The sequence below is a fragment of the Anabas testudineus genome, chromosome 11, assembly GCF_900324465.2.
Source record: "Anabas testudineus chromosome 11, fAnaTes1.2, whole genome shotgun sequence".
NCBI lineage: Eukaryota > Metazoa > Chordata > Actinopteri > Anabantiformes > Anabantidae > Anabas > Anabas testudineus.
In genome coordinates, this window is record NC_046620.1 from 11,823,494 (window position 1) to 11,932,449 (window position 108,956).

Consider the following 108,956-nt stretch of genomic DNA (forward strand, 5'->3'; position numbering starts at 1 on the left):
GTGACCCCATCCCCTCCCATCTTTATCTCTCCGTTGAACCACTTCAGAGTTGATAAAGCTCAGGGATGAGTTGGACTGCTGAGATTTTCCTGCCACATTCTTCTACATAAAGTTCATTGTGACTATGGACTCTTTTCTTCTCCCCCTCATCTCCCTCTTTCTCTTCCCCTGTCTTTTCTCACTCTCTCTTATCAAGCCAGGCAGAAGCAGACAGCGACTTGAATTAAGCGCTGGTCGGGGGGGAGCTGCTTGGAGCCGATAACAATACAAAATGGATTTTCTCAAACAGAGAAAAACAGCTGTCTCCATTATTTGAATGCTTCACCTTTCCCCGCTCCATTAATTGGCTCTTTGATCATAGGCAGAGGTGCATGGTGACTGATAAGAATAGGTTATTAGTAAAGTAGCCTGGAGGACCAAGAGGCAGCCGGCCGTGCCGGGCTGCAGGAGATGAGATAAAGGCGTGGTAATACTGGTGTGAGAGAGTGCCGGTGAGCGATAGGGCCATGCCGTCTGCCCCTCTTGCTCCTGCTTGGCTCACAGGCGGCGGGAAAAAGAGCAGCAGCAGGACGAAGCGTGATATAACAGCTAATGCAGGATTGTTATTCAGCTTGTGGGGCTAGAGCGTGGGATTTGATTCCATGACGGCTTGCTCCTTTAAGTAGTAGATCTCTTTCTCCCTCTTCCAGTCTGCCCCTGCCTGCCTCACACACAAAATCAAACTGTGTGACAGGAAATGTCCTTTGCTTTTTCATATTGGCCTGATAAGTGATAAAAATGCTATGATAGCCCACAAGGGGAAAAAAATCTAGGAGGGGGAAATGACATTACCCTATCTAGGACTTCTTGAAAGATGGGCGTCTACTTTGATGTTGTGCTGAGCTAAATTCACTGCATTAAATCTGATGGAATTTTCAATATAAGCCTGTTTATGTATTTTTGCACAAGGGCCGATTTGCCACACTTCTCAACAGAGGAAAGAAATCTTCAAGAAGTCACTATCTTGTAATCCCCACTCTCTCCTTCTCTCTCTCTCCCTCTCTTCAAGAAATAGGACCGGAGGGGACAAGCAGGGTATTTGTGTGTTGTAAAGCATGGTAAGAAAAGAGGGAAAGTGTTGATATTAAATTACCGAACACAAGGTTATCTAGTTCCTGCACATGGCTAGGCTGCCCTGAGCCAAGGGTAATCTGCTAATAGCGTTCACACCGAATGACATTATTAAGGGACCGGGCCGATGTGTCAGGCCTCTCCCTCTATTTCTCTCTCTATCCATCTCTCTCTCTCTCTCTCTCTCTCTCTGTCTGAGACACACTGAACGTCAGAAAGGGAAAATAGCAAAAGAGACAGTCAAGGTACCAACTGAGAGGGAGACAGAGAAAGAAAGAGAGGAAGCCCAGAGTAAAGGATATGGGGCTGAAATGCTTTCTTTTTTATCAGTGGCATTTGTTAAAATGCCCTGCAAATATCAAAGTTCAAAATGATTTATGACTCAGTGAAAGCAAATGACAAAACAGTTGTATGTAGGGAATTGTGACCCACTAAACCAGTTTGATTCCCTCCTGATCTGAGGAAGGTCATGCAACACAGTCCCATCGTGTGTAGCTAGTTAGGGCATTCAGTGGAATAATATGGAAGGACACCGTGCATTCATTGACAAAAGTCAGTTACAAGCTTGTAATTACACTACAAAAATAATTCTTTACCATACTGTGTGAGGGAATGCGCTAACCTTACATTTCTCCAGCACTACAGATTGTCTTCAGAGTGGCATATACAGGCCAAGGACAAAAGCTCATACAGCTATCAGTGTCAAGTAATGGCCTCCATACACTGCCCAGCAGGTGAGTGGAGAGAAAAATACACAATGCTTCCTTACTCCCCTGAGGGATAGTGAAAACTCAACAAGAAGATTCAATGAAAAAAAATCTTTCTCCTTGTCTTTACTCTCCACTCCCTTCATCCATCCCTTCCTCCCACCTCCTCATCTCACCCTTAGATACAAAGGCATCCTGTAATCTACAGTACAGTTGTTCTACTTGAAACAGCTGCAGCTGTTTCACAGAAACAGAAATGCACATTCAAGAATACATTGTCACAGATATATATGGGTTTTTTTTTTCTTGTATCGTGGAGAAGAAAGGCATATAGGTTGTTAAACATGCTGTTAGATGTAACTGCTTTGATCCCACTTCCACGTGGAGTTTAAAACATGCTGTACCATACCATCAGTGGAAAACTTTGCCACAGCCCAACTAGAAAATAATGAAAGTGCAAACAATCAGTCGTGCACAAAATCAGGAGACAATCCAAAGTTTTCATTACGTTTATACACCTAGCGCCAGTGACTAGCACTATAACTATACAGGATAAACAAGCTATTTAACAGACCAACAAATCAAACATAACCAGCACTACATTTTCACAGTGACTGTCCTCTCACTAAGTAAATTTGACATTGACTTCATCGGGTAAGCGATAATATATTCTCACTCCTGTATATACTGTATGTGTATGTGGGAATGGGGTGAGTGTGTGTGTTTGTGGGTGGGTGGGTTTAAGTGCCAAAGTGAGCATCTTGCTCGGACGTGAAGTCAGGAGGTCTCTTCCCGTGCAGGCAGCCGGTAGAGAGCAGGTGATTGATGGCTAATGAGGGCTGAATGAGCAGCCGAGGCCAAACACACTGTATACTACCTACTGTGGCCTTACCATATGATGGATGACATGCTGAGATACAGTACTCACACTCACAGTACTCTGTAAAGTGTGTATAGATATGCTTATATGTGTGGTCTACATTAAAGTATTGATGAGAGATGTGCATGTTGATGCAGGATAGGTTTTTAATATGTGTGTCAGAGTTTGTCATTTACTGGTTGATCCACCATCTTTATGGTCTCTCTGGCAACTTTGGAGCACTTATCTCGTGTTGCATTTCTGTCCACAAGCTATTCTGATCCACTGAGCCAAATCACATTTAAAAACAGTTTACCATGAAACACAGTGGGGCATCACACTCCATCCGTCATCTTGAACCCCACTGTTTCCTTCTCAGTGGATCCATCCCATACCATCCAAACACCACACAGATTTCTTCTATAGACACCACATGGGGCCTCATATAAACCCTGCAACATATGGATAGTTAGGAAATCATTTTTTTATTATTCAGGTTTGTTTGATCAGTAATGAATTGGTCCATACATGGAGTCTTAACCTTGACATTAACATACAAGTAATTGTATGTTAATGTCAATTAACATGTGTTAACACTGACTTTGCATACTCATTAAAGTATATACACTGTACATTATTTTAACATTATGAGATTATTTTTCTCAAGGGATGACGTAAACTGGAGGATATGATAAATATAAATAAATGAACACTATTATCAGCATGTAGAAAATATTAACTGTACAAGGTATAGGGAAGTTCAGTCGGCTGTTTTCTCTGCGTGCGACCTCTAGCCCCATTTTTCTTTAACTCTTGACAGCATACTTAATCTTGCTGCCTGCATTTTGAATGGCAATAAATAAACCTGTCCATTAACAAAATAAACACTGAATGATACAAACAGGTCAGTTGAGTCTATGATGCTTTTTCCCCAGCTTTAGAGGCACACATAATTTTCTATTAAACATTAGTTACATAGCTTTGACTAAATCAAGCACCTGGGTCATATATCAGATTGTGAAGGTGACCAACTGTTGGCTACACCGAACATTTAGAGAGTATATAACTATTGAGTGCCTGTGATTTATCTTTCACAATCCTAAATGAAGCACCAAAGCAGGGCCATAAATAAGCTGACAGGTTTTTTTTTCTTCTCTCATTCCCTCATACCTTTTTCCTATTTTTTTAATTCTTTCCCCTGCTTTCTCCTTTGAAGCTCATATAGATCTACTCCCGCCTATCAAGGGGGCAGTGGAGAATAACGACTACAGGCTATGTTGAGATATTTTTTTAATAAACCGTGACTAAGTGTGCCTGATGAAACTTGGCTCACCACTACAGCAACACCATAGATTAGCACTGCTGTCCAGACAGACAAGGTGATGCCATAAACACCCGGCGTGCTCCTGAGGAAATTTATAGCTTATTCCAGAGCATCCTTCACACCCTCTGGTTCCACTTCCATCCACACATCCCTGGTCCTCTGTCTCCCCCATCCCTCCTTACCCAGCATCCTCCCCCTGGCTTCCCCAGCTGTTGTGCACCTGGATACTGGCCTAGGTGAGGAATGGGAATGCACGCCATCCATCTCTCTGAGGGGGCATGTGAGATATGTGGATGTGTGTGTGTGTGTGTGTGTATTTGTGTGTTAGGGGCCTGTAGTCGCTTCTAGGAAGCAAAGGAACTTCACAGTGATAGTGGAAAAATTATTTGAACCCATGGAATTAATAACTTGATGTCTCTTGGGGTTGTTTCTTTACCTCATTGATGAGTGTTTGTTGTGCTCCTGGGGTCATTTTTTTGGGGGGGTCATTATTCTAAGGGTTCACATTCTATTTCTACTAGCACAATGAGCTTTTTGTGATTGTTCTCAATAAAGACATAAAAGATCAGATTATTTTCTCAGGGTTCACATACTTTTTCTTGCCACGGTAATTGTAGACATCTCAGACACTGCACATTAGATCAGATGCATTTTCACAGATTAAACTGCTAAGTTTTTGCTGTTAAAGTTTAGACTTTGTTTCTTTAATTCAATTTAGTTTATTGGTCTGTCTTTCTAGTTTTTAACGGATTAATTTATAGTTAATATTTTGAGGGGTAGGTTGGTTTAAACTGATGAGAAGCAGAAACCGCAGAGATTAACAATATAACAATAAACATGAAAACACTAAAATACATGGCGTTCAAAATAAAATTAAAAATCCATAAAAGTAATTTGTGTAATTTTTTACATAAGTTTGCCTTATTAGTTGTATTAACTAAAACTACATGACTGAGTTCTAAACATTTCTCTAGTGTGCTATTTTACTTGTTATGTTTGTTCTGGTTGTCATAAAAAAAGTTTTCATATTAATGTGTTGATGAAAGTTGAAGAAAGCACGACAGGGCCAATGGAATATTTATGGTGGCGCACTTCATGAGGTCGTCCCTGTGGACAATATAAAATGAATTTATTCCAATGCTATGTATTAATAAAAACTTTAAAATGTTAAAGAAACACCACAGGCACATCAAGCCATCATCTTGATTAAAAGCTATTTATTGGTGAGTGGTTTGTTTGTGAAATCAATTTTTTATTCTAAATGTCACATTCCTCTGAGTTTGCAATGCAGATTGGCTGAGATATTTACTTGAAATATACATGGGACTTCTTCGTTGTCCCATGGCACACAAATTTGATTGGTGCGAGAGGGGGGAAGATGGATGAGGACTGCGTGAGGTCGGTTGTCAGGGGACCATGGGAGGTTTCAACGTTGTTCTATATCTGTGTGAAATAGGAAATGATCGAAAATGGCAGACCCCATATGGATTCGAATTCAGACACAACTAGCATACTAATAAACAAACCACACATAGACAGAGACACACACAGAATAAATAACACTGTTGTTGTTATGTCTATTTGATCATTACAGGATTTCACAAACCAACACTTAGTCCAAAATCATTATATAGAGCATAGTAACAATATTCAAGCCTACATTCCATGTAGTAAGTATGTATATAATTATGAAATGTCAACATCTCACTTACATCTCACGTACTGTTTATATTATGGTATGGAACAGAATAACAGGTCTCTAGAAGAGGCTTCTCTGTGTAGATAAATAACTTTAAGGACAAATTAAAATATAAATCTAGTGAATAATCACAGTTTGTTGCAGCTTGTTTAGAGTCACTGGCAAAATAAACCCTAACAGGGTTATGTTATAGTGACAAAATATTTTAGATAGACTTTTGTTGTCTTGTGTGATGAAAATTTTCAGGACTAAAAGTAGACAGATTTTTATTCTAGTGGCACATTTTTAGAGGCTGAGTCTGACATAATGTAACTAAGGAGGCAAATTAGAGTCACGCAGTTTCTCTTCTGTATGGGAACTGCAGAACGTTTCTGTTATTAGCAACCAAAGACCACAGACATGCAGTATCTAATGTCCTAAAATAGGAAAGTTAATATGAGCCTAATCTGTCTGGCTTCCCCAGCTGCTCACTTACTCTCTGTACCACTCATGCAGCTATACTGTAAATTGCTAAACTTTGTTAGCCTGCACTTCAACTTCCTTTAGACTTACAAAATATCCCTGCCAAGTTTCATCATCATTTGAGATAACATTAATTTGCAACTTTAACTTTACTCCAAATGGTAAAATCCAGACAATGACAGATAGAATCCACTGAATCTTGGAGAGAGAGGGTCTTAACAGAAAGTTGGGATTCTATCAGTGTTGGGCTATAGGTCATTTACAGTAGCGTCTCTTAGACCATCATCAAACTATTTTCTCGGACATCTTGGATTCTCATTTCATTGCTGCTCATCTTTCTCACCATTCTCTCCTGCACCGTCTTGTATTTATCATTTCATCTGTTTGTTTTGATTGATTCACTTTTTCTATCACTCTTTGTCAAACTGTTAAATCTCACAGTTATCAATCCATCCTCTACTATTCTAACATATTAGACCCATCTACCCTTCATCACTTCATTGATGTCTCTATGTCTGTCTCTGTCTCACAGTTTCGCTCCCAGATCTACAACAAATGTTTGACCAAGCTGTTCCACACTGTATTATTCAGTGCTGTGTGTGAGCCGGCGTCATCAGACATGTATGCCTCACATGATGCATTGGCACTGTTTAATTATAGAGATGCTGAATAAATATTTACACATGGCCGATCCGTCTTCTCTCAGCCTGGCCCACAAGTGCAATTTTCAGTTTTTTGCGTCATTTAAAGCTGAATAAATACCTTCCCGGCTGGATATTCTATGTTACACATACAGTATTAGAACCTGCTACATTATACAGTATTTTAGGTCCTAGATGTTGTGTTAATCCTCGCAGCTGTTATTATGAGATGGACTTCGTTCTGAGTTTAAGCATGTTCTCAAGACTGTATTGAAGTGTAAAAATAATGCAGTGGTAGTCTAATTGTATTCTATTGTATTCTAACTATTCCAATCCAACTTCAAAAGCTGTCATATTAGATCTAGTGCAGATTCTGTTTTAATCTGAACTGAGCTGAACTAAACTTCATTACTACAATGCCCATAGAGTTATGTTGTTAGTGAGATAAAAGCTATTTGTTGTGTAGTAAGTATATGTTCTAGACTGCTGATCAATATGGTGATTACAGGCAAGAGCTATAATGTGGCCACATCCAAAATATATTTATTATTACTATTTATTCCCAATTCAAACAGACAAATAAGTATTGCATCAATTTAGGGTGGGGAATGATGAACAATATTAAATCTGACCTAATTCCAGCCAAAGGGAATTAGCTCCTGAACCAAGCCAAACCCAAAGAGTCAGGCTAATCGGATCTGGGCTGAGATTCAAAGCTCAAGATTAACAACCCCTGGATCCAAAGGAGTCTATTATCAGCGTGGGCGACTGTGTGAAAAAAAAAAAAAAAAGAAGCTGCAAGGCTAGTTAAGATAAACTACCAGTTCGTATATACTGGGTCTTTACAGACAGTATGTTTAAAGAAGTTTCATACTGTGTTTAACATGACTTGTGGCTAGTGAGTGGATAACTCTTACACCAGTGACTTTTTACAAGCAGATGGGTGAGTGTATGCGGTAAAGATAATAATATAACAACTTGAAGAAAATACATTTTTCATATAAATCTTGGTACTGCAAAGCTAAAAAAAAACTCAACCTATATTAGATCCTGCTTCACACCATATGTGATGGTTAGACCTCCATTGTTAACTGATTTATGTTTTAATAAAATTGTCATTTCTTTTTTGGTAGTGACTGTGGAGTGACGTTTATAAGCATGTGAGCTCTGAGGTAGAATATATTGTATTTTCCTGTGTGCATGGGTTCTACCTCAGTGACTGGAAGTCAGGTACAGTAAAAACATATTAAGCATTTCACTACAAAACTCACTGGAGGGCTGCGGTGTTTCCAAATGCTCTCCTTTTTACTGCACACAAGTGGCCCTGCATATGTGTGTGTGTGTGTGTGTGTGTACACTGCGTATATCAAGTCCGCTTGGAAGTAGCTGTGTGTGTTCCTGTGTGTGCTGCTGTACTAGCCTGCCTGCTGGTGCTCCACAGCCATCTGGTATCTGGTCAGTCTAGCAAGCCTCTGGAGGGCACCTGGCCAGCAGCTTGCTCACCTGGCTCTGCTAGCCCCTGCCAACCACCACACCTGGCACAGCCAGCACACAGAGAAAGGGAACAGATTGCACAGTGCAGTCAAAAACTGTCCTGTATGGAAGGATGACATAATGCACTGATACAGGGCAGATTTATTGTTCAGTCTATAATGTCACACACACACACACATACATATATATATATATATATGCATTTTTAGTGTACTATGAAAAATTTTTTTCATGCTTTGTTATGAAAAGAGATGTTCGACATACTCACATACAGTAAGATTCCATAATCAGTCATTTAAACTTCGACTGCATCTGTCCCAATGGTTTGTGCCAGTCTGTGCCAGCCCATTCATTTAGCATATGATGGCACTTCCTTCCTGCAGGTTGTGGTTGTCCTCTGCTATCAATTACACTCTCCTCTCCCTGCAAGAAAGATGCTCTTTGTCCCCTGTCACACACACAAACACAAACGCATGCACAAGCCGTGGACGCAGAGGGACAGACACCTGCAGAGTGTTTGTCACCTCTTCTGTTGGCATCTGCGACCGCGAGGCATTGTGGGAGAGACGGCCATCTGTTGTCGGCAAGGCTGGATTGGAAGGGGGCAAGCGGGTGCAATGCATCATGCTGCTCTTTTCTGTTGGTCTGAGCTGTGTGAAGTGTGCTGTTATTTTGTTTGTGCTGCTTTCACTGCTATTGGTGTTACTCAGCTAAAATAATCTAAATAATATAGCAACAGGAAAAAAGTTTTGCATTAACGAACAAATGGAATAGAGTAGTTGTTAGCGCAATGTTTAAAGTAATTGTAGCTTCTTTTGAAAGCAGGAAATTCAAACTGAGTTCTCTCCTAATTATCTTGGAAATGTTTACCCCTCTTCTCAGTGTTTGATTGGCATGACAGTGGCTCCAAGTTTCTTCAATTATCCTGGCAAGGTTACGACTGCTGACTCCTGATTCACAGCAGGTCCTTGTCATTCCAAACACAGAAGTAATAAACTTTTTTCTCAGCCTACATTAGTGTAACCTGTGTTAAATCTTCTGATATTGTGGGAAATAAAATTTTGCTTTGTTTCTTTGTTTCATTTGTGGTCTCCAGCGGGTGAATCCTACTGACCGTGGTGAACACCTAACTCTTCCTCTACTGTTACATCATCATTGTGTCAAAATTTCAAGGGTTTATTTTCAAATACATGCAAAAGTGAAGCTGTACTTGTAATACTAATAGGACAATGCAAAATAAATTGGTGAACATGCTTATGTGTCATCTGTTAAACAGGTCATTCTTGCTGACAGCCATACATACAAATACATTACAAACACATCTTCACAACACTCAGATATGTATACATGCAGAGCACGTGTCCATATTGTTGTGCTGAGTAAACTCATGCTTGTCATGTTGCTTTATAAAACCAGTCGTGCTGTAAATGGCAAACATTGGCTAGTTAGTTAGAAAGAACTTGCTTGTTTATAGTGTGACAGCATTCAACATGACAGACTAAAACATATAGAACTGTACATTGTATCTTACATAAGAACAAAGAAAAATATGCAGTTGATATAGACACAAAATGTAATTCTCAGTTTTGTCTCTGCTGCTTTGCCAATTGTGTGATGTTGGAGACAATATTTGCTTTGCAAGATATGAAGCAATAATAAACCTGGAAGTTTAGAGAATGTGTTTTTATCTAGAGAAATTACTGAAGAATGGATGAGAGATAAGAGCAGCTTTGGAAAAAAAATTTAGCCAAGAAAGAGTCAGATTGAGATAACAGAGACATTAACCCACATATTCCTGAAGGACATTCGTGTGCGTAGGACGTTCATTTGGCTGGTTGCTTGCGTTGTGGGTCTGCTCATCCAGTCGGCCTGCACATCACAGACAGATGTTCAGCCAGCCAAGCCTGCAGTGCCACAGGCACTGTGTGTTCTAGAAAAACCCGGAGACCAGATGCTGCTACCTGGTGTCCCACGCGCCTGCTGCACCGGCATACTGAGCATGCTCCAATAGCCATCACATGACCTCAAACTGCGATTTCAGACTGTGTGCCGTCAATCATAATGATGATAGAGTAGAGTGGAGCTGGAAGTGAAAGATTTCATAGGGTCGACTCAGCAGGTTTGCCACTGTGTCCATGACAGGCTGAATTCATATGTCAGATTGTTTTGAATAATTAATCAAATCAGTATATAGCTATAGGAAAGTGTGAAATACTCATACGCATGTGAATAAGGGGATATGTATTTGCTAATTAAGGTCAACTACTGTTAGAAATAATATCAAAACATAGCTAAACAGAAAGGAATATTGCATATTAAAGCACTATTATGGGAAAATGGGAGCATCAAAACACACAAAAACCACATGGTATCCTGCTAAGTGAACCATCTGAGGTGACATCAAAAGATATAGCATCTACATCTCTTTCAGACTCATTTTCCCTCCAGTTTTGTTCCCTAAATAAGTACTCACTCTCTTCCAAACAAACAGAAACACAGATCCTTCATCCCTCTCCTCAGTTTCTGTTATTACCAAACCCTAGAAAACTTTTGAAAAGATTCAAAGACATTCAAGATTAAAGATTTATTTGTTCTTTTGAAGTTCCAGCACTGTTTTTGCCTTATTTCTTCGACAAATGCAGCATGGTAATGGTGTTTTCACATTGTGGTTGTTGCTGACCTAGAACTGCCAGAGAGAGGTTGCTGGCCTGATAGCTCGGCTCTTGTCTCAGAACTCCTCCTAATGAGGAATGGCTCAGTAATGGCATCACTTCTCTGTATCCTCAAAGGATAGACAGCTCACTTGCTTGTATTCAGACTGTGATTTTTCTATTATATTGTGATGTGGAAAAACAGAAAAGATTAAGAGGAAGCAGCGTTATTACACCGTCACATTTGAGTGGCTTTGTTTTGTAGCATCTTTTTATAGTCTAATGCACTACAAGTCTAGCTTGTCTTGATTTTTTTTTTTTTTTTTTTTTTTTTTTTTTGCCTTCTAATCTATATCAAGGAATCTCTTTTGTTGAATTTGATGAAGAGAAAGCACAGTTATTGTCTTGTACATCAGGTGTCTTTGTCATCCCTGTTTCTATTGATATGCATCAATGGGTGCAAGGAAAATGTTCACCTTTTCACATATCTGGCTGCACTTATTAGCTTTAATAGGAACACAATGCACTGATCTGATGCTTAGATTTCAATTACGCTTTGAATTCCAATAACAGCTCATTGTTCTTGACTTTATTAGCTGCTCTATCTCTTAGATTCATCAGGCATATCTTAGTGCTCTGTACATCAGTGCATCTCTCTTCACATCTGCTAATACACCAGCAGAGAATCATACTGCCCCCTAGTGTCCACGTTCATTAGAAACCCAACAGAATTGATTGTGCAGCCATCAAGCATACAATACCCTGGTACTCTGCCAATGGCTCGATACCAAGATCTGTCATGGGCAGCCATGCACGAACAATAGATTCTACTGATTGGAGTGGTGCACACTCCTGGCTATGACACTGGCCTACCGCTCATTATCGAATGGCTGTTTTTCTCTCTCTCCAGTCACAAGGCCCCTAATTCAGCAATCAATGCTACTCATTTTAATAGCACCTCTGCTGTAGTCCCAAGGAGAGAAGAGGAGAAATCAGGGTAAGGCAGTGTCAAATCATTGTTCTGAGGTGATGACTGCAATCATGGCACGGATAGATCTAAACACGCTACAGTGATGTAGCACAGATATCATGCTGAACAGTGTTTGTTACTGAAACCAGTTGCAGGCACTTATTTAGGCATGCTATAAAGCTTAAAGGTGTGGATTCAAATATTACCACAGATGATGCAAATTATGTAGTTTTCTTTAACATAAAATCCACAGACCTATATTCTGTTCAGCCAACATTTTACTTGGCTTTTCTTGCCCTAAGATAAATTGCAAGCCCAAGCAGCCACAGGCTCCTCTAAACACATCCCAAGTAAATGCTCCAAATGGCAAGACAAGCTAAATACATCCTAACAAACGATACAAGACTCAAGAAAGCGCTTTAACAAAGGATGTATGTAATGAACCCAACATGACTTCTTCCCAATACATCATCCTGAGTGAATTTGCCAACATCTCTCTCTTTACCTCCACGCATGGCAAATGAGAATTTATGCACCCGCTACTTTATCATTCTTTACTTTATTCGCCCCCATGAGGTAGCCATGCCATGCGAGACAGAAATTTTACACCAAAGGCAATATCCCCTCACAATAATTATATCAGAGCAAGAGAATGGCTCATTAACATATGCTAGGCATGTCAGGAATTTACAAGCGCCTTTTGTAGATGCCTCTCCCATCCGTATGGTGTCTCCTTTGAGGATGCAACCTCCTCATTTCCATAGATGCCAATCAGGCTGCGCATGGCTTTTAGAAACATTCTGTACAAAAACACCAGGCTCTCTGAATATAGCAATAATAAGGGACAGCTCAGTGATATGGAATAAAGTGTCTGCACACATGTGGGGGTGCGACTATGTGCTTTCTGAGATGACATGATGAAAACAAAGCAATGGGGGCAAAATTATCTTGATGATATGCCATCAGTGCAAAGTAGGTGGAGGGGTTGTGTTTGCTTTTCTGTAGTGTGTTAAAGAGGCATGTCTGTACGTCTGAATACACACAGAAAGCTTGACAACAGACACCAGACTGACTAACAAAAACATCCTGAGGCCAGTGAGCTAGTGGCACTGCTGCTGCTGGTTCACTGCTTCAGGACCCAACATCTGTAGCCTGCAAGAAGGAATCGCACTGCTGGCCTTTCACCCATTAGTATGGTGCCAGCAGAATGAAATGACCTACTTATCAATCATGTTCATATAAACCCCTTAAGAACCAATTCTGAATTTTCACTGTAAGATTATTATGTAAATCTAGCAAATATTAAGTGAAGCCATGTGCTGTATTTATGGTAAACCTTATTCCGGAACAAAACGGGTGTCTGTGTAAGCTTAGTAATGGTAATTAAGTCTTTTTAATAGTTTGAATCTCGAATTGTGAGCATAAAGATATCTTCCACTCCTGGAGGCTGGAGATATAAAGTCTGAAGTGATATAATCATGAAAAATTTCCCTGTGAAGTGCTGTGCATTTGTAGTAACTACAAATAGTAGTGAACTTAATGGGCAAATCATGGCATCCAGTGTGGCTATTCAGACACAATATATTGCATACCCACTCTGCTGGACCTGCTGATAAAAAATGTTCATACATGTTGCTCATGTGACTAACTTAAATCAATATTATAGAGGGCAAGTGTATAAAGTTCAGATTGTGCTGTGCCCAAGTGGCCCTGTCTGTTTGTCTGACATTCTGGTTTCGTTCAATTCAGGCAGATGAAGTCAAGACAGCTAATACTGGTTGACATCGCCAAATGCCCTTATAGTAACTGAAAGACTATTAAAGCTCACAGCAGAAGAATGTGTGCATGCAGGCAGATGACCAGCTTACTCTTCTGTGTTGTAAGTGTACTATGGTTTTCTAAATATTAGTTTATAAAAATGGCTAAGGTGAGTGAAAATGAAACAAATGAACATTTTTAAAAAGATATGTATCAACTGGCTTGGAGTAAAACGTGACCTAACAATGGCTAAACAGGAGTTTGACAGGAAACCTACAAAGGTCATTGGAGACAGACAGAAAAGCCATTTTGTGTTTGAATGAGTCCGGACCCAGCAAATGTCACTGCAATGACGGAAGACCCAGTGTCCATTTTCAACGCCGACCGCTCTCTCTATCGCTCTCTTTCTTTCTCATTCGTTGTCATTGCCTTTTCCCTTTAAGTGCACTTTCGCCCACACCACTTGGAAATTGATTGAAACAAAATGTCACAATTATGCCCTGTAGCTTGCCGCTTCAATTATTCATCAATTAGGGGCTAGGCTCCTTTTTTTCTCTCCTCTGAGCTGATTTTTCATTCATTTTGCTTGAGATGTATGGCTCCCCTGCTGTTAACCAGTCCAAAGTCATTAGTTTCTGGGTTTGCAATTAAACCTGATGCATTATGCATGAGGCTCCGACTCAGTAGACACACGCAGCAGCGGCCGCAGCAGCTAGCAAATGAGCTAGCAAGCTCTGGAGGCGTGGATGGGAAATTAATTTGCTAGAAATGAAGTTCTCTCTTTCTCCCCACTCTCTTTCTCTCTCCCTCTCTCTCTCTGTATCTAATCTCTTGTCTGGCAGGTTGGAACAGATGCCACTGGGTGAAGATGGAGATAGAGATTGGGAAGCCATTGAGTCTTAGTGCAGCTTCATCAGCACTGACAAGGGAACAGGATCCCACTAGATTTATCGTTCTTATATTACTAGAATACTGAGGTTCTAGGCCTTGTTGAACAAATCTGGTAAAATACTCTTGAGCAGAGTGACCAGTTATTTACCTGCTACCAAACAAACCAATAAAAAAAAAAGGTGAAGAAAATCTGGGTATTCCCACACGATGATTTTGAGTAAATCACATTACAGCAATGTGTGTCTGTGTTAAGCAATATAATAGGGTCCAAATAAATTAGTGTTCACTTGCTGCCACCTAGTGACCACAGAGTTAATGTCATGTATGAGATGTGAGAAAAAGTTCAAAATGTGACCTGAAAATTAACACATCTAACTGTTTGAAATGTGAGGTCTATTGTTAAATATGGTTAATAGAGCTGTGTCCACAGTTTCAGAACAAACATTAGTGGGCATGATGATAAAATTATAAATAGTACCTTTTTAATGACCTTATATTTATCTAGTCGCAACACCATAGTAGACTTGTCCCTTCCTATTGAAGCATGTGTATGAACAAAGAAGGGCACGCACTGGAATAGTCAATGAACGCCTCATTTTCATGTCCTGTAACACATATAAGCATGACAAAGAACATTCGGTTTTATGAGCCTCTACAGATCCTTTTATGTGAGCAATAATAGCCAAGTCATATGTAACCTCTTTCACACAATGCAATATCATAATGCAATCACAGGGAGTAAAAAAACTTTTGCCCAACCTTCCTCAGATTGACAAAATGCACACACTCCAGCCAGGTGGTGAGGAAAGGGCCCAGGCAGACTGCACAACAGCTGCCACTGGCCAACAGGGCAGACAGGCTTGGGTAGTGTGGAAGCATCCTGTGAACCAGAGAGGACCTGTTTCTGTCCTCACTCAAGACAAATCTGGCAACCAGTTCCTGTGAAACAAAGAGAATAATGTGGTAAAATGTACAACAAAACAACCATACTAAACAAACTGTACATACTGCATTGTGAAATACATTATATAGAGTATGATACAGATGATAAGTGCAGTTCTGACAGTTACCTTTAAAGTGAGAACCTCCACATTCTGCACTGATGACACTGGCTCACATCGCACAAATCTGTTGCCTTCACAGTAGAGCTCTTTCAGGGGCAGCAGATGAAACTAGAAATGGTAAATATTTCCATATTAATTAGATTTCTCTAAAATGTGGTAAATCCAAAATAAGACAATATCACTGTACCTCAATGGGGAACATAGACAACTTGTTCCCAGCCACATCCACAACCTGGAGTTTTGTCAGTGCCCTAATTCCCTGGGATAAATACAAGGATATTGTTTAGTTATCTACCCAACTGTACTGCGTTTAGCATGGCTACAAAAGTTGATATGAGCATTGCTTAATAATTTCAGGCTCTTTAATTTAAACACGAACAACAACCCTGTGTGCTTTGTATGTTTAAAAAAGAAGTGGCATAACTTGAAATAGTCAACCAATTTAGCGACTATATTAGCACTTCAAAATGTAATTAGTGTTCAAATTCAGCAGTACTGAGTACAAACTGAGAATAGCAATAACACATAATACATGAAAAACTAATAAAACTGCTGTTTAGTTAAGGTGAACCTTAGGATCCTCACATCACAGACCTACCTCTGGCAGACTGGTTAGCTTGTTTCTGGCTACATGGAGCTTGGTTAGGTCTTTACACTGGTACAACTGCTTAGGCAGAAAAGACAGCTGGTTGGAAGTCAGGTTTATCTCAGACAACTCAGTGAGAAGACCCAGCTCATCGGGGACTTCCTCCAGCTTATTGTCCAGCACGCTCAGGTGTCGAAGCTTCCTCAGACTGAAGGGGACACAGAAATGTGTTCTTTATAATTCCATCCATTTATCAGCCTCATAAGGTATGAAGACACGTCTTGGATACCATAGGGCCTTAAATGTACCTTTTAATCTCTGGCGGAAGTCTTTGAATTTGGTTGTGGTTCAGATTGAGCACAACGAGGTTTTGTAACCCATCTGTAAGATAAATGATCAGAATAGAGTTATGTTCTTTGGCATTGTATTAAAAAAATTAAATTAAAACACATTAAACAAGTTGTTAATGGTGAAGAATAGGAGGAACTACCTAACACTTCAGGGGGCACCAGTGTAATCTGGTTGCTGTACAGATACAGTTTCTTCAACGACTCCAGGTGGCCTAAAACAGCAGGAACCTCCTTCAAGGCATTATTTCCCAAATTCAGCTCTTCCAACTTGCAGGCGTTGCGAAAAATGAAAACGTAATTAAAAACGTGTCTAAAACGTTAAACGTGGTATTTCTGTGTGGCTTTGCGTGAGCTGGAGGACTCACTTGTTGGAGAGAGAGCAGCTCGACGGGCAGCGCGGTGATGCAGTTGTTGTTCAACAGGAGAACCGACAGGTTGCTTAATCTGCTAACACACTGAGGAACCTCGCGGACTTTCTTTGAACTTAAATTTAAAGACGTGGACCCGCCATATAGAGCTCTAACCACCGCCTCGGCCATTAGCGTTAGCGTTAGCGTTAGCTAAACCAAAAAGGGATGCGCGGTTACCATGGCGACGAGACGCTTTTTTATCCACGAGGCTGAAATTAGCTTCCGGTCGGCAGTTAAGGGGAAATTTAAGGGAATAGTAGATAGTATTATTCCCTTAAAGATTATTATTAAGGATATTATTAAATTCTTATTATTATTCTGTGTGTGGAAACCTAATAAAGGACCACTATTTAGGTCAGGTCTTGATCCAGAACCTGCCTGAAGTTGGACATATTCATCTTATTCTGCTGCAGTGTGGCTGAAGGGATTTAATATTAATAGTAAATTAATTGTTCTGTGGCATCTAAACATGCAATCAGCAACATGAAAGTCGTTAAACTCTCAGATTTGAATAAGTTCAATTAAAATAAAGAGCCATAATGTTTTTTAACATTTACATGTGATTATACACTGCACATAGAAGAGTTTTGTATTTCGGTCTCAGAAACATAAATTGGGAATTTAATTCAGCAATGTTTTGTGGGTCTATCTCAAGATAGATAGAAAATTGTATATAGGCTTGACGTCCAAGTGCGTTGATGAGGCAGTTCACTTATATATTAATCTAGACGAGCTTTGTGGTTTTATTGGAGCTGCCAGAGGTGTACACACTGAACTTAAAAGTAACTGTCTTGACGCCACAAATTCACTTCTGCGCCAAATTTAGTTTTCCCCCCATAGCACAGTAGTATTCAGTAAAATTCTAGGCATGATGCATGTAGTCCTCCAGTGTGTACAGTTTAGCAAAACCAGACAGATAAAAAAGTTTTACTGCATAGAAACGTGACCTGGCAAATTTCATTTGGACCTAGGGAGAAGTATTTGTGGATGAGATGTTGTCATGCTTTTGTAGAATAAATTAAAAATCTGAAAGGAGACAGACCGTATTGTACACGAGTAATTGTTAGCTTGTATTTATTTGAGATTTATGGACTCGTTCACCTTGCGATGACCACTCATGTGGAACACAATACCACTTCAAATACAATCAATATTGGCTAATCTGAAATACATACAATCGAGCAGTGAAACAAACCCAAATCATCAGTATCGTGTGTGTTTATGTAACATTAACGAGATTAACAGGTTCAACAACTTAGTTTATTCCGCGAACGCTGCTAAAGTTCAACAGCCACTCAGTTACTCTGCTGACATTTAGTTCAGTGACACACATGATCAACAGCGATTACATCCACTCCAGCTCAAGTGAATTTGCTTAAAAAGTATATGTCACACCACTGCTTCCCTAAATGGGCTGTAGAAGTGTCCCCTGGACGTCACTGGTTGTAACAAGTGTGTTCAGTGTAAGATCATTAACAGATTAATTTCCTTTCTATGCTATTCTTTATTAGCACAATCCACCCTTCAAATACAAGAGTACTTAGGGGGCATTGGTGAGTGGTGTTAACACTCTCTGCATTACCCAAATTGGTTTATGTCACTTCAATGCTGAGCTCACTTTCAGCTTTCCTCTGCATTAGCTGGGTCCTTTAGCTGCTCCACAGAGTTGTAGTGCTCTCCTAGTCCATAGGCATGATGCATATAGCTGTGAACAATACAGAAATATATTATATATATATTACAAACCTCTTACAAATTTTCACAAGTTAGATTAAAATAATTTAACATAGTTTATGCATAGATTAGAGTTATAAAAGTGTCTCTATGTACCACTGCTTTGTGTAGTAGCCATCATGTTATCAGTAACATTTACATGTGATTACATGCACATGCAGAATTGTCATATTATGGCCCTCAAGAACACGAACACATGGCAAATGTTTCTGCTGAGTACAAAAGCAAGTGGCATAGGTAAAATAATTATTTAAATTATTTTTTCATATCATTACAGACTATACTTATAGTAGGCAGAACCTGCAATACCTGCCTTGGTTGCTTGCTTGCTTTACATCCAAAAACATATTATAACACATTTTGCCATGTATTTAAATACAACATAATATATACAACATACACAAGGGTGATGGGTTCACCGTCATATTCTTCTCCAATTTTTATAGTTGGAGAATCAGCCTGGATCACTTCTATTGGCAAATTGAGAACTTGGGTCAAGGCTTTCAGCTGTTGGTTAAAAGACAAGAAAAATATTGTTATAAAGCAAAAACATTAATAACACACTGTATCTGTGACTAAACTTCAACAACTCACTTCCAGTTGCCCACCCCAAGCTGCTGTGTGCTCCACATCACTGCAGTATTTCTCAAACTCACCTGAAACCAACATAGCCACAAACAATTGTCTAAATACATATGTATATGTATATTCACATAACTACTTTTCAAAAACACGGTGTATTATAATACATTTAGATTTCTTTTACTATTTTTGGCCTACTATGCCAGACATTAACACTGTCACCTGTGGTGTACATGTCCCCAGTGTTCGGGTTGGTGAGGAAAGGCAGGAAGTCATCAGCATGATTTCTCATGTGGTCAGCAGTGCGAGACCGAAGTTCTTTCATACTCATGGATAACTCAGGCTAGGATAAAACAGAACAGAACATATACCCTCTGTATATACTGCAGTCATAGCACAACAGTAGCAACTCTACATAGGCGAGTAGCAAGGGGTGTAGATAACACACTTTTGCATACCACATTTTTGATAATGTAGTCAAACAACCCTGAATAATATGTACCTTTGATCGCTGTGCCAGCTGATCTTCGATGGCACGGTACATGCAGTGGCCATCAGAGGAAATCTCCTTGATTTGAAGCTGCTGCTGCGCGAGTTTCTGAGCTAGCTTCAAACCCTCCTGGTGCCTCACTCCCAGCAGGTTCTGCACCTCTGCTTCAGCTATCCTGGTCTCCCTTTCCTTCTCCTGGGCAGCTTTCTTGTCCTAAAGAATGATTGTTAGTAATTTGTACATGTATTTCATTAGTAATAAAGACAGCAAAACCCTTGAGATGCATTAAGCAATATATTAAAAATATACTGTTAAGTCCTGGCCCATAGCCACTCTGCTAAGGTGCTGATATTTGTATTTTAGTCAGAATTCTAGACTAGCATGAAGTGTGCTTCTTTCATTGTACACTAACTGTGTCAACAGATTACAGTTTACTGTTGTGGGCAAAAACAAGCAGCACTTGAAACTGCTCTATTTAACAAGGAACCTGTTTCTCACCCTTCTCTTCTGGGCCTTGGTTACTCGCGGCTGTTTGACTTCTTCTTGTTCTCCATCCTCTACCTTCAAGGTCTCAACTCTATTAATCATCTCTTCTACCTTGAAAAATTAAGTAACAAGTAATTTGATTATGTCTTATAACAAACAGTCTTCATGTGAGAATGTATAATGATGCAAATCTGTGGAAAATTCATACTGTGCAATGCACAACTATGCTATTTGTCAATCACTTGGATGTAAGCTCTTACTTTTGTGTCAGCCGTAGATTTCAGTTGTCTTAATTCCTCCTCGTGTTTCTGGTTGAGGTCTGCCTCCAACTTAGCAATCTCCTCTGTCAACTGCTTCCTCCTTTTCTTGTCATTTTTGGGGACTGCATTTTTCATGCTCTGGATTTTAGCTAAAATTAAGCACAAAAGCCCTGTCTGACAAAACAATAATTCAATAATATCAAGAATGCAATAGCGCAACACGCAGAATTAACAATGAATGAGCTATGATTACTTTTTATTCAAGAAACAGGTGTAGAACAGGGTTTAAATACAGTATATTACGACAACTAGAAGATTTGTTTTTCTTCTGGTGACACTCCAATGTGTGGGGGTCACATTTGGTATTTTCTTAATTATTAGAAAGTCACTGAGATTTATGAAGCAGCACTTTCCTCTCACCTGTAATTCTGTACCTACTTTGTTATTATAATATTGGGTCTTGTTTGCTCAGACTTGTCTGTTTATACTGCTGGTGCTTGTGGCTAAATTAGGAGCCAGTGATGAAACAATAAATGATAAGAAAGCCAACTTACAACAAATGTTGTGATTTGATCACATAGTTACGTCGAAGGAAAACAGATTAGGCTGGCTACCTTGCAGATCTTTCTTTTCCTTGCGGTGCTGCTTTGCAAGCAGCTCCTCTGGTGTCTCCACTGTGCCCTCCTCCATGACAGGATGCTGCTCCTCACTAGTTTATTCAATAGGAATCTTTCCGTGCTACATAAAACTAACAACTGTTAAATAAACTAACTGTTATTTTGTCCCAAAGTTATAAAATATGGCATATTACAGACGCGCGATTAAGGATATATATATATTCCACAATAAATAAAACGTGCTAATGTGGCCTTATGCGGAAGAGACATGAGAGCGACACGCTTTCTTCTTCTTTGCCTACACTCGAAAACTCATGTTGCTATTCCGCCACCTCCTGGTGTGTTTCTGTATTACACTGTCCTCTCATTGTAGTAATGTGTAATTTAAGTGTAACCTAGACTCCAGTCATAATAAGAAATGACATAATGATTTACTCGGCCCTTATCTGGGTTAACCTTCTAGGGCAAAAATTAGTTTGACACTATCAACAGTTTTGATAACAGCAGGAAAATAATCGGCTTTAGGCATGACCACTTTTCTATATTTCAACATTTTATACACTAAATTAGTCATTATTTAAAAATAGTTTCCAGATGCACTGATAATGAAATAGATTATAGGTTACAGCCTCCAGACGACCTTGCTCAAAGTTATTTGTGGTAATTACTTGACAGACAAAGAACAAGCTACAGGACAGAGGACGATGAAGTAAATATTCTACATTTTGCAAATTATGTGGAACCATGTAATGTGGAATTAACTTAAGGCTTTTGGGACAAAGGAGTGGGTGGAAGGATTACCCTTTTCTCTATGTTGTTTAAATCTTTGGTTCCTAACCTCAATTACATACACCCTAAGGGATAAAATTGGAAAATAACAAATAGCCTATTTAAATATGTTGTGTTAATTTTAGTTTTTCCTTATGTATATTTTCTCATGTAAAGAGTTAGCAGTGTATGGTATGGAGCCAGAGAAGGAAAATCACTCTTTGATTCAACTCTCGTCCACACCAAACGTATGTGAAACATGTGTAAAAGGGGTTAAATAGATTTCATTTTATTGAGTTTGCTGGGAAAAGGTGAGTCTGAACTGCTGATATAAACAGCAAATGCATGTTTATAATTAACAGCAGTGACACATTTAGCTATTTCTACATTTTGATATTGATTAACACAGTGTTCAGTTTTATTTCTTTCTTCTTTCTACTTTCTACTTTATACTAATGACACACAAGCAGGTGTATTGTTGTTATTCACGTTTACACATTTAAATTGAACTGTTATTAGACCGGTTATAATTCACATACAAAGCAGACTCATAAACTGTAGAAATTATGTGATAGGACGATGTTATTACATAAACTACTACAATTAAAACGTTTTTAGATTTTACAGGTGGTCAGTCTCCAGCGGGTTTCAGATGTTCGGACGTGCTGTGTGACGTGGCACGGGGGGCGGAAGAGCTTGTTTGTGTTTTGGTTCTAAGGGGAAGTTGCGAGAAGAAAGAAAGGAGGAGACGTGACGGGATTGTTGAATTTATTTTTTGGTTCCCCAACACCAATTCACCATAGTGTCCCGGGTTCCGTGTGTAAATACTACAGCGGCTGTATTTAAAGTTCAAACCATCGCCTGACTCTCAGGTAGCGTACTTGGCATGAATCGACAAGTTGTGGTTTCCAGCTGTCTGAGTGGCTAAAGCTAACGTTTTCCCAGTTGTCATCGCTGTCGTTAGCTGACTCCAGCTAATGTCGGCGATGTTTGATAGCCGAGAGAATGGAGACAAACAGAAACATGCTGCCACGTCTTGTCGAGTCAACCTGTTCTTCCTCTGTGTCGATGTGTGGCCGTTAGCAAGAGGCTAGTAATGTTAGTAACAAGCAGTGTAGCACGTCAGACTTTGTGCTAGCTAACAGCTAGCAAGATGGGTGGAATCAGTTCAGTGGGTGGAATGCTAACAGTGATAGCAAGCAAACGTTCGTGTTATTAAATATTAGAAAGCCTGGCTGCTCCAGGTGAAAAATGCACAGTTTAGCCACCCTGCAACCCGCTTTATATTAATAACGTCGTATTTCTTCAGTTTTATTTAGCAGAGGGTGTTGTCTCAGTGTGCTTTCATTAGAGTGGTTGGGAGGCTAACATCACTGGGCAGCTGGAAAGCTAACAGCAGGTAAGCTAACTAGCAAGACAACAAAAACAATTTGGAAAATGGCGTCTCCCTCTCAAATCAAAATAGATTAGTGGTCACCGCTACCATTAGCAGGTGTGTTTACAGTCAACTAACGACAGACTAATCCACATATTTGTGAGCATTGCAGTTCGGGCAGTGCGCAGCGTTTGTTGACAGTCCTGTCATGTGTCTTAAACGCAGTTGCTGCTTTCTCGCTGCAGTTTCTCATGCGTGTTTGTTTTCTTCCTGGTCAAAACCTCTCGACAAATATTCAGCATATTGTTAATGGAACGACCTCATATTCATGTGCAGGGTGTAAAAAATGTCCCCTCCCTCTTACCAATGTGCTTTGTGTTTTAAGAAATTGATATGCAAGGTGCATTCATGTTTTTGAGTAAGCTTATTTACTAGTTCTTCATTCATTGAGTAAAGTGGTTTACACTGATGTGAACTATCTACATGCACTTGTTGTAATTGTAATGGGAGTTTGTCTCATTTATTGGCTTTTTAAACTAAAACCACCATGGTATTCTCTTAGTATGAGAGCTAAAGATTAAAAATAGATGTTTGGTTTAAGTAGATTTATGAATAACTCATGCAACTTCACAACAGCAGTTGTGATGTCAACACTTGAGAGACTGACCACACGTTCCCTGTGGCCAGTCTTGTAGCCTTGTTTCACATATAAATATAACTGTATAGAGTCAATAGTTTTGCAGTTAAGCATATATAATGTGTGTATGTGTATATTCTACTGCAGTTTTATTCTCCAGGTATTTAACACAGTGGCCTTCAAGCGTGTCAGAAAGTCAGCAGAAATGTAACATGTGCCACAAATGTTTTTGTAGTTTTTGTGCTTGATTGCATTGGAAAGCATATGTAAGGTATATGGATTTAATCTGTAGATTTAACATCTGTATCCTGGATAAGGAAGTTTGGTGGGAGGTGGATAGTGAAAAATATTTTAGTCATGTTTGTGGTAAGCTATAAGAAATCATGCACAAGAAGAATTCTCCCTGCAAAATCAGCAATAGACTCGTCATCTCTTGTAAACCAATTAGTCAGCAGTTCATTCTTAAATAAGTTAGTAAGCAATCTATGGTATGTATTCATTCAGAGGTTCTCCTGTTATCACATGGTCGAGTAATGTGAGTGGGTGAAACTCACCAAATTCGCTGTAAAAAATATTCTGACACTGTTATGGTCCTTGACAAGGCTTTCGCTTTGCTTGTTGTTACTTCATGGTTGCGGTTGCAGTCTTTGTCTATGATATATTATAAGGGCCTGTTGGTAGTATATGTCTACTTGCCTTTAAATTGTTACATTTAAATAAAGACATGCCAAATGACTGTAGGTAAACAGAAACATAAAAGGTGTGATGCTACTTACACTCTCAACTTCAAATTGACATGTGGAAATGCATCACTTTTAATCTACTTATTATCAACATATTTAACTGTGTAGATATGTCACAAAATTGAATTACTGTCAGTCACTTTTATGAACAGGATAGTATGTTATATTGGAAGTTGGAATGATTTTGTTCTATTTTGAACTATGTAGACTACCTTAATAAACAAAACAAAGGGAAAACAGAAAAAAACATATTTAAGTAAATGTTGTGCAACAGTTATGCAACAAAACATCTGTGGTACGCTTTTTCTCAGTGTTGGAGAATTTCTTTATGCTTATTCTGATCTGGGATGTGTGATACATTTTTAATATTCTGTGTCTCACAGTAATATTTTGTCTCTTACAGCAGAAGTCCTGATAGTGAGGTTTGGCACACATCACACCGGGGGATCTCACTAGGTCATGGCCAATAGAGGAGGTGCTACAAGACCCAATGGTCCCAATGCAGGAAACAAGATCTGTCAGTTTAAGTTGGTGCTATTGGGGGAGTCAGCTGTTGGGAAATCCAGCTTAGTGCTCCGCTTTGTCAAAGGCCAGTTTCATGAATTCCAGGAGAGCACAATAGGAGGTGAGCCTCATATCAATTGATTCTATTTCTCACAAGATGGACCAACCATTATAAATTGGAGTTGAATTACAAAATCATAAACAAATCTCAAATCAAACACAAATCTTTTCCACTTTTACTTACTACTTTTTTTATACCAACTTACTGTTACTTATCTGCTGTATTTACATGATAACAAACTACTGACACAACCTTCACCTTATCATGTCCCTTCAGCGGCCTTCCTTACCCAGACAGTCTGTCTAGATGACACAACAGTGAAGTTTGAAATCTGGGACACTGCAGGTCAGGAGCGTTACCACAGTTTGGCACCTATGTATTACAGAGGAGCACAGGCTGCCATTGTGGTCTACGACATCACAAATGAGGCACGTTTATCTACCCCCAAATTCTTTGTGCAATTTCAAACATTATGATATTAGCCATGTCAGGTGCAGCCCTAGTATTTGTCCAACAAGTTAAAGCAGTGCTACTGTAATGGCTGCGGATGGCATAAAGGTAATGACAAATGACACAGTTTCTTCTATTTGCAGGAGTCCTTTGCACGGGCAAAGAACTGGGTGAAGGAACTCCAAAGACAAGCTAGCCCAAATATAGTCATTGCGCTTTCAGGCAACAAAGCTGACTTGGCCAACAAAAGAGCTGTCGACTTCCAGGTCAGATCAAACAACAACTCCTGGGAATATGCATGTCTTACTCTAAATATCTCTGGGCTTGTTTAATGTGGTTACATCCAAGACAAACATTACAGATGATTAGTCCTTTAATGTCTACTGCAGAGACTTTTAACTTCTTATTGTGTTTTTCTTACGACTGATGTGAGGATGAAAACTCAGGGTTATTATCTTATGTTGACAGGATGCCCAGTCCTATGCAGATGACAACAGCTTACTTTTCATGGAGACGTCGGCCAAGACGTCTATGAATGTGAATGAGATATTCATGGCTATCGGTAAGGAAATCTTGACACTTTGTTTCTAGATGTTGACTTTGGATTTATAGAGTGGTAAACAGAGTAAACTCAGTTAATGTTACTGATGTTGTGTAAAAGGTTTATCCTGTTTAGCTGGATCAGTCTGAGGTCAGACAGGGTATTGTTTTGCTTTGTTTTTCATTTGTATCTCATGTTCACTGCAAATAAGAAGTTGCAGATTTTTTTTGCTGTTGTTTAGTTTGGTTTCATTTTGCCTTTCAGCAAAGAGATTGCCGAAGAGTGAGCCTCAGGCTGCAGGAGCCAACACTGGGAGGAACCGGGGAGTGGACCTGACAGAAGCTGCTCAGCCGGCCAAGGCTCCATGCTGCAGTAACTAACATGAAGAACACCTTCCGTCTAACCAACCCGTATAGCAGTAACTAATGTGGCCGATGACCCAAATGCAACTGCAGTTCTAATGTAATGTGTTGTACTAGTATCTCCAGTTCTCTGATCTGCAAAACAACATGTCCTCTGCCCCCGTTCTTTTTGCAGTCGCAAAGTCAATGCCACTACACTGGCTCTGCCTTTTTTCCCCATTATCATGGTTCTGCTGTTACCTGGTGAAGCCTCCTTATTTCTTACTTTCTGCCATCCAGTTTGTCATATCTATCAATTATTATTGATAGATTAATGATGGCAGATCTTAGAGACATTAGTGCACCCTGCCTTCCATCATCAGATTTGAGTTTCATTTAGAGGAAGTGGTCACTTCCCTTTTCTGGGAAGACTTTACTACTGCATTGCTAACAACAGTCTTCAGGTTTGTTCATTTGCTTTGATAATTTTGTTAATTTTGGTTAAGTTTGTCAGACTTACGGATGCACATACCTGTATACTTACATGGCCAAGAATAGAAAAACAACAAGTGTTTTAGGAATGCAGAAACAAGTGTCGGTTAGAGAAGAGAGGTGTATTCTTGTGAGTTTGACACAGAGGAAAGGTGGGGGGTAGATAGAGAAGAAGAGGAACTATAAGCTTCATGACTCGCTTGTTATTGGGACCTTTTTTATCTGAAAGTCTAAAAGCATTTGTGAACTGTAGTCCTTTTAGATTCTCTCTCTTTCATTCCCTCCATCTGTTCACTGTTATCAGTGCCCTTTCCCCCACTAATCCTAAAGTAGCACTAGTGTAAATTTTCCTCTACCACCCTAAGGCTCCATTCTGGGGTCATGCCTGCTTCTAGCTGTCCCTAGTGGCATTGTGCAATGTTTCACAGTATTTACTCTGTGACTTGAGTGTCTTCAACGACCAATGCAGCACAGCAAACCCCCCTGCTCAACCCACCTTTCTCTACAACATGGTTCAGGGGCCTCTAAGGTGTCTCTGTCTCACCATCCCTGTATGCATTGTCCTTCCGAAGTCTTCTGTAATTCACCCTTTTTTGGTTATGCTGGGGTCTTTTGGGTTTCTGCCTTTGGTGGATTTAGTTTATGCAGATTATCTTTTCCATTGTGTTACTGTTGCTGGATCACTGCCGGGCTTGCTCCTGGTAAAAAGCAACAGTTGATGGTAGTGAGTGGGAAGTAGCAATATGTAAGTCCACGTCATAACCACCTTTAAATCATAATTGTCATCTCTTGATTTGGAAGTGCTTTAGACACGGTTGTTGTGTCAGTGTGTACAAACTGGGCCTGGGTTGGCTGGCTGGTTGGCTGCTGACAGATTTCAACCATAAGCTCACTCACACGTGCCCATTTATCTGTCTGTATGTTAACACATATTTGCACATGAACACAAACACATTACATTGTCTTCTTCCCTCAAAACTCTGTCAGACCTTAACATTGTACATAAGCACACTCAGTCTGTTACACCACTCCCTCACCTATGTTGAGCACACACCTGTGTTATTTTCTTGTCCCCCGCCCTCACTGTACATTGTTACACACACACACACACACACGGACACATTTACACATGCACGCATATATTCAACGAGTACATCTGGTCAATAACTCTTTCTACAGGTCTGTCTTACTCATGCCTTGCACTAATGATGCTCATGAATATATCTTGTCATAATTACAACCAGTGTGATATAAATATATATAAATATAAATATATAAATAATATACTGTAAATAGCGTGTTGCAGTGTAGTCTACCTTTTTTCAATTTACCAGTGACAGGACTAATGCTTGCTAGGGAGTTGTCTAGAAAATCATTGAAAAACTGTACAGTTAGCAGGAAAAAAAAAGCAGCTACCGTCTGGGTTCGGAGTTTTGTTGCTGTTCTTTTTTTCACACAAATGGTTAAATTATAATCAGTGGTGGTCTTTATAAATGTATGTAGTGTTATTAACAAAAAATGAAATTGCATTTATTTAGCCGTCTGTCTTGTACCTTTTTTCTCAAAAGAAAAAAATAATATCCAAACATTCTGGTTTCTGTTTTTTAACATCATCTTTCTTTCGGTATGGTTATTTTTTTCAGTAGTATCAGTCTACAATGCATCATCCAGTACTCTTCCTGTTGGTAGAGCTGAATTTCCAGAGACATTGGTTGTAGAAGCTCCAGAGGAGTCAGACACAATGAAAACAGTTAAATTAACCAACTGTCTGCACCTTCATAACATGTTAGTATCATATTGTAGGAGCTGTGTGACAACTATCAGCTGGCACAATGGTGATCCACAAATAAATTACTTAACACAAATAGGAATGGTAATTGTATTGTTTGTTTTTGTTTTGTTTTTGCCGTGAACACTTAATTACAGCCGAAAACATATAAATGCAAGCATTTTACAGTACTGTTATGTAATGACCAAATAAATAATGAAATAAATTTGATCATTTATTATTGTAACCACACTGTGTATATGTGTGTGTGTGTGTGTGTGTGTGTGTGTGTGTGTACATGGATTTGGTGACATTTTCTCAAGGACTTTCCACAGTTTAACAATCAAGTTTCTCTAGATTACTTTTGTCCTCATGACACAGATAAAAGGAAAAAGCTTTTTAGATTCATCGCTTCTGACCTCTAACCTGGAGCAATATTAGTTTGAACGTGATGGATGTGTGTGTGCTTTCTTTTCTAGGTTTCCACTATTTTTTCTGTTGTATAGAAATGTTTGATCAAAGTGTGCCTACATCTTACATGTTATTTTATGACATTCATTTTAATGGAGCCTGCAACATTTTGGTTATTGGTACTAACTCCATTAATTCCTTTTTGTTACGTGAAACAGCCACGATTCCTCAAACAGTGTGCATCTCTGCATTACGATCCACATTGTTTTCATTATATCTGACCTTGAAATTTTCCTACAAATGGTTGCATTTTGCGACCTCTCCTCTGTGGATTGTGGTGGAGTCGGCCTATCCCGCTCGGGTCCCCTAGCGGAGGAAAATGGGGCTGCACCGAGAAAGTGAAAATAAGGATGAGCGCCATGTCTGATCCTCCGCTTGTGGAATAGAGCGGACAGCAGAGCAAATATCTCCCGGGCCGGGGGTCCGGACGGGGTTCGGTGTGAATCATGGCCGACAGTGCTGGAATTCAGCAAGGGTCGCCGGCCATCGGGGCTGCGGGCCTGGTTCCGGCCGCTCCTGGAGCCGGGGGGACGGAGGGCTCTGGCGCCGCTGGAGGATCCGCACGTATCGCTGTGAAGAAGGCGCAACTCCGCTCCTCACCTCGGCCGAAGAAGCTGGAAAAACTCGGAGTGTATTCGTCCTGCAAAGTATGCAATGTCTGCACACAGTGGGCTTTATAGAGACGACAGCTTTGGGGCTTTTCCTAAATAAAACGCATTTCCTGTGCTTGGTTGCAATAGTTTGCAAAATGCAAGCGCAGCAAAGGAAGCCATTGCTGCACTTCATTTTTTTTTTTTTTCCTTTTACATGAGACCGCGGGCCAATTATTGGAAAGACGATATTAAAAAATGCAGTCATCGCGGGGCTGTTCTCACTGCAGGACTTTTAGGCAGCGATCTTCCAGCTGCAAAGCTGGACGCGGTTTTATGGTGTTACTATGTTTCTGTCAAGGTGGGGGGTTGGTGAACGTAAACATTGGCTGGGCGCTCGGTCTGGGGAGTAGCTGGCTGTGTGCGCGCAAGAGCGCTGCGTGCCACCGTGCGTGTTCGTGCGCGGACCAATGCGTTGACGCGACATATCGCAGTGTGTCAGCGCACGGTGGCACATACAGAGGATTATCGGGATGTATGCAGACTATGATCCGCACGGAGGGACGGGGTCTTTGTTGTGACAGGGTGACAGCTGCTGGAGGGGCGGAGTGTGTTGTTGTTCCAGTGCGCATGCTCAGTGCGGCCCCGCCAGCTGATGGTGACAGGCCTGCTCTGCCCACCTCCTGATGCTGTGCACAGTTAGTCATGATATCTGTGTTGGCCTGAGTGGCTCTAGTGTGGTCCAGCACAGGTCTGCATGCCTGTCAAGGACCATCACGACCAACTTTACAAATATAATATAATTACACTTTCAGGAATGAGGCTGGTTTTACCCTAATTATCAATGTGTGCATCAAACTCATGATTTGTGATTACAGTATGTTTGTCTTCTACTAATATAATCTGCTTTTCACAGGCGGAAGGCGCCTGTAAGTGTAACGGCTGGAAAAGTCAGAACCCCCCTCCTACACCCCCTCGAACCGACCAGCAGTCCAACACGGTCAACCTGCAGGAGCCCTGTCGCAGCTGCTCACACACTTTGGGTATGTGTGTACGTCTAGCACGGAAGAAACATAACTAAAACATGTAGCGTTACATGTATCTGAAGTGTAGAAGTGTGTTACATCCCGCTCTCTCTCTCTTCCAGGTGATCATGTCACCCATCTAGAAAATATATCAGAGGAGGAAATGAACAGACTTCTAGGTATCGTCCTGGATGTGGAGTATCTCTACACATGTGTTCACAAAGAAGAAGATGCTGACACTAAACAGGTCTACTTTTCCCTCTTCAAAGTAAGCTCCTTCTTTTGCACTCAAAATGTGACATATTTTCCAACCAGCACTGCGAACAAACATTCATATCCTTGTTTCTGTTCTTCTTTCAGCTGCTTAGGAAATCCATCCTACAGATGGGTAAACCGACGTTAGAAGCCCAGGAGAGCCCTCCGTTTGAAAAACCCAGCATTGAGCAGGTTACTACATGTCTGTGGATCAAAAACAACTCATCCACACCGATCAGTGTTTTAGTGTGTTCTCATCTTTCTTTCTCTGTGTTCCCGAAATAGGGGGTGAACAACTTTGTCCAGTACAAGTTCAGCCACCTACCATCTAAGGAACGTCAAACAATAATGGAGCTCGCAAAGATGTTTCTCAACCAGATCAACTACTGGCAGCTGGAGACACCCTCCCAGAGACGCCAGCGGGTGCCCAATGATGACGCCGCTGGATACAAAGCCAACTACACCAGGTAGCAGCACTAGCAGCTGGCATACGTTACACTGGTTTAAAGTAGATTAAGTTAAATTAACTTAATTTTTTGACTAATTTGTATTATTTTATTATTATAGATGGCTCTGCTACTGCAATGTGCCTCAGTTCTGCGACAGTCTACCCCGGTACGAGACTACTCAGATCTTTGGCCGGACACTGTTGCGGTCAGTGTTCACTGTGATGAGGAAACAGCTGCTGGAGCAGGCCAGACAGGAGAAGGACAAACTACCACCTGAGAAACGAACACTCATCCTCACACACTTCCCCAAGTAAGACAAACAAACAACTCTAATTTCTAATTTCCCTTTACATACACTTTCTCAGTATCAAGCCACAGAGTAGTCCCATATCCATACCTGACCAACTTTTAATATAGTAAAGCTGTGAGTGTTTTCTTTGGATCAGGTTCTTGTCTATGCTGGAAGAGGAGGTGTACAGTCACAGTTCTCCAATCTGGAGCCAAGACTACTTGGCAGGAGTGTCAGGAGGACAGATTCCTATCCACACAGGTAGTACACACCCTCACAAGCTTACGTGCAGATCCTCCAGATTCACACCCTTGCAGACACACCCATCAAGCCGACTGCTGACCTAGAATATTATAAAATAAAAGCATGTTTATTAAGTAGTATTGTCCTCTCTGTTGCTGTGCAGTTATCAGTGCACCCCCTGTGGCTAGACCATTGTACTACAGCACCAGTCCTGTGTCTGTCGACCCATCCACCTGTGGCAGTGTCAGTCCTGCCAGGAAAGCAGCTTCTATACTGGAGCCAAACCCAGGTACTACAGTCAACACCTGTAATTACTCTCACAATAATATATAACACCTCACGTCTGACAGTAGACAGTGAGCTCTATAAGCCTTGTGTTAAATCTGTAACATCAAACTGAAGTGAAATACACACTGGAACTGCTCTTAAAATACTCTTAATAGGATGTACAGTAAGTCAGTTTTGAAAATGATGCATACACAACAGCTGGAGTTGACGACATATCAAGCTGACCTTTAATGCTGCTGATTTAGATGTGATACGTAATGATGATGGGTACTTGCCTCTACTCTTTGTCTATGAAATCTCATAGTTGGAGAGAAGCGTAAACCCTCAGAGCCCCTTCCTTATGAGGAAAACAAAAGACCTAGGGTGGTGGGCGACATCCCTATGGACCTTATCAATGAAGTTATGGCAACCATCGCTGACCCTGCCGCCATCCCTGAGGTAACTTGTAACAGCAGAAAACATCAAAACCGATTGAGAAAATGATGTTTTTCATTTTTATATGTATATATATTTTTTGAAGGTGCTAATAGAAGTAAAAGTGATCGTCTTGTCATGTCGTACTTTTCTTCCTGTGCAGACCAGTCTACTGTCAGCCCACTCCGCACGTGACGAAGCTGCCCGTCTAGAGGAGCGCAGAGGAGTGATTGAATTCCACGTCATCGGTAACTCCTTAAACCAGAAGCCCAATAAGAGGATCCTGATGTGGCTGGTTGGCCTTCAAAACGTCTTCTCTCACCAGCTTCCCCGTATGCCCAAGGAGTACATCACGCGACTGGTCTTTGATCCGTGAGTTTAACTGCACTTTATAATCGCTCATCATATGTGCAGGTGTAGGAAGGGCACAAAAAGTCCTTAAGGTTTTGGGTTTTTTTGACAGGAAACACAAGACGCTGTCACTCATCAAAGATGGCCGCGTGATCGGGGGGATCTGTTTCCGAATGTTTCCCTCGCAGGGCTTTACAGAAATCGTCTTCTGTGCTGTCACTTCCAACGAACAGGTCAAGGTGAGAGCGCTCCCTTCTCCTCAGTTTAGTGCATCATTAAATATTCTATGCTTGTTCCATTTTTATTTATTTAGTTATTTATTTTGCTTTTGTGATGCCAGGGCTATGGTACCCATTTGATGAACCACCTAAAAGAATACCACATTAAGCATGAAATCCTCAACTTCCTGACGTATGCGGATGAGTACGCCATAGGCTACTTCAAAAAACAGGTAAGAGCTTCATTATTGTGCAGGTTACATACTTATAACCTTGTAAGTGGTTGCGATGTTGCAAGAAAACACCTCTTTACTCCTCGCTCGCAGGGTTTCTCAAAAGACATCAAAGTTCCCAAGGCCAAGTATGTGGGCTACATCAAGGACTACGAGGGAGCCACACTTATGGGCTGTGAGCTCAACCCCAGCATCCCCTACACAGAGTTCTCTGTTATCATTAAGAAGCAGAAGGAGGTGTGTGGTTTTTTTTAAAGTGCTGCCTTCTTTCTGTGTCCCTGCACTCACTGCCTTCTAATCAGGTCTCATGTGTCTCTCACAGATTATCAAGAAGTTGATTGAGAGGAAGCAGGCTCAGATCAGGAAAGTCTATCCAGGACTTTCCTGCTTTAAGGAAGGAGTCCGGCAGATTCCCATAGAAAGCATTCCTGGCATACGTACGTTACTTCAACTACTGACTTTACAGTATGCAGCACATCTGTATCGTACAGTCTCTCAAATTCATATTTAGCTTTTTTTCCACAATTTTAGTAAGATGTGAGACTAATCTTGGTTTCATTATGTTAACAGGTGAAACTGGCTGGAAACCTGTAGGTAAAGGGTAAGTGTGCAAGAATTAAACCTGAATTAAGCATGACAAGAAGCAAGGTTAGGATGATAAAAATAATACATCTCTGCAATGATACAAACCTGAATATCCTAGATGACGCACCTTGATACTACAGATATCAAATATCACTTCATATATTTTCAATCCTGTTATCTTTACTTTATACCATTATTTGCCATTACAACAGTTGATGGTTTGTATTCTGTATTAATTCTACTCCAGGAAGGAATTAAAGGATCCAGATCAGCTGTACAGCACTCTAAAGACCATTCTTCAACATGTAAAGGTGACGACACACACAAACACACTTAATGCTGTACATGCAGAGTACCTGTCAAACCTTCTTCTTTCTAATGACTTGTCTTTATGTTGTAGAGTCACCCGAACGCCTGGCCCTTCATGGAGCCTGTGAAGAAAACAGAGGCACCCGGGTATTACCAGGTCATTCGCTTCCCCATGGGTATGTATACCAAAACAAGTGTGTGTTTCTTGTGGATAAAGAGAAGAGTTTGAAGATACAGAGTTTACTAATGTATTGAACCACTGATTTCACATTTTGCCTTTCACAGACCTCAAGACAATGAGTGAGCGTCTGAAGAGCAGGTACTACACGACACGCAAGTTGTTCATGGCCGACATGCAGCGCATCTTCACTAACTGTCGAGAATACAACCCTCCAGAAAGCGAGTACTATAAGTGTGCCAACTTGCTGGAGAAATTCTTTTACACCAAGATCAAAGAAGCGGGCCTCATCGAGAAGTAGACGAGAGGAAGAAGAGGGTTCTCCTTAACGAGGGACGAGACCATGAAACATTTGGGTATAAATAATGCAAAAGAGACCAAGCTGTGTGCATGGACAGCCTCAGTGTTGGAATACTGATTCTGGAGCGATTAGGTCTCGGGAAACATATTTGAACGTAAAAGGTGCGCATTGGTCTCAGATCAGCGCTCTTTTAATGGTTGATGCATGTCGGTCTGGACCCAGAGTCAGTAGCTGCACTAATAAATGCACTGAAGTGTAAACAGCAAGATAAGGCGCCTGAAGACCTGTGAGACTGCCGCTGACGTGAAGCAAAAGAATGAGGTCTGCATATTTCATCATATATCCCAGGGTCCCATGGAAAGAAAGGACGGTGGAAGGTTTATTATGTATTAAACAGGGCAAGAAGCTTCCGTTATTTTCGTGTTAGACAGCTGATTGGAGATTCACCGCACACCTTACTTTGTCTCTCATCTCATCTCCTGACATACTTTCTACCCCTGCCTTTTCGAGTGTCTGCCTCCTCTAAGTTGACTCAGGTAGAGATGTCATGGGCCGTCATCTGCTGTGTGTTAGGTCAAGTGTTACTTGTGAGGAATGTGACTGAGAGATCAGTTTGTCCCGTCTGTTAATAAGGTCAAAGTTTGTCTGTGATGAGTTCACCCTGCCAAAAGAGGAATACACACTTTCAATTTGTACAGATTCGAATTATTTTAAAGCACTTATACCAACTCTCTATTTTCCATGTTTATATAACATATATTTTCTGTTTCAGAACTAAAAACAATCTTTTTTGTTTCAATAAGCCACCTAGGGCAGTTTGACTATCGAAATGCACTTTTATTTTTCCAAGTATCAGTAAGCATAAATTCTTTCTTCAGAGTTTGTTTTACATATAAATTATCACTGTTGACTAAGGACTAATTTAATTGTCTAGAGTTTATTCTTATTTATGTGCTGTAATTTAAAAGAATTATGCTTAAGACAAGGTCTTAATTTATTCTTTCTTATTTTTGTTCTGCAGATGGAGATTAATAACTTTATACTTTGGAGATAAATGAAAAGATTGTGCAATACTGTGTAGTTTTGCTGTTTTGTAAAAAGGTGTTTGTACTTTTCAAACTTTAGGAAAAAATACGTTTTGTATGTATGAAATTTCATGCTCTTTGTACAATTGGTTTTAATGATATAGTACTAGCCTATTTTATAGACTGAATAAAATGCAAGTGAGGCTATATTGGAGTCCACAGTTTATCAACTCAAGGCCATCACTGGTTTTTGGAATCACTTAATAGTTTTTAGCGGCACAACACAACAGGACACAGATTTAGTGTTTTGTTTTTTTCAGAGAATTTCAGATCCAATAAAAGAAACACTAAAATAATGACAATTATGCTGAAAATTATGGAAGTTAAGCTGCACTTGCCAAGGTTAATTTACAAAATATTTAAAATTAACCAACAATTCAAAATTGATATGAACACTAAGTTCTATCTGAACTTTTTATTGTCAAGATGCAAGTCTTATTGTCATTATATTGTATGAAATAATAGAGCAAATGAGAACTAACGTTTATTGTCATACGCTACAAGAAATAATTAAAGAAAACAGAATGAAATTCATTCGATGACAATAATGTGCTCATATTGAGGACCTTATAATAAAAACATACACAATGAATACATAAGAGGATGACATATAGATCTGGAAAATGTCGAGAAAGCAGCCACTGCTAAAGAGGAGAAACTGAAGACAGACAAAAGACTGAAGCTTTGCCAAATCACAGTCGAGCTTTACCACGAAGATTTTGTGTCATTGAGAATGAAAACATCTTAAAAAAAAAAAAAAAAACTGTGCAAAGCCAGCCACCAGTCAGAGTTCAGATAGGACAAACAGGGTAGCTGCTTTCAGCGACATCCAACAAATGACTCATTGTATTTCTCAAATGGTTTCTGGCTGCTCACAGAATTCCTTGATTTTGTCACAGACCTCCTGTCAGGCTTCTGTTTGAAAATGGGAGAGCTTAGGAACTGCAAGTCTGTGAACTTGTCTCCACGACGAAGTTTCCTGTTAAGATAACAATAGATTGTTGAGCATTCATGTAGTGACACAGAGTAGACCCCAGTCAAATCCATACAGTTCAAACCAATATTTATTATAAAACAACACAGATCAACACAGAGTACACCTTTCCTTCCCAATTGGACAAGAAGCAGTGCAGAGTCCGCTGTGTCTCCCTCAGCAACTTTATAATCGTCCATCTCTCACCTCTCCTTTCCCTTATCTGGCAATTTACCGAATCAGCTCTCAGATCTGCATCATCTGGTCTAAGATTTGGTAATTCTTGTTCCCAGTTATTTATGTTGGCTGCTCCTCCATTTCTTCCCGTATTATCAACCACTTTTTAAGCATTCATACAGCCAAAAATAATGGACCACTTGCAAAGGGTGCAGCGTTAACATATGAACTCACCCGTTAAGAGAGGGCTCCTTGTAGTCCACTGCCATGGTGCAGCGCCGCTTGCGAGCAGGAACAGGAGTGGAGCATCGGGCATCAGAGGAAAACTTGCGATAGGCTGCAGGGGACAGATTGGTCACATCACAAAGACTCAACCCCCGCCCTGCTGTCCTTACACCAAGCCCACCTGTAGATATGTGAAGCATGATGTGATCCACAAAGAAGAAAAGGGAAGTTAGGACAGTGTATTCCTCTGCATGCACCAGTGAATAGCCAAGACACTGCGAAGTGCAAAAGACAGTGCAAAGAAATAAATGCACAAAAGTGCTTATAAGGGAAAAATATATATATAAATAAATAAATAAACAAATAAATAAATAAATAAATAAATATATCTCACACACACACACACACACACACACACACACACACACACACACCCTGTGACCTGACCAAGCCTCCCAAGTGCTCACGTGTTTTGTGATGAAGCCACATTGTGAGATTTCATTACAAGCAGTTTTAGAAGTGACAAAAAAAAACCTACGTTTCTTGCAAGTCTTGACTCTGTGAGGTGTTTGGTGGTGTAAAACAGGTGGAGCGTCGCAGGAGGAATCTCCAAAATTTGACAGGACGTTGTCAATTCTCATCATCTCAGCTTCAACCAGGGGGCTGACAGGGAGCAGACAGTCCTCTTCCATTGCCTCCCTGTGAGGAACTAACGAAGAAGGACGAGGCTGATGGTTTGTAATTAATATCTCTACACTGAAGTTTTGAGAAATGCAGCCTTAATAAACCCTCAGTAACATTGTATACTACCGTCTAAATATTCCTGATGCACCTAATGCAGCCATATTCTGAATCTATTTCAGCACAGTGTTTCTTTGACAGTTTTTTATGTAGCATTAAAATGTGAAAACAGACACAGTAAAAAAGTTCCTCAACATTTACTCACCTTGGTAATTTTCCTGTCCCAGTTGTGCAGGGTCAGGACTGTTAGAGAAGCTAGAATCTGGAGAGTGATGAGGAGCATCTTCCTTTACAGGTTCTGCAATCTTAGGGCTTGATTCTTTATCTCTAAAAACTATAGACACGCAACAGTAAAATACGTTGTTAAATTACTTCTCCTACAAAGCTTTAAGATAAATTTAGAATTTAGAATTTTAATGGTCAGTCTAAAATCTCACCAGACAGCTCCTGTCTTGGAGGGATATTTTCTTTCTTTCTCGAGGGCCGGCCTCTACGAGTGGTGATCACCTTCTTGATATCAGGTGAAGCCTGTCTCTTTCTGGTCTTCTGAGGAACATATAGGCTGTCTTCTGATTCAGAGGACGGTGATGACGAGCCAGACTTACTGCGTTTGGAAACAACAGGTGAAGCTGCAGCTTGAACCTGTTCTTTTTGTGGCGCCTCTACAGTGATAGGTATGGCCGGCTGATTGTCCTCTGCCTTGGCCTTGAACGGTGTAACATGAACCGCCTCTTCACAGTCAAAGTCAAACGTGTCATTAAATCCCAGTGAGGTGTTGAGCTTGTTTCCCTGTGGTGGAGGTGCCGTTTTGGCACGGGTGGCTGAACGATCCCGACTCTTGGAGCGGGCTCTGGGTTTGGGATTCTCCCAAGGTTTTTTTAACGGCGCACGTTCTGCTTTGCGGCCTCTTTCAGGTTTACGTGCAGCTGGATCTGGTTTTGCACGGGGTTGCTGCTGGGTTTGTTTCTTGCTCGGCTGCTGTTGGTGGGCGTTTTTGCGTGGAACAGGTTCAGGAGTGGAGTTCTGAAACTCCTCCCTCTCAGTACGGTCTGCAAAATCTGGTTCTGCTCTTTGTTGTGGCTGATTCCCACTCTCGCTGTGAATTGGACTTTCTATTAAAGCCTCCAGGCCTGCAACACCATCATCCTCACTCAGTGCCTTTTGTTCTCGCACATGCTCAGATCTCCTCCTGCTTCTATCTGCATTCCGACGCCTCACACCAACTGTAGATGGTAAGGTAGGAGGCTGAGGGTCTGTAAAGAAAAAAAAGTATAATTAAAATTAAATTTGGCTGTGGCTCAGTCTGAAAATAGTTTTACTGGCTTTTAGAGGTCTGGTAAGACAGCCGATCAATAATTTCGTAAATTATTAAACAAAATTAGTAATTCGATTTCCATTTTGTTCATTCTTCTTCTAACGATAACTTATTTAAATTAGCCGATTATGAATTGTGAAGCAGTTACATTTATATTCTGAAAGATATACTCAACTGATAATAGGTGAACTATTATTGATAATCCCTAACATCGAATTTTGACAATAATACCTGCACAAACTGGGGAGGCTTTGGCCTCATCAGGGTTGTTGGTGGTCGGATATTTCCTGTAAATTGAAAGATTAAAAATCTTTATAAAACTTGGTACAAAATGTGATAACATGTTTTGGGATCAATGTTTGATTTTTAAAAAGGTACCTTGCTAAATCCATATGGTGCTGAGGTTCAACAAGAACAGCTGTAGCTGTAGCCTAAACACAAAAATGTTCTTTTACAATGACACTGTACTTTAAAAGCACTGATATTAAAACATATGGATAATAGTGCAGGACAAGAACAGCCTGATGTACCTCTGAAACACTCGCTGCCAGAGTTTCCTGCTCTTTTAGCTTCTTCTTGAGGAGCAGCAGGTGAAGGAAAAGGGCCTGTTGTTCCCTTTTCAGCTGCAGGATAACTGCATTGGCCTGCCTCAACTTCTCCTTTTCAGCTTGCAGGGCTACAGCCAGTGCCTTGTTGTTCTGCTGGACACCCTTCAGGATGGTGTTTGCTGAGTTAGTGCCTGGCAGAAAACATAATCAACCGATGTTAGATGCTAAAGATAAAACCTCATCTTCACATAAACACCATCTGTTGGGTGATCAATAGCCATATAACGTTAATTCGATTTAACGTATGCTGAATGTAGGAAAATCAATCCTGAATTCAATATATTTCCTTACCACTGCTTTTGTTTATCATTCGGGATCGGCCTCTGTTGGGAGCTGAGGCACTGGCCAGCCGTTTGTTCCTCTTCTCCTTCATTTTCTCCTTTATGTCCTCCAGACTCTGCTGGAAGGACTTCTTCTGGGCCCGTTCTTTCACCATGACTCAGGATTTCTGATCAGTCCACAGTTGTTTTTTCGTATTAAACCGATCAACAGCGTAGCATGATGAACCTCAGCTAGCAAAACAAATGACACTGCTAAATGCTATTTACGTTAGCACGCTATTTAACGTTAACTTAAGAAAGCTATCAAACTAAAGGCAGCTAAACTTACCAACATGCGTGTATCAAAAAAAGCTATTTAATGTATATTTTACCGATTTAACAAAAGTTGAAGTAACTTTAATTAAAAGATAAATCCATCTCTTGCAGCATATCCGACTCTCAGCCAGTTGACTTTCGAATTTGGAGACGTGAAAGCTGATTGGTCGGCATTTGAGACACGTCACTTCCTGTAAATGAAATGGCCGTTCGCTAGATGGCGCTAATGTGCCGCAAAAATCAAACACGTCCACAAAGAGGAGAGAGGCTGATTTTAAATTCATCTTGTTCCTCTGAGACTAAACAACAAATTACCACACAGAAAACCAAACATCTAATTATAATTCTTGGCCTTTCGATCAACATCTTCTCACATTTTTCCTATTTATTTTAACTTTGTAGAAAACAAATAAAGCTAAGTGGAGAACATGCACCGCTGTCAAATGGATTTACGATGCATTTCTTAAAAAATGCAAATTAGATTAATTCTCATCTGAGGTCAGGCTGATTCAGCCCTTCCAAAATGTCTAATTGAGCATTTATAATTGACTGCTGGAGATAAGAGCTTGAGCAGCGCTCTGGTAAAGTGCTCTGCTGCATGTGGATGGAGCTGATAATTGTGTTAATCTAAAAGCCCACTGACAGGCAGTGTTTGAGTTATATTCCTTGAGGTTTTTCTGAAATTCCCTTGGCTGTTTCAAACTTAAATTATGCAGTGGCTCAGAAAGCAAGTCAATTACCAGATGAATGTAAAATTTAATTTGAACTAGTAAGTCCCATGACATTATGCCTCTGTGTCCAGCCTCCCATTTTCTTGTCTAGCCAACACGCGCATATTTTGTGCAAGCACACAAGTGTCTTACTTAAAGCCACCCAGCTTCCATACCTTTCTCTACCCTTCTGAGGTTTACATTTTCCATAAATATTGGATTACAATGAATACCTACTCATGATGTCATTTACGTTCCCAAGTCAGCTGTGTCTTATTTGGCAGAGTGCAGAGAAGAAACCTGCACCTTTGTCTGCATGGCACTGTAGCTTATATAACACCCATTTGGGCCTTCTGTCAGTGAAGATCCAAGAAAGTGTCCGTGACAGCCAACTGACTGGCATATTGAGGCTATAGATGGGGTTTGGTAAAACTTGGGTGTTGTCAGTGTCACCCTCAGAAAACAAATGAGTTCAACAGGATGCCTGCAGACGAGACCCTGGAGTAACAAATACAGACAGTTCTTGATTTAGCTGACTTTTTTCAGAAATATTTGATCCTCTCTGTGTTCTCAGTTGGGATATTTCCATATTTCTTATGTGAAGCTATCTGGCAGTTAAGCGTTATTACAAACAAAATAAAGAAAGAAAATCATTAGAGTTGAAAATACCAATACTGCTAGTAATGGGCATGCACTTTTAGTATAGGTTCGGGGTTTGGTAAAGTATGGGCGCTCTGTTACTAAGTAAGCCATGCAGACCTGTAATGACTCAGTGTTTTTCTAATAAGATCCCTAAATGTGTATTATTCCTGCTAAGATAAAGTAAATGGTACAGCTCTTCTCTCTCAGTGAAAGTGAAATAGTGAGTGGTGTGTTTTGGGAGAGAAGTAGTGAGGGAAACATAAAAAGTCATACAAAAAGACAGCCAAGAGGCACTCCACAGATTTTAACTCAGCCTTCTTTAATGGACAGATCCATCACACATTCATTTCATGCCACCTCGGACTATCCATGTGTCAGATGCCTGGAGAGAAACTTATTATCACAGGTACAGGAAAATGACAGAACAGGGGAACTGATTAAAATAAAAATGCAGTGAGTGTTGTAGCAACCGGGGAAATTAAGGCACAATAGACAGATGACTATAGACATCAACACAAATGAAGACATTGCCTTTTTTAGTGTAACAGTAGCTGGCACGAATCTACTTATCTGCCGATGCGATGTACTTATAAATACAAACATCTCTGTTCAGTCAGATCTCTCGCTCAGCTATCCCTGTCCAGACAGACTGACTGGCCAATGAAAAGATCATCTGCTTTTCTACCAAATGAAAAGTATTAGCTCTAATCTGGGGACTCGCCTCAGCTGGGGCCAAAAATACACAGCTCTGCTTTTTAATATGGAAAATGTGCATTTGGTGCCATGTTCACAATTTATGATAATGAAATCATAACATAGTTGGTGCAGTCAGCCCTGAAAGCAAAACGTCAAACTTAAAGACAGAAAGTGAACTTGTTTTTTCACGGATCTGTGCGACATATTACCAGGTAAGCTTCATCTTTCCATTACGAGCATCAACTTAATTACATTTATGAAAAATCTCACACAGATTCAAGGGCAAAGATGAGCCCAGACCAATCAACACTATACTATTAACAAACCAGCAGAAGTGATGTCTACACCTTTAAAACAGAAAGTGGAACACCCCACATGTATTTTAATATTACAAAAGCGTTCTAGTTTTTCCCTATTTGGATATGAAGAAGACCAGTGTCTGATTGCACTGATAACAAACCAAACTGGAACTCCTTCACTATCACATCCCTTTGAACCCAGACGACAGCAGCACTGAGCCCCTGACACACAATTGGCTCACTGTGGGTTGCAGTCTGGTCATTATGCCTTACAGCCTGCTCTCGAACACCCCGCTGAGCCATTTACCTCACAGCCAACATCCCCTCCATTTACTGTTCTGTTTCTTTTTTAGTTTAGCCATAAACAGTACGGCCATGCCGCTGCACCGATTCTGCAGGAGTGGAAAGCCTCAGAGGCCCTAAACAAATCCTGTCTGGTGCTGCAAAAGCAGCAACAGCTACTTCGGAGACAACTGGATTTGACAACTGTGGCTGAACTTTCAACTTCGGCTCAGAGGACTGCTGTGAAGCTCGCTGGCCGCAACAGATGGTGCCCGTACCGCAGCTCCCTCCTCTCTCACTCACCTTTCTTGTGCCCACCAGAGCTGGGGAAACACAGCTCCAACAGGGCAGCTTGCACACGTCCTGTGGTACAGTAGTGCCAACCTCTAGATATACGGTTGAACAGGTTTGAGATGCACAAATTACTGTTTACTGCAAAGTCAAAGGCAACAAGGTCACTGAATGGATCATGTGTGGTGAAAGTACTAACTTGGTTCGATTTTAACTTTGGCTTTGGAATAAATTGACATTATTGGGAAAATGATGATCTTTTGACTCCAGTTTGAAACTAGTCTCTGGTCCTGGTTGGTTAGTTTGGCTTGTGTCCATGATCCCATTAGACAACAAATGACCAGCTATTCCTCCTTCTATTTAATGTACAAATATTAAACGGCCTTATGTCAAACCAATTAAAAAGGCAAAACTACTGTTTAAGTCAACTCTGTAATGTTTTCTACTGTCTTAAATGTACTAGTATTTCAGGAGGACAACTATATGGTTCACACACTCAATGTTTCCCCCATTATATATTTCCATTTAATGTTATTTGTAAAGCGCTCAATTGAAAGCAGCTCTAAGCAGCAACTATAAAACATTTTGAGTTGAGAATACAAATAGCATTTTAATACGTTTTATTTTCCATTAGAGTTCCATAAAATGTTCTTTTCCGTTCTTCATTTCTGTTGGTTGTAGTCTCATTGCAATTACCCATGACCACTTTTGTTTTATGATTTGAAATAAAGTGCAACGTCTAGAAGTCAAAATGCTGCATCCTCCTGAAACTTATTATGGTCTTAGCTTTTCTTCACACACAGCTCAGCTTTGTACCTCTGTACTCTCTCCAGTGCAGCAGACAATAAATTTAAAAACAGGTGCCAGGTCCGGCTTTTGTGTTGCTGACTTAAGTTTATGTGTGCATGTGCGTGTGCATGCCGCAAAATCAACAGAGGAGTGAGAGACAAGAAAGCCAGTGGAGTGAACGTAACTGTGAGATAACTGAAGAAAGATGACAAAAAGTGAAGGAGAAACGGCAGCGACGTCTGGCAGGGGAATGAGCCAGTGAGTTAAGGGGCCAGAGGAGGTCTGAGTTCAGAATTTCGACAGCCTGTGTAAAACAGAGCATCCCACACACAGATGTTCATAATCACTACCCCAGACGATTAATAATAATAATAATAATAATGATGACTGCTGTAACTACTGGGAGGATCAGGAGCCAGTGGTTGATTGGATGACAATTCTGTGAATTGGCTAAAAGGCTTATTTGCTTTGGCGAGGCTACAGGAGACAGAAGCAGAAAATATTTAACTAATTAATCCAGTTCGGTGTCACTTGGGTGATTTAAAACCACAATAAGAAGATAGTCTGAGAGGTTGAAAAAGCAGCAGTCACGCAGCCTCTGACCCGATGAAGCGAGTCTGGCCTCTGAGAAAGGTTAAAATGACAATCAGTCAGATAACGTCTGCATGGAATTTCACCGGTGATCATTTACATCTACAGTTGTGCCACATAAGTCAGCCTTACGCAGACACAGTGTGGAAAAAACAACCCTTAGACCAAATCTAAAGCCTGCTTGGCGCGTATTTCAACTGTAAATTTGCTCTACAGATCCTCAGATCAGTACACGTACTGAAGCGGCAGTACACATTCTGTCTATACCTCCAGGCTTTTAAAATTACCTTTCTCAAAAATATAAATTTACCAAAATGGGATACACATTGCTTGGGGCGGAATTGTAGTAGACCTCATCAAAAAAAACAGACATTAAAGTCAGACAGAAAATTCCTGCTTTGATCTATCTCAGACAATGAAGCTGGAGGGGATGCAGGGGGCGGAGGAGGCAGGAGGACAGGTTTATCTGTACTTCTAAGTAATAAAGAGCTGGAAAGAAAATCCTTAAACTCTCAAAGCCAAATAAAGACTTTAGATGTGTTTTTTCTTTTTTCATTTTGTGTTTAGGCAAATACTTGCCGCTAACTTGCAAAAAACAATGAAATGGGCTCAGGTCAGAGTTATGTGTTTGGAAGGCGGCGATGCCTGACTGCATCTCAGCACGTCTCCATTTCTGGCAGCGTCTCGGTGAACACGTACGCAAGGAGCAGAAAGGACTAAGATAAATGTTTGGTTCTGCATTGAATCTGATTTAACAAGTCTGTTGGAACAAGAGCCGTCTGAAGACCTGATGATTATTAAGCTGCAACACGGTTGGACTTACTCATTTAATAAAAAACACATTTTCAAGTAATACATTTGTGTTTGGAGTCATTTTCATCAATGACTCCATGAGCCTGCTGTCACACTCTGGAAGGCAATAAAGACTTTTTGGGAATCAGATCAGATCAGTATCCAGAACTATTGTTTATTGGAAAATAATAAACATCTTCAGTCAAGCATGGGCTTCTTGGCATTCGTGCTTGTGTGCATCTGTGCACACGCAAACACACACAGTTATAATCATCACAGAAGGTCATCACTCTGCATATTTCTTATTTCTATACTGAATTAAACCACAAAGTCCACTTTAGGAGAGGGACCTTCTTACATTATAGAGATTTTCTGCATCTGTAAAACCTAATAGGATACCGTAAATTGTACTTCTGTGGTGGCTATATCTGCAGATGCACTCACACACTTACACACACACACAATCTTCAGAAAATGTTCTGTTTTTGCTCATTTGCTCCTTTGTACGTCTTCCATCCCAACCTGTCTTATAGTTTTGGCCTGGCCCATGACAGCCACAGCATCTGTTGGTATGTGAAGTACAGAAGCACTGTCTTACATCACATCTTGTTCAGGTCTGCTTTTAGCCGCAGTTCACGGCTGATTGAGACACCGACGGGGTCAGTAAGGGGAAAACAGAACCGGCGTGTGTGTGGAGCAGATGGGTCCAGGGGCCGGATGCAGTAGCGCCTGGGGTAGGGGCTGACTCTGAAAGAGGGTTGGGTTTGAGTGTGAGGCGGGCCGGAGGGGAAAAGCGGGCAGCGGTGCCATGGTGGCAGCAGCGGCGACGGAGAGTTGACGCTGTAGGAGACACGAGGCCAGAGGAGGGGTCAGGTCTTGGTTCTTCTGTAGAGCCAGCCGGATCTAAGGAGGAAACACGGAAAATAACTGCAATTAAATTGTTTTCTCTGAGAAGGAAATTGACTTGACTAGACCAGTTTAAGCAGGAAACCTGCTGCTTGGCCAATTGAGATTTAAACCGTTCCAATTATTGCCAAATAGACATTCCTGTCTAATGCAAATACAGCAGTACAACATTTAAGATTCCTCACCCTACATCACTCACAATTTATCTCACTGACAGCTGGGAGTGGAGCTTTCTGGAAGAGGCTCTCGCTAATCAGCTGATTTACACAAGCGCAATGTTGAGGGGGGGAAAGTAAATGAAGCAAGAGCAGAGTACTCACTGCCTGGAAACTCTGATGACGCTGGGTGGGAGTGTAGGGGCTGAACTTAGGCTTGGCTGGTTTACCTGCTGCTCTATCCTTGTGTCTCCGACTGCTGATGTGCTAGAGAGGAGGACAGACGCCGAGGGACAAACACAGATAAATAAACTCAGGCCGACACAACAGGCAGCGGAAAAAAGAAGCAACAAACAATGCAGAAAGGTGAAAGTGGCTTTTCTTAATCGGAGTTCCTATTTTGCCAGATATTTTGCTGGCTCCGACTCAGAGGTTCAAAATATTCATGAGGGGCGGGTTTGGAAGTCTTTTTTGATTTGACTGACAAGCACAAACAGATGGCTTTGGCTGGCGCATCCTACAATCAGCGGTGAGGTGTTAAATATTCACGAGCACCTGGCCAAAGTTTACTTTTAAACAGCCAAAGACCAACAATACGCATTCACATCATGCAAAGAGATGCGGACTCCATATTCTGATGCTGAAACTCACTAAGCCTAGTACCTCTGTGCTCATTATCTTGAGGAATCTGTGATTTCAACTCACCTGCAGCGACAGGTGTGAGAATAAAAAATTGCCTTTCTGTAATGTGTGACTGATAAAGTGATGACGGCTCAGTTGATGCCTTCGACTGGTTTGACTGTGACTGAGTGTTGCACGTGTGTGACAGCTGACCTTTTCATAGCTCGACACGCACACGAACTAACCAGTAACGTGTACGATGAGCCGGTTTCTCGTGTCACCTCCTCTATTGCTCATCCTGCTTGAGTTATGTAGCAACTACAGTTAATTATTAAGTTTGTTTATGTTCCTTAACGTGTCATGCACATTCAAGTTTCCAGCCCACGCAATCGTAAGAAAAAAAAATACTGTTGTCATGGTGAAACACTTGTCAGACAAGATTGTAACTAACAAACAAAAGAATGAGATTTTCTGAAGTTCCGCAAATTAAATCTACCATAATAAAACAGCAAAACTTTAAGGACACTTCGCTGCAAAGTGAAGCCCCTTTTCATCATAAACTAAAGATCTATATCAATAAAACAAAGTAAACAGACTTCAGTTATATAACAAACAAAGCCATTTCTGCTGTACTCTGCTGCTAAGAGTACATAAATATGCACACAGGAATCTGTGGCTCCTGCTTCACGGACTGCACTTTTTATCCTGGACTAGACGTAACTTAGGTTGGATGTGCACACTTTCTCATTTTGTTTGCTTTGCTTTGACTTGTGTAAACTAATTAAAGGATTATGCTGTGTACAATTAATCTGTTTTTACTCGGATTTTTACTTTTTAAGTAACCAACCTGTTTGAGCTGAGTCTCAGAGTTGACATGCACATCACAAATCTCACAGTGGAAAGTTTTATTCTGGAGTCCAGTTGATGACTCAGACGGCGCTGCCAACTTGGACTTGACCCCTGTCCTCGGGAAGGACTTGATGGCTCCATCGCCACTTCTGGCTTCTAGCATTGTCTTGTGCTTGGTGCCTGAGCAGATGAAGAAGCTGCATCAGCAGAGCATCAAACACGACACAAACAGGCTTAACTGTGGCGCCGGGCAAGTTTCTCACCGCTGTTATGGGCCTGCAGCTGTGAGGCAGAGTTCACAGCCACCTTGCAGAGGGAGCAGTAGAGAAGACGCATGGCTTTCTCGTCTTCTGTCTCTTCCTCTGGAGCCGCCTCAGCGTCTACATCTCTTTGTGTCTCTTTCTCTGGTGTCCTCTGACAGGATGACAGGGAGGGGTCAGAGGGTGCTTTCACAGTTTCAGTAGGGACATTGCTCGACGCTACCACCTCTGAGGTAGGGTATGGGACTGAGGGTTCTGCAATGAACCCAAAATGACATAGAAAGACATTAACATGACAAATAAGTGGTGCGAGAGACAAAGCACACAGAGGAGAGCTGGATACAGAGGAAGTCAGGAGATAAACTCATTCCTTCATCCTCTGCTCTATCAGAACCATAAAATTCCTTAACTTTGGCAGCTTACAGAGGATAAAAATGCACAAGGCTACAAGTGATTATGAGCTCTATCAAGCTCTCTAATCACACTACTAATCAATGATTTCCCCTCGGACGTGCCTCCCAGCTCTTAAATGAACAGTTTTGTACGGAGATGATTTGGCTCTATCATCTTTTGTGAGGTTGACTTGCAGATGCTCCCTGGAGGAGCGTGTGCTGATTTAAGGATTTACATATTGCTAATAACAATGATGGGTTCTGGCTTGATGAGTGGGCGTCTGCTTGTTACCACTGATTCCCGACTCTTAGAGGGCGATGAGGCTGTTTGCTGAGGTAATGTTCAGAAAGCTATTCTGCTGTGAAACCCCGCACCTTCAAACTGACTCTAAGCTAGAAGTGATTCCTCTGCTTGTATAAACAAACTCTGATATTGGCAGTGTCGTTTCGCTTTTTTATCTTGTAACACAATGTATTCTCCAAGCACCAAAATATATTTGCCCACACACATGCAAATGTAGTGCATTGGTTTATGCCTATATACACACATGTTGGAAAACAGTGGGCATCCCTCCACACAAGTGCATTACATCCAAGTACCAAGTACCCACGTATTGTAGGAGCAGTCAGCATTATACGGCTACACACAAACCATATTCAAAGAATTTGCAGTGCGTTTTTGATCTCAAGAGGCCACTGAGCGAGGTCAGCAAATGTAGACACAAAGAAGGAGCAGAGAAACGCTCAACCTTTAATCTCTTCGCTGTGAAACCCAAAGCAACAGGAGGTTTATCACTTCAAAGAGTTAAAGTCGTGACTGGGAAAAGAAGGTTTGAGCCGTACGTTCATATATCTAATGCAGTCGTACATTTGATGTCTGCACACACACACACACACACACGGGGGTAGCATGCGTGCCTTTAGGAACACGCACCTCCCGATGCTGTGTCAGAGCTGGAGGGCTGTGAGCAGGGCGACAAGAGGATTCGTGATGTGGTTTCCTTGGTGACCGGTTCAGAGGTCCTGATCTTTGAATCTGGGGCGTCCAGAGATTTCAGCCTTTTTGCGTGTTTGGTGCCACTGAAATGGGAGGATGCCTGTGCCTGTGTGCAAAGAGCGAAAGAGAAGACATCAACAAACTGCTTACAAATATTTAGTTATGCAGACCTGGCATGGTTTTCATTTAAAGCCACAATATATGACTTGAATGTGAAAAATGCCCCACCACAAAGTTTTAGAGACTGCTACTCCCACACTGATTGACAGATGATTTAATATACAGATTAACACTGGGCAACGAGTAACGAGTTTGTAATGTTCCTGATTTATATGCTTGTTTATATCACTAGCATTTGAAATACATACATTTATTGGACATTTAAATGTTTTCTCAGTCACTTTGTCAGACGTTTGCTCTTCTTTGAAAAGGGTGTGGTCACATATTGCATTTCAGCACATAATTGCACATGTTTATGAATCACTATCTAATGAGCTAAAGATTAATGCTCAAAGATCAGAGGTGTGTGTGCGCCCCTCAGAACCAGCCAAGCAGCCAAAAAACAAGGGCAGGTCTCCTCAGTGACTCAACTGTCATACATGGGTGTGTGTGAGAAATAAAAGCACCCTGAAAGAAAGACTATTTGAAGTGAGACATGACACCACCCACCTCAGAGTTGAACCTCAGTCGACAGACTCCACAGGAACTGGGCTTTCGCTTCAAAGGTGAGGTTAGACCAAAGTTTGGGCCAATCAGAGCTTTATGGACATGATCCATCTGCAACAAAGGAGAGAAATAGAGTTAGAGTTGTGGTTTAGGATCATCCAGACTGAGTGGGTAGAGAAAGTGATCATCTAAGACGTAAACGGCATGTTGTCTGCAAGCAAACAACTTCCTTTTAGAGACTCACAATATCTCAAATTAGAGGTGAGAGTATGAAGCAGCTGAATGGGGGAGTCAGATGTCTGGCACCAAGTCATGCATGAACACTATCAAACATGCAGCTGGGGAAATACATTTAACACATACACAGCGCGCAGACACACAGCAATCATTCACCGGAGGCATGGTGTCGACTGCAGGCTGGTCAGCTGCAATTCATAAGTAGTTAGCTACTTTATATGGTAGAGAAAAGTATGAAAATGTTCAAAGAAACTTGTCAAACCAATTGTGTAGCATAATGTACGTCTCCCATCAGTTTACTCAGATCTAAATTGTCCTATCATGGCATTACTTGATGCTGCATTTCCACAGACAAGAACAAAAAGCAACATAGCTACTATAACTAACACAATACAGATTCAAATGGACAATAGGGAAGAAGATGAAATAGCAGATATTATTTTAAAATGTCTAAAATATTCACATTATATCTCTTTACTAGAATCCATTTGGACCACCATGAAGCCAAAGCCTCTGTTCTCCATCATGGACAAACTAGAAACTTTTTACAGCCATCTTTAAAGCCTAGACGGGGTGTACGTTTCCACCTATAGAAGACTGACCTCATTGATGGTCTTTCTATTCAAATGGTTCAAAATAAAGGTGGGGTTTCCTTGCAAGGCGTGATCAACTACAACTATCATTCAAAGAAAAAGGAGTGTTGCGTTTGCATTACCTTACTGAAAAACATATAAAAACAATTGTAATAAATATTATTACATAATGATAAAATGACAGATGTGTCATGTTTTACCACCAGATGAAGTTTCTTTATCAGTGAAACAAGCACAAACCGACTTATCTTTGCATATATGTCTGTCTGACCACACAGAGCTGGGCAGACGTTACCTCCTGGAAGTTTTAATGAGCGCCTATACTCAGCGCAATAAAACCCAACTGGCCTTTGTGGAGCAAAACAAAACTATTACCTGTGATGAAATGTAGGGAGCCATATAATCAACCACAACCACGGAGGCTTTATGGAAATCTGGCTGGAGGTGACATGAAGATTTATGTGTTGTTACGGGTCAGCCAACTAGTTGCGTAATCCCTGGGAAACTTGCAGGATATAACTGCACTGGAGATTGTGCTCGTTTCTTTAGTGCCAAAGACGAATTCTTCGCTCTTCAGCTGTAGAAAAAATGCAACAAAATCTGTGTGTATGCGTGTGTGTGTGTGTGTGTGTGTGTGTGTGTGTCTATGCTCTTGCTCATTTTCTTTGATCATCACTCTAGGCAGCTGCACTGGAATGCATCTCTGTAGTCGCTGGTCTCTTATCTCACTCTGTTCCCCTGCAGCTGTTTGAGTATGAAATTAAAAAACATATCAAAAGAAATCCCGTTTTTCTGTAGCTGCATTATGCTAAAACTGTGAATGCTTAACACAATGTGCTCATCGTTTTCTCAATGAGCCTGAACAGTTAAACATCAATAGAAACGTGTCTCAGCTGCTGCCTCCTCCTCCTCGGCCCCAAGGCTCCTGTACGACCATCTGACCTTCTATCACACATTCCTCACTTCACCCCTCCATCTGCTGCCCTCACAACTCTGTGCCTCTCACTTCGTCTCTGTCTGATCAAAGTCACCTTCCTGCCTCCCTGTGGACGCTCTTACCCTTCACTCCCACTCCCACTCTGGGATGGACTAGCACCTGTGGCAAAGTCACTGTGACCTTCTTACTTATTACCTCTTCTGTATTTCTTCTGCGCTCCTACATCACCTACTGAAAGAAACGCCCACTGAACTCTATCCTTACTTATTGTGTCATTAAAAGAATTAAAAGCAGTAAATGAGGTGGATGATACAGTAAATAAAGGCATGACATTCACCGCATACTATCAATTATAATCAGAACAATCCTTCAAGAAACCTGCTCACACATCAGGGGTGTGGAGTGTCAGACATGCTCAGCTGCAGGGAGTGAGTTATGGCTGAAACATATGGCCAAGTGAAGCAAAGCAGACTTCTACCTGGAGCCCAGTCAAGACACTCAACATTTATAATGATGAATGTTCCTGGATTTACATTGTGAAACAGCGTGACAGCTATGTGTGAATGCAAGATGTCAACCACCTAAAAAAGGAGTGGGTTGTGATGAATGAGCTGCTGCTTTTGGTTCTTTGTCATTGAAATTATTATTTTTTGGAAACAAAAAACATTTTTGTTTCCATTTTATTTAAAAAAAAAAAAAAAAAAAAGTCATACTGCATGTCAAACTAGCTGGTGAAGTCCCAGTTTGAAGCGCTGGATGCTGAGCTCACGACAAACATCCACACACATGCGCGTAGAGCTGTAACCATGACGACCAACATGTGGGCACCAAACAAACCCCTGTGCAGCGTTTTACAGAGGCCAACACGCATTGCATCTACATTCACAAGCAAATGTAGGCTCATACACACACACACACAAACAAAAACCCACACATAAAACACACATTCCAGGAGAAAACACAGGCAGCAACAGTTCGGCTGTGTGCCCACTTACTTAACACCCACAGGTTCAAATCAGAGGAGGGCAAAGATTCACATTATGCTATGGTTTACTGTTCAGTTTGCTGACAAGATATACCAGAGGAAAAAGTTCATTACCATTGTTTTTGTCTATCTAAACTATCACCGGTTTCTATTTAACTAAATTTCTTCAGAATCAATCAAGGAATCTTTTACATTGACCTTTAATAAACCGTAGACCTGCAATGATTAGTATTACTGAGCACCAGACAATGATTCATAAACTATTTTGCCATTTTGATTATTCCAGTAATTTTTTAAACCAAAATGCCAGAGATTGTCTCGTTCCAGCAGCGCAGGGGATTTACTGCTTTTCCCTCTCATCTATTATAATAAAGTTAATATCTTTGGCGTTTGGACTGGTGATATAAAACACGTGAAGACATATGAATAGGGCTCATTTGGCTCATGGAAAATATACCGGGGAATAATAAATTGAATAAATTAAATAAATTAAACCAGTAACACCAGTAGTAATGTTCATTTAGTTAAGCAGAACTTGTAGTTAATTCATACTTTGACTTATACTTCACCAGATATGATTAATAATAATTGATAATACAAAATGAAGTATAATGAAAATAATTTTTGTTTCAAGATAAGATATATTAGGTTGTTAAATAAGCTCCATAATAACCAGCTGCTAAATAAAGGTGGTCAACATGATCATTATTTATTTATTTCTACAGCAAAGTCCTAACTGAGACAGTAGACTGACTTGAGTTCAAAGGTCACCTATAGGAGACAGTGAAAGAAAATGTTTTATTTTGACTATTTGTGGTATAGGAAGAGCGGGCAGAGAGGAGGGTGAGTAAAGAAAGTGACGGGGAGGCGAGGAGCTGAAAACTTTAAAAGCAACTGTGTGCAAAAGGATGAGGTGTGGGCATGAAGAAGATGACAGCAGGAGACAAAGTGGAAAATACATACAAAGCTAAAGTGAAAGAAAGTGGAGGGGATGGATATGACGCCTGGAGTCTGGAGGAAAGAGGGGTGAAATGGAAGGGGAGGGGGCAGAGACCCAGACTGATGTGTGATTTCTCCTGCGGTGTCAGAATGGCTTTTTGACAAAGAGAAAAAAGGTTACACACACACACACACACACACACACACACACACCGTCTCTGCACACACTAAACACAGTTACTACACAGCAATTCAACACACAAGCATGCAATCTATTATTTATCATACATCCTCAATTTGTCTTTCTTTAACTCTCCTCTAAACATATAAGAGCACCGCATAGTTTATAGATGAGACCAAAGTAATGAGAGAGGGGAGGAACAAAAAGAAAATTGGCAATTTCGCAATTTCAAGTGGAGAGAGGGTGTTCGGCGAGACTCGGTGATGGGCTTGTGAGTGGCTTTCAGCCTCATCATTTGGAGTTTACGTTTTAAAATTGGGTTTGCTGCTAGTAAAAGTGTGAGGACAAAAAATACATCATGTTTTCTTAGCCTCATGTGTTCAAACTAAATACACACACACACACAAAATAAGAAGTGTTAGAGAGTCTTGTTAGGTCTATGAGTTTATCTCAGGTTTGTAGTCAAGCTACATTATTTCTACTACGCTGACAGAAGCCAGAAGGCTCATACATCAAACAGCTTGGAGCATATCAGTACATTAAGACACAGCATCCAGCACGATTCCCCAGTAAACGAGACGTCAGCCCTCAGCACTGCCTGACACGCCAACTCTCCTCAGGGCAAACACTTTGCCAGCTGAAGGTCTCGCCACCTTCACCCTTCACAAACAGCTCTAAGAAAGGCTTAGTGTGAGGAATACCAAGGAACCAGCTCCAACACCCCCCCCACACACACACACACACCCCCACATTGTGTGGAAATGTCACAGTTCACTGCATCAGAGGTGATATTTTTGGAACAGTGTACATATACATCTGTGCATTGCAAAATAACTGCACGCAGACCCACTAAAAACACCTACAAAAACTCCTCCCCTGTGTGATGAAGTGATCGACAGAGGTTTCCACACAGTACAGTAGGCGAGAGCGTCGCTGCCGTGACAGCGACGATGACTGACAGTACTCACGTCAGTAAATCCAGGCAGCAGGTGGAAGGGGAGGACTGGCTTCGGGTCGGGGGAGAGCTGGGACCTGCCCAGCGTGGGACGGGCCAGCGGTGGCAGAACGCTGTGACACATATTACCTAGGAGACAGCACAGCAGGGAGGAGACAGGTAGACAGATAAGCATATGGAGCAATGATTACACAGAGATGAGGTGACTGCCTTTAGATGATGACATTGATAGAAGCTAATAGACCAGAGAGAGCTCAATAAAAACATGTCTCTATTTTATGATTGTCAGGACAGCGTGATTTATTTCCCTCAGTTTTCTCTGCACTACTTTGATTATTTAAAATTACTGTGTCGACTGTTATAACAACTAATAACTTGAAAAAACAAATTGACGTTTGCCTTTAACCCTACAGTTAAGTCCATAAGTGTCCAAACAGCAACACAGTTGAGTGAAGATTCAAAAATGTACTATATGATGTACATAGACACACAATTTAAGTGGCTCAAAAATATTTGAACAAACAAAAATGCTCGTAAATAACTGCCTGAAGTCTGGAACCCATAGACATGACCAGATGCTGCGTTTCTTCCCTGATGATCCGCTGCCAGGTCTTTGCTGCAGCTGCCCAAAGTTCCTGCTTGTTTTGGTGAAGTTTTCCCTCCATCGAGTGAAACGCATGTTCAGTTGAAGTCAGGTCAGATAATCAGCACGGCCACTGTAGAGTATCCCACTTCTTAGAACAGTCTTCAGTCGCTTTAGGAAAAATGTTTTAGACTATCCATCTCCAATGAGATTTTAAGCTTTTCACTGAATCTGCGCAGAGAATAAAGCGCAGATACACTGTTCTCCTGGGAGGGACCCTTTATCTCAACTTGTGAAGGAGTTCTTTCTTCACCAAAGAAGGAATTGCACAGAGTGCCTGATCTTTAGTGACGGCTATTTTATAACAACGAATCTTCAAATTGGTTCAGGTGTATTCGGGCAGTTTCTGAAGTAGCATTTAAAAATATTAAGTATTGCTACCATGAGTAAAAAGTATTAATACTACAATGTAGAAATATCTTGTTACAAGTAAAGGTTCTGCTTTCAAATTGTTACTTAAAGTATTAGCTCATAAATAATAATAGAATGGTTCATTTTATATAGACAAACATGATATTATTTAATTATAGATCTGTTGCAGCTGATAATTATGGTCTTATGGTATTGAAGGTTATTTGAACCACATTATCTGCTGTCTATGTTACACACACACACACACACACACACACACACACACAGAGTCATTATTATATCCAAATTAAACTTTCATAACATGAAAGCCCAACACACAATCCCACAGATACAATGCAGTTTTCAGCGGGGCCCTTACTGAGAGTGCTGCGTGATGAGTCCTGATTAGAGACGCTTGTTTTCTAGTTTACATCTTCTCTGAGCTTGATTACAGTTTGCTGCGGGAGCAGCACGCGCGCGCGCGTGTGTGTGTGTGTGTGATCATCATCATCATCATCATCATCATCCCAATCACAACACGCCCATCCGCTCTGCCCTCGGGCTGATTGCCTTTAACGAGCTCCAGTCATGCGTCCGCGCGCTGTGTGCGCGCGCGTAACGTGGCACGAGTGTTGTGCGTTTGTATGAAATGACAAGAAGCACGTGGACGAGATCACGGACCGTGCACGCACGCATTTAAATGCCCGATCACTTTTTATATGGAGGATTAAAAACATACAACGGGTCGTCATCAATTAGGATTTCAATAACTTGCAGGTCTAATTTATTCATATAGGAGTTCAGACTATTTAACGGAGAGTAACAGGCTGGATCTAGATATGTTGACACATGTTGTCTTGTATACATATATCTTTTGTTATTGAGGAATGAGCCCTGGATCATGGGGGAATCGTGCGCATCAATACGGCTCCAAACACTAAATCAAATCTAAATCACGACCTCGGTGTGTGAATCTAGGATCTGAGTGATGCACTCCTCCGACTGCTCCATCACTGTGCAGGTGACTGACTTCACAAATCCGCCTCAACATAGCAACAAGTGACTTCGCTGCATTATTGTTCTCAGCAGAAAACTAAAAGTGCTCAGAGATTAGAAACGCGCGGAGCGCGGGTTACGTACCAAAATACATGGCGACACCGAGTGAAATCCGACTGTTCAGTGTTTGATAAAAGTAGCTTTCATCTCCAGGCAGAGAAGAGGCTTCACGTCTCCCACTCCACACTCTCTCCTCTCTATCTCTCTCCTGCTGCACCGATGCTGCTCCTTCCTCCATGCACTCCCTCCTCCTCCTCCTCCTCCCTCCTCCTCCTGTGCCCGCCCCCACCTCCACCTCCTCCTACTCTACCTCCTCCTCATCTTTTCACGATTCGTATACACGTCTGGCCCCTGTATCTACTTCTCCCAGAAATCTGTTTTGAATCCAGTAAATGACGGAAATGATCTTAATGAGTGTACAGTACCACCCTGGACTGGCTGGAAACCCTCAGTGCCAGCACACACACACAGAGCAAGAGGCATGCTGGGGTTTGATGCAGCAGCATTTAACTAACACCTCAAAACAGAAACAAGAGTATATCATACTGATCAAAGTTACTAATTAAATAAAATAAAGTGGTATGTTTGATGGACTTAAAGGAAATACTTCTGCTCCAGGCCACAGTGGGACTTCGTGTTTGCAGGCTTCCCTCCTGGGCTGCTGTCTTCTGCAAGGAGTCCCTTTTCCTCTCAGACCCAGGGTATTTTTAGATGCATCCTGGAGCATTCCCCTGCGTTACAGAGGAAACTGCACACAACACGTAACACGCAGTCCAGTTAAAAACATCATAGGCTGTCACGGATATATACATGCATGTACAGTACATATGCACACAGGGTTTTGCATGTGTCTCCACTTACTCACACTTAAAGCAGACTAGTGCGTTCAGACGTTTCTTCCGTTTCTGCTCATACACATGCACACAGGTCCTCAGAGAGTTTTGATGTAGTGTATCTCTTGGCAGGGTGACTTTGGTTCAACTTTCTTGTCTTCAAGCCCAATCTTGTTTCTCCCCATGTCAGGGAAAGTGGACAACAACATGTGTTTTCCCACAATCCAGAACTCCAGAGAGATTTAGCCCTCGGCCGGTTAAACAACTGTTCGCCTAGAATACGCACACACGTCTCCCTCTGTGTGCTCCTGCACTCGCATTAAAAAGTATTGTCATGCACATGAAATAGAGGCAGAGTATTTATGATCGGAAAGCACAGACCTCAATAACACCCAACAAAATCATGAAGGGAGTGAAGTATTACAAAAGCCTGACATGAAAACACGGGGCTTCTCAAGGTCAATGATTCAGTGGAACAAAATCTATCTGAAGTGATCTGTACAAATAACCATGGTATCATTATGCTCACGCCATATCTGAACCATTTCATCTGGCCTGCCCCTTCATCCATGTGCCCCGTGGAAGAAAAACCGAGGAGGAGAAAAGCACACACATGGAAATATCTACTCATAAACCCAATTTAACGCTTCTTTGTCACCTATGGTTTTGCCAGAGAGACATTTTGTGTTTCTCTGAGAAAGCGCAGAGCACTTTTAGGCCTGGGTGGTATTACCGCCTTTTTTCCCCTGTTGGAAGGAGCAGCTGAAAGGTTTCTCCCAGAGTTGCAGGTTTGGGAGGTTTGAGGTTTCATATTCTAGTTTTAGCCAGATGTCTTCTTTCCTCAAGTGTAAAAGTTGTGCCAAGGTAAGAAATCAACACTGAAGCGGTGAGTGTGAAACTTGGTCTGATGGGTAAAACGTTGGCTCAGCAGTCGAACATTTCTGGGTCAGTGGATTTGTGGCCGTATGAAACCAGGCAGAAGTCAGCTGATGACTGTGGATAAAAGATTTTATTATGCTAATGTGACTCAAACAGTTGCCACTCACTGACTAAAACATGATCTGATTCCTGCTTTCCAGATGTCATCACTTAAGCGCAAATGTAAACTCAGCAGCACCTGTCACTCTGGCGGTAATATGCTAATAAAAATCCTATTTTCACTGCTTCTGGGCTCAGGTTGCAGCTAAAAGCAGCACTCACACAGAAGTTCAGTGCAATCGCTTTACACCTGCAGCCGTTTAGCGTCATGGACAAACACTGTGGCTGTCATGGCAACTGAGGTATGTAATGTTATGACACTGAGGCTCGCCGCTCTGTTTTTCTCTGGCAACCTGTTTAATTACATGCCGGAAAGGAATCTTGTGACCCCAGCTGGGCCTTAAATATGGATGGCCAAGCACGCCAGTCTCAGTTATGAATTCAGAGGCTTTTAAAGGAGTTAATTGACTGAAGTCTGCAGAGGAGTGCAGCAGCTAAACACAAGAAGGCACACAAACGTAAAAACGCGCTTGTGGTAACGGATTATTTAGCATGTTTTAATCTCATAATAAGCTGAGCTGCAACTAAACAGCTCACATCTTCAAACACACTCTCAACATTTTCTCTCACCTCCAGGCAATAGTCTACCTCTCGGCTTGTTTTCATCTCTCTCCAATGCACATTTTGGGTAGTAGTGAGTCTGAATACACAGCCACCCATCAGCTTACCTCTTCCTTTGATTGGTCGCCATAACAACATCACCATGGTAATCAGCATGCATTGATTTTGATTCTATTTATGTGATGATGTCAGCTGACGTGGAAATTTGTGTTCCACGCAGATATGCACTAACAGATGCAGGATGATAGAGGAATGTAGGCTGTCACACACTCTTGGATTTGGTTTTGTCTTGTGCTTCCACGGCCTGTTTGGTGATCAAATAATAATCTAATAGGTGCATGTTCAAGTCCCCCATATTTTAATATGTCCTGAAACTGTTTTTATACTTTGATATGTGGACAGAAAGACCCAGGGATTGAACCAAACCGGGGTTCTTTTTCTTAAATTGTGAACAGTTGATGTTTTGGACATGTGGTTTTCACAAGGCAGGAATTAAATGCACAAATTCCCCGAAATACTCTGTGTGTGGATGTAAGCGTGTGTGTATAGGGAATATTCTGGGCCTGAGAGACTTGGAGTTAAATTTACATAAAGAAATGTCCTGATGGTTTTCTGAGTGGGTATGGGAGTGGACGTTCGCTTCACTTGTAGGAATCCACAGTAGAGGAGACAGACAAGAGGAGCAACTGATTCTATCAGATGTGATGCTGCAACTGTAAATTCTTGGAGAACAAGATTCCCCACTGTGAGAAAATGCTGGCTGAGGAGGAATCAGTAAACAGGAGATAAACATCTCCATGATGGTGTCAAAGGTCTCATACCACTCATCACTAGAGTATATGTGAGTCTGTGTTTCACACTTACACATGTAGTATATGTGCAATAGTATGTGGGTAATAGTCACCACATGTAGGTGTCAAATCCAATTCTTTTCAACTACACCGAGGACCTTACTGTTAAAGCAAAAGCAGTAGAAGGAAATTTACTAAGAACAGAGAGTTACAAATGTTTTAATGTCATGACTTTTGCAAACATAATCCAAACCTTTAGGGTCAAGACTGAGGGAGATTTACAACACTCATGACCAGGCTTTCAACCTGCAGAGTCATTATCACACCAGATGTTTTTACTCAGTCCATGAAAACATCCCCATTCATTGGAAATAATTAAAACTTTACTGTCTGGTGCAGAGCCTTCCCTGTCACATTTTCATAAAAGAAACTCAATAAAAGCATTTGTGGTCATTTCGCTGCAGCAAAAATGATCTCTGGAAGGGAGATATGGCTTGGGGATACCACACACACACACACACGTGCACACACACACTCCCATCACAGTGAAAGCTCCATGCACATCTGTGAGCCAGAGATAGACTACTATCAGTCCAGAATGTCATTAACTACCACTACTGTACGTTTATAATCTCTCAGTAGGGAAATGTGAGCCCATCCAATTATAACCATAGTCTAAAGATCATCGGGGCACACACACACACACACACACACACACACACACACACACACATGAAGTCTGAGAATGAAATTTGTGGGAAAAGTGTAAATTAAACCCCTAGACTGATTAGCTTGTCAAGAGGGCATCAGAGGTTGTTACCAAGGTGACAACGCTGCAGCACCACATGAGCTTAATGTCATGATCATTAATGAAATGAACAGTAAAGGGTGAGATGGTCCTGTAGCATGAGATGCACTGGAGTTATTGAGGAAATGAGAATAGGACACATGCACTGCACTGCAAACTCCTGGAGCTTCAGGTTCAGCTTTCAATATCAGCACTGCCATCTACAGGCTGCTTGGAGACATAGCGTTAACTCATTACTGTTTATTAGTGGTGGTAAGTGTCAACGCTAATGAAATGGGGTTTCAAAACGAAGCAGGGTACACGTCTGTGAGTTGTTAGAAGTTTGATCAAAAACAGATTTTCTCTTTTCGGTTTTTTCATTTCATTTCAATGTTAGCAGCAGAGAACTACTGTACAGTTTTCTCATTTCCACCTCCAGGAGTCTTCATGAGACATGTAATTACTGCAGCAGCAGGTTGAGTCCCTCTGTTGAAGGATTCTCCTGATTTCACATCAATCCGCCTATATCTAGTTTAGGTTACTTATCTTATGCCAATAATATACTCATCATTTGTGTGGTCATTACATGCAGGCAGAATAAATTAAACAAATTATTCCAAGTCAGTCCCAGTTCATGTCTTTATAAAAGTGAAACAACTTTACACATACAAATATGAGATAAAACAAAACAAATTCAACAGCTGTCTATAGCAGAGATACACACCCTTTAGCCACCGCAAGAATATTTAGTGTCTAAAATATATATTTTCTTGTAACGTAATTTATTTAAATGCTGTACACTGTTTCAAGGAGGAAGGTACCTTGCTCATCAAATTGTGTGTGAATGGTGTCACACTTGAGCTTGAAAGACAATCAAGCATGATGGCAACAGTCTGTTAGGAGCTCTTGCAGCAGCCTCTGCGCTCCTCTTGTGCCTCACTCTTTGGTCCAATGGGGCTGGACAGGGTCACAGCACAGATGGAGCCACGGGTCACCTCTCTACTAGACACCTTCTTGTGGATCGCTGCAAAAAATGGAGACACATCAGAGAAAATGGAGCATATGGGTTTTAATAAGGAAACTGAAGCCCTACCTGTGAGGACTTCGTTGAAAGCAGCTTCAACATTGGTAGAGTCCAACGCTGATGTCTCCATAAACATAAGGCCTTTCTTCTCTGGATTGGTCAGGGGTTAGGAGCAAACAAACCACAGAGGTTATTAAAAACTTAATCATGCAGAGTCAAGTTGTTACTGAAGAGACCAGACTGTTTAAAGGACAACTTGGACAAGTTGTATCTATTATATATATGTATAAGAATAATATGTATTATATAATACATAATATATAATATAATATGTACAAGAGTTTCTCAGCTTGACCCTTTAATCACGTACTTCCCAGAGTAGTACCAGTAGGAGCAAGCTGGAAAATCTGTGACATCGTTATTTCACTGACCCGCAAAGTCCTTGGCTTCCTCTGTGGGCACGGTCCTGACGCTCTCCAGGTCCTTCTTGTTTCCCACCAGCATGACCACCATGTGAGGGTCTGCATGGTCATACAGCTCTTTCAGCCATCGCTCTGCGCTCTCATATGTCAGGTGCTTGCTGATGTCGTAGACCAACAGTGCTCCTACTGCTCCCCTGTAATACCTGCGTTCAGCAGGTTAAAGAGACCAAACATTCACAGGTTATAACCATCCTGGAATATGCATTGAAATAAGTGTTACCTAAACTGGCACACATGAGCGGACAAGCCAGACCGGCTGTGATAATTCTCACCTCTCTATTATGTGTCTATTACTCATGCTTGTAAAGTGTGTGTCAGTGTGTGTGTGTGTGTGTGTGTGTAAACCCACGCTGAGGTGATGGCCCTGTAGCGTTCCAGTCCAGCTGTGTCCCAGATTTGAGCTTTGATAGTGAAGTTGTCCACTTGAACGGTCCTCGTGCTGAACTCGACACCGATGGTGGTACGGCTGTCATGATTGAACTCATTCTTGGTGAAGCGAGACAGGAGGTTGCTTTTCCCGACACCGGACTCTCCTATCAAAACAACTAAAAAGACAAACAGGAGAGTTAGAAAATCATTCACTGCTTTGGCTAAAAGTCTAGTTTCTATAACCAAAAAGAGATCACCGTTATCTCCTGTGATGAATCAGATATGTTTCATCCTATTTAACACGTGCAGCATTCTGTCACCTTCAGGAGGCACCAGACACTGTGACATCACATAAACGTGGCAGATAAACTGCCTGACTTTGCTTTGGAATAAATGGAATGTAGTTTGTTTGAATTATTACACATATAAACCGGATAACAGTCTCTTAATGAACCAGGAAATGTAAGACTGCTTCTCTAATAGGTCAAAGGTCAAAGTTTACAACCAAATGACCAGAAAGCTCTGACTTCCTCCTTTCTCTCTGTGACTCTCCTCGGAAGCAGAGCTGCACCTGACAGCTTTGACGTGTACAGAAATGGAGGAATAATCACTGATGGCTTTAACTCTTCATAATCACAGTTTAATTGAACACAACTCACCTTTAAAGACAAAATTGTACGACTCATCTGACCCCATGCTGCGTTCAGTGGTGAAGGGCTCCTGTTTCACTCAGCAAATATCCTGAAGCCACTTTTAATGTTAGCTTACAAAGTTAGGAAGAGGAAAAAAGGCAAACACAGCTTCACTCCTCTTTCTCTCCCCAGTGTGGAGGGAGAGAAAGAGTAAAAATGAATATAGAGAAGAGAAAGAGACAACGCAGACCTGAACCTAACTGCTTCCTTCTTGATCTGTGGATAGTGGTAGCTCCTGATTGAGAACAGACAGACAGTCAGACGGGCAGGAGTCCTATGGCCTGCCGATCCCTCATCAGCTGACACCCAAGGGAGAGCTCGGGGGGGGGGGGGGGGTGGAGAGCAGGTGGAACAGGTAGAACCACTCGTAGGTAGCTATCTGGAACAGACTCCACCCTCTTCTATGCTCTCGTTTTACTCAATGACAATTTATTTGTACGGCAGTAAACCTCACCTAACAGGTGGGTCTGTGTGCCAGAGCATGTCACCATTTGGCCACTTATCTAATGCCTTCAGGGAGGTGTACAGATAGTGATTTGACCTGATTTTAAATTCTGATGGTATGCACCCCAAATACAATTAAAGCCACTGCATCAACAGGCTAGGTTTTCAGGCTGTTAGAAATTTAAAGGTACTAGATCATGGTAATATTTACCCTTCAAACCTTTGACAGAATGAGCCAGTGAGTAACGTATTTTACAGCTTAATAATTATCCTTTTTTTTTTTTTTAACTATGCAATTTGGTACAAATTCTAGGAAAGAGAAATAATAAGCAGAAGTGGTTGTTTGAGTTTATTTCGCTGTGTGGAGTTGATTTGCAGAATATTTTTCTTAAAAGAACTGGTTTTCGTTGAATCTGTCATTTATTATTGGAAACCTGAACAATCTTTAACAGCCTGCAAACTACAATTATATCAACTTTCATCCTTTGCAGAAACCTTTGTAAAAATGTAGAATTACAAGTCAGTTATTTTCCAGGAAATTATGGTACAACAACAAAAAAAGCTATTAAAGCATGAACATTACTTAATCAGAAACAAATTTACATAACACATTTCACAATGCTAAATCTTCCTGTCATTAACCTTTAATTTGTAGTATTTTATATTAACATAAATGCTGGAAAACTCTAATCAAAAGATAGGTACAGAGTTCATCTTGCACAGGACTGTAATCAACCGACACAGGGCTGTTTTTGACCATGTTTTATTTTTTTAGTACAGTACTGTTAAAAGTTAGTTCCAACATGTTCAATTGGGAGATGGATTTTTTTTTTCCAGCTGAGGTCAACAGACAAAGCAAAGCTATAGAAGCAGTTGCCAAGGTTACCACAACTACAATGCTGAGATTTTCAAAAGGAAAAAAAATAAAACAACCTCGAACCTGATTTTAGAAATGTATGGTGCCACCATACCAGAATTGTTGGAAAGCGTTTCCATTATTTATTTTTATTCATTTGATTTCCACGTTTATTTTATGCGTGACAAATCATAATTATCTCTAGGCAGTAAATGCACCCAAAAAAATAATAATAATAAAACAAAGAATCAGATTAAAATGAAAGAAAAACTTGTTTCATTCATATTCATTCTAACAGCGTCCTCTGCTTCTGAGATGCTGCAATGTGATATTTGATTATGGTCACAGTTCTGGATGATGCTGTGTGAAAATTATTGGGGGGTTTCTAATGACCCCGTTGAGTGAGGGTGTAATTGGCTGACAATGCTCTTATAGGGCAGGAGGAGACAGAAGGCACAGCAGTGGTGCCTCAGAGGGAAAAGACACTGTGCCCCTATGAGTGGGCACTTTTATCTGGAATGACAAATTACAAGTTTAGAGAACAGTGGAGGCTGTCGTTTTATGAAGTGCTTGCAATAAATAGTGAAAGTAGCAATTTATGGGAAATCTCAAGAATGTGGAAAGAGGGAAGAATGAGACTGAACGAATGTATGGACAAGACATCTTCTGTTCATGTTCTGTCTGTATAGCAGAAAAATCTTCATGTATAGATTTGCTACTTAAACGCTAACAAACTGCCTCATGGTGGCCATGTATGAAACAGAGCCAACAGCCAATCACATCATATGGGTTTAATCTATCTTATGTAAATGTCTGTCTGCATCAAAACATCAGTTTTGTGTGAAGAACACAATGAATTTCAGGTGTGTCGCTCCATTCTGTGCACCAGAGCACAGAGAGTCGTTCAGTCCGGCTCTACAGCAACACTCTGGCACAGAGACCTGAATGGGTGATGCCAAAAAAATAAAAAGGGTATGGGGACTAGGGAATGATCTGAGAACAGATGCAGAATGAGGGTCTTACAGATCCTGCCCAAGTTTCTTCTGTAAAGTTTGGGACAAGACACTTAAATTTCTCTTGGTTCTCTGTAGATGCTGGGTGTGTGGGTGTGTGTGCGTTTGTGTGTGTGACAGAGAGTAAGGTATGCAGTATGCAGTGTCTGCGTCAGTATGTACTGTATGTCTTTACGAGGGCTGTGAGCCTAGCAGTCTCTCAATAGCGGCGTTGATGTCTCCTCCGGTAGCAATGAGGGCCTGCAGGTTGGCCTCGCGGTTGATGAAGCCCATGGCATTCAGCTGGTCCAGCTGGGTCTGGAACCTAACCTCTGGGGTTTGGGTCTATAAGGGGCAAAATTAACAAAACTTTCAAAAACACACATCATACACATGTGAGTTTAATGATGTAATGTTTGTATTGTGTGTGTACCGTTGCACTTCCTCCTCCACCTCCTCCAGCAAACATCTGGAGCATCTGTTGCATCAGCTGCTGCTGGGCAGCATTTGTGCCCGCACTGCTGGGTGAGGATGCCGGGTTCTCTGTGGGTAGGGCCCCTCCTGTGGGCACAGCCCCTCCAGTGGGTGCGGCCCCTCCAGTGGGTACGCTCCCTCCTGTGGGTACAGCCCCTCCTGTGGGTATGCCAGGAATCCCACCCGACATTAAACTGGGCCAAAAGAAAAAACAAATGAGTTAAAAATGTTTCATCTATAAAGATATAATTGCAGAATGTGTGTATCTTTTCTTTGAGCATACCTGGGCATGAGCCCTGGTGCTTCTGTCTGCAGCGTCTGTAGGCCCTGTTGAATCTGCATTAGAGCTTGCATGGCCCGGGGATTGGTCATCACTGACAGGGCTTCTGGATTCTGCATCTGCAACCAATCAGTGTGCAGCAATAAATAAAAAGAAAAACTAAACTAAACTAAAAAAGTGCATAACCAAAATGCTAAATTATAGTAATTTTTGAAATTAAAATAATACATACAAATATATATATATATATATCTCAGGCTTTTCAGCTCCATTATTTCATGAGGGCGGAACTACCTACCCACCTCTGTAAACCTGGCAACCTCACTCCCAATTTTGTAAAATCTGCTAAAAACAGAATTACTCCGCACTTAAATCTAAAATTAATAAATACATGAATAAATTCTTGCACTTACACGTCACAAAATGGAAACAGCTCTTCCTAGAACACTTTAATGTTTTTCTGCTTGGCTTAGATATTTTGCTTGACTTGTACCTCACTTGTAAGTTGCTTTGGATAAAAGCGTCTGCCAAATAACTTAATGTAATATCATTCTACAAGAAAACTAGAGCTGCCAAGTATTTTTTCCCCCTATTTCTGGATTTTTTGGATGCCTTCTTGATTGGTGAAGCAGCAAAAGTACATCCTTTCTTCAAACTAATTTAATCATTGTATCTGGTAAAAGTCTGGGGGAAAATATAGGTCTATCACAAATCTAAACTGATATTCTAAAGTGTATGGCACACATTTGTTATTCTGGAGAAAATCATCTTCATCATGAACATATCTGTTTCACATAACCAGGATTAAGGCTTGTTACAGTATTCTGCCCCCTATGGGCCAATCAGTATGCTTCTTTTAAATTTACCAGGGTTGTTTCTAACCTGATTAAACAATTTCTAACCTTTAAGAAAACTTATTTCAGATTGAGTTCTTGGACTGAAATGTGTATGGTACCTGCTGCAGAAAGATAGGCAGCTGAGATCTGAACTGTTCCTGCAGCTGTGGATTTCCAGCAAACAAGGGATTATTCATCAAAACCTGTTGGAGAGAAAAATACCTTAGTATGTGATGTATGTGTGTGAATATACTTGGGAATGTGCATGTGCGTTTGTCTTCTCACTCTTTACCTGGGAGGCCAAGTCTGGGTTTTGAGCCAGTGACTGCATCATACTGCGCATGTATGGAGCAGACAGCATGTTCTGCATCAGCTGGGGATTTTCTGAGATCTGCTGCAGTAGACTCTGCATGCCTGGGCTGCTGAACATGCCTGCAACCCAGAAAAGTCAATCATTAACATGAATAAATGACTACAAATAAATACAATAACTGAGTACACAACAAATTACTAACTATATTCTATTGAGAAACACTGCTTACCATTGCCCAGATTGCCAGGATTGATACCCAGAGGGTTGGACACACTGGGGTTGGTGCCCCCAGTGGTGCTAGCGCTTCCTGTGGTGGCTCCACCGCTTTCAGAGGTGTTAGATGAATTTGGGGGACCCCATGGATTAGGAAGTGGCTCCCGGTTCTCTGTCCGTGATGGCTGAGCACCAGACTCAGAACTGCCGCCTAGAGCAGAGAATGGGTTGCTACCAAACTGCAAGGAAAGAGACAAAAACAAAGGTCACAGAATGCATGGAAAATCCAGTCAGGGATTAACACAGTACATACACAGATTTGATCATTAGACATTAGACATTAGTCCTAGCTACCTGTTCCCTGGCAGCACTGAACATGGGTTCCTGTATGTCTGTGTACATCCTCCGCAAGGCATTATAGCCTCCAGGGATGCTCTCCAAGTTGCTCAGAGCCCTGTCTTGGTTGCGCATCATTTCTTGCATCATGGCTGGGTTCCTGGCCAGTTCCATGGTCTGGCAGAAGAAATAAAATGGAAGAGGCAGCAAATCAATTAAGGTTAATTTCATAACAAGCTAGCACATTTCCAAATACATTACTGCTGTAATCACACGTGTGTCATTTTCTTTACCTGTCTCATGAGCTCAGGGTTATTGAGCATGTGGGAGATCTCAGGGTTGCGTTCCATCAACTGTTGCATCTGAGGGTTGGCCATTATCATCTGTCTCATCAGGTCTGGGTTAGACATCATGTTCTGGACAAGTGGGTTTTCCATGATCTGAGAAAGCATCTCTGGGTTGGACATGAGCTGCCTCTGCATTTGCTGTTGCAGTTCCATGAAGTTGGCAGAGCCCATGCCTAGTCCAGCCAGGCCAGCCAGGTCACCAAAGCCAGCTGAGGGAGGCCAGATGGATGAACAATGGTTAGACACTGGTGGTACAATGGTACTGCACTTAACAAAATGTCTCAGTGATGTACAGTAGTGGACTCACTCAGTATGTTCGGCGTCTGTGCAGGTGGTGGGGCAGAGCCAGTAGAACTTGCTGTGGGGGACGGGTTTGTGCCTGGACTAGAGGTGGAGGTACTACCTGCTTGAGTTGAGGTTGAACTAGAGGCTGAGGCGCTACTTCCATCTCCTGCCCTACAACAAAAATTTGTAGATATATGAGAAATTCACTAGGTCTGGACACACTGGAGTTATACATAAATGGACCAACCAATGCAGTTCACTGAATTCCACATCAAGATTTTATTGCATAGCTAATTAATCCTTCTTACAGGTCTGCTACAGTTTGTGTTTTAATCTTATCAGTCATACATTGTCTAATAATGTAGCCTTACTTGTGTGCTGTCTTTATGACTAGGTGAACTGTCAGGCCATCCTTGATGCCATGTTGGCTGAGGCTGTCGCCGTCCTTCAAAATCTTCCCTGCAAAAATCAGAACCAGCTGGTCCTGTTTGGCTTTAAATCGCCTCGAGATCTCTTCTTTGAACTATAAAACAACAAAAAAGTATGAAACTTTAGAAAATCGTAAAACAAAGGAGGGAGGAAGGAAGTGGGGAAAAAGTGGAAATGAAAATGGTATGAGATAGTTACACCTTAGTAATGCTGCTCTAATCTGTCTCTGTTTTGTTGCATTATCTTTTTCCAAGAAGGTCCTCTGTACTTATCTTATTAGCATTGGTCCCAACACACAAAATCATTCTATTGTATCATCTCTAACTGTAAATGAAAAGATAATTTTTATTGTAGCACTGAGCTCCAATGACCTGCAGTGCACTGCCATATATGGCCACATGACCACCACACAGCGCAGATATGGCCACGCAAACAGAAAATCATGTTATTTACACACAGACTATCAGGTCATACAATGTCCACAAACAAATTAAAAGTATATGATGAAAACTGTTCTCTGTACAGATTGTTCTGTCTCAATTATAGTAACCAGCAAAAACAAGACAGATCAAATGTAAGTAGATTAAGATGTAGATGTAAGATGCAGATTAAATGTTATAAACATTATGCCCAATACCACAAAGGTGTTTCAAAGAGCTTTCCAGTCTGCACAGCAGACAACACCCTTTTTAATTCAAATTAAAAGACGGAAAATGAATGAGAACACATTAATATTATTTGGACTCATGCATTTGTTTTTAGTTAAACTTTGAGAATTTTAACTTTAGTTGCTGTTTTTGTGTTCCTATGTTTTTATTTCCTCACCCTTTGATATTCAATAGTATTTAAACATAATTGTTTGTGTTTGATTTATTCTACATTCTTTATTGCACTGCTATCAAGTGATTTTAGATAGGTGTGTACTTTTAATATTATTGTGAGTGGACAAGCGAGTACTTTGTGGGGAACATAAACAATTGCACTGTTGTTGATCTTATAATTTCAGCTATGACAATTTCATATGAATGTTGTACATAAGGATTGTAGACACTGGCTGGGAAGTCAGAAATACATATCCTATATTTGAACTTGAAATACATTTCAATACTGAACCATAAAGAGCGCACAACGACACAAAAATGGCCACGATCTACTTAAAGTAATGGTGAAAAGCTTGTCTATGACTTAATTCCGGCTGCATGATTGCACTATGGTCGCCTAGCCGACAGCACCTCTGAGAGCACTGTAGTCATATATTCCCCAGAAAGCTGAATGACTGAGAGAACATTCTAGACTGAAAGCCCTGAGCTGAAATGGAAATTAAAAAACTATTGAGCAAATCACCCATTTAAACCAGGCCACTATTGCTTCAGCATAGCAAGCGTAACCCGTCAGCTGACACTTGTTTGGCTACACAGTTATCGCTAGCTAACGTTAGCAGTGCTAGCAAGCTGAGTAGGCTAACTAGCTAACTGTTACCGTTAGCTAGCTAGCCGGCTAGCCATTGCAATTATTAACATGGTTATATCTCACTACAATATGTCAATAACGGTAATAATACCAACCAAGTGTTAACCTAATTAGTAATACTTTCACTACACAGAACCCCTTTAATTTTACACACTCTCTGTTAGCCGGTAAGAGTGACGACACACGCTAACACGGCTAACTAGCTTCCTAGCTGAAGTTGTGGGTAGGGGCATGACGTTGGAACACGGCGCTAAACCACACCAGCTAAAATCAACAAACCTGAGTGACAGAGGCATCTTCTGCGATGGCAATTTCTTCTTTGTCTTTTGGGGTTTTGACTGTGACCTTAATAATAGTTCCCTCCGAGGCTTCAGGTGTATTATTGTTGTTATTACCAGGATCTGCGGCGCCTTGGTCAGCCATCTTTACTCCGCCGATGGAACAGCTCAGGTCTGGCGTCAGCTTCCGGGTCATAAGAGGTCAAACATCTTTCCAGAATCTTAAGAGAACACGACTAAAAATATATTTATCCGCCCAAATTTCTCCTAGTGATTCATTGTTATACTAGGGGTTGTAAAGAAGCTGGTAGACCATGTGTAGAGTTTTATTACTGCAAAGAAATGAATAAGTACAAAAAGATGACTTTGTGCAAAGTAACTAAGTACTTCAGCGTACTTAGAGTACAGTTTAGGAGTATGTAGTCCTGTACATGACTAGTTTCATTTTCTACTACTTCACACTTCACTTTCACTATGATTAAGAGGCAATAATAGCTTTAAAAATTAAATCCAATAAAATTAATTAGCCTGTCAGAACACCTGTCAGTCACACTTTCTATTAAGACAATGGGTGCTATGTTCTATGTTTTTAATATCTAGGTATAAATACCTGGGAATAACAGGTGAAATGCTGAACTGATTGAAAGTTATGCTCGAACCTGACTAATACAAATTACACTGAAGGACTGTCCTACATAGGACAGCTCAAAAGGGGCCCATGTGCAATATTGTGTGTGTGTCTCACTGTGTGTCTGTTGAGGTCTTGATGACTAGGTGGAAGAAGAGTTACACAGTCTCGTTGTGAGATCCTGAATGCTGCAATAGTGGGAATGGTATGTGAGTAGTGTTTGGGGTCTGCTTCAGGATCAGATGCTGAAGGATGATTGTGTTGAATGCTGAATAGAAGCTGTTCTGGTGACGTGTGAAGGCATCCAAAAGATTTTGTAATTTGGTGCTTTGATAATGGTGGTAACTGTCTGACACATCCAAAGTCTCTGATACAGTGTCTAACCTGGATTTAATGACCGCAAAGTTCACAGTAAGTGACTCACATCAGTGCCATACTCATCAAATTATGACCTATGGTTTGGGACTTTGACATTCAGGGAGAAACCCCTCTCATCAGAAATGTTTTATTATTGGAAAAAGAGGATGACTCAGAACCATTTTGTTTTGCTGAGGACGGTTTTGTAGCCACTGCTCTAAGGGGACAAGACCAAAAGCCCTTTTTTCATAGTTTAACACAGATGAAAATTAAAACACAGCATTAAAACTAAACAGTGTTTGTCTAATAACCACTGCTTTGTGATCATTACAGCTTGTGTTAAGGGTTACAGGGATGCTGGAGCCGATCACAGCTGTCACTGGGCAACAGATAGGCAGCCAGGGCTGACATACAGACACTTACAACCATTCACGCCTATGGGCAATTTACAGTCACCAATTAACCCAACTGCACGTCTATGGATTGTGGGAGAAAAGCGGAGAAAACTCACACAGACACAGAGAGAACATGCAAACTCCACACAGAAAGGCACCTGTCGGACTGATGGATTAGAATACAGGTCCCTCCTGCTGTAACAGTGCTAATGGCTACCATCATTTCACCCTGAACATTAATATATCAGGCCTAATTACGGGTTTTGATTAACTTATTACTTAATTAATTAACCCAGCGTGGTAGCCACACATTTTCATTTAAATAATTCCTCTGGTGGAAGAGTGATCTACTAAAATGGGACTTTATAAATGTGAATACACTTTAATATCTAAGTCCTTAGATACCAAACCTGCAACTGACTCAAGCTTTGGGGGAGCTGAATAATATTGGGCACTGCACATTATAACACCACAAGAACTTAAAAATAATACATTTAATCCAGCTGTTATACCTAGTTTCTTGCCACTAAATATTCTGCAAGGATTTCAACTATATTATAAAAACAAATCTATTTTATTTTAGTTAAGACAACTTTATAGTAAAGAGCGAAAGATACCGCCTGCATAGAGCGATCCCTCTATATGTGTTCCTCTATGCCGCCACAGTGTGACCCTATTGAAAGGAAAAACGTTGGTTTCAGCAAGTTGCATTGCCACAGACAATCCCGCATACCTAGGCATATCCATATCCCGAGTTCTAGAGCATGCCATTTACAAACAAACAAAACACAAAAACAAGAAACATAGACCACCATCACTTCCTTTAGGCCCCACAAACTGCACACAATCACAAACATACATACAAACGAACAGAGTCACATGCACTGTGTGTCATTCTAGACTATTTCAAACAGGGCGACTAATGGCAGCAAAGGGTTTTGCTTTCATCAGCAGAAAAAATGAGAGGACAACTTTTTGGTTTTAGTATTGTCTGTGACTCTCTCTCTCTCTTTCGCCCAAAGTGAGCAACAGCTCTCTCTCTCTCTCTCTCTCTGCTCCTCTATCCATCTCTACCTTCACCTCTAGAAGGTGGGCAGTAGAGAGGGTACATTTCCAGAAACAAGGTAAGGGGTTAAATTTCAGGGTGGTGTGTGTGTGTGTGTGTGTGTAAGAGAGCATTTACATTTACATTTATGATGGCTGTGATTGGATAGAGGCTGGCAGAATCAGATAAAACCTCATTTCTACTGAACAAGCACTGGTGTGACGTGGATTTACGAGGGGACCCACACCAAGCTGCATCCTCAAATAGAATAGTTTTCGCTGTGGCTTTGCTTTGTTTAGTTAATGTTTAACTAAAAGTGATGTTTCCACTAAAGAAGAGGTAAATATGATTGATGAAAAAAAGATGGTAGAAATCTATTCTGGTTCATTTTGAAATTAGAGTATGCCGCTTACAAATCAAGGGTTTAGGGGTGTGAATGTGTCTGTTACATGCTCTGTATACTGAGTCATAGTCATTTTTTCTTATTGTGAATTGGCTTTTTGGCTGCTTTTTAAAACATAGTTTCGAATAAAAGTTGAGTAATACATTTGCCAAGTTTTTGGTGAGGTTTTGGCGCAATATATTTTTAGTTATTATTACATTATACCCAATACTCTGTGTCTCTGTGCATGCACAGTGGCACAGCAGCAACATATATATCATGTCCATATAGTGACAGCTAATAATTATACATGTGTATGTAATGTATGAATAGCAAAACAAGATTTCATAGCATTGGTAGTACTTTTAACTCCTATTATTTTTCCCTCCTATAATAAAGTTGCTCTTCAGTGGGCCCATTATATCAGCTCAAGATGTACAGCTTCATGGGAGGGGGCCTGTTCTGTGCCATCGTGGGTAATATCCTGTTGGTGGGCTCCACTGCTACTGACTACTGGATGCAGTACCGTCTCTCTGGAAACTATGCTCACCAGGGTCTGTGGAGGTACTGCATGTCCAACAAGTGCTACATGCAGACTGACAGTATAGGTAAGACGTAGTCAGGGTGTTTTTCAAATCGTGTGGGACAGCCAAGATTACATCTGAGAATATTTGAATGTGTTTCCATCAGGGTAGCTGTATTTTGACCCTGACATTGTGCTATTGTTGTGTGACTGCAGAGGCTCAGGCTCTGGCTGACAGTTCTTTGGCTGTGAAAAACTGCCATTTTACTAAAAGGCCCGGTATATTTCTCCATTAGTTAAGTTTAAAGAGACAAGCAACAGCTTCTCTTCAAAGTTTAAGAGCTGCTCTTTGACTAAATTGAAGTCATATCTGGAGACATAGCAAAATGTCCCTACATGGATCTGAAGAGATACTTTAAAAGGCAAAGATCATTTAATCACCTCAAACACACTGATCAGACAGAAAAAATGCTAATGATAATCAGAGTGATGTCAAAGAGGAGCATATGCTTTTTTTCCCCTTAAGATTACGTAAGTGATCACATACACCTGTTTCCTTTCAGCCTACTGGAATGCGACCAGGGCCTTCATGATCCTTTCAGCGATGTCGTGCTTCTCAGGCATTATCGCTGGCATCATGTCCTTTGCACAGTTCTCCTCCTTCGAAAGGTTCAATCGCTCCTTTGCTGCGGGAATCATGTTTTTTGTTTCCAGTGAGTCTGATGTCTTCTGACTTAACACACACATATACACCTGCAATAATATAAGGCTTCATAATACTAACATGTACCCTCTCTTCTCCATCTCAGCTTTATTTGTTCTGCTCGGTATGGCTATTTATACCGGAGTGACCATCAACTTTCTGGGGAAGCGCTTTGGTGACTGGCGCTTCTCCTGGTCCTACATACTGGGCTGGGTGGCTATGCTTATGACCTTCTTTGCAGGTGAGATGTAAATGACATCATTCAAATATAAAACTCAAAAAATAAATATACATATAAAAATAATTTAAATAATGTATAGTAATAATAATGTATGAAATAGAACTGTCTTTACACATCTTCCCATTGTAAATTGACTATTTTAAAGTGTTTCTTTTTTTATACATATTGTAAATTGTCAAATATATTGTCATTATCTGTTGCAGGTATTTTCTACATATGTGCCTACAGAATGTGTGAATGCAGAAGAGGAACAGGCACACGCTAGAGAAAAACACAGCCTGTTCACAATAAATGAGGGCAATCACACCTCAAACTGAAAACATTAATAAGCTAAAACCCATGTTTAGCTTGATCTACATGCTGAACATGTTTTCTAAAAGTTATCCTATTTAAATACTCGTTTTTAAATATGTTACAAGCAAACAAACTTAATAAAATAAACACGTGTTTCATTATTCAGACATGATTTTGTTATTTTTAAAGAAAAGCTACTGCAGTTTGGCACAATCAATAAAACGAGACCTCAGATGTTAGTGTAAGTTTTTCAGCTCTAGTGAAATACCACCAGAAGATGGAGCCACTAATCACTAAAACATTTGGAGAGCTTGTTATTTTCTAAGGTATGTGGTCATGACGGTACAGATTAAATATGTGATATTAAAGAAAGCATCAAAGAGAAGTAGAACAATGTTTCCCATTAGGAAATAATGATTCTGAAGAAGTCATATGGTGGAAAGGTACATAATGCAGAAATATTAGTCTACACAACTAGTACAATACATCAAAGTTATACAGCTAAACACAGGTCTCAGCCTGAAGCTCTGTGTTTTGGCCTTGATTCAGTCTTTCCTCTAAACTAACTGTTGCATGTCTAGTTACACCGAGTTGTTGATTGTGGGAAAAGGCTCCTTTCCTCTGGTAACCAGAAGTATCTTTCACAACATGATTGCTGACATCCCCTGAGTACAGCAATTATAAAGGGCACATGGAAAAGTGGTGGGAGGCTGTTTGTTTGTGTGAGTAAAATAGGCTACAAAACAAAACCTTAGAGGAAGATCATGTTCCTTGGACTCGAGGACCAGGGTGGGATCTCCAGCCACTGATTGTTTTACCACCTCTGCCTTTAGTAACCGCTTCCTTCATTTTCTTGGTACTCGTCCATTCCTCAGCATCACCTGGGTGGAATAGAGCACTAGCTGTTATAATGATGAATGTCTTGGCTGCTCTGTGAAGCAGAACAATGAGAGAAATGTAAACAGTTACTGGACAGATTCAATGATCCAAGTGTCCGTGTTTGGCTTTTGTGACTGCTGCGAAGAGATAAGCACTGTAATGTTTTGCTTTGTAATCCAGATTCTTCCATAACCCTCTCTAAAGCTTTATGAGGCCTGGTCTTAATAACCTCTTTAATGAATCAACTAAATCATCAGAGGGATTTCTTTACTATAGAACTACAATGTTAAATGTTACACTGCTAGAGTTGCAAAACTTGAGGATAAACTTTAAACAATAAAATATTTTTCTATTAAAACAGCTCATGTGGTACAGGGAGAATCTGGCCAAACCAAATATGTACTGAAAGTTGAAGTGTAACTTGGAAGTGGACAGTGCACAAGCAGTTTCAGAGATGAGTGACTCAATGCAGGAATGCATGTCACCCCTCCAAGGCATCTGTGCTGGACACAAAAAACATCTAAAAAGTCTGGCAGGAACGTTGCCAAACAGTTACCGTTTAATGACAGTATAATACCAAAGGTTATTTTATGGTAAGTTCCTATCTTACTTTGGTGTAATTACATTTTTGCACCATTTCAAAATCATATTTGCAATGTTTATTATTTATTTATTTAGTATTTATTAAAAAAGACAAGAAAATGATGCAAAAGAAACGTAGTTGTCTTCAATTTAAATGTTTTGTCATCTTTTAAATTATAGTAAACTGTTATTTGTTTATTAAAATTATTCCATTTATTAACATTGTATAACAGTAACCACACATCTGTACTTTGCAGCATGCTGTAAATCACCCAAGAAAATCTGTTGCACTCACGTCTCAAGAGCAGCACTATTGGCTAGACAATAAAGACAATAAACGACTATAGGAAGTCATAGATATAAAAGGGAAAATACCACTAATGGTGCAAGCAACCACACTTATGGTTTAACATCTCTGCATCTCCTAACTGCATAAATAACCAAGATGACAGGTGAAATTAAAATAAACCATTAACATTACTGAACAATAAGCAGAACTAGCTTATAAAATGTGGCATGAAAAGCAAGTAAGCAGTCAATAATCCAGATCACCCAGATCACCCAGAGGCCTCCCCTGACCCCTGTACTTTTCCCAAAATACTACAATATTTACAGCAGATTACTGTGAAAAAAATATATTTTTTTAGTATTACTGCAGAGTTTATTTACATGATATATGATATGTTAAAGCTAAGTTAAGATAGTGTATGAACCATGTCTCTAGACAGTGTATTTGTACACACTCTAAAGTTAATTTCATATCACATTTCATTTGATTATTTTGGATTTGTGTTTCTAAAACCATAATGTTGTGAATGTTTACTCATAAAATGAAAGAATATATCAAACATCTGTGTTTTTTTTTTCTTTATTCCTAGATTTTCTTTAGAAAACAAATTTTTATTTATTGTACACTCAATCAGTGAGAACATCTGGTAATTGACCTGACAATTTGTCCAATTTGACTAATTTATACAGACCTGCAATATTACTATAGGAGGTGCTCTTTTATCAGGTTAGAAAACTGTGCCTCTCTGAGGCAGATGTTCAGCCAAAAGCTTATTGGACACTGAAATACAAAACATGCAAACACACACAAAACAAATCAGAATCAAAGGAAAAATACTAAATTACAGAAACTGTATTTTATCAAGCTCTGTATTAGGAGTGGAGATAAAACTCTTTTTAAGCAACTGAATTATTTAGTCAAACAAGTTTTAGAGAGTTTGATTTCGAAATGTTCGAAAGAATCATTTAGCTGTTACATACAAAATACATCAAAATGAGTAAAAATGCCTACAAGAGCAAGCAGACAAAAGCTGTCACTGCTGTGTTTTTATGTGAGTGAATGTTTCACTATCATAATTAATTATCACTGCATTATGCAAACAAAAAACTTAAAATATAACAAAAAACAGCCTGAGCACATAATCAGATTTTCACTTTCACTTGGTCTTCCACTGACTGATAATCAGACTTATTGCTCTTGGTGATAGAAGACTACGCTGACACAGCAGGACCTTATAAAAACTGTCCTCATCCCAGCCGGCCACATCCCACAGAGATTTTTCCTGCACACTGTCTCTCCCTTTGTATCTCTCTGATCCAAAAATGTTCCTAAAAATCACACATCTTCTCTACCATCTCACCAACATACTTAGCTGACAGATAAAAGATAACATTTATAAATAAGACAGTGAAGTTTTAGAAAGACTTTATTGGGCTGCACAATTGAACAGTTATGTAGGATTGCATTTAGTGCACACAATACAAGAGACAGAGAGATAATAAAACATTGCACAGGAAAACAGAATATTAAAAGTATATAATTTACACATCTTGTCATAAATAAAGTCTACAAGCGAATATGAAGTGGTTCGTTTTACATAAAATACACAACTTCTGAATGGATGTCTACTGCAGCTTAGGGGGAGAGTGGATGTTTAGAGAGGAGAGATTGTTTAGCTGGTAAAATGTGGTTGTCAATAAAGCAGATTTGGGTTTTGCAGAGAAACAGTTTTAGGTCTCATTTCTGAAACACAAAGATTGTATCTATGTTCAGTGAAAATATTTTTCACATATTCATCATCATATGTAGCACTTAAGTTTAAACTAACAATGAAGCTGACTGACTGTAAGATGTCTACATAACGGAAACTTAGCTTTGGTCTGCTTACGTCTGTGTGCAAAATACTCACTTGTGGGTTTTTCTCTCTGGCCCTAAAACAAACCAGTTAGACCGTCTGTAAAAAAAAAAAAAAAAGGATCTTAAGATGAATTCAGCCAGCAGCTTTAAAGTAGAGCTAGGCTGATGCTTCTCTTGAATACAGTGGATTTACATGTTTTCTATAAATGAGTATTAAAGGCTTTCCAACACAAACGTCTGCTAACGTCTGAGGATGAGCGTCACAAAGTAACGTAAATGAATCTGCTGCTGCTGCAACTGAAGTTCTGTCCATTGATCTTTTTCTCTCTCTTGTAAAGGAGCTTTAGCAACTTGTCCACAGATTAATTAAAATACAGATTTCAAGAACCTCTTCTTTCTGCTGACAGAAAAAAATACACATTTTTGCATTTTGTATATTACAATGTCCTCACTGCAGTGTAGTTTATTGTAAATGTGATGTGCAGCTCATGTTGATTTACACTTTCACTTCAGCACTGATTGTTAATCCAACTATAGCCCTTCCATAACGCACATCAGCTGTCCAAGAAGACACTTAAATTTTATGTCTTTCTGCATAGCAAGGACCTTAAAGATTGCAAGACACTGCAAGACCCCATAGTTGCTGTTCAGTTATCCTTTGGGAAAACAGTGACCTGAATGACTGACAATCTTCACAGACATGATAATAAAGAAATGCAACTTAAAGCTGAAGCACATTGGTAAGTAAGTAGAAATGATGCACCATGCATTCCTTTTCAAGTGAGGATGCGTTCAAATTCAACCTGCACTGAGCTGAATTAAACACATCACAAAGTGTCGTGATACTGGAGCAAACGTAGGCACATGGCTGATAAACTGTGTGACTTGAATAGGTGATTCAGCCTCGGTGGCTTCATATGTTTGTTACAGAAGAAAGACATAATATTGCAGCAGTGACTGGACATTAGCAGCAGCTCCTCTCCCTTCATCCTCCACATCGTGTTCAAACTGCTACGACTAAGGAGAAGCTCAAGCAGAAAAACAACACAACGATGAATGAAAATGAAAATAACTACATACAGTACATGTTGAAACAAGTAGTAAAATAGAACTTTATAACATGACAAAATAACATCTTTAGCTCAAATTGTAACAGCGTACGCAGAACAGAGCACGTTAAGATTGCTATATTCAAAAATGTTTGCAGTGGTCAAAACAAGTGAGATAGTGAGATCACAAATGGCAGCATGGCGTTTATTTATATCTTTATCATTGTTCATGGCGACTTATTTCATCTAGCATGATTCAAATGCACTTTTATCACTTGGAGCCAGGGACAAATAATGAGTGTTTAATAAGTAATGAAATATCACAACATGTAGTAGCCAATATGAACCTGTTTCATGATTCAATTATATTGGCTTAAAGGGTCTAAAAGCATTAAAACTGCCATGTTTGTTGGTTATGTTTGTAATCTTAAACTCTACACCAAATCTCCTCGTGTCTCCAATGTCAGATTCTGCTTTTTACTGGAATGTGTGAGAAACTACAGTGTCATTACTAACAGCTCCTCTGTGTCCTCTCTAAAACTAAGGGAATGAGTCAAAGTGTGCATGTGTATAGTTGACAGTTTGTCTACAGTATGATATATTGCCATCTTAAACAGTTCAGCCAAGTGAAAGCTCACATTTCCTCTATGCCAAGATGTTCCATCTGGATTATATTTTTCAACTATCAGATTCACACATGACACCTTAAACTTCTCTTTCTGTGATTAGTCACCTTGTGATGAGTGTGTTTCACCAGATGATATAATGAGGATTCTGGGAAGTGTGGTCTTTGGAACAGTCAGTACCTGAGATGCCCAACATTAGGCAACATTAGGCAAATTTAGCTTAGTTTTTCTTTGTTGGTTGGTGCCGTAAAACTTGAATTCCAAGAGAAATGGGAAAGGTTGTTCTCTTAAAAGGGCAAAGACGAAGAAGAAGATGGGCTGCATTAATCCCCAGAGTAAAACAAGCAGTAAAATGTGACAGTTCAGGAGCTCTGGGGTTGAATTTATGGCTGTTCCAACCAGATTGGTGGACATGAGGTGATACAGATTCTTGGTGTGGTTTTTCTGTGAAGTACAGGTGAGATAAAAACAGAGGTCTTGATAGGCTTTTAACATTTGTTGTGTCTCTATATGTTTCGGCGACGATGGTGGTGATGATGGTTGTGCATGTCCTCCATTGTGATCCTGCCCCACACTCCAATCACAAATGTTTCAATCTCACACTCGTTGTCCCCACGAGCGATACGGAAGTAGCCGTCCTCCCCCCAGTTCTTTCCCCAGGAGTTGGCAGCAATCTGAAAAAAATTAATTATTACACGGTTTGTGAGCTACAGTTAATTTCAGAATGCATATTCAGTACAGGTTATAGTTATATACGATGTTATTGACATTATATCTACTTTTCATATTTAATCAAAGAAGTGCAGTGTTTCAAGCTAACTGGAAAACAAGAGCTTCTAATATGATAAGACAGAAATCTGTAGACAGCAAATTTAAATGTATTTTGTGAGCTCAGCACTTGCACAAGATTGATTAATGTGTTTTTTGTTTGGTTGATTTTTTTTACACAGCAAAAACAAGTCTTACCCAATATTTTCTTGATGTTCCATCAAAGTTTCTCTCTTCTCCCCACCTGGTTTACAAAGCGGAAATGATGGTAACTCAACATGCAGGAATGTGAAATGACAAATTGCAGAACAATGCACATCCTCAAATACACAGAAAGTATTAAATAAGCTCTGTCAGAGTTTATAAAATGGATGTTTTCCAACAAATACGACCTCTGACGAAAACATCTCTGGAATGTGTTCATTTGGACACATTTGACATCACTGATGAAGAAAAGCAGGAAGTAGTCTAAGTCGCATTCAAGCGGAAGGACGTGTAGTATTTGTGGCTGAACACCGCCCAGAAATATACAAATATACTGTGCATGCCTGAATCTGAACTTAGAGCCTTATCTTTGCTCTTCTCCCTCTCCAGCAGCTATCTTTTGGCAAAGATTCCTAAATTCCCTTGATGTCTTGCACTTTGCTCTTAGCTTAGCTCCTGACAACTTTTACATGCCTGCCGTTTCTGCTCGTCATGATCCAAATATTCTCCCAAAGCCAATCCCCATCCTGTTTTTGCAGGCCAGGCCTTTCATTTCCCAAGGGACTCCCACTGCCCAATCGCTTGTTATCTTTTATGAGGGAAAGGAATGCTGGGAAATAGAGTGACTGCTCTCAATCTCTGCCAACTCAGTAGCCCACCATCACAACACTGGCAGATAATGCCAACCTTCTATCAGCAAGTGACTTTTATTATCCCAGGTCACGTTGACCAGGAGCAGACACATTAAAAACGGTTGCGTAAACAACATGTGCCAGCAACACCGAAAATAGATCAGAGAAATGTGTGTTTCGGATTAAAGACACATACACCTGTGTGTGTGTGTGCGTGTATGTGTGGTGTGTGTGTGTGTGCATGTGTGTGCATGTGTGTGCCTGCGTTTTTATTAGCACGGAGAGAGCCAGACAGAATCAGACCATTGCTGATCTCTTATCTGGCCTCCAATCAGCTCTACTGCTCAGTTGGGGACAATGATGGGCATACCAGTCTGCCCACACGCCCCGCCCTTCTCCAGCACCCGTCCCTGACCTCTTCTCTGGGGTATTGATCCCCCTTTCTCTGCTCGATGCAGTGAGGATCAGCAGACCAGACAATGTCCCTTCCACCACATTGGATCTCAATGCTCTTTCCACAAACTTTCCCAGGCCCCGGGCTTAAAGAAACACACCGCTATGGGATTTGTCCTATGTAAACATAATGATGTCTGTGGCTGGCAGGTTGGAGCCCAAAACACTATGTTCACCCCCTCCTATATTCAGTTTATCTCTCCCTAACCCCTGTGTTGCTGGTACATCCACATCCACACAGGCCTGGTGAGTGCTGAGGAGTCACAGCTTCAGGAGTCAAAGAGCACAAAGCATTTAGGAAAGCTGGGCATCATCATGCTGATATTCAGCATCATCTCCCAGTTTATTGATGAACTAAGCCACAGAGTGTGACGTGATTATTGTGACCAAACACTGTGCATCCACAGTTTTCAAAGAAATCATCTTGGAACAGTTTCTTTTTTCAAGTATGTGAGTTATAATAAGCTAAGTACAGGGTGGAGGATGAAGGTTTGAGGGTGTATCATGCACATGCCTATACCTGCCATATGATGTCATTAGATAAAATGTCACAGAGCGTATAGTCAAACTCTCAAACCTGTGTTCATCCCCTCCCATCATAGACCCATTTCAAAGTAGCTGCTCATTTTTCAAATGTCAGACAGTGAGATTAGTAAGCAGAAACATATCATTGACATACACACTGCAAAACAAATAACACACACAAAACTTCAGCAGACAACCACCCGTGTATCTGTCTAACTAATGTGAAGCGGAGACAAGAAGGAGGAAGCTGGATGGTCAGTGAATCAGAAAAACAAGTCAGCTGAGGAGCAATGATGAGAAACAGGAAGGATAGGAAGATGGGGGGGGGGATAAGGACAGACAGAGGGTGGGGCACCTAATCCAGGTGTGTGAGCTGTCTACCTGCCTGCATATTTGCGGTCTGCGTAGTTAGTAGACAGAGGAAGAAGGGGGAGGGGGACATTGTCTGGGGCAGATGGATGAGTGGAGCCAAGGTGTGTCTCCAAGAGCAACAGACTGGGTGGGAATCATATTCACATGTACTGTACGCTGTTGGCAAACACACGTGCAGCTGGAGTTTTGATTCAAACCTGGCATCAGCAGCTACTCAATTAAAACCTGATTCATCCTAATTAAACAACTTTTCTGCTGAAATAGCATCTGATGAGATTGTAGCAAGAGTAAAATCAGACACATGAAGAACAAGGAAAGAAAAAGAGGTTGTAGAAGGATGTAGATAGAACAGTAGCTTTTCTCATGAAACACAACAAAATACCTTTTTTTGCAGAATGGAATCAGCTTTGTACAAAGAGTAAAACCTGTATGACTATCGTGATGTTGATACAGAAAAATAACTCAATATTAAATGTTTCATATGGTTACAGTTCAATGTTTACTTACCCAGTAATCCTGACTGAGTGTGTGCCATGTTTGCGGTATTGTGAAGGTTTGGTGAAGCTGACGTCAGTGTGTTTGTAGATCCCACTCTTATAGACAAAGAAGTCCTCATGGACCTCCATAATAGCTGCAAGAACAAAAAGGCTGGGAGAATTAGTAGGCGGACAAGTATAACACACACACACACACACACAACACATAATATCGCTATACTGGCTGCTGAATGTAATCTCAACACTGATTTCCTAAAGGTTATTACCTAATCCTGCCAAACAAATTCAAATTTCTCCCCTGAGTGCCACACACCCAAATATCAGACAAATGTGTGTGGTAATATGTACCTGTGTGCCAGAGTGGGCTGAACAGCTGAACTCTGTATGACTTTCCTATTATAGCTCAATGGGAATAACTTTCCAGATGTACAACTGAGAAAATCTCTCTCCAGGAGATCTGCCTGCACTAAATGCAGTGTTTCCTGTGTCCGATAACACCATGTGGACCCACAATGACATATAATGCAAAAGTACACGCTGTTCAAACACTGTGAAAAATAAACATTTCACATGAACCCAATTCATCTTCCTGCTTAATTGCTAAACAATGTAACATCAAGCTGAATAGGTGCGTGCACACACGCACACACACACACACACACACACACACACACACACACTTGTGATTCTATTCCAGTGTACTTGACGATGGTCCAGATGGGCACCAGACAATGAACTAGGCTTGGGCTTGTAGGAAAAGGTCATTTTGGGCCCATCATTTTTGACCAAGTGACTGGGGCCAAAGTTCAAACCCAGGACAAAACCATTAGGATGACAAGGTCAAACATGACATCATCTAAAACACAGAGCCTCAACATGCACATGTTAGGATTTGTTTGTCTCCTGGGAGCCCAGCGCTGTTTAGGGTTTAATACATAAGACTCACTTGGGAGCAAATGCTGACAATAAAATATTTATTACAAGTATATTTATCAAGAACACGTGTACAAACAGGCATCACCTTACCTTGCACAGGGCCATTATCCATGATCTCCTTCATAATCTCCTTGTCCTGAGAGAGAAGAAAGAAGGATTTATAGGTAGGGGAGAGACAGACATCATTTCACGTCAGTGAAATGGAGAGGATGAAAACAACCTCCTGGATGTTAGAAGTCAGATAACAAGATTGAGTCCAGCAGGGCCCCCTGGCTTTAATGCCTGGCTTATTGACTTCACAGGCCATCGGGAGACAGAAACAACAGACTGTAATGATTTTTAGAGGCATTAGCTGTCATTTAGACCTGACGGATGCCGGCTGATGCAGCTGTGATTGACTTTGAATTGGGGGAGATACTAGCTGCACACAGAGGCGGCTTCTGGAAACTGTTATAGTGAGTGTTATATGATACTTTAAAGATATGAAGAAGGGCAGAGGTGCTTTCTACATGAAGCGGAGGGGAAAGTATTTTCTAATTTAAGTCATCCAGCTTTTAAATTCTGAAATAGACTCTTTCATCTGCAATTTGTAATTGTGCCTTTGATTTGCTAAGGCCAGTAAATATACCATATGTTTATATCAGTCATAAAACAACGAAGGCTTGCAGCATGAAAAGATGACAAATAGAAAGAGCAATTGAATATTAGAACAAAAACACAGACATCTAACTCTAGACACATCACTGAGTGATGAATTGTAGCTAATAATGATTATGGATATCAATAATTATAATTCATAATTTGGTTTAATTGTCATTCATTCATAATTACATCATATACAGTAGTTCAATCAATCTTCTAAATGCTGAATCCAGCTTCCTGCTAGTTAGAAAACGTGCTGCAATAAAATGTCCTTGTGACTAGTGATGTGGAGCTTTTAAACCTCTGCATTCTTCTGTTCATTCACAATTGAGGCAAGTATGCATGAGGAAACGTGTGCGAAAATATGTAAAACACATGAGAGAGATTATAGTCCACCGAACTAACTGTGTACCACAAGGATGAGCCCCAGGAAGCCGTATTCCTGGAGAAAATGTTGTGCTGGCTGGGTGTTGAAAGAGGTGTGAAAGAGGTGTATGTGAGTGGGTAATGAATGTGTTTGCCTATTATTTGTCTGCCCTGCATTGTGTTATTTTGTGTTTGTGAAGCACTCACATTAGACGACAGCCTGTAAGGTGGTGTGGACTGGTAGATGTCGTTGTGGTGGTTGTGTGCATTGGGGCAGCGTTGTGTGGCCTGTCTCTTCCCCCGGCCAACTGAGCGGCTCTGCATCATACAGCGGCTGACCTCCGCTGGAGACTGATGTGGGGGTAGGTATGGGTAACAGTCTTCTGTCACCACCCTGTGACGGGAGAGGACGTAAAGACAAAACCGTGTTTAGAAAGTTACATCACATTTTAATCAAATCTTACTTGAGAGCAACTATGTTATTTTCCCTGCAGAGGTCTTTACCCTCTACGCCGGAGATACCACCAGGCCCCATCGATGCGTCCCCCAGCACAGCCTCCTTGGTTGCGTGTGTCACAGGAAATAAGATTTTGGGGGGATAGCTGAGGAGTCATGTGGCCCATTGACTGGATGGAGATTCTGTCTGATGCCACAGCTGGAGAAGAGAATATATAGACTAAATTGGAATTTCTTTATGCTCAAACATTTTTATAAAGTAATAAAATGGCCTAAAGAAGATTTTAAAAGCTAAAGCGTTTGTATAAAGGAAAATAACTTTACCTGCAGTTGAGAAAGCCCAGGACGCGGCACAGTTGCCCTGGTCCAGTGGTTCATGAATCTTTCCTGGCCACTTCTCTACTGAGTTAAAGTAAAGTGGCAGACGTTCACTCTGAGGGTCCATGTTCATCTGACAGAAAGACAGAGTAGGGAAAAGTTAGAGCAAGTTTCTACAGTAAAATTACACTCATACCAGGCTACCCTGAGAAAACATTAATATTTCTCAGTAAAAACAATAATTATCACAGGGCAACACCTCAAACATGTTTTTAAAATATAGAATAGAGGAAATAACAATGAGACCTACCAACGCGAAGCAGCAGCAGTTCGAGTGTGGTGTGAGGCAGCACAGAGTTACTGTTTGCCAACAACAGAATGAAAACTGATGGCTGCAATTAAAGTACTTGTGGACGGCTTTGTATGACAAACTTGAATTGTGGGCAGATTACATAAGTCTGCTTATCAACCCTTCAGTAGAAGGCACATATTCACTAGTGATTAGGAAAATTTCGTCCAGTGTCAATCTCTAGCGCTGTAAAATAGACAGGAACCTTTGATCCTGGTTCTTTCCATGAAACCATGAGGCTGTTTGGTTAGTGTAAAACAAAATGCATCATTCTGGCGCTGAGTTCAGGAAGGCATCCATTTCTATTCAGACAAAATCAGCACTGTGATAATGTTCTGCTCTGTCTATTAGTTTCACCCAAGACTGGATGCTCCCCTAATCTCCCAGTAGTGTGGGAGCACACGCTTCTGTACAACTGACTTCTCCCCTCGCTCACAAAGAGCCTGGCTGCCTGTGCTGCATTCCTCTGCTTAACAATGAGGTGCTCTGGGCACAGACGGCCACCTGATACATAACTGAGGAATGTGCGGCTGGTCAGAGAATTGTGAAAGGTCAAAGTCCAACAACTCAAACACCTGAAGCACGTGACCTAGAGGTGTGATTAAAGTGGAGGAATGTTCCACCAATACGGTGTTCTGTGTGTTTGTGTGTGTGGGCATGTGTAATAAATTCTTTCATGAATTCACGATTCTACAGCACAGGAGTTTGCAGACAGACAGGAAAGGAGAGAGGGAGAGATTTATGAATGGGCTACAAGGCTCTGATCTGGTTCCTGGCACAGGTACGGACATGCTGACAGCGGAAGAAGAAGAGTGTGGGGGGGAGGGGGCGCAAAATGTTTTTAAGCAGAAGAAATCTAGGAATGCTTGGAGAAATAAAGTGGGGGAGTGAGGATGGATAGATGAAAGGATGGAGGGATGTGTAGCGCAGACTGAAGAGGAGGCTACTTCTTCTTTGCTTAATGTTTTGGTTCCATCTTATGTAATCTGTCTGGGTAAAATGTAAACAAAGACAGATCAGAGCGGGCCGCGTTTCCAGACGAAGACGCCATCACATACCGACAACCTAACCGAGTTAAAAATGTTTTCATCATCGCTCACCTGTAACAGAATTGAAAACACATGCATACCTCAAATCAAAGACTCAGAGGAAGCAGAAGGAGCATTTAATGAAGTGAAAAGCCACTAATGTAACAATTATGTCTTCACATTATCACCTGCCACTAAAACTTCCTGTTTCCCACCTGCTCCCCCACATTACGCTTCATCAATCCCACCGCCAGCCCCACATGAGACACACTGATTCAGACTACTTCCTTGCCCATATACAATACTTATAGTACATTTTAATTGATGCTGTGTAAGTAAAGTTGGCATTGAGCATCTATTAAATTATTAAACTTCAAGTGTTTGGCTTACAATTAAGTCAGTACAGTGCCAAAAAGACAAAATGTGATTTAAATTCATAGTTTATCAAATAAAAACAATCTTTACAATTAAACTGAATATACATTTAATATACAAAATAGAATATAAAATAATAAAAAGATCTTCTTATAGGACGTTTTGTGTTTTTTTTTTTGTTATCTGCACATCACTCGGTAGGTTAAAATTACACTTAAGCATGTAAGTATTTTTCTCAAATACTTAACTTTATATGAAATTGTGGCAAATACAAAATCCCTAAATTTCTGTACCTGGATCTCATTCATGTTCATTATAGTCCTGGAGGGTCTTTGTGTGCCGAGTCGGTATCGGATGCCCTCATCCAGAGTCATGCCATAGAGCTGACTGTAGTTAGCTGCCTTCCACCTGACAACACAAAGGAAATGTATGTAATGCCTGAATATCTTGACGTACCTTCATGTATTTGTGTGTGTGTTTAATATTTACCCATAATTCCCTCTGTTGACTGCATGAATCACATCAGGCTCCATCAGGCAGGCATTCTGCTCACACTCCCATCGTCCCGAGGTCCCACATGTACTAAAGAGAAGAGACAGAAAGTAGGGGCAAAGTGATGAGAAACAATTTAAAAGTACCACAGACAAAAACGAATGTTGTTCATACTTGATAAACAAGAAATTCAGAGAATAACATCAGCAACTTGAAAATGAAAAAAAAGTGGGAGTAGGAAAAAGAAGGAAAGGTTAAAGAGTACATTCAGGCTTTTAAGGCTGCAGAATGTGGATCTATTTTTAGTCCTGACGAAACAGGAATAAAGACGTCAAGAAGATGACTGAGGAGATAAGAGAACAGGACATTAATGATGACGTTCAGATGTTTACTTGTTCAAAAATAGAGAACTTGACTCACTAAAGGACTGCGTGTACTTTTATGGCCAGCAGTGTGAGGACCAGACAAGTGGCAGAAAAAGTCCTAAAACTTGTATTACAGTTAAATTATAAACTTGCATTACAGACACATGCACACTAAGCTCTTATAATAATGATATAATAATGTATTTTAATTTGTACGTTAATAATGCTTTGTCATTTCCAAAGTTATATATTACTAATTTTAGTTTTTTAATAGAAAAATAACAAGTAGCAAATGTTGGTCATGTAAAATGTAGTGAGTAGAAAATAGGAAATGTGGTGAAGTAGCATAAAATGGTAATATTTAAAGTAGGTATTAAAGTATACTTAAAGTAAAGTAGACTGGAAGGATGAAAACTGCACCAGACAGAAAGCTGACTCACACTGATGAGTCACTGTCACAGATAAGAAACAATGCATTTACCTTCGGCTGATATTTCAAAGTAAATGATTGAAAATGTTGCTGCACAAAAGGTACAGTTTCATCAGAATGTGTTTATCTTTACTGGATTACTTATTTCAGACCATGACAATTTACAGACGAGTCAATTCCCTATATTAGCTTTTTTAAACATGTGCTATTTAAACATCATATATCCCAACAGGAAACAGAATCATTTAAAAGATCACTAAAAGTCACTGTACAAGAGTATCAGTGTATTTTCTATGTCATAAAACTAATGGTGTGTAAACCTTTATGTCTGTATTTGACTTGTCATCCTGCTCCAGCAATAAAAGGGTGTGTACATGTCAACAAGTGCATCTTACTTTATATGTCAATTGCTAACAGCTCTCAGACAATTTCACTTTGGAGATATTAAAGTTTTATTGATGTTTTCTTTGTTTCATAGTTGTCTGACTGGAAATGTTGATCTTTTGATATCTCAGACTTGATCACAACAAAAACCTCCCAGTTAAAAGAAAGTCACTAAAGAAACCAACTGCCTATAAGGTTGTATGTAATACAGTAGGTCTGTGCGTCACTGGGAGAGAAAGGATGAGGTATGTTTCCACACAGGTATGTGCTGTATAGACTGTCATCCATGCTGACAGAGCATTTTGGACCTGTCCAAAAGAGCCATTACACACAGCGGTGAACAGACCAGGTTCCCCTTTAGTTACACCGCAGCTCTCAGAGTGTATATCATTATTGAACTGCATTTCTCCCTGCTGAGTCTCCAAGACACATGCAACTGTTCAAGCACACACCTACATACAAATATACACATACTCACACAGTTTAGACCTGTGTCTGAAGTGGAAAAACAAGCACTGTTTAGTCTGTCTGGCTTGTGATGCCGCTACTTCCAGCCTCTCTTTTAACAAAAACACTCACAGGTCTGTGCCACAGAGTTAAAAACAGTAATGGCACTAGACACACATACACTGGGATAGGAATAATGACAAATTTATGGAGACAGGGGGACAGAGTGTAACTGAGAATGAAATTTAAGTTCTTTGAGGACATGGGAGGCCATATTTTACATTCCTGGTCACACTCTGTATTAGACACCTTCTTTATCTAAATGACCGTACACACAGAGATGACAGGAACTGTCTCAATGATCCTGCCGGACCTGCAGAAAGATTTTCAGCCATTTTTCTGTGTTCATAAATTTACACCATCTGATAAAGTCTGTTAACTGTTGTCCACCGGAAGTACAGCAAAGGCAGCCGCTCAGATGTGTTTATGGTGTTTCTTTGCTACATTTCAGCAGGAGATACCATGTTTCAGATAATTTTGAGCAAATAAAGAGTTCAGGAAAAGCCCAAAGTGGAAAAGGCCGTAGCTGGCAATCCAATTAACACAAAGAGGCGAGAGACAGGATGCACGTTAATAAGTTAGGAGTGTGGGAGTAGGAAAAGGGAGTGTGTGTGTCCCTCTATGCAAGAGTTGTGGTGCATATTTTTAAGGATGTGTATGTGTATTGCTGTAACAAGCACATGCAAGAGCATATAAGCGTAAGACCTGTTAGGTGGTGACGCGGGGAGTTAGCACATAAATGCTGTTTTGTTGTGACATGGAACACTAGAGGTAATTTTACCAAGCAGTTTTGTGCTTGCACAACATCCACAAGTCCTCCCTTAAGAAGAAATGCTAGCCCTGCCATTTATCAACTAACAGTACATACAATCTGCACAGCTAACACACCATTTAGGTCAACCCAAATTAAGCTGTCTTGATAAGGATCATACTCTAGGACTGACACAACAGCTACTAGTGTAAAACAGCCGCAAGGCTTAAACCTAATCATGTGGAGATCAGTCGGGTCAGTATGGTTTGTGTTAGACATGTCATGACAAACAAGCATAGTCTGCCCCCGTTGCATGATGAAAATAAACATAATGAAATGTGGAAACATGATACTGAGGTACAAATGGATGTTAAATCAACATTTGTGTGAAAGAGCACATGTTCACACACGTACAAATGTACAAATGCACAAGTAGTTTAAAAAACATCAACTCTCACAGATGTGAGAAACCACAGTGGAGAACAGGTGAGGAATTCATTTTCCATTCGTGCTGTTTTCACTCACTTAACCTCCTCCCTCAGGTCTCTCAGTAATAGTTTTTCATCTCCTTGACTCTTGTCTATCCCTCGTCAGAAAAATGAAAACAGCCACTTTTTTTTGCCCTCAAGGTGTTGGAGGCTATGAAGATAAAAGACACTTTGCTGCCACTGAAAAGTAATTTAAATAGTTGTAGAAACTCTTAACTTCATGTCAGGACCATAAAGTGCAGAGCTGTAAATGTGTCAGTATCCCTGAGTTGAAAAAGTATGCAACAAGATCACATTTATTTCAAGGATCAGTTTGTGCATAGATCAAATCTACATCAAAGAAAGAACACTTGGAGTAGTTCAGCTGAACAGGAAATCTGTTTCAATTATGATTAAAATTGCCATATAGCTCACCAGGGGATATGAAAGATACTGTTGGCACATGTTTTATTGTTTTCTCAGATATGCAGCTCCTGTTCCTCTGGTTACAGAGACAGACTGCTGAGCTGCTTGTTATTTGGTTAACACTAAGATAACACTTTAAGACAATAGATAAATGTTTTTATCAGCAATACCTGCAGGAGTAGTAAGATAGAAAACCAGCAGTAGATGTTAATCTGGTAGTATGGTAGTTTAGCATGTTACCGTGCTAACATGCACTATAACTAGATTAATGGACATTTAGTCCTGATGATGAAAGGTCGAGCCATAGGTTACACGTTGTTGTTTCTTTATCTCAGCAAAATATGTAACATGTCATCGTAGGAAAAACATAGTGCTAACATTAACAATGGTTGTTGTGTCCTAAATATTTGTCATATCAAAAAAATCTTGGGATCAGTGTGAGATTTCTGCACAAAACATGAATATTACTCCATAAAGACACCAGTTGTTGTTGTTTTTTTGTTTTATCAAAAACACATGTTGTGCAGACACATATTTTGTAAACACAACTGTAATTATGAAGTCATTTTGAAATTGATGCAGCTAAATACTTTTCATTTCTTGCAATAGTGCATCCATGAATACAAAGCATCTTGTACTAATATTTTACTCAATATAGGCATCTACTGATTAATCAGGAAAAAATGATAGAGCAGGCACACTGGTAAAGTAGCAAAGAAAGCATGTTGTTTTATGTTAACCTACTTAGTATCTTATCTTAAAGTTAAAAGCAATTTGAGGAAGAAAGAGGAGTTTACCTACCACAAATTGCAGTTTTCTTTGTATGTTTGTCCTGTAAAGAACCTGTTTCCATTTCTTTCACAGGTGTCTGAAAGGAGACAAACACACAATTTAATATATGAGGCTCCAATGTGGCTAAACAACAAAAAAAATTCCCACTAATCTCACAGAAAGCGAAGCTCAAGCAGAGGGAGACACAGAGTTGGAGTCTTGCATATATAGCACTCACGTTTAATAAAGTGGTCACATTCATTCACTTTCAACCACAACAGAAAGTGCTAATTATAACTCCCCTGGTGTTTGTGTGTGTGTGTGTGATTATGTGCAGGTGTGTGAGTGAGTGTACACACTGAATTTGTGAGGTCTAAGGAGCTCTGAGCTCCAGTAATCCAGCATAGGAATGTGGTGAGCTTCTGTCCTGCCTTCCCAGGCTCCCTAGGCCCTCGTCACGCTTTAAACAGCTTATGCTCCACTTCACCGCCTGAAACTAAGGGAAAGCGCCCTAAAAGTGCATCACGTTCATTATTAGGCACTAAAAGATTTATAATTATTGGTGAGCTGTAAAGGTGAGGTTTAACTCTGCATTATCACAGAACGTAAAAATGATGCTGCACTGACACGGCATTAACATTCCTTCTAAGTGAATTTGACCCATAACACTTGAAGTTTGAACCCCATTTACTGACAGATGTGAAAACTTTATTGACTTGATGACAGGCTCACAATGAGGTTTATCTGCAAGGTGATTTACAGTAGAAGGTTCTGCCAGTTTGGATTTATTATGTAATTTAGGGCAATGGGCTCAATGAAAATTTATGGCGTGAATAGCTTTCCTGGTATCTCAGCTGTGTGAATTATGACTGAGGTCCTCAGATACCCATCTTCTCTCTTAAAGCTGTTTTACCCAGTCACATTATCATAATCACTTTATTATTGCAGAGCTAAAGTTACACATTCATAAGTGATGGGTGTGTGTAGTCAAATATCAGTGTGGACACGCTCTTAAACATGCATGTGTGTCCTAACATGTGATCACCCTGCCTTGTCGCCCGGGGAACGCATACCTGGACCGACCCCTCAACCTCTTGTCCTGTGCCTGTCTGTCTCTCCCTCCCTCTGCGTAGCCCACTTTCTTGTGCTCGACCTTCATTCATTCCTCATCTGCCCTCCCTCCCTCTGTCTGGGTTTATAAGAAGCCTACTGTTCCCCTCGCTGTTCTCAGGTAGACCTCTGCTACCTCTGGTACTGAAAGAATGAAGCTACAACTGTGTGGCGATTCTGAAACGTAGTGAACTGAGCAGACACACACATCTCTGCATAAACGCACTCAAGCACTTTACACATCTGCACCACTACGTACCAATAAGAGATGGTGGCTCTATGCCTAAACAGTGATTCCAGAAATCTGGGCAGCAGTCAGAGACAGTGCGATTGCAGAACAGGTCACAGTAGCAGATGGTGTCTAGGTAGGGCACTGTGCACGTGTCATCTCTTCCAGGGCAGCAGCCTCCTCTCCTCTGGCAGTAGGAGCCATATGGATCTCTGATGCCACCAACATGGAGCGGACTAGCAAGCTCCCTCTTGGACCTCCTAGACAGGATTCGGTCTGCAGTGCCCTCTCCCACCACCAGGAGCAGAGCTGCGACAGTCAACAGGATAAACTTCATGATAAATCTGTGAAAGAAAGGAAACAGGAAATAGGATGTCAATGCTAAATCTTTTGAAGTCATGCAGTTATATAGTGGGATATTTGAGAAAGCTTATTTTTGCCAAAAAGTTTCTCATTCTGACAGATGAGGAAGTTACAATATGAGCAGCATTATTGCTGTGTGACCACTACCAATACACCATCCACATCCTGCTGTGTATTGTATAGATACTGATGCATAAACTGTACACTCGTTAGCACACATATACACATACACATAAAGAGAAGTTTGAACAGGCTTGCAGAAAATAGCCCAAAAAGAAACCCACAAGATCCTTGGAGTTCATCTGCTTACTTTTTCCAACTTTCCCTTCAAGTCGCCAAGACAAACAACAGCTACATGTGAAAGTACAGTCCACAAGAAAGTGATGGAAACAAGTACACAAGCAACGAAACACGGGGGTCTTTAGATGTGTTGCGTGTCGTCTGATGGTCTCAGCATGAAATATCCGTTCTGGTCTCTAGTGCTGACATTATTTTATTAACTGTGGTTGTTTTGCTGTGACATATAATTCCGATGTACATGTAATGTCTCTATATATTTTATTTTACTTTATCTGAGAGAGACCTGCCACTGAGGTTTCTAATCTGAAGGATGTGACATTATCATCTAAGATTAAGATGCTATCACTGTCACAGAAACAAAGTAATGTCCACCTGTCAAAGCTAATCTATCACACTTGAGAAAACTGTCTGTGAACAGATACTGTACTGTCCTCATCCAGTGTTAATGGACCTAAGAGACTCAGAGACAAAATGTTAGGGCATGGGAACAGGACAGAGGTAAACCTTACACACAATCTAAATGTGTGTGTTTCAATGAATTCACAGGACATAATATTCGTGCTCCAGCCAGTGAATCCAGTATAACCTGTGTCACTATAAGTATTTCAGAATCAACAAGCAAAGATATGTAAGATCAAAAAATGTGTTAAAAAAGAACAGAATTAGACCATAGTTAAGGTAGGTGTTTGCGTGTGTGTTTGTTTCAGTTTACTGAGTGCGTGAATGTATGTGGAGCTAGACAAAGGCAAGAGGTTGGCCCACTCCTTAACTAAAAAGCATCATTAATTATCCAATCAGATCAGAGCACAATGGACACTCAGCACGTAAAGTGGGGATCAGGAAAAGATCTTTGCTGTGTTGTTTTCTGCATGACTGTGCCTTTACACACACACACACACACACACACATACCCCACATTCAAACACCCACTGTCACATATGCACACACCCAAGCACATAGCAGCTTGGGATGGGCAGGTCTCCTCCTTTGCACAAGTGTTTTGTTGTGGCAGACTCTGAGCAGCAGTGCAATAAAACACCCAAGAGCTGCTGAGGCCTTCAGGTCAAAGTGTCAGTGTTAAAAGAAACACAAGTGATGACCATAATGCTCCTTTCTGACACGGCCTAATCAGTAGCTTCCCTCTTCAGAACAACTTCAACAAATCACTGTCAGTATCCAACTACTGTAGTTTCAATATTATATATAAAATATTTGAAGGGATCTGACTGATTATTTTAGCTCATGATTTGTTTTATATTTGATGATTTGTTTTATATTACGAGCAAAACTATTCTGTAAAAGTCAATATTTGAACATATCAACAAAACTGATATATTATTTAAAGGACATCTGGTGCTGAGCAATGGATGATATAGGTTTCAATACATAATACACTGACGCCTCGTGCTTCATCTCAGTTATGTGGAAAAAGGTTTTATAGAGTGTCACAGAAGCTGCCATATGGTCCTTTAGTGCTCCAGACAGCTGTAACCAAGATACTGATCCCACACTGCAGTCACAAGACAGATGAACCATTTAGTGTGGGCATCTCTCTTCTACACACACACACACACACACACACACACACACTCAAAGACAATCAGAGCTTCAGGACCATGTTCAGCATCTAATGTTAAATCTCTGATGATATAAAAATACAAAAAATGCTTCCTTTACATATGAGGAAATTCAACAGAGGTATAAATACATGGTGTGCCTCTTACCTCCAGCTGTAGTGAGCCATTAGATTAGTTTTGTCTTTACTGGCTCATGATGTGAAACCTATGTCTGAGATTTCAACAAGAGCACCTACTTCCCTGAACTCTTTGAAATGTCTTTTTTCTCTATTAAAGAAATTGTGTCTATGAGGGCTTTTAACAGCATAAAAAACTTCTTAAATGCATTTTTTTTTATGTCTTCTGTACATAAAAAGACATTTTGTTCAGTTTAAAAAACATAGAATAATAAGAACCAAATCAAATCAGCTTGGCTCAGAGAAACACTATGTTGTGATTTAGGTCAATAGCACCTTTAATTCCCTTGCTTAAGTTTCCCTTCCACATATTCTCTGACCCTTCACTTTCCTTCACACAGCTGAACTTTGAGATATTACTGCACCACCCATCAGAAATTTCGAGCATCTTGGTTCAGTAAAATCTCTTGCAGCGGAATTTCCCTCTGTGTTACAAAATTATTGAATATTTTGTATCCAGATCTATTTTTAGGCAGCAGGGAACATTTATAATAATGTAGAGGTGCCTGCAACAGGTGAGTATAGGGATTACTGCTCCTGTAGTCTCTGACTGAACTCAATAGCCTTCAGGATACAAATATATACATACATCTCTTATTCTTGATAACATCTTGAGCATCATGTCCTACAATCCCACACCCAGAAGGTAAATATGTTGTAACAATTAGGACTTGACTGACTTGAGTTTTCCACATTTGACTCAATAAACTCAGTAATAATGCAGGGAAAAGAGAATTGCAGAGAGGGAAATAGACGACCAGCAAATGTGTGAAGCTGAACACCTTAAGGGTTTTCACTGTTTCAGAAGCATATATGAAGTAACATGAGAAGAGTGTAAACCATGCAGTGACGTTCAGCCTGCACCTGCCTTGAATAAGAGAGAGCTGCTGCTATTGAAAAGAGAGCAAAAAGTTTCTTTACCTTGAGCTCAGAGAAATATCCGGGTTTATAATCCCGCAGAAGCTTTGTTGTGGTGCTTCCAGAAGGTTTGGGTAAAGAGTCGATCACACTTTTTCTCTGTCCTTCACTCTCTCACGAGATCTGCTCTGCCACACTCTGTCTTCTCTATATACAGTCAGTGACTGAGGGCTAACCACTCCCCCAGCCCCCCCTCTCCGTCTCTCCTCTGTCCCCTGCTTCACTGCCTCCTGCTGCAACACTCTCTATTCTTTCCCTGGGACTCTCACAGGTTGACTATCTCTTCATGCCTTTGTCTCCTTATCACACTGGAAGCTCCAATCTGAAAACAAAATGGTCTTCACTCAGTCTCTTCTATATGTGTTCGACTGCTTCCACTTGTACTTTCTTTCTTTTACAACTTTCACTAAGAGAAGTAACACCAGTGGTTCCCAGTATCTGTAGCAGGGTCAAATCTAGTTATGGTACGCTACACCCCATCTAGTGGTCATGTGTTAACTTTACACATCCAGGAAATCAAGGGATAGGCTCAAAGACCTCCCAGCTTCTAGAAACGTACAAACCAGCCTCTGGAGATGAAGTTTTGTAAGACATTTTAGGGAGGCCAGATACTCCAAATATACAAAATATTCCACATGTTTGTTTTCTGCATGCCCCATGGATCCGTCATCATGAGTTTACTTAATCTGTGTCTGTTGTGTAATATCTCATCCTTTACAACCTGAAGATGTTCAGTTCAACAATTTATATAACGGATTGCACAATAGGTTAAATGTATGTATATTTCTAGTATTCAAGTTTTTTACCCCCTCATGCATATTTGGTTTAAACTGCTGAAAAGACGGCAACACTAAATTTAAGACACAACTGTGTACACAAGGAGCAAATTAAGTCCAGGCAACAATGCTGAACATGTATGTAGGAGACTGACATGGTGGTCCAAGTATCAGCTGTTCTATAGCCCCCACCCTTTGAGTTGATCAATAATGTAAAAGCTGAATCAATAACTGTGCCACAGTAGGGTGTTTGACAGGACAGATCAGAAAGGCAGGGCAGGGCCTTACTGAGTTCACATAAATCTTAAACCTTAAATCTACCATATTCCAGTGAATTCATTAATACTGTACTATTTTAAAAATCATATTTAATTTTTTAAAGAAGTAACAAAAACATTTCTGTGCTTATCTCTGAGGTTTGGACTAATGGTCATTTCAAAGCATCATTTTGGACTTGTCAAATAATTATCTTATTATTTATGGATTAAACAATAGATTAGTTGAGGAAATACACAAATAGCAATTAATTCACACATTTAAGTGAAAACAATCCATAATTACTAGTTGCAGACACAACAAAAAGAGGCAGAAGGAACTCATTTTATTTCATAAGGCTATTTTTGAGTGCAGTTTCTCACTTTCTGATATATATTAAGAAAAATGGGATGTGTAGCATATAAAAATACACATTTTCTATCACACTTTCTCCTACCTTTAAATAAGACTGGGTGCACTTGGAGTTAAAATCTGATTTAACTTATTGCACAATAACTTTCTGACCTGGTGTTAGTGGTCGGAGCATCTCTCAACTGTACCAGCCAGAGTCAGTAATTTAAGATTCAAAATACTTTCTTTAACTTATGACGGAAATGAAAAGCACTGAGACAGTTTCTGTTTGTAATGTGAGCAAAGATGAGGCAGTTCTGTGTAAGAGGTTTGCCTTTTGCACAACACTATAATTATAGGTTTAAAACCTCTTACATAACCTCATACCTTCTGAGGAAGATGCTTCAGGTTATGTTTACAATATTTTATTGTCACCTCCTCCTCAATCATTGTTGTTTGCCCTCTAGTGAAGGCTTATTCAGTTATACTGAAATGTAAAGAGCGCTACTTTGCACAGTTACGGGCAAATAAGTCATGTGCAGCATGACAGTATAGCTATGATGCATTGTTAATGGTAAAAGCACAAGAGCTTAATTGTAGCCTTGTGTAGGAGAAGGTGTGTGTATGTGTGTGTGTGTGTGTGTGTGTGTGTGTGTGTGAGTGAGTGAGTGACCACCCTCAACTTCTTGAATCATAAGAGAAAGACACTAGATGAAGGAGTGTGATTCACTCTCAATTCATCAGTGAAGACCAGGAAGGTGACTCACCTTGGTTAGAAATATGTTTCACAAGATCTGTAGGCGGCGTGTTGCAAGACTCATGCCCTGATGTACATCTGATACATACACACAGGGGCCTGACACAGCCTGCAGTGACTCAGGCCTTGACGACCCCTGGAGATGTTAGTATGTGACATTTATCTCTTCAAGGCAGCACTAGAAACAAAAGGAAACAGAAATCAGATCAGCAGCTTCTGTTTGTGAGGTCATTTCCCTAAAATAGACTGAAGTGTGGAGGCTGAGCCACACATGTTAACAATAGAGCCTATACATAAGCGAGGAAATCTCAGTGGCTGCACTCTAGAGAGAAGGAAGACAGACACACATAACAGCTGTGCGCACTTACAGATATGTGTTTCCTCAATGGATTGTAAATGTGTTTAGCGAGGCAACGATAAAGGATCTGGCTTTGAGACTGAACATGACAGGCAAATGGCATGCGCCAGACACACACACACATGCACAGTCATCCTGAAGAATAATCTCAGTCTTTCTCCTGATCATTGCATCACAGTCATCCCTTGATGCTGTGCAGCAAGACCAGGGATCCCAGCTGCACTGTGTCAAGGCAGGGCCAGCTTCCCTGAACCCCAGGAACGGACACATGACTATCTCTATTACTCTGGAGCACTCTCTGTTCCAGGAAAATGAAGGGTGAGCGTGGTTCCTAATGAAAAGAGGGTGTGCAGACGTGTCCACGTGGACACGGTACATCAACAGTCCTTCCAGATTTTAGACTGTCAGCATTAGGTGTGTGGAAAAAAACACCCACATTAGCGTTGATGAGAAGCACAGACATTTGGGAGACTGTTACTATTTTATTGTACTGTTTGTTCTGTCTTTTCTGCAGCTGGAGTCATGGATTTGATAGTTTTGTTGTGGAGAGAAGTGGATGTACTTTTGTTTAAAGACTCCATGCTACTCACAAAACAGCCATCATACAAACTGTGACTTGGCCGTGAGATACACCTATACCAGTCCTCTTTGTCTCTGTAATCCTCTTGTTCAGGTCAGTTTCAGGCTCAAGTTCCTGCTCATGTTGAGTAAAACAGGTCTTGATCCTGTTTCGAGGTCTACAGTTGCTTTTGTTCTGTGTATTTCCAGGACAAAACGCCTGCCACACAGTCACACAGGTGGTGCAAGGACAAGGATGGTAACACATAGATGTTCTCTTAGCACGACTGCATGCAGAGGTGGCAGAAGTACAGAAATCAATACTCTAGTAAATAAATAAATAAATAATAATAATAAATGTTTGCCATACAACTATAAGGATCCCTTTATCTGTTTTACTGTTTACTGTCATTCTATAACATTTACTTTAAGTGTAATAGTGCTACAAGCACACTGGATTACTGATGATTTGTTAAAATTGACTGCACCGAATGTGACTGAATTGTTCAACACATGCCCCAAATGTCTTTATCCAACATTCATTTAATGTCTTCTATTCAGAACTTGACAATTTAATTAGCAGAAAAAAGAAAGCAAATGTTAGGAGCTAAACACCAGTGAAACAAAGTCTTTTAAATAACTAATTTCATATTTTGTGCTGCAAATAGCAAGTCACAGGTAGAGAAATCATTTTATTTCTGATCACTGTGTTTCTGATATAAGTATAATTTCCACAGAGCACTCATTATATAAAATGTCATATTGTTTATATTACAATTACTGAATAACTAACATTTATATATCACTAATGCTGCAGCTGGTGATTGTGGAGCTAATTTCAGCCACTTCTAGGTGGCATGATTCGTAATAAGACATCAACGTATTGGTTGACTATTATAAATCTGCATGTCCAAAGTAACTAGTAACTAAAGCTGTCAAAGAAATGGAGTGAAATTACAGTAACATAAAATAAAATAAAATAATTTCAGCTCTTCAAAATGGTGCTTGCTGTTGTCAGCACACTTAGATTTGTTCCACTGCTGATGGCATGGATGTGAAATATGCAGTTGTTCAGATTTGAAATTACTGTGTGTTGTGAAAAGTGGACGTCATAGTCAGTTCCTGAAAATGACTAAACATTATAAAGATAAAGGTCAAAACAATGGTAAGCAAAATATTAAAAGTGTGTCTTCACATTATCAAAAGTGACATTGTAAACTCTGTCTGTCTGTTTGTAGATTGATAAAACATCATGTTTGTCACAATTTCCAGTTTTCAATGCCAAACACTTTCACCCTCAGTAGAGGGTCTGGACTGGCAGCAGGATGTGAAATTCTGTAAAGGACAGTCTGTCTGTGTGTCACCTCCTCCGCCCTCACATGTCTGACTGCCTCAATCAGACCAAAACCACTGACTTGCATATTGATTACTGCTGACTGAGATGCAGTCACAGGAAAAAATGTTGGTCATTGATGTCAGCAAAAATTAACAGAAGTGGCGCTTGAAAAGATTAATCAGTTACAAGCTCTAGAAAAAACATTAACTACAGCGGAATGTCAGTGAATTCACAATATGTGCAAATCCCAGTCCAGTGCTTAGTATTAGGTCACTACTGTAGCGTCTTTCAGGAGCTAAACAGCAATGAGACAAAGAATTGAATAGATTTTGTCAGTAAGTGGTTAACAATTAAAAATAATTGTATTGCCTTTCTGAACACTAACACAGACGCTTTCCATGTTATTGCTATCTGTGTGCCAAAGACTACACATTATGAAACAAAGTCAGTGCCTCAAGGTGCTTCTTTTTTCTAGTTAAGTAAAGACTTCTGACATTTTGTTGCCTCAAATCTATTCCAAGTAGAAGTTACTGTATGTGACTTGCAGAGGCTTGTTGCTTTGTTTCTTTTGTATTTTTCAGCCGCACGTACACATATCTGGTGCATGAGAGGTGTTTCTTTAACATGTGTGTGTCGCAATCACCACACGTGTTATGCAATGACAAAAACTGATTGACACTTTCACTTGGGGGAAAACAAATTCTTTGACTTGGAAAGGGAGGAAATGTAACATTGCACAGAAGACGGGAACGCTTGTAGGAGGAGCGGGACAGATTAGAGATGTATGTGTCCACTGGGAGCAGAGAAGAAAAGCACCTTGTGGATTCTCCCTCTAATACACACCCTCTCCCTCAACCATGATGTCATCTCTTTACTTTAAAGAAAAAGACAAGAGGAGGCCTCAGGTGGTGCTTCACTCCACCAGCCATCTCCTCAAACCACTACATCCATCCATCCATCCCACCAGCCCCACAGGGACTGACCTAGTTGTGGTGATCTTGACATCCCCACTCAATACCTGTCACCCATCTCTGCACTCATCCATCCATCCATTCACTGATGATACTCATCTCTGCTGATGGAGCTTTAAACAACCACCAGACCTGATCTGTTGACCTCTTCTACAGCATTGTAGAAGTGGAAACATTTCACAACAACATCATTTAATTTATTTTTTGCTACTGTAAGTAAATCCACACAATAGTTCCTTTTTCCACATATTGGTGAACTCTGACTAATACATTTATTGACCAACAGCATGACTGCCTGATTGATTTATCTATTATTTAAACTGCTGGAGTGAAACTGCTTTCTTTAATGTCAATGCTAGTAGTCACAGAAATAGCAAAGAGATCACTGGGCATGCACATAAAATCATCACCCAGAGGATTTGCACTTGTGTTTGGTCTGTATTCCCCTGTGCCACTCCACCATGTGGTCGGGCCTTTTTGCTGTCAAGTCTGTGCGTTCCTTTGTGCAAAAGCTTATATGGTATTCATTAAATTCCATCTGTAGTGACAGATGACTTTATCTCTTTTGCCCTCCTCTTAATAGCGTCTGAGTCACTTACATCCTTTATACTTAGAAATACTTTAAAACATTTTCCACAGATAAAGCGGAGGTGGGTTTGAGGAAGAGTTTTGTTTTGTTTGGAGCACAGTGGAGAAAAAGACAAGCTCACAGGGGCTCCCCTCTAGAACATCAGCAGTGAGGTTTATCATCTGTTTATCCTGCCTCATATTGACAACTTTTACACAGGCAGTGTACTTGTCTCTGCAGGGATTCAAGACTGGAGAAATGTCCTGATGTTTGGAACTATTTGGTTTGTTTTTATTCTTGTGATTAAAGATTTATAAAGGACTTGCTGAGTGTTATTCTAGGCAATATTGGACCTGCTCTGGTAATTTGATCTCCGCTTTCTCTCTTGTTTTCTGTCTTCCACTCCTCTCCTCCCCGAGTTGTTTACCATCTCAGTGGCTGGGTCTCATTGGCTACGTGACACATGGTGGATAAAGCATACATACACATGCACATTCAAGGTTGCGTGGGCGTGGGCAGGGTAGACTGGGACAGTGAGAGCTTGTTGATGCCAGTCAGTGTCACTGACTGCAAGACTGTCTTCGTCCAAGGCTACTACAAGTTGGCAACAACTTGAGATTACATTCCTGAATGCATTCAAAACAGCCAGCATTATTTTCCATGTCTGATGGCTGTGCATAACGGTCACCAAGGAGACGGACACGGAAATGGTCCAAACAGAAGTGACATGGAGAGTGTTTGGGTTGTCTCACAAATGTCAAGAGGGCAAGAAAGGCACCAACTCTGAGCCCAGGCAGAGTAAATGGAAAGTGTTGTTAATATAAAATGCACTTCATGTAAAATTAACTTGTGATACACGTTTCTAAGTGTTCCATTAATAGTCTTACATTAACAAATTAGAGCACTTTATCATCCACTCCTGCTTCCTTCAGGAACATGCCAGTACTTTCACACGGCTTTTGTCCAATATGACTCATATTTTTTTCCAATGCTTCAACACATGCAAAGCGCTCAGCATCTGGAATAATTTGCACTGTTTCAGTGTCTTGCTCAAGGACCGTTCAACACAGGAACATATGACAAGTCACCAACACCAATAATCACACATAACTTCTGAACAGCAGAAGTTTAGACTGCTCTTTGGACTGATTGCTGATTTGTGATACCTTCTGTCCAGAAAGATTGGATTATCATTATTAAAATACATTTTGGTACATTTAGTGTGAATAAGGTCCTTTAATGATAAGACAAGAAAGCAGCAATGCATGCTACAATAAATAATTATATTTAGTAAAACTAAACCAGTAACCCTGTAAGCCCAACAACACTGAGCCTCTATTATCTGATGACACCCCGCTTTGTGCATCAACTTGTTTTACATTAAGTTGCTGACAGCATCAGGTTAAAGAGGCACAGTATGGTGAGGCGACGCAGAGCAGACAGTTTCACAGATATGATCAAACTCACGTTAAGCAACGCTCACATGAGTGAAGACCTTATCTTAAGAGACTCTTTCTACCTGTGGCCCCTTCCCATTCCTCCTCTATCTCCATGCTTCTTGTCCCATCTCCCCTTCCTCCATGTTGCTCCTCTTTTGCATGTTCCTGCAAGGCTTCCTTAGCATTCCACAAATGTTTTAGATACATTATCACACAGCACAGGTGGAAATTAATAAACAAGGGAAAATAAAAGGGGAGAGTGTACCAGGACGAAGACATAACAAAGTAGCTCTGCTATCTCGTGCTCCCATTTGAATCAAGTCAGGTGGGAGGTTTTTTGATGCACAGAATAGAGAAGAGAGTTTTCTAGCATGTTACAAGAATAAAGTGCTTTTAAAGTGCTTCATGCATGCATGCATCATGTCCAGACATCACAAAAGATGGCACAACAAATGAGATGATTGAAGGAATAAAAGAGAGAGAGAATAAAAAAATTATTTTGTGTGATAATTGCAAAATCATAACATGCAGTCATAAATTCGTTTGTTTTTTGTGGAATCTTAAATAAATTTACCTCTTTAATTATCTTTAAATTGCTCTAGTCAAGTAATATGGTAAAGAAAAAGAAACTTTGCTTGGACTTTCAAAACTCATGTAAACACTGAATGATATAACGTGAGAATGTGACACAAATTCTAAGCCTTAATAGTGTAAAAATGTAGATGCCGGCGATATAGTATCAAGTGAATGCATTTAACCTCACATAACAACACAAAAAAAGGTCTATCTCTGCTGAATTAACAGTGATAAACCAGGGGTTCAACACTAATTCACAGCATCACAATGAGCCATACAGTCAGCAGCTGGGTGCAGAGTGACTGAGAATCACCGAACACCCTCTGGGACTCAGAATAATAACAGAATAAAAAAGAGCTCAGTAACAAAGATCACCCTCACCATGACATCATTAGGGAAGTTTCAGATAGTGATTCATTTATTATCAAAGAACTCCAGCAGGATTTTTCCATTGTTCTCCAAGTCTGGGCACAGCACTTTGTTTCTCTTTCTCAGTAAGTGTGCTCTGGCATGTTATCTATGTATACAGTCACACAAAATCTTCATACAGTTCTCTCTGCTCTGTAAATCTGGCTGTAACTCAACATTATGTAACATATTTTATTTGTTATTTCTTATATTTTAAGTGACATGAGATGACACTATGCTGACGTTATGAACATGCCTGTCTGGAGGTGGATGCTGCAAACTGTTGCTACTTTAAATTATGAGTTCCTTCTTAATAACACATTACACATTTCATCATGCAGAGACATAAATGAGTGTGATTATTCACCTGGTCGATCAGAATAATTGTCCAAGGACACAGGAGGAACCAGGAATCGAATCCCTCACCCAGGGGTTTATAGACGACTGCGCTACCAACTGAGTGCAATACAGAAATAGAAAAAGGTTCACAGTTCAGTCACTTTCATCACTAGCATGTGACAAAAAGTAAAAGAATGAAGTTGAGTTTTAATGAGAATAAATTGCAAATGAGATATTTTGGCTTATAAAAACAACATAACACAAGCTCTGAGGGATAGCCTCTACTATGGCTACACTGTGCCCCTCAGTCACCCCGTGTTCTTCATGAAACATAAAATAGAAAGTCTGTAAAGCTGTCAAAATATTTGCTTTTTGTCTTCTTGACACTGCCAGGAATAATGTTGGTGTAAAAATACTCGAGAGAGAGAAAGAGATTTAAAATGATCTTGTAATCAGATGAAAAACATTTTAGAAATATCCAAATGCCTCTGACAAAATGGTAGCTTTGGCCCTTATTCATCTTCTATTCACCTTGTCCAAGTTGAATATTTGATTTAGTTGCTAATCATGAAGCATGCAGGTCATAATTTTGTAAACACGTTAACATAGCATTTGTCAAAGGTTCGGTGTCTGCTGTTGAAACTTTATGACCTGTCATGAAAATCACAGACTGCAGCCACATCCCTGCATTCCTCACGCGTGACGTCTTCTCACCTGCCTCACCTTCCTGACCCAAGGCTTCAGTTTTAATACTGATGGGTGTAATGAGCAGAAATCAAGTGTAATTACCACAGAGAAGTCGGCAGAGAGTGAGAGTAACTAATTTACTTTAATAATGATGACAGATGACTCTGTGATGTCAGGTTATAGCCAGTGTCAAAACATCAATATGAGTTCATCTTTTAGGCTGTTGCAGCTGGATTCAGTCTCATCTCAGGCCAATTATTGATGTGGTGTATCAAGCTCATCACTGTCCAGACACACTAAATTATCTCATACTGTTTTCATTATGAGAAGAAAAACTACAGTTCAACCTATTACTCTAATTATCATCGTTATTATTTGGCTAACAGATGTACACAAATGGCAGCTGTGCTTCATTTGGTCAAGCAGTCGTCCATGAACCAAAAGTTCATTGACTCCACAAGGACAAATAAAAATATATATGTGAGGATCTGTAGAAGAATAAGGAAAGTGATAAAAGACGAAGTGTACCTTTACCTTTACCTGCCTGGTGCTCAGGTGTTCTTGTCAGATTGCAAACAAAATACATTATTAATAAATAAAAAATAAGATGCAGTACAGAACTGGGAGTCAAAACATGGAGAGGACACAATAAAGTTGGTTGTGCAAAGGCACTGTAGCAGACAGATGGATAAAATAAGGAAGATTAAACAACATACAGCAGAGAGAGTCTCCTCAAATCCTGCATGTGGTCTGAGAGCAGGACAAGGCCGCTCCCTGCTGGCAGCTCCACCTTCACCGCTAGCTAGCTAACCAACCTCCACCTGGTGTGAACGCTGTAACTTATTCTATTA

General features: G+C 40.5%; 10 protein-coding genes across 15 annotated transcripts; 3 read left to right on the forward strand and 7 right to left on the reverse strand.

The window, feature by feature from the left end:
* Positions 1–9,311: 9,311 nt before the first annotated feature.
* Positions 9,312–17,143, reverse strand: lrrc69 (leucine rich repeat containing 69). The gene is made up of 9 exons (XM_026347085.1): positions 16,932–17,143; positions 16,707–16,833; positions 16,525–16,597; positions 16,229–16,424; positions 15,818–15,889; positions 15,637–15,738; positions 15,326–15,505; positions 15,045–15,171; positions 9,312–10,379 (listed from the first exon to the last, which is right to left on the reverse strand). Exons 1-8 carry the CDS (start codon positions 17,103–17,105, stop codon positions 15,064–15,066), a joined length of 1,032 nt encoding a protein of 343 aa, XP_026202870.1. The 5' UTR covers positions 17,106–17,143; the 3' UTR covers positions 9,312–10,379; positions 15,045–15,063.
* A 1,079-nt stretch (positions 17,144–18,222) lies between these two features.
* Positions 18,223–21,435, reverse strand: otud6b (OTU deubiquitinase 6B). 2 transcript variants are annotated; one of them, XM_026346721.1, is made up of 8 exons: positions 21,143–21,435; positions 20,529–20,677; positions 20,281–20,379; positions 19,795–19,995; positions 19,515–19,635; positions 19,305–19,366; positions 19,111–19,217; positions 18,223–18,681 (listed from the first exon to the last, which is right to left on the reverse strand). In XM_026346721.1, exons 1-8 carry the CDS (start codon positions 21,216–21,218, stop codon positions 18,597–18,599), a joined length of 900 nt encoding a protein of 299 aa, XP_026202506.1. In that variant the 5' UTR covers positions 21,219–21,435; the 3' UTR covers positions 18,223–18,596. The 2 variants fall into 2 exon arrangements, with proteins under 2 accessions (XP_026202506.1, XP_026202507.1); XM_026346722.1 differs by having other exon boundaries at positions 20,529–20,702.
* A 1,177-nt stretch (positions 21,436–22,612) lies between these two features.
* Positions 22,613–29,051, forward strand: LOC113154593 (ras-related protein Rab-5A). Of its 2 annotated transcripts, none has more exons than XM_026348879.1 (6): positions 22,613–22,785; positions 25,072–25,293; positions 25,510–25,661; positions 25,827–25,949; positions 26,152–26,245; positions 26,489–29,051. In XM_026348879.1, the coding sequence occupies exons 2-6, from the start codon at positions 25,128–25,130 to the stop codon at positions 26,602–26,604; spliced, it is 651 nt and encodes a 216-aa protein (XP_026204664.1). In that variant the 5' UTR covers positions 22,613–22,785; positions 25,072–25,127; the 3' UTR covers positions 26,605–29,051. The 2 variants fall into 2 exon arrangements, with proteins under 2 accessions (XP_026204664.1, XP_026204665.1); XM_026348880.1 differs by having other exon boundaries at positions 25,075–25,293.
* A 579-nt stretch (positions 29,052–29,630) lies between these two features.
* kat2b (K(lysine) acetyltransferase 2B) lies at positions 29,631–36,256 on the forward strand. The gene is made up of 18 exons (XM_026348700.1): positions 29,631–29,943; positions 30,803–30,929; positions 31,034–31,179; positions 31,272–31,358; positions 31,452–31,633; positions 31,734–31,925; positions 32,062–32,165; positions 32,311–32,436; positions 32,740–32,873; positions 33,013–33,221; positions 33,313–33,439; positions 33,541–33,651; positions 33,745–33,888; positions 33,974–34,088; positions 34,222–34,252; positions 34,484–34,547; positions 34,637–34,721; positions 34,831–36,256. The coding sequence occupies exons 1-18, from the start codon at positions 29,743–29,745 to the stop codon at positions 35,022–35,024; spliced, it is 2,379 nt and encodes a 792-aa protein (XP_026204485.1). The 5' UTR covers positions 29,631–29,742; the 3' UTR covers positions 35,025–36,256.
* A 215-nt stretch (positions 36,257–36,471) lies between these two features.
* On the reverse strand, positions 36,472–40,902 carry sgo1 (shugoshin 1). Of its 4 annotated transcripts, none has more exons than XM_026348704.1 (10): positions 40,758–40,902; positions 40,440–40,596; positions 40,071–40,279; positions 39,919–39,971; positions 39,772–39,827; positions 38,663–39,478; positions 38,431–38,559; positions 38,023–38,193; positions 37,494–37,665; positions 36,472–37,088 (listed from the first exon to the last, which is right to left on the reverse strand). In XM_026348704.1, the coding sequence occupies exons 2-10, from the start codon at positions 40,582–40,584 to the stop codon at positions 36,929–36,931; spliced, it is 1,911 nt and encodes a 636-aa protein (XP_026204489.1). In that variant the 5' UTR covers positions 40,585–40,596; positions 40,758–40,902; the 3' UTR covers positions 36,472–36,928. The 4 variants fall into 4 exon arrangements, with proteins under 4 accessions (XP_026204489.1, XP_026204488.1, XP_026204487.1 ...); XM_026348703.1 differs by having other exon boundaries at positions 36,474–37,088; positions 40,440–40,678; XM_026348702.1 differs by having other exon boundaries at positions 36,474–37,088; positions 40,440–40,681.
* A 4,954-nt stretch (positions 40,903–45,856) lies between these two features.
* On the reverse strand, positions 45,857–57,789 carry LOC113155447 (zinc finger protein 385D-like). Its single transcript, XM_026350195.1, has 8 exons — positions 57,644–57,789; positions 55,523–55,638; positions 50,686–50,793; positions 49,954–50,122; positions 48,631–48,882; positions 48,366–48,547; positions 47,063–47,164; positions 45,857–46,739 (listed from the first exon to the last, which is right to left on the reverse strand). The coding sequence occupies exons 1-8, from the start codon at positions 57,651–57,653 to the stop codon at positions 46,497–46,499; spliced, it is 1,182 nt and encodes a 393-aa protein (XP_026205980.1). The 5' UTR covers positions 57,654–57,789; the 3' UTR covers positions 45,857–46,496.
* A 4,405-nt stretch (positions 57,790–62,194) lies between these two features.
* LOC113155496 (ras-related protein Rab-25-like) lies at positions 62,195–64,413 on the reverse strand. Its single transcript, XM_026350265.1, has 5 exons — positions 64,104–64,413; positions 63,425–63,620; positions 63,025–63,218; positions 62,663–62,743; positions 62,195–62,593 (listed from the first exon to the last, which is right to left on the reverse strand). The coding sequence occupies exons 1-5, from the start codon at positions 64,138–64,140 to the stop codon at positions 62,466–62,468; spliced, it is 636 nt and encodes a 211-aa protein (XP_026206050.1). The 5' UTR covers positions 64,141–64,413; the 3' UTR covers positions 62,195–62,465.
* A 914-nt stretch (positions 64,414–65,327) lies between these two features.
* ubqln4 (ubiquilin 4) lies at positions 65,328–71,885 on the reverse strand. Its single transcript, XM_026349118.1, has 11 exons — positions 71,691–71,885; positions 69,884–70,035; positions 69,535–69,683; positions 69,174–69,436; positions 68,899–69,057; positions 68,561–68,783; positions 68,311–68,450; positions 68,138–68,221; positions 67,186–67,301; positions 66,862–67,096; positions 65,328–66,773 (listed from the first exon to the last, which is right to left on the reverse strand). The coding sequence occupies exons 1-11, from the start codon at positions 71,883–71,885 to the stop codon at positions 66,621–66,623; spliced, it is 1,869 nt and encodes a 622-aa protein (XP_026204903.1). The 3' UTR covers positions 65,328–66,620.
* A 2,548-nt stretch (positions 71,886–74,433) lies between these two features.
* LOC113154853 (lens fiber membrane intrinsic protein-like) lies at positions 74,434–76,236 on the forward strand. The gene is made up of 5 exons (XM_026349257.1): positions 74,434–74,453; positions 74,896–75,104; positions 75,583–75,732; positions 75,829–75,963; positions 76,167–76,236. Exons 1-5 carry the CDS (start codon positions 74,434–74,436, stop codon positions 76,226–76,228), a joined length of 576 nt encoding a protein of 191 aa, XP_026205042.1. The 3' UTR covers positions 76,229–76,236.
* A 3,181-nt stretch (positions 76,237–79,417) lies between these two features.
* Positions 79,418–98,895, reverse strand: tinagl1 (tubulointerstitial nephritis antigen-like 1). The gene is made up of 12 exons (XM_026349178.1): positions 98,730–98,895; positions 95,423–95,736; positions 94,084–94,150; positions 89,950–90,042; positions 89,754–89,868; positions 87,715–87,841; positions 87,439–87,589; positions 87,142–87,328; positions 86,017–86,062; positions 85,001–85,124; positions 82,506–82,551; positions 79,418–82,213 (listed from the first exon to the last, which is right to left on the reverse strand). Exons 2-12 carry the CDS (start codon positions 95,727–95,729, stop codon positions 82,046–82,048), a joined length of 1,431 nt encoding a protein of 476 aa, XP_026204963.1. The 5' UTR covers positions 95,730–95,736; positions 98,730–98,895; the 3' UTR covers positions 79,418–82,045.
* Between the last annotated feature and the right edge of the window lie 10,061 nt (positions 98,896–108,956).

What these genes read in the sequence shown, in the direction of transcription:
- lrrc69 (XM_026347085.1), bottom strand. Translation starts at nt 17,105, where the DNA reads ATGGCCGAGGCGGTGGTTAGAGCTCTATATGGCGGGTCCACGTCTTTA. An exon ending in GGTGCCCCCTGAAGTGTTAG is followed by an intron (nt 16,598 to 16,706) that starts GTAGTTCCTCCT and finishes TTTATCTTACAG; the next exon opens with ATGGGTTACAAAACCTCGTT. An exon ending in TGTCTATGTTCCCCATTGAG is followed by an intron (nt 15,739 to 15,817) that starts GTACAGTGATAT and finishes TACCATTTCTAG; the next exon opens with TTTCATCTGCTGCCCCTGAA.
- ubqln4 (XM_026349118.1), bottom strand. Translation starts at nt 71,885, where the DNA reads ATGACCCGGAAGCTGACGCCAGACCTGAGCTGTTCCATCGGCGGAGTA. An exon ending in AAGATGCCTCTGTCACTCAG is followed by an intron (nt 70,036 to 71,690) that starts GTTTGTTGATTT and finishes GTTGTTTTATAG; the next exon opens with TTCAAAGAAGAGATCTCGAG. An exon ending in GCACCAGGGCTCATGCCCAG is followed by an intron (nt 67,097 to 67,185) that starts GTATGCTCAAAG and finishes CTTTTGGCCCAG; the next exon opens with TTTAATGTCGGGTGGGATTC.
- LOC113154593 (XM_026348879.1), top strand. Translation starts at nt 25,128, where the DNA reads ATGGCCAATAGAGGAGGTGCTACAAGACCCAATGGTCCCAATGCAGGA. An exon ending in TCTACGACATCACAAATGAG is followed by an intron (nt 25,662 to 25,826) that starts GCACGTTTATCT and finishes TTCTATTTGCAG; the next exon opens with GAGTCCTTTGCACGGGCAAA. An exon ending in TGAGATATTCATGGCTATCG is followed by an intron (nt 26,246 to 26,488) that starts GTAAGGAAATCT and finishes TTTGCCTTTCAG; the next exon opens with CAAAGAGATTGCCGAAGAGT.
- sgo1 (XM_026348704.1), bottom strand. Translation starts at nt 40,584, where the DNA reads ATGGTGAAAGAACGGGCCCAGAAGAAGTCCTTCCAGCAGAGTCTGGAG. An exon ending in TCCAAGACAGGAGCTGTCTG is followed by an intron (nt 38,560 to 38,662) that starts GTGAGATTTTAG and finishes GCGTGTCTATAG; the next exon opens with TTTTTAGAGATAAAGAATCA. An exon ending in AGTCAAGACTTGCAAGAAAC is followed by an intron (nt 37,666 to 38,022) that starts GTAGGTTTTTTT and finishes ACATATCTACAG; the next exon opens with GTGGGCTTGGTGTAAGGACA.
- LOC113155496 (XM_026350265.1), bottom strand. Translation starts at nt 64,140, where the DNA reads ATGGGGTCAGATGAGTCGTACAATTTTGTCTTTAAAG. An exon ending in TACAGGGCCATCACCTCAGC is followed by an intron (nt 63,219 to 63,424) that starts GTGGGTTTACAC and finishes TGCTGAACGCAG; the next exon opens with GTATTACAGGGGAGCAGTAG. An exon ending in TTTCAACGAAGTCCTCACAG is followed by an intron (nt 62,594 to 62,662) that starts GTAGGGCTTCAG and finishes CATTTTTTGCAG; the next exon opens with CGATCCACAAGAAGGTGTCT.
- LOC113154853 (XM_026349257.1), top strand. Translation starts at nt 74,434, where the DNA reads ATGTTTCCACTAAAGAAGAG. An exon ending in ATGTTTCCACTAAAGAAGAG is followed by an intron (nt 74,454 to 74,895) that starts GTAAATATGATT and finishes CCTATAATAAAG; the next exon opens with TTGCTCTTCAGTGGGCCCAT. An exon ending in AATCATGTTTTTTGTTTCCA is followed by an intron (nt 75,733 to 75,828) that starts GTGAGTCTGATG and finishes TCTCCATCTCAG; the next exon opens with CTTTATTTGTTCTGCTCGGT.
- kat2b (XM_026348700.1), top strand. Translation starts at nt 29,743, where the DNA reads ATGGCCGACAGTGCTGGAATTCAGCAAGGGTCGCCGGCCATCGGGGCT. An exon ending in GAGTGTATTCGTCCTGCAAA is followed by an intron (nt 29,944 to 30,802) that starts GTATGCAATGTC and finishes TGCTTTTCACAG; the next exon opens with GCGGAAGGCGCCTGTAAGTG. An exon ending in AAAAACCCAGCATTGAGCAG is followed by an intron (nt 31,359 to 31,451) that starts GTTACTACATGT and finishes TTCCCGAAATAG; the next exon opens with GGGGTGAACAACTTTGTCCA.
- LOC113155447 (XM_026350195.1), bottom strand. An exon ending in GACTGAGGTTCAACTCTGAG is followed by an intron (nt 50,123 to 50,685) that starts GTGGGTGGTGTC and finishes CTTTGCACACAG; the next exon opens with GCACAGGCATCCTCCCATTT. An exon ending in GCTGCAGGCCCATAACAGCG is followed by an intron (nt 48,548 to 48,630) that starts GTGAGAAACTTG and finishes TCATCTGCTCAG; the next exon opens with GCACCAAGCACAAGACAATG.
- tinagl1 (XM_026349178.1), bottom strand. Translation starts at nt 95,729, where the DNA reads ATGAAGTTTATCCTGTTGACTGTCGCAGCTCTGCTCCTGGTGGTGGGA. An exon ending in GTCAACAGAGGGAATTATGG is followed by an intron (nt 89,869 to 89,949) that starts GTAAATATTAAA and finishes TTGTGTTGTCAG; the next exon opens with GTGGAAGGCAGCTAACTACA. An exon ending in GAACATCAAGAAAATATTGG is followed by an intron (nt 82,214 to 82,505) that starts GTAAGACTTGTT and finishes AATTTTTTTCAG; the next exon opens with ATTGCTGCCAACTCCTGGGG.
- otud6b (XM_026346721.1), bottom strand. Translation starts at nt 21,218, where the DNA reads ATGGAGGAGGGCACAGTGGAGACACCAGAGGAGCTGCTTGCAAAGCAG. An exon ending in GGAAAAGAAAGATCTGCAAG is followed by an intron (nt 20,678 to 21,142) that starts GTAGCCAGCCTA and finishes GCTTAATTTTAG; the next exon opens with CTAAAATCCAGAGCATGAAA. An exon ending in AGCTGGCACAGCGATCAAAG is followed by an intron (nt 19,636 to 19,794) that starts GTACATATTATT and finishes GTTTTATCCTAG; the next exon opens with CCTGAGTTATCCATGAGTAT.